This window comes from Anopheles stephensi, chromosome 2 (genome assembly GCF_013141755.1).
Source record: "Anopheles stephensi strain Indian chromosome 2, UCI_ANSTEP_V1.0, whole genome shotgun sequence".
Lineage (NCBI taxonomy): Eukaryota > Metazoa > Arthropoda > Insecta > Diptera > Culicidae > Anopheles > Anopheles stephensi.
In genome coordinates, this window is record NC_050202.1 from 30027447 (window position 1) to 30165318 (window position 137872).

General features: G+C 45.1%; 8 protein-coding genes and 1 long non-coding RNA gene across 25 annotated transcripts in view; 5 read left to right on the forward strand and 4 right to left on the reverse strand.

Moving 5' to 3' along the window:
• The window catches only part of LOC118503429, a 21377-nt gene extending 12065 nt beyond the window's left edge, over positions 1–9312 (forward strand). Inside the window, exon 3 of one of the 2 annotated variants that reach the window (XM_036036670.1) lies at positions 8393–9312. In XM_036036670.1, the coding sequence (XP_035892563.1) occupies positions 8393–8690 (298 nt within the window). In that variant the 3' untranslated portion in view covers positions 8691–9312. The remainder of the gene's footprint in view (positions 1–8392) is intronic. The other variant, XM_036036671.1, reaches the window with a different exon arrangement.
• LOC118503426 (hexamerin-1.1-like) lies at positions 1676–3978 on the reverse strand. Its single transcript, XM_036036666.1, has 3 exons — positions 3821–3978; positions 3625–3752; positions 1676–3558 (listed from the first exon to the last, which is right to left on the reverse strand). The coding sequence occupies exons 1-3, from the start codon at positions 3933–3935 to the stop codon at positions 1702–1704; spliced, it is 2100 nt and encodes a 699-aa protein (XP_035892559.1). The 5' UTR covers positions 3936–3978; the 3' UTR covers positions 1676–1701.
• Positions 9313–10827: 1515 nt separating the features above from the next.
• On the reverse strand, positions 10828–12442 carry LOC118503430 (complement factor D-like). Its single transcript, XM_036036672.1, has 4 exons — positions 12427–12442; positions 11515–12298; positions 11114–11451; positions 10828–11035 (listed from the first exon to the last, which is right to left on the reverse strand). The coding sequence occupies exons 2-4, from the start codon at positions 11758–11760 to the stop codon at positions 10843–10845; spliced, it is 777 nt and encodes a 258-aa protein (XP_035892565.1). The 5' UTR covers positions 11761–12298; positions 12427–12442; the 3' UTR covers positions 10828–10842.
• Positions 12443–21383: 8941 nt separating this feature from the next.
• On the forward strand, positions 21384–23493 carry LOC118503431 (actin-related protein 8). Its single transcript, XM_036036675.1, has 4 exons — positions 21384–21531; positions 21603–22772; positions 22850–23054; positions 23138–23493. The coding sequence occupies exons 1-4, from the start codon at positions 21502–21504 to the stop codon at positions 23434–23436; spliced, it is 1704 nt and encodes a 567-aa protein (XP_035892568.1). The 5' UTR covers positions 21384–21501; the 3' UTR covers positions 23437–23493.
• A 384-nt stretch (positions 23494–23877) lies between these two features.
• LOC118503432 (succinate dehydrogenase cytochrome b560 subunit, mitochondrial-like) lies at positions 23878–25008 on the forward strand. The gene is made up of 2 exons (XM_036036676.1): positions 23878–24055; positions 24213–25008. The coding sequence occupies exons 1-2, from the start codon at positions 24033–24035 to the stop codon at positions 24712–24714; spliced, it is 525 nt and encodes a 174-aa protein (XP_035892569.1). The 5' UTR covers positions 23878–24032; the 3' UTR covers positions 24715–25008.
• A 4646-nt stretch (positions 25009–29654) lies between these two features.
• LOC118503433 (protein enabled) lies at positions 29655–68677 on the reverse strand. Of its 11 annotated transcripts, none has more exons than XM_036036687.1 (11): positions 68583–68677; positions 65075–65761; positions 61663–61984; positions 61255–61568; positions 39486–39636; positions 38437–38805; positions 38229–38366; positions 37856–38138; positions 36765–36850; positions 36461–36682; positions 29655–36352 (listed from the first exon to the last, which is right to left on the reverse strand). In XM_036036687.1, the coding sequence occupies exons 2-11, from the start codon at positions 65077–65079 to the stop codon at positions 36203–36205; spliced, it is 2040 nt and encodes a 679-aa protein (XP_035892580.1). In that variant the 5' UTR covers positions 65080–65761; positions 68583–68677; the 3' UTR covers positions 29655–36202. The 11 variants fall into 11 exon arrangements, with proteins under 11 accessions (XP_035892580.1, XP_035892581.1, XP_035892575.1 ...); XM_036036688.1 differs by having other exon boundaries at positions 37850–38138; positions 38437–38799; positions 68583–68674; XM_036036682.1 differs by having other exon boundaries at positions 37832–38138; positions 38437–38799; positions 68583–68674.
• LOC118503434 lies at positions 49047–49750 on the forward strand. The gene is made up of 2 exons (XR_004905183.1): positions 49047–49096; positions 49243–49750. It is a non-coding gene; the product is annotated as an uncharacterized LOC118503434 (long non-coding RNA).
• Positions 68678–70493: 1816 nt separating the features above from the next.
• On the forward strand, positions 70494–74821 carry LOC118503435 (platelet glycoprotein V-like). Of its 2 annotated transcripts, none has more exons than XM_036036689.1 (2): positions 70494–70643; positions 72044–74821. In XM_036036689.1, the coding sequence occupies exons 1-2, from the start codon at positions 70624–70626 to the stop codon at positions 73239–73241; spliced, it is 1218 nt and encodes a 405-aa protein (XP_035892582.1). In that variant the 5' UTR covers positions 70494–70623; the 3' UTR covers positions 73242–74821. The 2 variants fall into 2 exon arrangements, with proteins under 2 accessions (XP_035892582.1, XP_035892583.1); XM_036036690.1 differs by lacking the exon at positions 70494–70643 and adding an exon at positions 71720–71760.
• Positions 74822–76133: 1312 nt separating this feature from the next.
• On the reverse strand, positions 76134–101367 carry LOC118503436. 5 transcript variants are annotated; one of them, XM_036036695.1, is made up of 8 exons: positions 101202–101367; positions 90016–91793; positions 78318–78760; positions 77635–78244; positions 77459–77569; positions 77151–77390; positions 76984–77089; positions 76134–76916 (listed from the first exon to the last, which is right to left on the reverse strand). In XM_036036695.1, exons 2-8 carry the CDS (start codon positions 91531–91533, stop codon positions 76597–76599), a joined length of 3348 nt encoding a protein of 1115 aa, XP_035892588.1. In that variant the 5' UTR covers positions 91534–91793; positions 101202–101367; the 3' UTR covers positions 76134–76596. The 5 variants fall into 5 exon arrangements, with proteins under 5 accessions (XP_035892588.1, XP_035892586.1, XP_035892584.1 ...); XM_036036693.1 differs by lacking the exon at positions 101202–101367 and adding an exon at positions 100935–101182; XM_036036691.1 differs by lacking the exon at positions 101202–101367 and adding an exon at positions 100931–101182.
• Positions 101368–137872: the final 36505 nt, after the last annotated feature.

Below are 137872 nucleotides of genomic sequence, written 5' to 3' on the forward strand. Positions count from 1 at the left end.
ACGGGTTCGGCGATCCTCTACGTCAAGCAGCGTCCTTGGGCGAAGCGGCCAGGTTGGGACGTATAAGTTGAGCCCAGAGAGTAGTGTTGGGGAGTCGATCCGGTAGTCCAAAAGTCACGCAACAAAAATAGTCTCTGGACATTGCAGTTACGCTGGTTCAGCGACTCAATACCCAAAAGCGTACAGCGAGCGTCGTAGTCCACTTGGACCCTCATAGAAGCGCAATGCAAACCGCTGGACGGATTCCAAACGGGCTAGGGGCCGAACAGCAAATGGCCACCATACAATGGAGGCATACTCTAGCACCGATCGAACCAAGGAGCAGTAGAGCGTCTGGATGGAGACGGGGTCCGTGAAGTCGCGATTAAGTTGCTTAAGCAAGCTTATCAGCTGGTTGCCCTTGGTGACGACGTGTTCGAGCTGTTCGTGGAAGCTCAGCTTCTCATCGAGGAGTACTCCTAAATCCCTAACACAGCTTTTGCGGACAATAGCAGAACCGTTAAATGTGTAGTCGTACACCAGAGGACAGCGCTTTCTCGTGAACGTTACGACAACACACTTTTCAACACACAATCCAAGACCATTCTCTGAACACCAGGATTGGAATGAACAGAGTGTAGATTGAAGGCGGAGTTGGGTGGACCGGTCTTGGATCGACAGGAATAGCTTCACATCATCAGCAAACAGTAGGTGGCTTCCAGCGGGAAGCACCCTAGTTACGTCATTGATGAAAATGACGAACAGCAGCGGTCCGAGGTTGCTCCCTTGAGGCACCCCTGAAGAAGCAGGAATACAACGCGACAAGTTGGATCCCATTTTCACGCGGTGCGATCGGCCGGCGAGATACGAACGCATCCAACCTGAAGCTTGGCGAGTAGCAAGGAATGCGGAACACTGTCAAAGGCAGCTTTGATGTCCGTATATATCGCGTCCACTTGGGAGCCGGCGTCGATGGTCCTGTGGCATTGGCTGACAAATTCAATCAAGTTTGTGGTGGTTGAGCGCTTGGGGACGAATCCGTGTTGAGTAGTGCTGAGGTAGTTCGAGACAGCAGCGAGAAGAGGCTCGTACACAACAAGCTCAAAAACCTTAGCGCAGGCGCAAAGCGATGTGATGCTGCGGTAATTACAGACGCTGGATTTGTCTCCCTTTTTGTGCACTGGAACTAACCACGAGGCTTTCCAGCTAGCAGAATAGGTCCCCAGGCGAGAAACGAGTCGCGAAAAATCGAGCCCAGGATTGGCGCAATAGTGGCACCGCTTCGCTTCAGGATGAAAGGCGGAATCGCGTCCGGTCAATAGCTTTTAGAATTGAAGACTCGTCAAAGATCGGCAAGCGAGGAGTCATGGCATCACGTGGTGTGTGTGTGATAGTGCATCAGCAATTTGCTCCGCCTCATTCACTTCCGGAAGAAAGATGGCGGCGAAACGCGAGGCAAAGATATCACAGACTGCTGACTGGTGTGTTGCCGTTGAAGCTGATGGAAAGCGGGGAAAGCCGGAGAATTTCCGCTTGGCATTGACAAAGTTCCAAAGTGCACAGGTCAACATGATTTAGATTTGGCTAGAAATATTTAACTTGCTTTACATGAAAGTACGCATTAGTTGTAAATTTAAGGTATTTCGTATATTTGTTATTTTTCTGACTTATTTAAAAATTAAAATTTTTATTTTTTAAAGGCATATCCTGGCATTCATAACCTTAGTGCGATTCGTTCGTTTGATTCCCATCCACATGGTACACCAGCACATCGCTAAAGATCATATTTTTCGTAGCGAAGTTGCTAAAGTTAATCTCCCGATCGAACGGAAACCCGAACGGCAGTGCGTCGATGTACTTCGAGCCCGAACCCGTACCGCACGTGTACGTTGCGTCAAAGCTGGAAAACTGTGCCATCTTGGGCGGATAGAAGGGCGTCACGATGAAGAAGAAACTTAGCGGCAGCCCGTTCGGGTGGCCCTTGGGCAGCAGCAGACGATCGGGCCAACCACAGTGTACTTCGGACATGTCGAGCACGAACCGCTCCTCACCCCGGTACGCCTTCATGATACGCTTGTACAGCTCGGTGTACGTCGTCCTGTCGCGAATGTCGTAGTAGAACTGGCGCGTGTTGCGCCTTATCTGATTGTCGCCCACGGTCAGCTCAACCGTGTACTGATCCATTTCGACGAAAAACTTCTTCATGTACTGCAGCTGGCTAAGCTGGTACATCTTGGGGCCCATGTACATGCGAACCACTGCCTTGCCGGCAACTTGGGAGCTGATGTTCAGCACGTAGCTGAACGGTTTGTGGTTCAGGCGTTGTTTGCGTGCATAGACGCTAAAATTCCAGGTCGACTGCTCGGCGCCATAGTTGAACCCGAGCCCACTGCTAATGTCCACATCGAACGGTTCCATGTACGTGACCAGCTTCTCCACCGAAACGCCCTTAATTTCAACACCCGCAAACGTTAGCTCCTCGGCGGTGTACGGCGCCAGATAGCTCTTAAAGTCCCAGTAGAAACCCAGTAGCCGCTGGTAGAACTGATAGAACACGGGATCACGCATCGATGTTTCGTAGTGCATCAGCACACCCGGCCACACTTCGCTGGCCGACCCGTAATAGTCTCCCTGAGCCAGTATCATCCGGGCCGTCGTTTCGATCATCTTGTAGTAGTCCCCGTTCACACTATCGACCGACCCGCTCACGAGATTTCCCACAACATCGATGGCTTCCGGTGTGCGCAAGCTAATCCGCTGCCCATCGCGCGTCACCACGTACCCCAGATCGATCGCCTGTCGTACGCGCTCCTCGTGCGCCTTCAATCCGCCCAGCTTAATCGGATCGTACGGCCGCCACAGGAAGTTGGCTTCGCGCGAACGAAACGGAACACCGTTCCAGTAGCGTAGCATCGAGTAGTACCCGGTTGCGATCGGCGATTCCCAGGTAAGCTCCTGTATCGGTCCCAACCCGTTGGAGCTACGCTCGAGATAGTAGCGAGCGAGAAGCTGCTGATGCATGTACAGATACAGCTCACCTCGGCGATCGTTCTTTAGGCCGAGCTTATCACCACCCAGGAATGGTGCATAATCCATCATGAAGTAGTAGTAGTAGGAGTTTAGGCCCACATCTTCGGTAAAGTACGACAGGGAACCTTCGCCGTAAAACTGCGTAGCGAAGGAGGAGCTGTAGTTTGACTGGGCCAAGTTGTACCGCTTGTTCGTGTGGAACCCATAGTTCGGATCGATGGCGCGCCGGTTAGCCGCATCGTGAAACACGTCCCCGTCGAAGAAGTGGTGCGGGTAGATCTCGTAGATGGCCGGCAGAATGATGCCCTGCAGGTCTGGACGGTGCAGCACGGACAGGGTCAGTGCGCTGAGAAACATGCCCTCGTTGAGGTTCTGACGCGCCCACACGACGTTCTTGTAGTACGTATCCCAATCGAGCGCATTGTCGAGGAACCGGTACAGCTGAAGCGTTTGTTTGGCGTACCAGTAGTTGTAGATGGTGAATATCTGTCCCTTTCTCAGCAGGCCCTGCTCGTACGATCGCATGAACTCGCTCACCTCGGTGTAGTTCTGAAGAAACAGAGTCACAACACTAGTGCCGATGCCACTCGAGACGAAGCTTTCTCACAAACTTACCGCGTACTTGCTCGGATCCGTAATCCAACGGTCGGTGTACGGGAGATACTCTTCGAAAGCGATCGGTTGATGGAGGTGGCGCAGAATTTCGAAGAAAAACTTTTGCTTCACGAGAAACTCCTTGTCCGCTGTAGTTGAAAGAGGACGGAGAGAGCTGAAAACGTTTACCACCATTGTCCTTCGACCCCGTACGTACCATACTTGATCGACACTCCGTCCACTGTTGCCTGCGATATTGGTACGTAGGTACCGGAGCAGATCGCTAGCACGGATCCGAGGATCACCAGCAAACGCAAACCCGAGCGCTGCATCTCGATCTCGAGTGTAAACTAGGCTCACAACGCTACCCTGCACCTGGTTTTATAGATTCGTTCATCTGACCGCTGATAAGGATGGCAGCAACGATGACGACATTTCGTTGGCAAGTTTTCGTTTAATCAAACGGCATTACCTAACGAGCTGCTCGAAACTTTGCAACAACCGTGTGCAAGAGCTGGATGCATTCATGTTGGTGATAAGAAGGTTTGTGGCCAAGCACACCGGGCACTGCCCGGTTGATAGAATAGAAGGCATAGGGGCCTTGTCGATTCTAGGGTGTGTTAACATAGGGCAGTGATTCGGAAATGTTGGCGTCCCTGGTTTTAATCTGTATGTGCGACCTTAAAGATCAGCAATTCCTTCCCTTAAGATACAAATGTATAGGAGAAGGTCCTCTGACTTAGGATAGGCTGATGGATATAAAGAGGGTTAATTTTCAGAATTCAGATTTTTGGGGTTATTAGGTGGCCGAGGTCACTGCGGCGCCGGTCTTAACACGGCTGGGCCGGGGTTCAAATCCCATCCATCCCGTACGTAGGGCTGACTATTTTACTACGGGTACAATTAAGTCACAGAAAGCCAGAAATGGCAGGTGGATCGAGGTTGTAGTGCCAAGGAAGAAAAAGAAGAATTTTCAGAAGCTTAATCTTCCTCATTGATCCCCATTGACTCAATATGATGCATGCAGACCCAACCAAAAGACTAGCTTTCTTTTTTTTTTGTAAAATTTGAATATAATTAAGACTGCATGTGTCGCAATACAGGCAAAGATAGGCGATCTTGACTTATCTTTTGCATCGGTTTATATCCCCCCGGAAGCCAATATTGAATTATAGAAGATCAAAAAGGTTCTTGAAAGCATAGAGACTGCTCTAAATACGCCTTTTCTTCATCCTGGGAGATTTTAACTGCCATGGATATGACTGGGGATGCACAAAAGATGACAACCGTGCTCCAGTCATTAGGGACTTCTGCGACACACATAGTTTGACAATCTTGAACTCTGGTGAAGCTACTAGGGTTCCAGGTCCGATGGTGCGTGAAAGTGCGATAGACCTGTCTGTATGTTCAGTGTCGCATGCTCTGGATACTACGTGGAAGGTTATCCAAGACCCCAATGGCAGCGATCACTTGCCGATTGAAATTCTCATAACTAGAGGGAATCGACCAGTTGATAGTATACCTGTCAAATGCGACCTGACAAGGAATATCAATTGGACGCGATCAAAGTGAGTTGAGAGAAGGTGTCGTAAAAAGCCCGTTTTGACACATGGAAAGAAGTAGAAGACCGGCACCAGTTTGACGTTTACTTGACCGAATCGAATCAGCTGGTTATATGTGTTGTTTATTATTCTCGAAGCAATAACATCATTATAAGATTTGTTTTCTTCCATTCTGCTGTTCAATATCGTTCGGAAAGCTAAGATCAAGTGAAGAAATCAGGATACTGTAGTGTTTCAGTGCTATCTGAGGTGATTTTTAATTATATTTATTACTGTTTAAGGTGGTAACGATTCAGCGCCTATACGGACACGGCAGCTTTGACTGTATCGGCGTCACAGGCGGAGCCGGTTTGCATCCCCGAACTCTTGGTTGATCCGAGATATAGGATCATTCCACTTTTTGGCCGATCTGCAAGCAAAAATTCATCAAGAGCACAGCAGATCGAGCTTCATCAATGTATGCTAGAGATCGCTTGCTTGACCAACAAAGAATGCTTGACCGCAGATTGTTTACATTTCAGTCAAGTAAACGTCAAATTTTTTTTCAAAATGTCCGACCGAGAAATCGCTATTCCGACACCTCCTCTCAACTCACTTTGGGACGCGATACAGCGAACTAATGTCATCTTCGCTGTCATCTGTAACAACCAGTTTGGACCTACGAGGGCTGACAATAAGGTAAGGTCTCCATTTTTTATTTTCATAGAAAATGACATTTATTTACAAAAAGCGATACACCGTTGGAAAGGCAAAGGTCTTGGCTACTTTTCTACATAATCGCCATTTTTTTCCAACACCTTGCGCATCCGCACGATGAACTTGTCTATGCCGGCAGAATACCACTCTCCGTCCGCCTCGCGCATCCAGGTGTTGACCACTTTCTGAACCTCCGCGTCACTTTCAAACTTCTTCCCTCCGAGATGTTTTTTCAGGGCGGGGAACATGTGGTAGTCACTTGGGGCCACGTCGGGACTATAGGGAGGGTGATCGATGATGTCCCAGCCAAATTTCTTGAGCAGGTCAAGGGTAACGTTGGCTGTGTGCGAGCGCACGTTGTCGTGGTGAAATTTCACTCCTTTGCTCAGCAATCCCGGGGGTTTGTTTTTTATGGCACGACTAAGCTTTTCCAGGGTCTCACCTTGCCATCACCTTGCCGGCTGACAGTGTCGCCTTAAACTTTTTGGGTTTCGGAGAATCGCTATGGCGCCATTGTTTGGACGACTCCTTTGTTTCGGGTGTGTAGTGATGAGCCCACGTTTCATCCCCCGTAACAAACCCTTCCAAAAAATCATCGCCTTCCTCTTCAAAACGGGCCACAACTTTGGTCGCACATTCCACGCGCCGCTTCATGTGGTCTTCGGTCATCTGTTTCGACACCCATCGGGCAGAAACTTTGTGATACTGCAAGTTGTTCACAAGGATATGACGGATTGTTTCGCTGCTACACACTCCTCCAAGCTTCGCTTCCAAGTCCCTAATTGTCGCACGGCGGTTTTAGAGCATTTCTGCCTCCACTGCTTGAACAATCGCATCCGAGACCGACGGTCGGCCACTTCTCTCCTCGTCGTGAACATTAGTGCGCCCGGAATTGAACTCGCGGCTCCACTTACGCACGTTTTTTATGTCCATGCACTTTTCCCCGTAAACTTCAACTAGTTGAGGATGGATTTCAATAGGTGTCACCTTTTTCGCACTCGTATTACAGAAACGTATTAAAACGTATTACAGAACGCAATTCGCACTTGGACGCTGACGCGAGGGGTACCTCCATCGTTGACGGCTGCTCAGCCAAGACTGAGCGGTCGGGGAAGCCTCACCTAGCAGCAAAGTAGAAGTGGGGGAACCAAGGAACACTGCGGTGTTGCCAGATTTCGCCTAGCGCGTGATCCGGCGAAGTTGCAGCGTTGGAGACCTTACTTTATTGTCAGCCTTCGTATTAGTGGAGTAAAAAACCTCATAAATTCTATACACGAGTGCGCCCTTGCAGCCCAAACAAGGGGGCCCCACCAAACAAGGACTTATATAGACGCCATGGCTCCGCAGCGCTATCCGAACAGTATAAAGCTCTGGAAGGCATATGCAAAAATTTGCTTAAAGCTAAAAAAAGGGGTTTTTGGCACAAGTACGTCGAAAACCTTTCGCCTTCCACTTCACTCCGTTCGTTGTGGAACATTGGTAGAAGGATGCGAAACAGCACTATCACCAATGAGAGCGAAACATTTTCGGGGGACTGGCTCTTTCAGTTTGCCGAAAGAGTCTGTCCAGCTTTCGTTCCCGCGCAGAAATTTGAACAACATGCGCCAATACGCGACATCAGAAGGACTACTGGGTCAGAAGGACTAAGAATACGCGCGGATCCTGTTCGGCTTCGCTAAAGAAATGGGAATCACGCTCTGATTCCTCCCCACTTCCTATCCCGTAATAGTACGCACTATTGATTGTTCAACCTAATATAGTACAGGGTGTTCGAGATAAATTTGACACCTGGCCTTTGGGTTTATATCTCAGGGTTGAGTTGACGTATCAAAATGATTGATATGTCATTCGATTGCTAAAAGTTGTGCGAACAAGTGTAAAAAATGTCTAACTCCGTAAATATGTGGAACCCGTCCGAATTGTACAAGCGCGTAACGTGTGTTATGATGGTTCGTGCCGGCCATACGAATGCCAAAATTCGGAAGGCGGCGATGTGTTCGCTGAACACCGTAAAAACAATACCACGATGGCTCAACTAAGCTGTTGTGGTCCTCGAACCCAGACATCAGCACGCAATCCGGAACAAACGGTTAGGAAATTCGAAGCTTCATCGAGGGAGTTCGACGCAAAGGACGGTATCATCAAATTCCCGGACCGCGCAAAACCACAAAGGCTGCCTCCCGTCCCGAAAACACGTGACGACATCCTGACGACGCTCCCGATTCCCACTTTACCAGCGGAACTCACCATCCTCTACCGAGTTCACCCGGGATAAGGTGCATTTCAATGACAGGAGAAGGAAATGTCTCCTACCCGAACAGCCTACATCCATGAATTATTTTGATAATATTCAGTATAGTCGATAACATATACGGCCTGGCCGTCACCACGTGAAATAAAAAAAGACTACATTTTTGAATTCATTCGAGATATGGCCATTAGTTGCTGGCGCTCAAATAATTATTTACTTCTAAAATAATTGTTCATTAATTTCATTTATTTATTTATTTTCTTACTTTGTATGCCACAAGCTTACTGAATGCTGCCTTCAAGATCTTGTCCCCCATACTCTTCTGCAGACTTGCGCCCCTTGCTACGGATTTCGTCAGAAGCTACCAAGCTGGATTTGTTGGGGCGAAATCCATGACTGACCAGTTCTTTACTCTACGACCGATCCTCCAGAAGTGCCGGGAGTGCACCAGAGTACCCCACGAACCACCTGTTCATCGACTTCAAGACAGCCTACGATACGGCATGGCGGTACTGTTTCCCTGCGAAGCTGGTACGGCTATGGGGGGGCTACTCTGGACGGTGTGCAGTGCAAGGTGAGAGTGTCGAACATGCTGTCGAAATCGTTCGTCGGAGGCAAGAGGACGGACTATCCCGTCTACTGTCGCTCTGGAAGGTGTCATGTGAAGCGAGCGCTTCAACAGCTGGGGCACAATTTTCACCCGGTCTCTCTAATTCCTTGGCTTCGCGGATGACATCGACATCTTCGGACGGACATCTGCGGCGGTTCGCAAGGCGTACACTGGACTAAAACTTGAGGCCAATTGGATTGGATGGAGGATCAATGCGACGAAGACAAAGTACCTGCTTGCCGGAGGCTCTGACCGTGATACCGTGCACGACTCGAAAGCAAAGTATTAGTTGACGGCGACGATCTTGAGGAGTTCTGCTACCTTGGCACGATCGTTACTTCGCGGACAACAATGTAAGCAGCGCAATCTACGGACTCCATAGACTCCTGAGATTCAAAAGACTCCTACAGCGCACGAAATGCGTCATATATCGTACACTGATATGGCTGGTAGTCCTTTACGGGCACGAGTCGCCACCTTTGAGCGACGGGTGCTACGGATTATCTTGATCTTGAGAATGAACCAGAAGGTAGCTGGGCTGTTTGGCGACGCAGACATCCTGACGGTTGCCATAGCCGGAAGGATAAGCTGGTAAGAGCACTTGATGAGGGTGCCGGACTCATGCCCTACCAGTAAGGTGCTCGCCAGCGATCCGTTCGACACGAGGCGTACAGGAGCGCAGTCATGGACCGAGTCTCCTTGTCATTCTGGGTGTGGGAAAGGGTCATTCTGGCCATTGCATGAGCACTACAAGTAGGCATGGAGTATAAAATCAAGTAGCGAAGCGCAGGAGCATCCAGCTCATTCGAGAGGAGATAAGCGATAAAATAGGAACGAACATAGAAAGGAGTATCGATAATAAGAGACTGTTGAGCAGTTGAGCGTTGCATTCGCACACCAGGGAAGTTAATTAGTAAGACCCCAGAAGCTGAACTACCTAGTAGTACGGAGCGATTACCTCTCAGAAAGGAAGCAGAAGAGTTCATTCGTCTCTTAGTGTATTGTCTATGTATGCTGCCTTATGTTAAACTCAAGGCCCTTAAGACGAGACCCAGTGTGTGTGTGTGTCGCTAACAACACTTGCTCAGCAACTAATTGTATTCCCTCCACTGGAAGGGTGTTGGATTTCAAGGTGATCCTACCTGATAGCTCCAGACAGCTCCCGGTCAACAATACTCCTCCAAGCTTGATGGTTAAGCTTCGCTATGAATGTTCCCACAGGGAAAGCCTTCAAACCATGCACAGATCATTAGCATTTATTCCAGAGGACGAAGAAGGATCTCGCCTAGGGTCCTGGAGAGTTTTTAATCTCTCACGTCAATCTATCGCGCCTTTTAAGGGTATTTGTAGCCCGACCTCTATCGTGCACCTACATTCCGCGAAGATGACTGATACGTAGCGGACTCCACCAACCATGGTCTTGCGTCAAGCGTTCTTCTCCAACAGCGTCTTCATGGATAGATATTCCTGCCTCACGGCTTGACTTCCAGCTAGTTACTCCAAGCATGGGTTTGGGTGCTTTTGAAGCTATCAAGTGCATTGATAGATGATAAACGGAAGATCGCAGCCGCATACTTTGATCGGTGACTGATTTGTCGTTTCGAATCCTGTCCGATAGTTTTGTTTACATTTCTTATATGTGTCCTGCTGTTGTTAACTTGTTGGGACTTATTTACTCGACGCACTTCTCGTTCTTGACCTTCTGCAGAAATCCTCGTCTATTTACGTGGACAGTCTAACAAGAATGTAATAGTTTCGCCGTCCGCTGAAATCCTCGTGGGATGACCTGCAGTATGTCTAGTTCGCAGAGGATTCGATCCAACTTAACCTAAGACCCATCAACAAACTATACACTCCGTGACACCGCCCGGGAGAAATGTGCAGTGGTTCAAACCAACTCCCCCCTTGACTGAAGCTAGACTTAATCGGAAGTGAACAGCTGTAGCCATGGATCGAGCTTCCTGGAAGCGGACAGCTAACCCGGCTGCGAAATGTTTATTCAATTGCTATGCAGCTTCCGCGAAATTGATGTACGCCCGTTCATTTCTTCTTCTCAACCAGCAGGTTTATTTACTGCCTCTTTTTTTCTGTGTTGTAAAATTATCTCTGCACACCGTGTATTAAATGCCACTATTGACCTTGATAAATGCTCGTATGCCGCTAGCAAATATTTTGGTGAACACCGCAGGCTTGGTTCTATCACAGCGCATCGTACCCCAAGACACGAGACCGTACAACCGATCGCCACAAACCAGCGGCCCGCCACTGTCTCCCGCACACGCATCAGCAGCTTCACCTCGCGCGCAGATCATGCTGTGCCGGCAAAGAGAAAAAGGTTGTCCATTAGTCAAACGATGCTTCGTACTGCTTTCGACACCAGCAACCGCTTACTTCACGGTGACGGTACTGGGATGCCACTGTAGCCGACAGGTTCTCGGTGAGATGAGCTGTAGTGTGCCAACTTGCAGTGTGTTCGATACGGCGTACGTTCTGGTGTTGGTAACACCCCAACCGGTAACGTTACAAGCCCCAGCCAAGGTCGACGGTTCGATGTCCTGGAGCGCGATAGGTTGCACATTCCGATAGTCACTAAACTCGTCGCTAATCTCTATGATCGCTATATCATTGTCGTTGCCACTTTCCGAGTACTTGGGATGCACCATAAAGCGTTCCACGGCGAACTGTACGCTCGGTCCGGTTTGTGTTGTACTACCGCCATGTAAAGAAATCTGATCAAGCACTAGCATTGTAATCACACAGTTCGCCATGCTATCTTCAACCCAGCTCCTTACCGTGCTTGTGTTCGACGCCGGATACACACAGTGGGCGGCCGTGAGAGCATACTTGGCGCCTATCACCACCGCCCCACAAGTAGCGTATCCATTTTTGCGCAGCAGCAGCATATGCGGATGATCTTTGATGTCCGCATTGCGTCCTCCAACAATGCGCCCCGATCGCTGCTCTTCAGCACCGAAACCAACGGTACAGAGCAACGCCACACACGCGAACAAACTGCGAAAGCTCCCACTGACCGGCATTGTCCTGCCCCGTCAGGTCGTACCGTGTATCACCTAACAATAACGCCACGGTGCTGGAGTTTCGTGCATGGGGTATGGCGAATTCGAGCACCATTGTTGACACAGGTGGGCCAGAATATTTCGCCAGACAGACTTCTTGTGAATGAGCAGCGACATCATTCTAATCATTCTATTTGCGGATCTTTATTGATTGCGTCTACCAGAAAAGCCTTAAACCTTAAATGATGCTCGATTCCAGGGCGATTAGGGATGCAACCGTGCTGATCGAACTGCAAGTTTGTAGGAAACGGGATATGGGCCGGCGAAAAATAAAAACGTCGAAACAGCTGTTCACTTTGTCAATAGCTTTCGATTCCATATCCGGAAAGCCTCCCGGAATCCTAGTGTTTCTCTTGCGGTAGCTCTGTGACACACTTCTCGGCGGCTTCGTTTCGACAGTGTCTGTGTGGCGTATGGTCTCATAAAGCAGGGTTTGTTTGACTTGTGATGATACGAGAGTGTCAGAATCGGCAATACGGGTCAGGCCGTCCTTCACGACCTCAAAAAAAAGATTGTCAGAATTTTGCTCTCAACCGACTATATCCAAAATGTATTGCATGTTATAAGATTTATGTATTTATTTATAACTACGTATAGTCTGCCTGCTGGCTACACATACGAACTTACAGGGTGTTCGAGATAACAGCAAACACGGCCTTTATTCTGGCCACCAGCTCCGCTTTGGTATTGCAGGACGCCCTGTTGGTGTCCCGCTCAACTGTGCCCCACACAAAGTAATCCATAGGATTAAGGTCAGGGGAGCTGGGTGGCCAAACGTCAGTGCTGGTGTATCGGTCGTAAGCCAGCTCAGCAAGCGCTTAGCGTTGGCAAGCCGCTTTTCGCTTGTTTTTGCTGTTATGAGCTGTCCCCTACGTCGCTTGTACGACGCGTACCGCAGGTCCTCATTTAACGCCACCTTGACGGTGCTCGGGGCCACGCCAACGTCTCGCGCCAGGGCCCGAATGCCGACGCCGGGATCGGCCGTCGCCCGCTGCTGCAATCCGGCCAGGAACGCGTCGGTCCGCACACAATCCGACCGCCTGCTATGCTCTTTGCGAACAATAACACTATCCACGTCTTCACCACACTCCTCGAGCTGTACGCGTATTGTTTTTACGGTGTTCAGCGAACACATCGCCGCCTTCCGAATTTTGGCATTCGTATGGCCGGCACGAACCATCATAACACACGTAACGCGCTTGTACAATTCGGACGGGTTCCACATATTTACGGAGCTAGACATTTTTTACACTTGTTCGCACAACTTTTAGCAATCGAATGACATATCAATCATTTCGATACGTCAACTCAACCCTGAGATATACACCCAAAGGCCAGGTGTCAAATTTAGCTCGCACACCCTGTACAATCTACTTAAAACTAGTTAATGCTAAATTTAGAGGGGAACGAAGTGCACGCAAGAACGGGTCGTTACGATCAATCGAGGTACGGTGTCTTGGTATTATTAGAGGCGGACGAATACGAAGGCGAACGGTAGGGGAACATAGAATGGGATGGAGCAGAGAAGGGGTATCTATACGATCGAGCAAGAGGGAGGCGACAACTATGGTTTGGGAGTGGGAACAACGGACCTCAAGAGTGTCCGAGGGCCGAGCAGCTGACACCTAGACACCATAATCGGGCAGGGAGCTAGTGGATCTACCAAGCATGTTGCCAACCGCAAACCTGGTGAAAGATTTCTGCACCCGTTCGATACGTTCCATATGGATCCGAGCCGTCACGAGCAATACGTTTAAGGCTACCCAGTGTTTTCAGGGCTCTGGCAACCGTAGAATCTACATGGGACGATAAGGTAAGTCCACTATCGAGCCATACTCCTAAGTCCTTGACCAACGAAACTCGGTTGACCTGGACCCGGTCCAGCTCATAGGGATAAAGAAAAGGAGTGCGGGTGCGGGTAAACGAAATGATAGTAAACGAAAGCAGTGGAGCGTTTAGGGACAAAACCGTGTTGTTGGGGGATAACGAGACTACGGGAAATGTTAAGGATATAGGAATGCACAACAATTTCAAATACCTTGGCACAGGCACATAAGAGTGAGATACCTGGGTAATTTGAGCCAACAGCGGGATTACCCTTCTTAAGGATGGGGACTATTCATCGGAACAGAGAAATTGGTGGAGAAATGCTCAGCAAAAAGGTCACAGATATCAATGTTATTATCAGCTGAGACTTCACCGAGAGATATAACAGCGAGAATGGAGGGAGTTTTGCGCTGACGGTTGACGAAAGTCCAGAAGGATTTGGGCGGTTATTGCAAATAATAAAGGACTAATGGCTAAAGTCTGAATAGATGCCCCCTCCCCCCACTCACGGATACTCATTTTTGCAACTGAGTTACCTAAAAAGGTATATTTTTCAGACTTTTTACTGTAAATATTAATTAATTTATTATTTATTTATTATTTATAATTATTATAAATTAATATTACAACAAATTTTAGCACTTTTGCTTAACGGTAAAAGACTCGAGAAGGCCCTCCCCTGACAAAATTTGTTAGGCGCTGTAGGATTTACGCCTAAAGGTATGCAATCCGCAGTACACGTTGCGAGAGCTTCACAGTGAGCTTTCAGTGTGCTTTCAGTGTGGTCAAAATTGGTTGAAGAAAGTCGAATAAAATATTGTTATTATTTGATTAAAATCCCCTCTCCGCTAACCCTACCATTCATTTTGGGTTACATGGGCTTCGTACTAGTTTTCAGTCGCACTAGGGGTGAACAATCGGGCCTAAAACATGCACGGCGTTCTCGGACGGTAACGGAACAGTAATTCCATGAATACTTGTTACCTTGCATTGATATTCAGCAAAGGAGGAAACATAAGAATATCATAATCTCAAACCACTTGTTAAAATGTATTGTATCAAGTTCTACTCGCTGTCTATTAACAGTATTAAGGAACAATGCACAATGTTTACATCAAATGGGTTTTGACCATACAGAAATTCCACTGTACAACAAAAATGACAGGCCACAGTGCTGCACACAAAATATTCTAGGGGGGGCCTTCTCGAGTCTTTTACCCAGATTTTAACCAAAGTGAGTGCCGTGAGTGGGGGAGGCATCTGTTCAGACTTTAGCCGGGCTAATATGGGGCGTTCCAGTGTTCCAGAGATAGAGGCGGTTGATACGCATTGTAGCCTCGCTCGTTAAAACTTATTTGAACCGTTAAACCGTATTTGAGGAGCGGTATATGAGCAGGGCAAGGTGTTCTCCTGTCGGCACGTAGCGGACTTATTTATTCGACCCGCTTCTCGATCTTGACCATCCTGGCAATCCCCGTCTATTCACGTGGACGGCAAGAATGTAATGAGAATGTAAATGTGAGGAAAGACAATGGAAGATCCAATTCAATGCCAAGCTCTATGAACTGGCCGTTTTCATCATTGGGCAGAAAATAAAAATAGCCAGGCCATGGTGGGTTGGTGGTCGCAGTAGGTCCAAGCATGATGACATGGATGCGTCCAACTTATCAGGGGAAGACCTCTCGCGATGGGCTCAGTAGTTTGATGAATTGCTAAACGATCAGCTCAACGAACAGCTTCTGGAGGCTCCGCTAGCAGATAATATCATCCTCACGAGGAGGACACGAAAGGATACAATTTGGCTCCAGAACAACAAGCTTCCAGCCAACTGTAGTAGTAGATCAATGCCATGAGATTGGAATCTTTTGGCATCATCTATGCCATTTACAAGAAGGGGGTATTACTGTGTTGAATACCCCCTACAAGATCCTCTCCCGAATACTACAAAATCGACTTGTCCCATTCACTGAACAGATATTGCGATATGACAGAATGGCTCAGAAGATCTTATCTGGCTTGTAAGAATGACAATGGCCTGTACCACATGTCAGATGAACGTCTCTGCTTCCAAAGAGAGCCTGTGCCCTTTTTCACCTGAAAGTTTCGGACCGGTGTTGGAATCTTTGAGAACCATATTCTTTGAGTCCAGTCCAAATCCTGGCATATGCTGACGATGTAGACTTCATTCGTTAGAGGCTCTACTGTGTACCAGAAGCTTATAGATTGAGTTTGTGGAAACTCTTGCCCATAGTAACAAATCGCCTTTCGTATTTCGATGCTTAGGATGCAAGGTCAGCTGATACTCTGTTTCCGAGGAGGGCTCTGTTACGGTCAGAGCCTCTGGAAAGCATATGCTTGGCCTTCGTCACATTGATCGTCAATCCAAACCTATGAGCTTTGCGTTTCAGTCGTTTATTCGATTATGTCGATGCCGTCCGCGAAGCCCAAGGAATTGTAAAGATTTACACCAGGCATCGTGTCCCGGATGCCGTAGCCCGTGTTTCACTCCCAGGGAATCCGTACGGCTGCTTAATGTTTCAATGTTCGGTCCAAGCTAAGGTATCGTAGATCGCCTTGAAGTCGTTAGGGCTGTTGGTGCGTGGGGATTTGGTACACCCGGCATTTCTAGTAGATCTTAGGCATTCTTGAACAGAAACAACATTGCTGAGGGAAAGTTAAGCGGGTGATGATTGATTTTGCAAAATTTTGGTATGGTTGGTTATTCCTTGTAAATTGCGCCGCTGTTTCAGCGATGTACAGGTGCCTATTCTAGTCTTCACTTTGTATAAACTGCTTATTTCAAAACAATTTAAAAAAAAACTAGAAACTGTAAACATATGCGAATAAGCATACTGTATGATTAGGTCAGCAAACGTCAACTGTCAAACGTTCGATACATGTACAAACCTGGATGTATAATAAAACTGACAGATTATCGTCACTACAAGATTGGCGGACAAACAGACAACACGTTATTTTGATTATCTTTGTGCTTTGTGGATTTATTACAACTCAGAAGTGGGATCAGTTTTCCAAAAATATGCCCTCGAAGGACGAAATGCTGTGTGCACTTGAAAACGCGAAAGTAGAGGTGCCGAATACTGCTACAATACCGCAAATCCGCAGACTCTTCGACGAAACATGTTTGATCATGTCGAATGAAGAAAGTGCGCTGCAACAGGAGGAGGACGCCGGATCAGTTCGCGGAATGGAGAACAAAGGCACGACGCTTAAAATGGCTGCAAGCAAAGACGACGGCAACGTTGCCATGTCTGCAAACGCTCATCCCATCCATGGCATCAACATCGAACGCTCGACCAACGCTTGCCTTAACATGTGTGTTAGTGCGAATTCTCTTTCATTATCTGAAGCCATCGTTTATGCCGAAGGTCTAATGGACAAGTTCTCTGGCGATAATGGAGAGGACATTAATGCATGGATCGACCAGTTAGAGCATACCTTCCAAATGCTGCAAATGAACGAAATCCAACAATTAATAATAACACGACGATTGTTGGAGGGAACCGCCGCCATGCTTGTTAAATCGTCAACGCTCACCGGATACATTGAAGTGAAGAAGAAGTTAACCACGCATTTCTACGCAAAACCGCCAACTGAAAGTGTTTTTCGCCAACTTCGTCAACGGAAACTTCTCCAGAATGAAACAACAATGCGTTATGTGATGGAAATGGAGACTATTGCTAAACAGGGTGCTATTCCGGAGCAGGAGCTTATGTCGATCATCTTGGATGGAATTGGCGACCCAACTAACGCTGCTGCAATGCGGTTTTCTACGACCAACATGGACCAACTGCGAGGCGCTCTTCAACGATATGAATTCATCCGGCCTCAAATGAAAGCAACGACAGTAACACCTAGTGCTTCCCGGTTTGATCCAATGATCAAATGCTACAATTGCTCTCGTTACGGACACCACCAGAAGGATTGTCGGCAGCCGCGCCGCCCTCCGGGATCATGCTTTTTATGTCACGAGGCAGGGCATACCATACGCAACTGTCCACGTCGTGATCAGACCACTCCGGCAGCAGTTCAGCAGGTAGGAGACGTACAGACCGCAGAACTTCGAGATATGGTTGAAGTTTATCCGATGCAAAACGTAAGTGTAGCTTTTTTGACACATAATCATGCTAGGTCCTCATTCTCCAATGTCTATTCTCTTTTTGATACCGGTAGCCCTAAAAGTTTCATAAGCGATGAAATTGTTCCGAACATTACACGTAATCCTAAACAATCACAATATTCCGGATTGGGTAATGGAAGATTGACAACACTTGGCCATGTGGAATGTTTAATTCGGTTTCGGCGTTCATCTGTCCTGCATTCTTTCATCATCATTCCATCTCGCCAGACTGCATGGCCTATGATAATCGGACGGGACTTATTAGAAAAACTTAAAGTAACTCTTTGCCACAAGCGTTTCAAATATGATATGAATGAACTTTTGGAAATACAAGTTAACAACAAAGTTGAATTACCAGCACAAATTTGTAATCGTTTGAGTACTTTGGGTATTATGAAAAATAATTTGAACAATTTGATTTGCGATAGTTTGCTTAGTAATAATGTAAAAACAGATTCTGAAATTGACAGCGAATCGGTGGTATTTTCTGAGCTATGTGCCATAGATGTCAGCACATCAGAAAATAAATATGACGTAGGACCCAACCTAAATTTTGATCAGTCAGTTCTGATAAATTCCGTGATCCAAAAGGATTATTTAGAACTTCCTTACGGCATGGTTAACAAACTAAATCACTCGATGAAGATAAATTTAACTCATAATACACCCCTGTTTTGTAAACCAAGGCGTCTATCGTTTGCTGAGCGGGACCAAGTGAAAGTGATTGTGCAAGATCTTTTGAAAAAAAATATCATACGGCCTAGTAATTCGCCATACGCCTCCGCTATAGTTTTAGTGCGTAAAAAGAATGGTGAAGTGCGTATGTGTATAGACTACAGACCTTTAAATAAGGTAACAATACGCGATAATTACCCCCTGCCACTCATTGATACTTGTCTTGAGCATTTGAGTAACAAACAGTTTTTTAGTCTGATGGATCTAAAAAGTGGATTTCATCAGATTGAAATGCACGAACAATCAATACAATATACATCATTTGTGACTCCGGACGGTCAATATGAATACACAAAGATGCCCTTCGGGTTGAGGAATGCACCTTCTCAATTCCAGAGATTTATCAATTCGGTGTTGCGTGAGTACATTGAACAGGGAAAACTTGTTGTCTTTTTGGACGACATACTCATAGGCAGTGAAACATTTGATGACCACGTTAAAACACTCAGCGCAGTTTTAACAACATTACGCAACAATGGTCTTGAGTTAAGGTTGGATAAATGCAAGTTCGGTCACAATGATCTTGACTATCTCGGTTATCGAGTAAATTCCAAGGGTATCCATCCTAGCGATCATCATCTTAAGGCAATACTCAATTATCCAGTTCCCCGCAACGCTAAGGAAGTTCAGCGCTGCCTTGGCCTATTTTCATATTTTCGACGTTTTGTGCCTTCTTTTTCTAGAATCGCTAAACCTTTGAGTAATTTACTAAAGGAGAAGACTCCTTTTCAGTTTGATGAGGATTGCATTAACGCTTTTCAGGAATTAAAAACAAAATTAGTGGAGTCTCCTGTTTTGGCCATTTTCGACCCCAAACGAGAAACACAACTCCATTGCGACGCTAGCTCGTCAGGATTTGGGTCTGTATTGTTGCAGAAACAGGATGATGATAAATTTCACCCTGTGGCATACTTTTCAAAAACAACGTCTTCGTCTGAAGCTAATTTGCACAGTTACGAATTGGAGACCCTATCGGTGATTCACGCACTTAAACGTTTCCATCAATATGTGCATGGTCTTCATATAAAAATTGTAACTGACTGTAATTCGCTAGTTGAGACATTAAAGAACCGAAACTGCTCTGCAAAGATCGCGAGATGGGCCCTGTTTTTAGAGAATTATGATTATTCGATGCAATATCGCCCTGGTACTACTATGGGACATGCAGACGCTCTTAGTCGCGTATCAATGACTGGTGCTGTGAATGACTTGGATATTGATTATCAACTTCAAATTGCTCAAACACGTGACCCTGAAATTATTAAGATAAAAGAAGAATTAGAAAATGGTTTGTCTGAAGGGTTTGCTCTTCAGGATGGAGTTGTATACCGTCAACCCTCTGCCGACAAGCTTCTGTTGCTAGTACCGAAACAAATGATTAACAGTGTCATACGGAATGTGCATGAAAAAATTGGTCATTTGGGAGTAGATAAATGCTGTACGAAAATAAGTCGACACTTTTGGTTCCCCGCAATGCGAAACCGTGTGGATAACTTTATCAGAAACTGTTTGAAATGCATTATATATTCAGCACCCGCTCGTAAAAATAAGAGAAACCTCCACAGTATTTCCAAAAGTCCAGTACCGTTCGATACCATACACATAGACCATCTTGGGCCTCTCCCTTCTTTAAAATCAAAGAAAAAGTATTTATTAGTCGTCATAGATGCTTTTACAAAATTCACCAAACTTTATCCTACGTCTTCTACTAGTACCCGAGAAGTTTGTTATGCATTAAATCAGTACTTTGCTTACTACAGTCGTCCTAGGCGATTAATAAGTGATCAGGCTACCTGTTTTACATCTAAAGAGTTTCAAGATTTCCTAAATAACCGAAACATTGTTCATGTTTTGAATGCAGTCGCGTCTCCTCAAGCTAATGGACAGGTCGAACGGGTGAATCGAATTATCAAACCGGTTCTTAGTAAAATTTCCGACCCACTGGACCATAGTGATTGGACTTCCAAGTTACACATAGTTGAGTATGCTTTAAATAACTCGGTACACGCTTCGACACAACAACTTCCATCAATTTTGTTATTCGGATTAGAACAAAGAGGTGTTGTGGTAGACGAATTAACAGAGTTCCTTGACGAAAATCAAAAGAATAGTATAGACTTAGCTGAGTGTCGAAATACAGCTGCTCAAAATATAATTAAATCGCAAAGGATTAACTTAGAGCAATTTAGAAGAAAACATCGTCCGGCAGAAGAGTTTGAGGAAGGAGATTTGATAGCAATAAGAAGTACAGACAACAACTTCAATACAAATAAGAAGCTTCTGCCGAAATACAAGGGCCCGTATGTTATTTACAAAAAACTCACTAACGACAGATATGTAGTCCGGGATGTCGAAGGTTTTAAACTAACTCAGATACCATACGACAACATTTTAGAATCAGATAAGTTGAGACATTGGAGTATTTCAGAGATAGAACCCGTTGTTCAATCAGAATCAGAAGAATTATCAAATTGAGGACAATTTTGTAATCAGGAAAGGCCGAGCTGTAAACATATGCGAATAAGCATACTGTATGATTAGGTCAGCAAACGTCAACTGTCAAACGTTCGATACATGTACAAACCTGGATGTATAATAAAACTGACAGATTATCGTCACTACAAGATTGGCGGACAAACAGACAACACGTTATTTTGATTATCTTTGTGCTTTGTGGATTTATTACAAAACCCACATAATTTTTTTTTTGCGTTCAGTATCTAATAGAGGGAACTGGTTATGAACGTTGGCTGTTTAGCTATTGCTAATATTGCTATTTTATTCGCTCCTGCTTGTCACTTGCTGCTATTCTGTTCATTGGGTACTGCGATTCATTGCACAAATTTGACAGGAGCCTGCTGACAGCAGAGTCCTTCCACATTCAGCACTATTCAGCGCTTTGTTTGTAAACAAATTTAGCCGGCTGAAGTGTAGTGGTTGTGAATCAGATCGAAAGCGCGCCACAGAGAAACAGCATCGCAAAGAATCTCCAGAAAAGCATGGCCAACAATTTAAAAGACCAAGCTGAAGTATAATTACCGTACCACAGTGACCAACTGTCAGTAATTACGTTTCATCACGGGTTTTTCTCCCATTTCAGCACCACATCCAAGCGCAAAACATAATCGTTATCCATCCCGGGTCGCATTACCTACGCATTGGCCGTGCGTCCGATGTGAACCCCGTGCGAATCCTGCACGCGATCGCCCGACGACGCAAACCGGGTGGAGCTGTCCACCGAGACGCTGTACTTCCACCGGTAGTGGAGAAAACGAAAGAATTACTGCAGGAGCTGGAAGATTGCCGACTGCAGATAACTCACACACTACAATCGTGCGTACAATCGAACGGGCAGCGTCGGTATGCCACACCACCGCAACAGATAGCCGCGTTTAACCGGCGCTCGCAGCCGGAAGTGGTACCGGACAGTGAAACCGAGTGGCACGATACGACCGGAAGTGACGTTGTGATTGGTGAGGATGTGCTGCTGTTGAATCCGGCCGGCGACTATAATGTGCACTTCCCCGTTCGAAGGGGCGAGCTGAACCTGCACGCGGGTGTTGGTGGTTCACTGTTCGGGGTTATGTCCGACCTGCAGACGATATGGGAGCACGTGCTTCACACACGGCTGCACATCAAACCGAGCGAAATGAGACAGTACCGGGCGGTGCTCGTTATACCGGACATTTACAACCGTGCGCACCTGCGAGAGTTCGTAACGCTGCTGCTGAATCAGATCGGGTTCGGGTGCTGCTTCTTGGTGCAGGATCACGTAGCGGCCACATTCGGTGCTGGGCTCGGGTACGCATGTGTCGTCGACGTTGGCGATGAGAAAACATCCGTCTCGTGCGTGGAGGACGGCATATCGCATCCAAACACTCGGGTACGCTTCGACTATGGTGGTGCGGACGTAACGCAGGTGTTTTACTGGTTGCTACAGAAGTGTGCCTTCCCGTACCGAGAGTGTAGCGAACAAACGCCACTGGATGGTATACTGTTGCGCCGGCTCAAGGAAGACTTTGGGCACGTAAATTTGGACGTGTGTGGTTCGGTAGAAAAATCGTTCTCCGTGCAGCATCCGGGTATGGCGAAGCGAAACTACACGCTTCAAGTAGGCGATGAAGCGATGGTTGCTCCGCTAAGTATCTTTTTCACCGAGCTGCTGGCGATTACCGGTGCGAATCGAACGGCGCCGAAAACACAAAAAGGATGCTCATCACAGCCACACCCGGAAGATTGTTTTGATGCAGAATATATAAGAGAAACTGGAGTAAGGAACGAAGGAACTGTGGGAGAATGCTGCTGGCTCGCCATATAACACGGTTTCCCTTTTTCGATCGATTTCAGCGACGCAATAAGGACAACTTGGAACAATCTGCGATCGATAGCGGGGCCCTACCAAACACGGAAGCACCCGATGAAGATCTCGTGGTGGATGGATTGGAGCAGGAGCGTGAGCGTGAGACCAAGTCGAACGATCGAGATTATCTGCTGCCCGGTGGACAGTTGGTCGGGTTGGATCAGGCCGTCATCCAAAGCATCGAGCGTTGTTGTAAGTACACACACACACACACAGGGAAAGATAGTTCCATGTGAAAACGGACATTCATCACGCTTTCCACTCCCGTTTTGTAGCAACTGACGAGCTGAAACGGAAGATGTACGGTTGCATTCTAATCGTTGGCGGTGGGATCAAGTTTCCCGGCATTGGCAGTTGGCTGCAGAACCAGGTGGCAAGCAAAATCCCTCCCGTCTACCGGACGGAGCAGAGCATCGTGTCGAGCCCGAAGGATATGGATCCGGAAATTACCAGCTGGAAGGGTGCTGCGGTAATGTCGTGCCTGGAGAGTGTGGTCGAGCTGTGGTTGACGGAACCGGAATGGACACGGTATGGGTTGCGCATTTTGCGTGAAAAGGCTGTCTTTATGTGGTAGCTGGTCGGAGGGCAGTTTGTCGAATAAAGTTCTGTCTTTTGGTTTTATGAATGATGATGATTGGTTTCTTGGCTAGCCAAGTTTTAGCGGAAAAACGCTGTGCATATTTAAATGCAGACAATCACGCAAATCCACTCGATAAGTGAAATCTTTCACCGAAACATTTCACATATGAAGATTCAAAATTCGAAGCATTCATTTCTCTGAAACATTTCATACGTGTACACGCACCTTTATCGATCATTGCGCAGATCCATTGCGGTTTTCAGTCCATCTTTGACGAGCCAGTATGTGAAAAGAATTTACAAATAAATCCTTAATTTTGCACTCTTTATCGCTAATAAAACTCCTGAAAACGAATGAATTCTCTTCTTCTTTTTTCTGCGTCAAAACAACTTCAAATCAAATGTCAAACGCAACACCAGCTGATTTGACAGTTGCCTGACCTTGCACAACACAGCTTGACGTTTCTGTTTTTCTTGTTTAGAAAACACACACAACACTTGTTCCTTGCCACCGAGCGCGTTCTGTGTTCAACGACGAATATTCTTTCGACTTTCTGCTAGAACAATCTACCGCAGCACCGCTCCACAATAATGGCCGCTTCTCTGCTGCTGAGGTTAGTATGGAAGCGTGCGAAATTGGTTTCCGCCTAGTGTTCCCCTTCCAGTGGCGCGGATCCCAATTGCCAGGGCAGCCTGCCTGGTCAAAATTACATAATGTTGAGCGTTGTAATTTACGTCGTCCATGTGTTTTTGCTTTTTCCCTTTTTTTAGGAACGCATGCCGCCGTACATTGCTGCAGGGCTACGGAACTAATCCCGCCCTTCCGCTGATGGCAGCACGCACCATCGTACTGAAGCCAGTGCCAGCGGACGTCCGTCCCGGGGAATCGCACGACGACCGGAATGCACGTCTGAAGCGACCACAGTCACCGCATCTGACCATCTACAGCTTCCAGCTGACCAGCATGCTTTCGATTACGCATCGTTTCACCGGGCTGGCCCTGACCGGTTACATTACCGCCCTGGGTCTGGGAGCGTTGGCCATGCCACACGACGCCACACACTACCTGACGATGCTGGAAGGACTCAGTGCGCCGACCCTGATTGCGCTCAAGTTCACGCTCGCGTACCCGTTCGCGTACCACACGGTTAATGGTGTGCGCCATCTGTTCTGGGATATGGGCAAGTTCCTGACGATCAAGGAGGTGTACACCACCGGTTACACGATGCTGGGCGTTTCCGGCGTGCTGGCGGGACTGTTGACGGCGCTGTAAAATCCAGGACTCCCGAACGGATCTGGCGCGCGCACGTGTAACATACAAAACGAATGTTGAAAAGGTAACGAATAGGAGAGCACTTTCGAAATCCTGCTAATTTATTGAAAACCCTTGCAGTAGTAGTTGAGGCAACATCATTGTCGAAACAATAAACCAAATTGACAGACACAAACAAACCTTGCGGTCGATGTCGTTATAAAAGAATTAGTAAGCATTATCATCCTTTTTCCATTTGGCATCCCAAGAGATCGTTCAGTTGTTAACAAAATAAATGTTACAATCTTCACAGTACTTGCTTCATGCTTCATAAAAGCTGGCACAATTCCACCTTTTTTGGAGAACACATACGAAATGTTCTATCTGTCTATCGGTCATACGCGCAACATCAAGCCTTTCCAAAGCAGACCTTCCCAACGTTCGATTTGATGGACAAATTTTGTATATGTAATCCTGTAGTCAACTTTAAGGGTGCATGCATTTCCGAAGGAGAAACGTAAGAATATCGCATGGGTTGCACAGATCCCCCTAACGTATGCGTGGGCCTGGAAGCTTTATCGTTGGAAGGCTTGGGCTCCAGGGTTAGAACATCCGTCCATACAGAGTGAAGGTAACCGTGAGCAAGATCAGAATTATATTACAATATCCCCCCTCCTGTTTTGAGACATTCATGACTGAGCATGTTCAAGTTATACGGCTTTCGCCCAGCAGTGACCGCATGGTGAAGAGAAAGATCATCAGTGATCAATAGAGTTTTTGAATGCTGCAAATCTCAATCAGAGGACTTTTTCAATTGAGGACGATGCCACAAGTGGACACAGTTAATAAATCTTCTTCTTCTTCTTTCTTGGCACTTCAACCTCGTGAGGTCATGGCCTGCCATTTCTGGCTTTCTGTGGCTTAATTTTACCCGTAGTAAACTAGTTAGCCCTACGTACGGGGGGAGGCGGTCTGGATGGGATGGGTGAAGACCGGCGCCGTTATTGCCTCGGCCACCGGACGGGCTAGGTCGTCCGGTGCCATTCTCATGACGTGACCTGCCCACCGAAGCCCGGCGAGTCTTAATGTGAGATCTCCATACAGCTCGTAGAGCTCGTCATTGTAGCGGCTCCTCCATTGTCCTTTCACACGTACGGGGCCAAAAATCCTTCTCAGCATCTTCCTCTCGAACGCGACTAAGAGGGTTTCCTCAGTTTCGGACAGAGTCCATGTCTCAGAGGCTTATGTGAGTACTGGGACTATAAATGCTCTGTACAGTGCCAGTTTCGTCCGTCGCGACAGCTTTTTAGAGTGGGAAAGTTTCCTCAGGCTGTAGTATGATCGGTTGGCAGCCAGCACCCTTGTGCGTAACTCAACATCAATGTTGTTGTCGGTGCTGGCTTTTGACCTCAGATAGGTGAAGTTTTGGACGACTTCGAAGGTGCGATCACATATCCCTCTGATCACCTCTGATTTTCGCCTCGTTCATCTCCAACCCGAGGTTCTGTCCCGCACGCTCGATCCTTTGATAAGCTTCTGCTACATAGGAGAGCCTCAAACCAATGATGTCTGTGTCATCAGCGTATGCCAGGATCTGGATTAACTTATAGAAGATGGTCACGAAGTTTCCACCACCGAGTCACGGGTGGATCTCTCTAGCGCCAGGTTGAACAGGAGACAGGCAAGCCCATCTCCCTGGCGCCTCTTAGGCCCAAGGGCGTCTTGGTGGTAGCAAACGAGCCCTGAGAGTTTTCCATCCACCTTCACCTGGCATGTGATGTTGGCCATTGTCATTCTTACAGGCCTGGTAAGCTTGGCCGGGATTCCAAAAGAACTCATATGCGGCATTGAAATCAATGAAGAGATGGTAGGAGTGGAGCTACTGCTCCGCCATCATCTCCAAGATTTGCCGCATCGTTAAGAATCCGTTCCGTTTCGGAATCCCCTCTGATCCCCTCTGTTGATAGTTTCCGACTATCTCTTCCTACTGCAAAAATATTTCATCAGCATCACTTCAATTCAACGTGAGCCTAGTGTTAGATCGTCCGGTGAAATTCTCATGACATGGTCGGCCATTGGAGCGACATTTTGAGGGCCTTTCTATTGCCATTCCACCCACACACACACACTTGGTCGGGCTTGGTTGGTGGCCTTGTTCCATAGGCGGTGTATGTGAGTGATTACCATACCACATCTATTGAACTGGCTAACAGCAGCATAGGTTTAATTACAAAGCTTCCGGGTTAGGTAAAAAAATATATTCTCTTACTACTACCTTGTATCAGTTGGTGCTAGTCATGGGTGAGTTCGATTAGAATCGATCGACCCTACCGATCCTCTATCGGAATCACTTCACCTACGACCAACGTCACAATTAGTGACGGGCGTGTCGAACTCGCGTATGCTTTGCTGCACCCACGAGTCGATCCAAACTCGTTGCGACTAGGAATGATTCCAGGTCTCTTACGGATGGCTCCCGCCCATCACTACCTCATATCAACGTAAGCCTAGGGTAAGGTCGTCTGGTGAAATTCTCTTTCACCAGTTGAAGTGAATCGAACATCCCACGAACACGGCTTAAAGCATTTCCGTCCCAATATCTATTAAATTGGCCAACAGCAGTAAACGTTTAATTCCAACCAGTGGCGGATGAACCAAGGAGCGCCGCTCAGGGCCTTTTCGGTTGGGGGGCCTCGTTGGCAAGGGAAATCCGGTTGATCTTACTCTCAAACAAGTCACCTTTAGACAGGCCTCAAATGCCATTCCGCTCGGGGCCTCCTAATACCTTGATCCGCCACTGATTCCGACGCTTGCTAGTTTAGTGCAAGTCATTCTTTAACTACTTCTTTTAACTTTAACTCACTTTTGTTAGCAATATCAAGTTATCAGTTGGTAGTCGTTTGTGTTGGGTAGTGAGCTCGAGAGCTACCGGGAGGCCTCGCCTCAATAAAATGAGGGCTCTGAGCGCGCTCTTCGATTTGAAAAAGGTAGCTCCGCACTCTTCGGCCTCTTCGCACTCTTGGACCTCTTTGCCCTCAGTGAATGCGGAGTTACCGGAACACATGTTGGTGAGCAGTTGCCCTCTCCTCTTTAAAAAGAGGTACTTGACCCAACACTAGTAGTTGTCTTATGGGTGAGTTAATCCTACCGACCTGTCGCCCATCACTTCAGCTACGTTCAACGTCACAATAAGCAAGTACTAAGCCCCATCAATCATCTTCTATAAGTCAATCCAGATCCTGACATACGCTGGCGACATAGACATCATTGGTTTGAGGCTCTACTATGCAGCAGAAGCTTATCAAAGGATCGAGCGAGCGGCACAGAACCTCGGGTTGAAGATGAACGAGGTGAAAACCAAAATGATGGTGGCACCACCAGCGGTCCTGCTAACAACCACTGATTTACGCAGGGGCGATGTACAGATAGGTGACCGCACCTTCGAATTCGTCCAAAACTTCACCTATCTAGGGTCAAAAGTCAGCACCGACAACAACATTGATGATGAGTTACGCGCCTCTGAGACATGGACTCTGTCCAAAACTGACGAAGCCCTCTTAGCCGCGTTCGAGAGAAAGAAGATGTTCAGAAGGACTTTTGGCCCAGTACGTGTGGAAGGACAATGGAGGAGCCGCTACAACGACGAGCTCTACGAGCTGTACGATGATCTCACTATCGTACAGCGCATTAGACTCGCCAGGCTCCGGTGGGCTGGTCACCTCATGAGAATGACACCGGAAGACCCAGCCCGTAAAGTCCTCTTAGTCCGTCCACAAGGACAGAGGAGGCGTGGTAGGCCCAAATTGAGATGGAGTGATGGCGTTGATGCTTCCGCCAGAACGGCCGGGATAACGGATTGGCAGACGACGGCGCTGAACCGTGAGCGGTATCGAGGAGTGTTGCAGCAGGCCAAGACCGCAAAGCGGTTGTACCGCCTGATAAGTAAGCAAGTAAGTAAGCCCATGAATCCAAAAATATTGTACCAAAAAATGTAATTCATTACTATTCACTTGCTTAACCGCTTCGCAGTCTTGATCTGCTGCACAAGTCCATTATCCCGGTCAATCTGGTGGTCGCATCGACGCCTCTCACTCCATCTCAGTAGAGCTCGTGATTGTAGGGACTCATTCATTGTCCTTCGACACACACAGGAAAACTACAAATCCTACTGAGAATCTTCCTCTCGATGCTCGTCTTTTACGAGTACTCTTAGTATGTGAGCACTAGCACTATAAATGTTTCGTACAGTCCCAGTCTTGAGCATAGCTGTGGGTCTCCGCACTGGCTGTAATATTATTCGTTGCCCCATATCTCGACACGTATCTCAGTGCATCAGAATCGATGCGATAGTCACCACCAAGTTCCTTTCCACTTACGGCCTCCTAGGGGCCAAATTCCACCAGTTATCTCAGATAGTGGTTGGACCACAACAAAGCTGCTGTGTACATCATCCCGGTGAGTCGTTTTCGCAGGTTCCGAATGTGATAAATTAGTCCGAAGAAGAAGAAAAAACAAACGCACATGGGGCCCCCCTTTGCCCTTACCGATTTACGTTTACTTCAGTTTTTCACTTTTTTTATTAATCGCAATATGTTTTTTGTTGTTCTTGTTTGTTAATTTTATAAAATTTGTAGGTTATCTATAATAATGTGTGTCGTCGTGTGTGTGTGTGTATGTGTGTCTTGTGTTTATGTATTTAGGTTCTGTAGTCTCTATGTCCTTTTGCAATTTTTGTGTAGTGTTATTTCGACCGAGTTTTCCTCCCTCCATACACCCCCCCCCCCCCTTCATTCTCCACCCCAACACATTCATTTGATTTCTACCTTAATAACGTGTGTGTGTGTTTTGTTTGTATGGATTTAATTGTATCTCTAACACGTCCTTTCGCTTTCGTCACTCCACACGCGGGCTGGAGTTCGTGTCCGCCGCCTTCTACTTCCTATCGTACGACGCTACGTTTATTTTTTTTCGTTTGAACCACTCGAATTGGTTACGGTCCTTCTTTTTTTTGTTCGTTTCAGCCACATTCAACCGGCTTCTACCGGCCGGGCGTTTTATCTATCGCCCAAAAATCGTTCAGCGTTCAGTTAATTTGCTCCTAATATTAGCTTCTGTTCTCGTTTCCCTTGCCTTGGCGAATAATAAGATAAGTGTTTGTGTGTGTGTTTTGTTTGTTTGTGTGTGTAGTGTATATATGTATATATTTCAATAGTCGCTTCCTTCACGTCTCTAAATCGTAAATAGGTAAATAAAAGTAATAATACAAAAGTTATATTTAACATAAAATCACAAATCATCTAATGTATATGCACACATCCAGACACACACACACACACACGTCCATTCAATAGCGTTCGTCGTGTATGTATGTATGTATAGTGCGTGTGCATACCCTTTTTTTGCATGTCTCTAACCGCGTAATAGATCGGACCATCTTCCCTTCTAAATTCTTCCCCCCCCCCCCCCCCCCCTCTCTTCCCCATTAAACTCTAATCCTTTGCACCAAATTTCGTGTCCATTAATGATGGGTCATACGGCTCTTTTTACGGATCGACCCGGAGTCGAGTCAAGTTCCGACTCGGTAGGTTCGGGTCGACCCACCCATCACTAGCGTCCATCATCCTTCAATCCATCCAGCCCCAACCTCAGCTCAACTCAACTTACATATATCCTAGGCTGCGCATCGTGTGTTGGTGTGTTGGTGTGTGTGTTACTCTGTCAAGAAGTGATCGACAAAAAACGGATAAAAATCGATTCCTTCCTATTCGAGAAACATTCATCGTTGCAAAAAAAACAAAAAAGGAAGGAGACCCACAGGACACCACCATCTCGTCTCTATCGTGACACCGAACAATCACAGTTCAAAATGAGGGGTCTGCCCCTTTTCCCCCTTTCACTCCCCTCTTCTTCCTGACGCGGTACAATGTAAGTAGCGTCACTCGAATAAAGAAAAAGCGTTCTAAAAAGCATTTACAACAGGTGTGTGTGTGTGTGTGTGGTGGTGCTTCGCTCTTTGCAATGATAACGAACGAAATCGAACATTAGAAAGGAAAACTAATTTAAATTCTTCGAACTCACGCACACACATGTTAAAACATATACATATTTATCTGCACGAATGGGACCATGGGCCGTTCCTTTTTTTACTATACACTGACTACCGCACTGGCCACCACTGCCCATCGCGGACTGCACTGCACACGCGGTTTACTACTCTGGTGGTGTCCATCTGTTAATACTGCTCATTATTACGTTTTTTTGTTTGTATGCTGGCTGATTCCAATTATAAACAGGGGAAGAAGACAAGTACTTTGTATGGAAGTCGAAATGTGTGTCGAAACGGAGGAACTGAAACTGTAACGGATCGATTACCAACTCCCACTGAGGAGACCGTCGTTGCGCTTATCTTTATCGCCTGCAATAAATCTTCTTTCCCTATTCTTTTACTTTCTCTTCAATGTTTCATTTTTTAACTGTCTCCTTTCATTGATCCTTACGAGTTACGATTACCTTTACCCCAGACCCAGACCCTCGTCAGTGTACCATTACCTTGCCTTCCTTTACTATATATGTCCAGAGTGTGGTTAAGATTTGTGTTCGGAGCGTTCCTGGTTGGAGGGGCTTTGTACAGATAGGCAAGGATGATTTGGTGAATAAATAATTCAGAAATATAAAAACGGGTAAATGACCAACACCGCCAAACATTCCAACTCAAGTGGTGCTGGGTTCGCGGCTAAGGTTCTGATTCCGATTCCGAATCCGATTCCAGATTCGGTTCGATAGTCAAGACGGAATCAAGTACGGAACTAAATTCGGAATCAATCTCAATTACGATTAGGGAACAAATTCCAAATACCAAACTTCTTCGGAACTACCTGGTTCCGATTCTGTTATCGGATTCAGATTACGAATCCAATTCCGGATCCAATTCCGGAGTCAAGTACGGTGCTTAATCCGGAACAAACTAAGGAATCAATCTCAAATACGATTAGGATACAAAATCCTAATTCTTATTCTTCTGTTGCTCTACAATCTCGAGAGTTTTCGTAAGATGGCATTCTGTTCTCGGCTAAAGGCTGAATAAAGACCCCACCAAACTCACGGGCACTCACTTTTCGCCACCGAGATACCCAAAACTTTTGAAGAAGGTTAGGTCAAAATGAGAATAGTTGTTGTAAGATTAGATAACAAAGGAAAGGCATATTCATGAACAAATAAAAATTCAATTCCGAATCTGATTCCGGATCCAGTTCCGGAACCGATTCCGGAATCGGATTTAAAATCGTGTCCGGAATCGGTTCCCATATTGATTCCGGACCTACTCGTGGGAATCGATTCTGCAAAATTTCGGAGCGCTCCGGAATCGATTCCGATCAAACCATCGTTTTGCCCATCACTACTAACAGTGATAACAAAGGGAACGGCACGGTAAAAAAGGGCGAATGTTATTGGGAAAAGGTTCCTTTTTCATCACAAATGATTTAGTTTTAGTTAATAACAGCTTTTCAAGCAAAATATTCAACATTCAATCCAATTTTGTAACGATCGCCTTCTCAATTGGTGGGGTCTTTGAAGACATCCGGGTGCGACGTGTTTTTCAGATTTGTACTTGCCCAAATTGAGTTATTCAACTGGTTCTAAACTACCAACGGATCTTTCATCTGTAAGACAAACCTTCTTGTTGGCCTTCATGCAGGAGAAGTCCTTCAAAAATTCTGATTTCCCACTGCGGGAAATATTTTAACCCCAACGTGTGAACAGATCCCTCTCTCTTATGGGCCTAACGCCCTCTTAGGGCATGCCTGCCATATCTGGCATACTAGACTTGACAATGCCGCGTAGTTTGACAGGCGGTCTGGATGGGATTTGAAGCCCGGGCCGCCATCGTGGAAGCATGTTTCAGTCAAACACTGTAAAAAAAAGTACTCAAAACTAGCAACCCATAACCGTACTAGAGGATTGTGAAGCTAAACTGGCCGCCCTTCTGTACAAAGCCCTTGCCCGGAAACGTCCGGCGTGTGTTCTGTGTTGTGGTGTAGGTCGTTTCGCTTCTGTATCAAGCTATCTGCTTTATCGCTTTGTTCTATGTATTCGCTATCGGAACAGCATGCAGGCGGTGTGTGGCTGTTGTGATACTTGGCGGTGTTTTCCAGAAAAACTTCAATTTTGCAAAGTGGTGTTAGTTACCGGCCGCCATCTCTTTTTTTACATATTAAGGATAGGAGGATTATTGTATTGTATAACGTGTTCGGTGTGTGTGTGTGTGTCGAGTTCATCTTCCATCCGTTTTAAAGCGTATTTGTGTGTGTGTGTGTTTGTGTGCCTTCGTCGTTATAATTTAAAAGAGAGCATATCTATGCGTTTCGCTCGGTCCGGCACGTGGTAAGAAGAGTAGTTTGCTTGTTTGCCGCTCTACAATCGCTTCTTCCCCCCATGTTCGTGGGGCGAGATTAACGGGGTCAGACGAATACCCCCCCCCCCCCGCATTCTTCTCGCACACACACACACACTCTCACACAATAATATGTCAGTTCAGTTCCGAGGGAAGATTTACTTTAATTTTAACTCACCCCGCCTTTCTGCTTCCGTGATGATGCCCCCGTCTGCCCGGTACGTACGGTAATGTGCCTAACACACACAGCGCGGGCACACGCACACACGCACACAGTCGTATCTTTGCGCCTTTCATTCTTCCTCGCTTAGACTACACCATCATGACTATAAATGAAAGTATCGCGGTTATACATTCTGTTCGCTGCTCCTAGCGTCCGATTATTCGCAGCTACCATCACTTCGGCTTCCCTTCTTGGGCATGCTTTAGTCTTTCGTTTATGTACAAAAAAATTTGAGTCGATTTGAGTACAAGTCTCTCTTTCGGAATCCGTTTTCCAAATCGCTTACATGCGCACGCGCGAGTTTTTAATGTTTAATCGCGTTTGTGCTCACCTTACAATTAAGTGCCCCGCGCGGCACGCTTCTGTTTGCTGTTTTAGCCCATCTAATATGCTTCTCTCCCACTAATCAAATCACATCCCCCCGCCCCTCCCCCCCGCGCTCGTATGGAGTGATGATGATTAAATTTGTTCTACATTTTGATTTGAATCTGCTTCGGTGTGTGTGTGCAGCGTGTTGTTTTTTTTTTTGCTGCATTCCAGGATACAGCACGTTCCTCTGGCACGCTCTCTACCTTCGCCATTTCACTATTTTGCTGCGCGTCAGGGGGATCATTTTTCAGCACTCTCTATGCTACACTCCGCTTTCACTATCCCGGCCGGCCTTAAATAGTTACGTTTAGTTTAAATTTAGCTTTATGTTCCCGATGATGCTTAGGTTACGTTTGAAAGTTTAGTGTGATTTTGAATTTTCTTTTTCGCTTCGTTCCTCGCCAACGAGTTAGAATAATGAGACAGGATAATATGGCTGACACACACACACTCACACGCACACACACAGAGAGGAGACACATTGGATAGACATTCGATTTAAAGAGCTGGTATGGTTCAGTGTTCTTCTACCTAGCAATAATAACGACGCAAGCACACGAAGCGCTATCCACTTGCCCCGGGGCTCTCCCGGTTAGTGTCCAAATTTCGTGAGAGCTTATACGATGATGATACGGTTTGCTGCTGCTGCTGCTACTACTACTACCTACTACCTACTACCATGCGGTACGAGATGAGAGACAGATGAGGCAACAACAAAAAAATGTCCACGGAGCCTGGGCGTACACACGGACACAACGATGGCGCGGACGCACACGCAAAATTTATATCAAACTCCACACGGAGAGACACGCCATCCGAATGCTTGCTGTGCTTTTGCCCCATCCCAACGTCGTTCCGTTATGGATATTATGCTAATTGCTTACAGTTCTCTCATCGCCGATATATGTATAAACGTGTTGGAGTCTTGTAGTTCAGCTTCCTTCGCGCATTTTAAATGGTGTGTATTCGATTTTGTTCACACGACTTTTTGCTCTTGGTGGGAGTGATGATTTCGTTTCGACTGTGGGGCATATGAAACAACCAAAATAATTCAAACCGAATAACTGTGCCCAAGGCTAGCTTCTCAGTAGTAGTACAAAGAACGGAAATGTTGCGTGGACCACACGGATTTGCTAAGGGGACACTCGGATACTCAGTATCCCATCGCGTCGCTATTCGTTCCACCTTCAGGCTCCAACAGTCAACATCGTTAACCTGTCCTGCGCCCTGCTATACAGTGTGTGTCTAGGATTTAAATCCTTATCATCCTTTATCGCTCTCGCTCGATACACCAACTCTTCGTCCATTTTTCTCTATGGCCATACATGAAAAAATAGTGTACTGTTAACCAGCGTTTAGGCGTTCAATTTTTTGAAAGCAAAGAGTATTTTTCCTTTCTGCCAAAGACTACTACTTCAACACAAGGATCATCCTGACTGCTTTCCATTGTTTCTCAGGCTAAATTGAAATAAAATGTTACCGTCTTAAAGCGAGTTACTGTCCTGTTTTCAGCCTTTACTTTGGAAGGTTTGCAAGTATGGGAACTCGAGCCTAAGGAAGCTTCTCCACTCGCGATACCAGTCGTATACGCCACCGAGACCAGAACTCGACGTTACAATAGGACAAAAATCTCTCAGCTGAGTTCGAACGGAAGTGGCTCCAAATGTGTGGAAGACCAATGAAAAGCAGATAAAGTCGCCAATGAGGTCAAGATACTAGATCGGCAAAAGACAGCGCTAGAACGGTACTAACTTTTCCCAACAAACTCAACGTTATCCTACATTATAAATACGTATTTTCACAAAATTTAAATCCGGCGTTGAAATAGTCCTTTACAGAGAGGAAAGATGCTGCAGGAAATTTACAAAACAAGTCGTTAAACGCTGTTAAACCAAACCGACAACGGCAAAAATCAAAAACAAAACCTTCGCAGCAATTAAATTATATACAAAGACCAATGTATTTCGAAGTAAGTTTTATCCACTACGCGCCTAACCAAACGATAAGAAAATGGCGGAAATGGAATCGCACGTAGGTCGATACGTCGTAAGCTTGGACGTAAAATTAAATTAGCAAACCCAAAAACAACTGGCTCATTACGTGTGCAAGTGGCGATAAAGGATGTCTATCAATTGAAGTAAAATCTGTCGACCCGCCAGCGGAAACCCGTGTTCCTGTGTACGCGGCGGCGTCCGAATGTCCACCGTATCTTCACCATCCCCCTCTCTCTCCCCGTTGTCGTCCAATCGTTGCCTGTTGCCGTTCGATGCCGTTTCTCACCGTGACTTGCCTGTGGCGGCCGGCCCCCGATCTGGTCGCGTTCCCATTTTGCTTATCGTTCTCTTCGTTACAGTAACAGTTATCATAGTGTTGTAGTATGTGGTAGTAGTTTTTGTTTTTGTTGTTGTTGTTGTTGCAGTAGAAATAGAAATGCGTGTGTATGCGCGCGCGCAGTGTTTCTCGTTCGTTGCAGAGCGCTTAAAAACAGAAGCATATAACAGAAAGGTAAACGGGCCCGCGTTTGTTTACCTGCGGTTGAATTCGGATTTGATAGCTTCTATAATTTCTTGCTTTGCTTTCGCGAGCTCGTTACGCATTTCGCGTAAAATTTCCTCCTTCAGATTGTCGAACTCGACCGCAGTCGGAAGGGAGAAACCGTCGCCACCATTGATCTGCTGCACGGTTTCAGCATCATGAAACGAGAAAAGGTAAGAAAACATCGTTTAGTGATACCTTGGCGCCAAAAAGAAAAAAAAAAACAGTCTTCTAGTGCTGCAACTAACATTTAGTATCGTTCCTTCGCTGGAACTGCCGAAACGCATCCGCGGTTTCGGTGATTCCGAACCGCTCAGACTAGCACCACCGGCACCGGAACTGTTGCCGCCTCCTCCTCCTCCTCCGTTTGCATTATTGCTACCTAGTTTGTGCGGTAGTGTGCTCGACTTTTCCCAGGCCCGCTGGCGTCCTCCGGAACCTCCGGCTCCACCATCATCGTTGGAGTCCGGCTAGAGATGGGAAGATACAGGAAATACATGAACCAGATGTGAATAAAGGTAGACTTATGTTTGGTTGATGAGGATGCCTTACCTCCTTCTTTTCTGCCTGCGCTCGACGCCTAGCAAGAGTCTTTGCCATTTCATCCATCATCGATGCCATGCCGGATGACGATCGTCCTGAAGATACGCACAGCAAACGAGGAGAGAGTGCAAATAACAAAATAAATTAGTTTATTTTATAATTGGTTGAAATTTATAAGCAACACCGATACTCAAAATAGAAAAAAAGATAAACTAGCCTAGAGTTCCAATAGGTACCGCATTATTTAAAAAGGGCATGCACATAATCTTACTAAAACCTTCCAACACGTTTACCCATCCCTAACTAATTGCTTTTTGTAGACAATCAATCGAGCCAGCCAATCCGTGCTAGAAGATGCCTGCATACAACCAATGCTTATCCTGATAAGAGTAAAAATCATGTGACAAACAACCACCAAATTGATTGGACGAAACGAAAAGGTAAGACCGGGGGCTATGGTTGTACACCCAAATGAAAAAAAAGTGCCAGACAAACGATTTTCCCGCCCTTTTCGTTTCATTGTCTGTCTGACGGAGGAGAAGGGACAAAGCAAAACCTACCAGACGAATCCTATTAGTGGTGGTTTTCACGCTTGGTTCAATATAGTCACGTTACAATTGCAATGCAGAAAAAAATTGTCCTTTTTGCTGACATTTTACTATGCGGTTTAGCATTCTAAATTTGAGGCTAGCTAAGCTTGATTGGTAGGTTTATGTAACAAATAATTCAAATGAATTAATAATATTCTACACGAATAACACACATTCCACACTGTTCTACATTGTAAGAATATATCCAAAAAATCTTATTCTAAATGAAAGTGTATAATAATGAAAGGCGATAGAATTTTGACACATGTCGATGATGGCACACAGCCTAGAACCACACGCATACACACGAACACACGAGATTTTTTTTACGCGAAAATAGGACCAAGCACACCGCGATACACAAAAACAGAGAACCAAAAAACACAAACGCACACAGCACACGGTGAGTGCGGCCGGTAACCGCGCATGATACCGATGAGGCCAGGATTAGTACAAATGTTAGTATGAGGGGTAAGTGGCTCTAACCTATGGTTCCATAATTACCACTACCTCCGCTCGATGTACTGCTGCCACTGTTTTCCGTCACGGTGGACGCCGCAACATTGTTGCCGCTGGTGGCGGAAGTGAGCGTGGTGGTGGACGACGCTCCAGCATTGCCCACACCGGACGACGCGCCTTTCGGTGGTTGGCTGCGTTTCAGTTTGGCACTGGCCAGCTGCAGGGCCAAGGAATTGATTTCACCCGGTTTCGAGGAAAGCATTCCGGGTGGGGGTGGCGGTGGTGGTGGAGCAGCCGCATTATTCACGTTTGGTGGCATGGGTGGTGCTGGTGGCTGTAGGGAAAGCGAGACAGAGAGATTTAGTGTGAAAAGGGCTTTTATTGACTGTGATTGATTCCAAAAAAAAAAGAAGAAAACAATCACCTGGGGTATGTTCGATGGTGCAGAAGACATGGGGAACATTGGCGGCATCATTGGCGGTGGTGGAGGAGCGGCGTTCGTCTGTTGCATCTGCGACGGGGGTGGTTGCTGTTGTAGCGGCTGCATTGGCATCTGAGGAACCTTCACGAGAAACAATAACAGTTAGCGGTCGCACACGTCGCAAACACCGGGGGTAGCGTTGCTTACTTACCGGTGGAATGCCGTACTGTGGTTGCCCGGCACCGTACGGACCACCGACACCGTTCGGTGGCCCGTACCCATTCGGTGGCATCATCATCGGTGGTGGCGGCGGCTGTGGCTGCACCGACTGCGGCTGCTGTTGCGACACTAGCTGCTGCTGGCCGGCGTAGATCGGGTTCGATGGATTGCTGTTGGTCGCGCTCGGCGAGCACGTGGCCGTCGCGTAAATCGAACCGTTCGACAGGTTCGACGGTATCTGCGGTGGCTGCTGTTGCTGGGGCGGCGGTGGTTGCTGCGGCGGTTGCGGTGCCAACACCGACTGATTCAGCATTTGATGGTTTTGATTCGATGCTACGTAGATGGGCTGCGGATACTGTTGCTGCGAAGGAAAGCCGGAAGGAAAGGAAATGGATAAGAAATCCGCTTTAAAGCGAGTCATCCTCCTTCAGGAAAAATAGGCTTCTGCAGGCTAGGGAAAAGATATACGCCGAGTCACTATCAACAAAACGGACATTGAATGGAAATGTCAAATTGTCCTCATCCACGATCCTTAAAAAATTGGCCAAATACGTCGATATTGACTCATACACACAACATACACATAACATTCACTACAACACCAGTCACGTGGTACACGTTCGCCCATAGACACGAGCCATCTTGCTTTGCTTTTTTTTCGTTTCTGCTACACGACTACACGAACGTCCAATAATTCTAAAAATTGTTCTATTATCGTTCACTACACCATTCCACTCCACCAACACCTACCCTCCTCACGTTGCACACTCGGACCGCTAACGAGCAGTCCCTTGGTCGATTGAACCTGACAGGTGCCCCTGATGGAAAATCGAATTTTCGACAAGGGAACATGTTCAAGGTCATCATCACACTCCCCCAATACCTCCGGAAAAGGCCAACACTAAACACAATAACAATCGCGGCTAACAACTTTGAGTTTGTTGAGTCTTGTTCGGCCGTTTTGCATGGTGCTTGGCATCTTGGTACGCGGAAACGAATCATCCGGATCCGGATAACGATAGCGAGCTGAACACTACTTACCGAATTGTTGCCATAGGTAATACTGTTGGTACTGCTGTTGCTCTGCTGTGATGCATAGATCGGTTTCTGTTGCTGCTGCTGCTGCTGCTGCTGTGCCTGCTGCGATGCCTGCTGTTGCTGTGTCGGTAACGCTGGCGGGACCGGTGGTGCACTGTTGTTTTGTGATGAAACAAAACGGAGAGTGGTTGATTGAAATGAGTGTGGGGTTGCTGTTGTTATGCTATGCTCAACGCTAACTCTAAATTGTCCTGATGCGGATGCTGCCTGCTACTGATTTGCACACTACAACACAACTCTAACTCGCCCAATGCTATGCGGACCTCGGGTCGCTCGGTCTAGTCGTGGCGTACAATTCGCACCGAAAGAACCCCAAATAGTACGCTTTTTCTCCAGATTGTACTCTCCCGCAGATGGCCTCTCGCTTTACGCGGCACGAGGGTTTTGGGGATGTCTTCTCACATTCAAATAATCATCATTGCAAACTGCTCTGTCGCGTGCCAGTATGACACTCCGCCGAGCACTACTATCAAACGCGGATGTCCGCGGCGGAACGGGAACATTGTTTGACAATGGCAAACAAATGCACGCGCGTGTTGTCTCTGTGCACGTCTGTCCGGTCCGGCAGATTGTCACCCCGCTCTCCCCCTTAATTACTGTGCCCCATAAATATGCACGAGAGAAGTCCATAGTACTGTGAGATGCGCGAGGTGTTTCTATTATCATTTGCTCCCCCAGCTGCAACAACCCTTTGCAACATTACAAAACATACAGCTTCTTGGTACATTTTCCCGCCAACACCCAATCACGTTGCTTAAGGGTGTGCCACCTTTGTTGCTCTTTCTGTGCTCTCCTTTTCCAACATGTCTCTCGCCAACAAGGGAGAGCACAAGCCAGCAAACGCTCTGTAGGCCATTATCCTTTCACGTCCGCATAAGAGGTTCCTGGTGCCAAAGAGTAGGAAGAGCGAATCGCTCTCAAGGCTCTTGCGGGAGATGCTGAACGGAAAAGTTTGAGTGAGCATTCACCACACCAGCAAACCTTCTGCTGCATGGGCATCGGGAGACATGAAAACAGAGAGTTTCCATAAAACGATGCTATGTTTCCTCTCTAGCTTGCTTTTCCACAGTGGCACAGTCTGTTTTGGGGCGGCGACGGTTGTGTTGTGATCCGCGGACATATTTGCCAACACACACACACCGACGACAAGTGTTGACCGAATTCTTTTCCTCGGATCGAATCCATTGCGCATATCCGAACCGTCCGAAGAGCGGTGGAGAGTTCAACCAAAAACCGAACAGAACGAGGAGTTTTGCGGCATCTTGCCAAACAGAGTTCAGGGCACAACTGCAACCCAACAGTTGTAATGTCCGTATCACCAAATTCTTTGTTTCTCTTCTGGCTCTTTGGGGCGGGATGGTAAACAGAATCTGGGTTATGGAGTAGGATACTCTAGCTCTTAAATTTAGCTAATCCTGGAATCCTGGACTAAGAACTCTTCAAAATAATGTTCCTCATTTAGCTTGGCACAGCTGTCAGTTGACCAAGTTGTTGTCGGATGCTCTTTTAGTGGGTTTAAGTATTGTTTCGACAACTAGACATATTAATACTTAAAAAGAGTTGACCTCAGACAGTTCCAGAGTCCATTGCCCAGAGTCCAGATCTACCTTGTCCAACGACTTGTATCGCTCATAGAGGAAGAAACGGTCGCACCTACATCGATAGTCCCAACCAAACAATAGAATTACATAAAGATTGCTAAATTGTGCTTTACCAGGGACGTAGCCCAGTGCCGTAAGATGCGGATCAACATATAAACAAAGGCCGCAAATAATTATCATTGCCTTTTGAATATCAATAAACTCGTCAATCATGTGACCAGGATTGGTCAACACAATCCCCCCGACCGGAACACGTGTTATTCGAAAAACTTTTTCGGCCCATCTTGGTGATTCTGGTGGGTGTGTATGTGTATGAAACACTACCACCGCCAATACAAACAAATAAACATCCGCAATCAAGAACCATCCGACCGGCGACTCCACACCAAACCTTATTAAAAGCCCATTGTTGTTTCCGTGCGTCGCCAACAGCATTATTGAAGGGATGATTGTTATATGCGCTCCAAATAAAGTGTGCATGGGCCAGCGGGTGCGATAAAATTATCTACCCAAAATACTGCTCTCTCTCTCTCTCTCACACACACACACGCCCGTAAGATGGTAGAACGAACCGGAAGTAACGTTTAAGGTACCAAGAAGAACAGGTTCCCTCCGCCCATTAGTCGCACGAGACCCAGAGACAGACGGTCGCGCGACAGGTCGGCGACGAAATTTGGAAGGTGACGACGACGGAACCAGAGATCCGTCCGTGTCCGTACCCCGTTTTGGCGACAGAATCGTTATTGCTTTCGCTGTCATCAACCGTCAGCAAGCACCGTGAAGAAATCGATGAACATTTCACTGTTCGGGAGACCTGACACCGGACGTTAATTAGATGACAATCGATTCATCGTTTCCGGTGGATTACGTATCGCCATCGCTGGCTGGAAGCGCTCGCCATGGCAGGGTGACATGCAGGCTAGGCTTTCTGTTGAAACCGAAAGGACCCAAACTCCGGCAGCGATGCGCCATCGGAATAGCGCGAAATCTAATGACACGATTAATGGCCCACCATTCGGGGCCCCCCTCTTCCAGGGTTGCAGAACAGCCGACGAGAATTTATTTAACCCGAATAGAAACGGTCCTTCGTAGCAAAGTAGCATTCGATTCGCCCCAATCCGTCAAGAAATTCCAATTGCGCGGCAGGGGCATTTATTTTGTGGAACACGATCCGAAAATCGATCATTTAATGTTTTGCGTTTGCGTTGCTTCGTAACAGGAAAGAGCAAAAGTTTAAGACGATCCAACTTGAAAAGGCGCATTTGGAGCACGGGGTAGGTTTATTCGATTCGAATTCGATCAGTAGTACGAAAAATGGTGAACCACGAAGTTGTGGCGGAACACACAGAAATTGTAGCGGTGGGATAAATTTCTCGTGAGAACTAAACGCGCGAAGCGTGAAATGGGAGACGACGTAGAGGAATTCTTACTTGCGCGTGCAGTAAGAACTAGAAACCCAAACTGTAGATGATTCAACGTTCATCCCACCGTCCCAGCTCCAGAACAAGATGGGATGTGGAGTAAACATCTGTATGCGCCCGACGAAAGTTAGCTGAGCAAACCATTTTCCAGGTATCCATTATTCATGTTGCAGAAAAGGTACCTCTCGTGAGCTGTTTGGCAGTGATGTGCAAACTGAGTCAGAATGAATGAATGACTTAAATCTTAGCAATGAATGAGATGATTTAAATCATCACGATGCATTTTTCAACCTACTTGTGATTTTCAACTCACTTGTGAGCCGACTATCCCCTCACTTACTACCTTTTAACTCACTCACTTCGTTTTAACTCACTTACTAGATTTTAACTCACTCACTGTGTATAACTTACTCGTGAGTTAAATATCGCTTTGATAAATTGAAGCGAGTTAGCAAAAAGATTTCAATTTCAATTTCAAGAAGAAGACAAATTGTCTTTCAGCTACAAATAATGTAATGCGATATCAAACTCACGAGTGAATTAAAACATACTGAGTGAGTTAAGACGAGGTGAGTGAGTTAAAACAAGATGAGTGAGTTAAAACCTAGTGAGTTAGTTAAAACGAAGTGAGTGAGTTAAAACGAAGTGAGTGAGTTAAAACGAAGTGAGTCAGTTAAACCGTAGTGAGTAAGTGGCTAGTCGGAACAGAGAGTTAGATCATTCCGCGAGATTTAACTCTTAAAGAGTGAATATAAAGTTTAACTCACTATTCAAACTCATTGGTCTGGAGTCCGGTCTGCACACGGCAGCACCGTTGTTCAAATCCCATCCGGACCGCCTCCCCGCGTACGCAGCGCTGACTACCTTGCTCCGGTTAAAATCAAGTCACAGAAAGCCAGAAATGGCAGGCCGGCTACAACCTTTCGATGTTGTAGTGCCACCGAAGAGGGAGAAGAAGAAGATTTTAACTCATTTACTCTGATTTAGTTCACGTTACTTAGTGGTTATTTCCATCATTACCGTTTGTTGGAGTAGAAGGTACCCTTCAAGTAAAGCTTCTATTAAGAAGGAGAAACGGGCTTAGTATTACAAATCTGTTACTGAAACATTCCCATTTCACGGCCAATATTTCATCAAACTCCATACCCCACACACACGCACACACACGCTTTGGAGCTCAATCAAACAATGCCTTTCGGAAAATCGCTCACCCGAAACAGACGGAAAATGTCCATCCGTCATCGTCGCGTTCGACTTTCTTAATGTTTAATTTCCGCTAACGCGTCTTTTTTTTTCGTTGGGTCTCCTTTTGTTTAGGGTAGGGAATGATTTTTCAATTTTCCATTTGGAGTTTGTTAATGACAACAAGCTGTTAACGGATCAGATTTCAACACGAACAACATACCACACACTTCGGTGAAGTAAAACCCCTTTTTCCACCCTAAATGCCGAAGAAGTTAGGAAATGAAAGTGACATTACATTTTCGACTTGGATCGATCAGGAGTGAGAGCGTGAAGCATGAAGATTGTAAGTATGAGACAAGAGTTTTAACCGGCTCCACCGGGAGCAAAGACAAATTTGAACAAATTTGGCAGTTCACCTAACCTATATTTCCGGTCCACAGCAAAAACCACGCGTATTGAACGCGGCAGTGAGGGTGACTTACCCAATTCTTCGCCCAAGCCTTCTGTTGCACTGCATATTACAAAACTCGACCTATCTGTGCATGTTGTTCCCAATTGCTCATTGCTTTGTTCGTGTGTAAAACGTGGGAGTAGCAGTACGCACCACTGTTTACACTTCAATGAATCATGCCTAACCGTACGCATTTTCCTTTTGCCCACCGAGCTTCCAAAGACACCCGTGACTCGCTCTCTCTCTCTCTGTACCACATTGGAATTGCATTTCCCTGCGTGTTTTGCATATGGTAACTGAAGAAAGTCTTTCTTCATACCTCCAAAACCTTGCTCTAGAAGCGGTCAGGCTCATCCCGAAGCTAATTCCGTCCGGGTTCTCTTCTTTCAGTAATAGTGGCCTACCGAACACTACCTCTTCCCAGAGCAGTGATTCTTGAATTACATACTAAGGGAAGGGCCCGACAGAAGAGTTGGGGTTGTAAAGGTTTACCATGTTGTGTACCGCGCGCCTCACCGCACACACCGACGAAACCGGAGACCCACTCCACCACTCTCTGTTTATTAGGTTAGAAAAACAATCGCGTCCGCAAGTGAGACGACACGGACGGGAATAGTTTTCGTTTTTATTTTCTTGCATGGAAACAGCCAAGAAATCTGCTCCGTGAGCCTCTCCGCAGGAGTTCTCCGAAATCGAGCCATATGTCTTCGCCTCCTCTCCACCGCCGGGATTAGAGTGAGCAAGAGATTCTGACGAGTTCTTGCATCAATGCCATCTTGAGATGCTTCAATGCTGAAAAATTGCTTTCAGTGATGAAGAGAAAAGGTCCATAACCTCCCCGCACACAAGTGTTTTCGCGTCCGCTAAGGGTTAAGCCGCTAGGGCTGTGCGTCGCATTTTCTTCGCACTTTTCCCACCTTAGCTCCAAAAACCACCACTCCATAAATGGGACTCCTTTTGGGCGTAATAATAAAACCGTGGAAAACAAATGTGATTCTTTAGAGAGAGAAAAAAATAATACACGAAAAACAGGCAAACAACACACACCGTACAGCAAGCCGCACACAATGAATATGGGACAACTTCGCTCTGGAGAGGTGGTGACACAGAAAAAAAAACAAATCCGCACACTAGGAGCAAAAAAATAGAGAGAAGTTAATGGAAGTAAGTTGAAATGTACTCGAGACAAGTAGGTGGGTGTGCTAGAGCCTGCCAGCCTGCAGTCAGTCTCCCTACACAGTACCACACACAAATGCAAAAGAAGCGTACGGGAAAAGTAATGTGCTGCAGGAATTTCACCACCCCTCCCGGGGCACTGAATTTACACATCACCGTTCGTGGCGAGAGTGGTTTTCACTAGTAGTTTGTGCTTTCTTCGACTCTAGGAGCTATAGAACGCGACCCACTTTTCCATCATCTTTAGGAAATTACAATCGCGCTCCAAGCAGGCAAAAGGGTGCAAATGGGTGGTATGGGGCGGCGTACACGAATGGACAGGAAACAGGTCGGTCGGTTCTGGATGATGATATGCACGTTTCCTAGTTTTTCTACCCTCCCAATGGAACCCCGGGTAGAAGGAAGTTGTGTTCGTTTCTGGTCGTTCTATTCTGTGCCGCGTTCCTTGTACGGGATTTTGTTCGAACGATGATTTAGTACACAGTCGGCTGCAATGCAACATGGCTTTTCACAGTCAAGACATGTTTAGCAGTTCATTCATCATAATCATAAATAGTAAATTATTTCCAAGAGCGACGGAGCAGGATGCAAGGCGAGGGTTTAGTTTTTTTTAAATAAATCGTGTCACACGTCCGGATTTTACAGTTGGCAAACAGACAGGCAGGGCAGGGTAAACTGTTTTGAGCAAAAAATAATCATGCCATCGACGCTAACTGCCGTATGATTCAAATATAATTACTTTCGTCACGATCCAGCATGTTTAACTTGCTTTCCCAGCATACATAAAGCACATTTTTCCATGTTGGTAAATACCATTTTTAAATAATATCAAATTTTATATGGAATTCAATGGACAAGATTGTGCGCCGTTTTCACAAAAACGATTATTATGATGAAAATTCTGGTACAAAATTTTCAAACAGTATCTTTTTAGAAGGAGATTTTTCTCTCTTAGTTGTTTTTTTTTTTTTGAGGTTGAGGAACCTTTTATCAAATATGTGTTAGATTACAGCGACGTACAAAATTAGAAAGCGAGTAGGAGGCTAAAAAATCGTAAATAAAAATGATTTAAATATATTGTGAGGACGGTCGGGTGGCAGAGGCGATAACAGCGCCGGTCTTCACACGGCAGGACCGGGGTTCAAATCCCATCCAAACCGCCTCCCCGTACGTCAATAGAAAGCCAGAAATGACATGCCAAGACCTGTCGAGGTTGTAGTGCCAAGGAAGAAGCAGAAGTAGTAATATATTGTACGTCACTATAAAAAAGCGAATGTTTCGAATTAGTGCTGAGAGATTTGGGAATCGGAGGATTCGAAGATTCAGTCCCTAAAAACCATTGGAATCAGATTGGATCCTAAATCGAATTGGATCGAGTCCGATTCGGATTCGATAGGGTTCCGAGTCCGATTCGGATTCGATAGGGATCCGAGTTCGATTTGGAGTCGATAAGAATTCGAATCCGATTGAGATTTCATTTGGATTCGAATAGGTTTCGATTAAAAATCGATTGGAATACGAGCAGGATGCGATTGGATTTTAATCGGAATTTAAATGGGATTCCATAAGTGTGCTGTGTAAATGATGATGCCTTTAGGATAAAGAAGTAGGATAAATGAGACGAATTGGTTGGTATTAAATTGAACCATACAGTTTTCCTTGCAACGATTTTCCGTCGAAAGTACAATTGACGTACCAATCAATAATCATAACAAAGTGAGACAATTTTTTGCACTAGTACACTTAAAGTTAAATTTGTTGAGAAACACTTCAAAAGTGTCTAAAAAGGGGTTGCCCGATACCCCAAGAAAACGATATCAACTCTCGTCCAGACGTCCAGAGTTTCCCTTTACGCTGGATTCATCTTCTGAAAAATAAAAAGTCTAAGAAGTCAGAGAATATGACACACCAAGAGCCCTCGAAATTGTAGAGCCAATAAATTGAGTACATTAGAGGTAAGACAATTTGCGACTGAAGATTAAAAAATGAAAAGCATAACTTGGGCTATTATAACATATTCGGCCTGTCTCACATGGACATCGATTTACCAACGTTAAAACCAAAACCATCATTACCAGGTGGTCTTGTTCAAGTGTTTGAATTGTCCGTAGGTATTTCAAGACGGCGTTCCCCTATCAGAAAGCGGAACTGCTCGGTTCCTGATGCTTCTATCTATAACTGGCTTGTTTCATGCATTTAACAGGCAAATAATTGTTCTCCTCTCTGCTAAGCAGACAAAAACAAAACCAAATCATCCCAAAACCAAACCAGAAAAAGAACTGGAACTGGTTGACCCCAAAAGTAGACATCATAATTATGGCCTGATTGTAAAGCATCGCAAGTTTTGGGCTGTAATGATGTATGATGCTTTCCGACCCCCCTCCCGATTACACAACAATCAAGCAGAAGCCCCTCCAGAATGCTTTTTAATGCAAGCATGGTTTGCTTCACTTCCCATTTCGGGTGGTTCTTGCTTGGTTCAAAGCAACCAACCCCAGTGACACTATCGAAACCCCACTCACTTGCAGCGCCACAGACACAGGCAGTCAAGTACCCTTCCATTAGAGAAGAGTTCCTCCCCATACTTTTCCGGCTCATTGCCACTGCCAGCCGGTCTAGTGGCGCATAAAAAACGATTAATGCGCCATGCGAACGAAATACAAATGGGGAGGGGGCCTGTAGATTGGTCAGAAATGAAACATAACTACACACCCAGCATGCGGTAGTGATTGTGTTTACTTGTCGATTAACGGCGATCTCATAATTAACGACACTAAACGACACGATGCTTCCAACAGCATTACCATCTTTGTGCATAAGATTTTCAGCCCAACAACAAAGGGGGTTTAATTGCTTTGAAAATCCATAACGATGGGTAGAAGCTACTTCTGCTTCAAGTTTTAACCATCATAGCCAAACATTGCAATACCAACACAACTGGTGATATTGCCCTGCGACGTCAGCATACGGTAAGAAAGTTGCGGTTGCGATATCTTATCGGGTAGTATTTAACGATAAATAAATGTGACAACGCCACTGTTTACGCTACACGTCACCAGCTCCGTTGCTTTCTGTGTTGAGTCTGCAGATTCTACAAGCAAAACAGACGATGATTAATTCCTGACGGGTAGCCGACTGATAAGGCAAATCAGATCCAGAGTTCTTTCTTTAACTGTACGCGTAGATTTCTTTGCTCGGAAACTTCCGTACAATGCAACACAGCCAAAGGTGAGGTGAGTAAATACTTGGGGTGACACAGGTGATTACCGAGAAAATTACTGACATGATGAGAACCCAAACGGATGTTGTGATGCATTGCAAAACGCACAATGACATGCATGTGAACTATGAGCTGGCTTTTAAGTTGAACATTCAAATTATAGTGATGACTCGTTGCTTGCCATTGCTTGAGAAGCTCACAAATATGAAGGTAAGGGTAGGTAGATATTTAAGCTTGCAGGACATCTTTCATTATAATATTCTATACTCTACCACACTAAAAGGACTACCCGATGGATTTAGAACAGATTAATCCCTATCACTATTTTTCGTTCGCCAAAGGGCAGCTTATGGAGGATTATTATAATCAACACAGCTCAGCGTCACACACTGTCTTAACGAGTTTGTAAAACTATTCCCCATCCCAACTCCCAAATTCCGAACCGAGCCACGAAATAGTTTACTTTGGACGTAAAAACTATAACGCTGCATAATTTTTCCGTACGTAGAAACCGAGAGTTTTGGATAAAAAATAGCGCAAACTTCCTCCGAGCGTTCCTGTTACAGTGCTGAGGCGCTGCAACAAAGTTGTCTCGGTACGGAGTGAGTGACGCTTGCTGCACTTTGCCACACTGAACCCATTGCAGATGTTGTGAAGCACAACAGAAAGAAGGGTGGGGCGGCGCACACATGGGTAAGTCATGTCCGGAAGATGCACACAGTTGCCCAGTTGCAGAGGATGCGGCAATCAACGCCTTTCGCACCGAGATGGGCAAAAAAGGGGAGAGACAGCGAAGGAGAGCAACAAATGCATAGCCCAGTTTCTCTGTTGCATTGCGTTGTTCATTACTCCCTACTTAAGTGGTGTACTTCCGGTGTCGTTCGAGAGGCTCGGTGTACCAGAGCTGTACACTCACAACCAACAAAACAAGACAACAGCACTAGAGAGACTTAAGAAAGTAGAACGGGAGGATTAGTATTTTATAGTTGAAGCAACTGGGGTAAAATGTGGCTTAACTTTAATAGATAAAAAAAGATTGCTTAAATAAAGTAAACTTAAGTAGCTAAGAACCTAAGAATTAGAAATTGATCAAATAAACACAAAAAAGGAGAATAAAAAAATTATCATAAAATTAATTAAAAGTAAAACAAAAAGTGTGAGAAAAACACTATAACTCACTACTAAAACAACAATCAAATTTAACAATGTAAAGACTAGAATGAAGAATCTCACACAAAACTAACATGAGAACGATAAGAGAAGAATTGCCAACGGACAACAAGTGGAAAAAGCTTCAGAGAGCAGCTAATGAATGCACTCCGCTATCTACCCCAACCGGAAGGAACCAAAAGCCACACAGCACAACAACACAACACAGAGTGTGCCTCGAGTCAAGGGTTCCCCGGAATCTGTGTCATCGGACTGTTTTGGGTTCCGTTTTGCTTGCCTTTTTTCCGCCTCACATTTTGCTGACCTCTTCATTTCAACGCTCGCTTAAACGTTTTTAATTGTGGCAAACTTCGGAGGTTTTTTGTGTGAGTGTGTGTGTGTAGGGCTTGGACACACCGGAAACTGTGACTATGTGTATAGAAGTAGAAGTTGAAATAGCTACCCACAGTACTAAATACAAGCTCTGGCGGGCGAAGATCTATGAAGGTGCTGCCTTCTGCCTTTGCGGTTATGCGGTTAGAGCGAAAGATAAATCATTGGGCTTTGGTTCGCGTACTTAAAGCTTACCACTTGAGATTGTGTCTCTCTTTCGTAACCCGAAAAAAATCTGCAGACCAGAGTACTTCTCGGTTAAACCACCGCGCATCACCGTTCAATTATAGAGTCTCTGCCGGGGGAGAGAGAAAACAAAAACCCCTGAACTTCAAAAGACTTCCCCAGGACGGACGCCCCCACGAAAAAGAACGGAGAAAACTAAACCATAATTAAATCACAAAAGGTTTCCCTAATTATTCTAGGAACGAAAAAGTAGCTTTGGACGCACCCGTACCCAACAACGGCACACTGTGTCCTATAGAGTCGCCAGCGTCGTGGGAACATTGTGTATCACAGTGCTGAACCGCAGGGAGGGGGGGGGGGACCGGCAGTACAAAGGAACATCAATCTTTACACGAGGTGGTTGCTCGAGTTTATGTTGCAGCAATGCATGGTGGAAAATATAGAAATACTTCAGTGAGGTGGCCAGCATGACATCTACGCTGTCCAGAACTGTGATGTAATCCAATATCCGTTCCGTTCGCAAGGTAATGGTCCTGTCAGCAAGGACAGAATGACCTTCTCGTCGTTTGGCGTATGATGTGCGGTCTAATAAAATTTGTAGTCTACTTTAACAAACTTAGAATTGTGTTGCTGGGACAACTATGAGGAAAATAAATTTATCTTTGTTAGACTTGTGATTTCTTTTTCCAGTACCGCCATACTTAAAAAAGCTCTTTAAGAATAAGCTATAAATTAACCACTTTAAGGTATAATATTTCGAACTAAACAGGGTTTCCAGGACAAATTTTACATATTTGTAAGAGAAAAAAAAATTCGATAACATTTAATAAATTGTAAAAAAAAATTACAGGCAGCTGTCTGATCACATCTTCAATCCTACCCGAACAAGATCCTAAAGTCTACTTGGGAAGGGCATCAAAAACTGTTTTGAAGGAGCTTTGAATTAGTGGAAGTGCGATTGATGTCAACTTCTCTCGATACAAAATAATCTGAGGCATTTTCTGACAACCATTTTTGACTTTTCACAGAGGTTTGGCAAGAACAAGAATCTTGCTGCCATACTTAAAACCTTCCATAGACTAGTGCTTCTATCCAAGGCATGGCTACAGTGTATAGTAACTCCACATAGTCATCTAAAGTCAACCTTAGGCCCTCTTTGAATAATGCACAGGCATCTAATCACCTTCAGAGGATAAACATCCAAGAGATATCCTAGCAAGTCTCTATAGTTCATGTCCAATTTAACTGTTTTACTCTATTCAGGGAGCCATCAGGACTCAGCGAGTCATCTTCTCTTCTTCGTTCTTGGCCTGTTCCTTCGGTCCATGACTGCACTCCTCCACCCCCGGTTGTATCCGATCTCCCTCAGGTCTGACTCCTGTCGAGCACCTTCCTGGTAGGGTATGCCTCCGGCATCCTCATCACGTGCCCTAACCAGCGTACCTTTTCGGCTTTGACAACCTCAGTCGTCAAACAGCTCAGTCAAACTGCTCGCACACACCGCCAAAGATAGTCTCTAAAACCCGCCATTGGTGTCCTCTGAGTTTAGAGGACTACCGGCCGTATTTCGTGCATGGTAAAAGTCTTCTGGATCTCAGGAGTCTGTGGAGCTTGTAGTAGGAACGATTTATCCTCAGCAATGCGCCTTCAGATTTCACTGCTCACGTTATTGTCCGAAGTTACGATCGTGCCAAGGAAGCAAAACTCCTCTTCTGCCTCAAGATCGTCACCGTCAACCAATACTCTGCTTCCGAGTCGTGCTCTATCACGGTCAAGGCCTCCGGTAAGTCATAATATTTCAATTCTGATGGACGGCGAGAATCAACAAGATGCAAGTTATTCTTTTCCTTAAGCCAAGCCAGCTCGGTTCAAGTCAACAATCCCATCTTAAATATGAAATATGAATAAGGAAAGGTCCAAACGTTGACACTATCACCGCAAACCTCGAGGGATGTAGACCCTGCATTCCTGGGCTTTCCTGACTAGTTTTACCCATAGCCAGTCTTATATAAAAGAGTGGACGATCGAGAGGAGATTAGATGTGGACCAGACTACCCCAAGCTCCAATTCCTACTTGTTCCAAGTTTAAATACCCCTCACGCGTTACAAGAATCAGAATTTCCTTTACTTAAGTTCATCCCAATCTTCAAACTACTTAGTTTATCTTGAAACCATAATGAGTAAGCCATCACAACAACCATTCATCAACAAATTTACACCGTGTACGTGATTGATGCAACAGTATATCCCACAGCTCTTCTCGCTTTAGGCAAATTATCTCATCTTCATGCATGTTTCTATTAGCATACTCCCATAATTTTCTCTACATGTTTGGCAACACGGTTAAGTCACAACCATTTCTCCTCTCTCTCTCTGGCGCCATTCTTTTGCACAGATTTCGTCATTCTTATCTTCCGATCCCTATCTCTATCGATTCTCCCACCAAGGCTGAGGAATATCACCCGGTTCGGCATGTCTTACATAGCTCGCATAGCACCGCACTAACCAGGTGAGAGTGTTCGCAATCAGTCTAATCTAAATTGCAACTTCTTTACCACACACACACACACACACACACACACACACACACACACACACAGCAACACAATAGAGGCTGCGTCTAGCACGATGAAACATGAAGATCAAGCATTGCAGCATGGGTGATTGCTGGACTGCTGCTGGATTGCATATACGTGCAACTGCATCGTACAGATTCCCGCCAAATTACTTCCCTGAGAGTCGACGGAGCGGGAGCTCATAAGTAAAATGTTTCAAATTTCACTCCAAAAGCATATATCCACCCGGTAATGATGGGTCCCAATCATCAATTGCTTGCTTCCCCCCGGTTTTCCATCTGAAGTCTGAGTTGAAGGTAGGTGAAGAAGCGTTGTAGGGCTGTACTGTCTGCCACTATTAAGATGCCACACATTACTTGCGTGCTGCTGTGCTTCTTCGTGGTACTTTAGCCAACTTCCTGCAACAAACATGTCGGTGGCATGTTTATCTTACTCTCGCGTAACTCACACACACAGACACGAAGGGCATGTACGAATGTTATGCGATTATTTGTTGGGTGTGTGGTAAGGCGGTAGTCGATTACATGAGAAGAAAAGCCCCAAGACAAATTGATATTGCTTTTTAAACGCATATTCTCTTGCCATATACCTTCCGTACAATTCTGACGGGTACTGGGAGGTTCTTGTTTTTTTTTTTTCGGGTGCAATAAATACCATTGTGACGAAGCAAATTATCAAGAAAATAGTAACTTCATCACGCCCCAAAATTGTTCCCTTCCTTGACTTATCGGAACACAAAAAATCAACTCACTTTTCAGCACCGGGATGATAATAGCGATACGGTATGATGCGTTGATAAGACACCACTTCCACTTTGCCCGGCCAAACTAACAGCCTTGGCTGCGGGTGAAACAAACGTCCACAACGAATGTCCCGACATTTCCGTGGTGTGTAAGTGCGTCTCGCACTTGTCTGTCCCTCATCGGCCTCTGCTGACTTGGCGCGCGTGAAGGGCTAATTTTTCAATCAACACACCACCTCCTCGGTCGGGGCGGAAAAACGGTTAAGGCCATTGTGTGTATGAGCGGCGAGAAGGCGAGCGCAAAAAAAAAAAACAAACGAGTGGATAATCTACCACGCTAAGAAAGCTTCACGTTTGTTTGGTCGTAATGATGTGACGACGGAACAGAAGGAAAAGTGAGATAAATTATCTAGCGTGAAAGTAAAGCTAATTCGCGGAAGTAATTTTTTGAACGTGCTTCTGAGCATTCTCCCTCCCCTGAGCTGATTCAATTGGCCAGTGGTATTACAAGCATTAACATTTCCTTAAACAAGAATGCGCAACCCGTATTATGTGTGCTAAAGAGACACGCAGTGTTCCTATCGTCGAAGCCTATAAAGTCTGATGGAGATCCCTTCCGTTCCCGAGAGTGGAGTCAATTGAAACACACACTAAAATTGTACAACAAACAGTCCAAATTAACCTTCCTCCAGCAGAAGTCACACCACATAAACCACAAAACGATCGATTGTGTCACAGAAACTGCCTCTGGCATGCGTTAGCTGAGTCCCCACAAGCCCCCTTAAAAGGGATGTAAAGTAGCCAAGCCCTTGCTCGGTTAATCGATCGCTGTATCGAAGCCTGGTGACAAAATGTGCCCTTAATTGGGGTATAATTGAGTGTGATTCAATTTCGGCATATCTACACCACGCGAAGAGGTGACCACGCTGGAGATGGTTTGCTTACACAATATACGAGAAAATAGGGTCTCTCGGAGAGGATCAGAAGAATAGATTCCAAAAAAAAAAAAAATATATATATATATATATATATATATATATATATATATATATATATATATATATATATATATATATATATATATATATATATATATATATATATATATATATTGACAGTAAAAAGAAGTTAGCCAGATAGGCGGAACGTTCTGTTTAAACTTTGCTTGTCGCATTGCAACTCATTACTTTCGCTCTGACTGTGAGCCGCAATGGGATGTGCATCATTCCTGCCAATCCTTCCCTATGTAATACAATACCTCTAACACCATTTCGCAAAAAAAAAGAACCACAAACAGGAAGAAAGTATTGAACAAACTACTCTGCCGGGCACACACAAAACAAACGAGTATGCAAAAACCCATTCCACCCGGTTTACATGACAGTGAGACCAATTAGCAGTTATGGACAAAACCTTTCGTGACGTGACGTGCAGCGGGCGAACAAAACAAAAAAAACTTCCTACAAACTAGTTCCACAACTTCTATTAAACTAAATGATGATAGCGTATCGGGGGAGGTGGAGGAGAACCTGCTCAGGAGGGCACAGAAACACGTGTGGTGGTGTTGCATTCCACTATTGCGTCGTCGGTCAAACATATAAGGATCGGTGGGGGTGATGTAAAAAAATGCAAATAAAATGTACATGGACGGAACACACACACGTGTCACATGTTAGTAAAAGGGCATTCTGTTCATATCAGGGATGGGATGAATAAAAACGCAGCTACATATGCATCGTACCTAACAAGGCTAGATATTGCAATCACTATCAGCTATTGAATGTGTAAGCAGATAGATGCTAGAAGAACTGAGCGTAATACCAAACATATCGTAAATTAATGTTACTGATATACTAACAACGCCTGAAAGTATGCAATTGTTTTTCGCTTTTTAATTTATCAGGTTCTTGGGTAAAAGACTCGAGAAGACCCTCCCCTTTACGAAATTTGTTAGGCACTATAGGATTTACGCCTTAATGTATGCAATCCGCAGTACACGTTGCGAAAGCTTCACAGTGTGCTTTCAGTGTGGTCAAAAATGGTTTAATAAAGTCGAATGAAATATTGCTTATTATTCGATTACATCCCCCTCTCTCTATCCTGACCATTTATATTGGCTTACAGGAGCTATGTGATAATTTTTGGTCACGCTAGGAGTGACCAATCAGGCTTACAACCAATCAGGCTTGGATACTTGTTTTTTTTATTCATAAAGAACGGCCGGGCCGTATTGCTGATGGATTGCTGCAATGATTGGATTGCCGTATTGCTTGTTAACGGGCATAGATATTTAGAAAAGGAGGAAAAATAAGAATATCAACATTTCTAATCACTTTTTACAATGTATATTATCATGCTCTACTCGCTCTCCAGTAACAGTATTAAGGAACAATGCACAATGTTTATATAAAACGAGTTATGACCATACAAAAATCCCACAGTGCAATAAAAATGACAGGCCACAGTGCTGCACACAAAATATTCTAGGGGGGGGCCTTCTCGAGTCTTTCACCGGTTCTTGAGACGGCTAAATAGATTATCAGAGTCGCAGCTGATTGCAGTACGAGAAATATAATTTCTAAACCTTCGCACAACATTCAAAGAGATTCTTAAAAATAATGATTGCATACCTTCAGACTTTTAACAGTTTATTGAGCCAAGCGTCAACTTAGACACCACTCGAACCTGTTAATTTAATACATCGGACCGTCCAACGGCATTCCAACAGTTACGCAACTCTGCGTGTGGTTAACACCATGCCCAAAACAGCACACTCCTAAGGTGACCAACCGTGGTAATGCCCTTAAACACGCTATTCACTAAACGCACACTGGGGAAGGGAAGATGATAGCGTCCAATTTGCTAACCACCGACACCGTGCGGTCCTTCGAGAACAGTCATTTGCATACTAGCCACCTTTCAGCCCGAATTCAAGGCCACTCAAACGCACGCAAGTAGAGCAAAAACAAAATTGCCCAATAAATTCATTTAAAAATTATGAATCCTTCAACCGATCGTTATAATCGGACGCGCTACACAATGCATCCCTTTTTCTACTAGAGAGAGTGAGAGAGGTTTACGCATCCACACACCATAATCAGGCCACTGTGCCAGCGCGACGCACCGGACCGCGAAAGACGCGTGCTGATTGTATGCTGATTAGCTGTGGAAAGGCCACCAACTTACTACGGGCTTATGGGTGCGTACGCATTGGTGGCCAAAGCACAAAAAAAATTAAGCGTGAAGGCGTAACCGCAGACCGACCGAGATCTGCGTGTAGTGTTGTGATGCGCGTTTGATGCGAGGAAGAGCGAGAGTGTGAAGCAGTAAATTGAATTTACGCGGTTCGCACTACGCTATTTCTGAGCTGGATAGCTAGACCAGACCAACGAGGCCGGTTCGTATAATTCACTTACGCCCTGTTTTGTTGCTGCTCGCCGGTTAATTTGTTGCGCATGTGCTGCACACGAGCGGAAGCTGGTGGAATCTGCTAACGTTAAACACCCAGAGCGTCCCTTTAATGTTCGGGAACAGTAGAGCTGATGTCTTAGAAGATGATAGAGCCATCAAATGCACTTAATATCGATATTCGATCCATCAAGCAATCTTAGCTGTGTAAAGTAAATCTAGCTACTGATATGTTCATCCCATCTATCACATGTCTCCCAACCAAAAACCCATAAACCTCCATAATTAACAATCGATTAAAGCTAATGAACCATGTTAAAGATCGTGCCTTCACAAACAAAAATAGGAAAAACACATGTCTACTGGGAAAGCCATCAGAGTTAGATAATCCCAAATCCCAAAAGCGAGCACAAAAGCCAAATGAATTCCACTCGATAACACACAGCACGGCACGCACGCACACCCGCTTTGCTCTAATTTCTTCAATCAATCTTCGATCTCTTATGCGTTCAGAGTGTTCATCTCCGCCCCTTGAGAAATCAGCTAAGAGAAGTGCAGCACCGTCCATCGAGCCAACCCAGCATAATATGACTGGAGATTCTGTGGTTGGAGAGGGACGCGAACGCGGATCAGCGATACGCCATTCATCGCGGCATCAGCAAGATAGCGTACGAACTAGCGGGAGACGGTCTTCCTATGCTGCTTTTTCCCTTGCATCGTGGCTATTACTTCGGGGTAGCCTTGTTCATCGTCTCGAGAGTGATAAGTGAAAGTTCAACGATCCTATAATATTCTACTGTACTATTCGTGTGCTCGTCTAGAAAGCCTCGATAGGACGGTTTTTTTCTTTTTTATTCCAATGCAGTCTCTGCAAGGAAGTTGGTGAGTTGCTGGGAAGATGTGATAAGGGCTAGACGTAACAGTCGACCAAGCACTAAAGATACACGAGAACTAGCTCCCGAGAACAAGATCCAACCAAGAGGCAGACCACTCTCGTCAGACAAAGCAGTCTAAGGGGAGGGGGGACACACTGTTTGTTGGGATGGACAATCTGCCTGCAGCCGTCATAATCAGCAGCCGTCACACAACCAAACGACAAGTACAGGCAGGACGCTGAAACCAGTACAAAAGAGTGGCTCGATAGAATTGCATCCTTGATGGGAAAGGCACACAAAAAGCAGCGCGGTTCGACGGGAATGACGCGACATGGCTGGCGAAGCACTAGAGAGACCACTTTTCCAAATTTTCAATTTATTTCTCTTGTTTCGCTGACCACACACAATGGTGGAGTGATTTGGGTTGAAGGGAATTTGGGAAAACTTCCCCCGTAGGGGAGGAAAACAATTTTTTTCACGAGGGGATGTTAGGGACGTCCACAGTGGTTAGGAGACTAAGGTTTAGGGAATAAAAAGAGGACATTTAATGCTGATCCGTAAAACCCTTCATCTAACGCATTTGCTTTACAAGGATGCATTTGCTATAAAGATGTTCACACAGTCAATTCCATATACATCCATCCTGGGGCAAGCATGTACAAATAAATCTCTGCCTGGCTACAATCATGTCTCCCATGAGTCACCATAACCATTCCCACGCGTACATGATTGAGAGATGGTATCCCGCTACCGCAATAAACCTCCCGCTTTCTGCCACGGTACTAAAACAAAAAAAAAGGTTGCAAAATCATCAACCAATTGGCTCCATATCAAATCAAGCTTAATCTGTTCCTGTTGTCGCCAACAGACGACTCATCTCCATTACGGGTCGTCACCTTGGGCGCCTTCTTCAGATACGAATTTGCATCAGATCATTTCCAGAACGATCCGGATTCTGCCGCACATCATCGGGCCGCAGCAGGCAAAAGTCAGAAGATGGACCTCAATCGACGCGCCTCTCGTCGGTAGTAATGGAGGGCGCAAAACCCGCACCAGACCGCGGTGGGAGACGATGGAAAACTGCTTTTCCCCTTTCACCGTTCAATCATAATTGTGGAGTATGCGATGGCCGGTAAATACTACCCAGCTACCATCCATCCATCCATCCATCCACGGACAGCGATGAGATGAGTAAACGCGACGGTAACTCACTCGCTTCTTCCGGCGTCCGTTGTTGAAAGGTACTTTCTTCCCCCGGACACCGAAGGGGAAAACAAATAACACTAATAAAACCGCTTACATACGTTCTTTGGCTGCGCGTCGTCTCGCCCAACAGTGGGCGGCGGTACGGCAGCAAACGATACTGCCCGTTACCGTACTGGTGTTGTGTTCCGGTTCCGGTTGAGCTGATGCTCACACAATCTTTTATGGACGCGCGCATCCAATTGATCGGTGTGGATGGGGGATGGGCGCGGCACCATATGTAACCCGGTGCGTATTTATGCTCCTCTTGCGAAAGTGTAATCATCACTCCGAATACTTTCACAAAGGATGCATGTTACTGGTTCGGAGATTAAGTTATTGCTATAAAACTATGGACTTTGTGGTTTTTCGTTTGCTAATAACAACATCAAAATAATGTTCCAACAGAATGGTGTTAAAAGTCATTAAATCTTCCAACACTTCTTGTCCGTAGAACACCACCACTTCCATCACGTCATATATCTCACATACCAATCTCGACCGCTCGAGTACTCTGTGCCGCGAACAGAAGCTATAAAAAATGCATCTACAGCAATTGGTGGAATGCACCATGGCAGTATCCGGTGCAGGAGATAGCAATTAAACATGTGTGTGTGTGTGGGGGGGTAGCTGGTGCACGAACGATGCATTGCTCACATTCTAAAGTAAGTGGATGGACAAGCAGCAAACACCCTACCGGATTATTTATTTCGAACGTAGTGCACCTCTTGCGCCACCCGGCTCATAAACGCTCGAATGGATATGAGGACTGCCGGTTGTTGAAAACCGATCCCCGGGTGGGTGGGTGTGTGTGTGAAGCTACTAGAGTGGTCAGATATGATATGCACATTTCAGAACTTGCACACCGGATTCATCAGCGTGTACTGTCGCAGTATGGGAGAAGTTTGAACTATATTTTATGGAGCTATCACCGCATACGGCACACGTCCTTCCGGTCGCACCTTAAGCGAAAACGTGCTACGGGACGTGCTCCGTGGATCCGGTGATGCCACGCCCGCGCGTACACTATAAGAAAGGTTAGCTAGTTCTTGGCGGAATTGTTGTGCTCACATCTCAGGGAGTGTTTGGTTTTCGTCGTGGTTCACATCGGAATCGGTAGCTAATTAAGAAAGTTGTCAACGCTATGACCTCCATAGGGAAAGACTGTTCCTCTGGATAGTTAAACGTAGAACTTCCTTATGTATCATTCACCCTAAAATATAGAGCAAGTAGTATCTGAATCATGCAGCGGAATGTGACTTGGTCTGATGAGTGTCCTCAGCTGAGCCCTTAGTCGTCCTCACAATTTCCAGGATTCTTTTACTGTTTGGTGTTGTTCCAAAGGAGCTTTTGTCCGCAGATATGTAATCCTCAATTCGTTTCGGTAGTTCTTTTAATGACTCATTAAATCCATCTCCACAACCGATCCCAAAGTAGCTTGGAATCGATCCTCCAAATCCGATCATTCTTCAAATATGAATCACGGGCTGCAACACAATTAGGAAACACTGTTCATTCCTTTATAGCTCTAGGACATCCTGCACGTCAACTCTTTATATCTTTACCAAGCTACATAGAGATGCGCTAAGACCGAACTGATCCTTTCCTTAGAGCAGGTGCTACTTTCAACAACTCTCAGCATCAATTTGACCATCTTGTCTGTATACTATTGTCGACATGGCTACAAGTCGTTGAAAGAGCTTACCAAAGTAAGCCTCTAAATATGGGAAATTTATCTCCTCTCAAACCCCTTGAAAGGACTTGAAAAGATCTCAATTTTTTAATCTTTTTGCTCATTTTAAGCTTAAAAACAAAATTTTATAAAAAAAAACTAATAAAGGAATGTCCGAAGAATGTCTGTCGAATGGAGGTTGATTCTTTAAATTTCCATCTCCCCTACAACTCAACGGTTCTTACGTTTTCGCTTTCAATACGAGCGAATTTAGCAACTTCCAAACCTCCCTTGAGTGGATCCACTTGGCGATGTTGTAATGGCAGTAGCATCATCCGAATGCATCCGATGCAAACAATTTGAAGTTGAAGAGAGAGAGAGAAAGCGTAAGTCCGTTACCGAAGGCCTTCCTTACCTGTTTGTACGATGATGCGTCTGTTGTTGCTGCTGCTGCTGCTGCTGTGTGGCTTGTGATGGCAGCGTCTGAGATGTGGGCGTCTGGGGGGACAGTATGCCACCGCCCGGACCCGGTATGGAGTTGGGCGGTTGCTGCGGTGGGCCCACACCCGGCGGTTGACTAGTCATCTGCTGCTGTTGCTGCATGATGGCCGCATCTTCACGGGTCATCGTACGATAGCCCATGTCCTCCTCGTACGCCGCAGCCATCTGGCTCGGGTTTGGATTGGTCGTTTGCATGGTCGCCGACGGTGGAACCCGTCCACTCAAAACCTGGGGGCAGCGGAAGATTGATCGAAAATTAATACGTGCCTGGAAGAATGGTTTTTTGGTGGTGGAACCAATGGATCCGTTCGAAGCTACTTACATCCAGGGCGTGCATCATTGCACGGGCAAACGCTTCCGCATCCATCGGGCTGGAAAAGTTCAAACCGTACACGAACTTGGAATCGCGCCACTGGTGGAACGTGGCGGTGGCCTGATTATACTTGAGGCCCTTGATGATCGAGCAGTTGATGACGACCTCATGGTCCTGCAGTTTCCGGCCAACGACGCGGAACGTGTTGTTTTGCTGATGGTGGAAGATTTGCACCTTGCTCAGGCCGGACGAGCTGCCGGACGGAATCCACTTCCGCTGCACATCGTCGTACACCATGACCGAGGCCCGGGCACCGATAATACTTTGTTCACTGTTGGAATGGAAATGAAGAGGGAACACGAGTGCATCAATAGATTGGTCAAAGATTCCTTATCGCAAACATAAATTATAGCTGAACAGCAAGATAAAAAAAATATATCCATCAGATGCATAAAGTAATAAAGAAAGGGCAAACACCGGTTTCCCAACAAGGCGCGCTTTAATTTTTATAACCAATTCAATTTTCCATGGACAAAACTGAGGGCCCTTCCAAAAACCAGCATCGAGCGACCACCCTCATGAGCTTCATATGACCAACACTTTGCTAAATTCCTTCCACAACCAATCGATTTCCTGCTCCGCCTACACCTCCCTTTTGCACTCGTTTAGCGGTAATTGCATTTTATTGTCAAGGCCAACAACTGTGAGACAACTGGGCTGAACGTGAATCGTGGAAATTTTGGTGTGTGTCCTGAGGGTGAAAATTGGTACGTTTTGCCCTATGCAATAAACCCTACGACGTTCGGCTAGGGGGTTGCAATTTTTTTTCTCGATTTCTGCAAAGGGTGACCGGGCTTAGTCAGCAAACTGTCAAGGGCTGTCGGAACGAAATGTTCCAGTTGGTAGCGTAGGGAACGTAGGATTGGGAAAAATTGGTGGAAAAATACAAAATTGGTGACACACACATACAGCGGGGAGTTTATCTCGGTATGATTCATACCAACGGATGTAATTTCAAAATGTGTCTTACTAATAACTAATGGTTTAACATAAAACCTTACAGTTGGATAAACTTCTTAGCTTAATTTGACTTCGATCTCTTTGATTTTTTTTGGATCTGGCTTGGAATGGTCTGAGTTTAATGAAAACCACTTGTTAAACGGAAAAATTACGACATTCAAGGCTAAATTAGCAATGAGCTCTGCCAGTAAATAGAGTGGCTTTATAAGGTCTTTCCTATGGATCTCCAAATAACTTTCTATGGTATTATTAAGCAAATATTTACTCTCCTAATAACCAGCTATTACATTTTCCGGGAAGGTTAATCAACCAACAGTCTGAATCATCATGAGTTCAACAATTTTTAAGCTAGGCAAGACATCTCTAACGTACTTTTGGAGAAGATTTTTTTGTCCTTGAACTTGCGAAGAACTATCTTCTGATTTTAATGCTTTCAAGTAATTTTGCCAATTTGCTTCAATCCGTGAAGTTATTCTAGGCAAAATTATCATAACCTGTAGAAGGTTTTATCTACAACGATGCTCATCAAATTGAGACAGCTTGATTGCACATCTCGTCACAATCATCATGAAAACGCGCTGGGCTGCAACTAGTAGAGAATAAATTATCTAAATTGCGAGCTTTGTCAAATTGTGTTTTATGATTATTTATAGATGGATTTATTTTACCTTTTTCTAAGTTTTAGGTACAGCAAACTAAAAAGAAAAATAAAAAAAACACTCTTTTTCCTCTTATTTGGCGCTACAACATCGAGGGGAACTGGCTTGCCATTACTCGGTTCCTTGACTTATTTATACTACATACCCGATTTTCAAACGACTGCTTTCGATATTTCTTCAAACATTATACCATTATACCATAATCAAACAAAACTTTGGAAAAAGCATCCTCAACATCTTAGGTTTTTTTCCATTTAAGTTTTTTTTCACAAAAAATCACAAATCATTGAAAAAAAGACTTTAATTAAGTCAAAAAAAAATATGTCCAAAAAATCTTCCGTTTTTGATAACAAAGCTGAACAATGTGAAGGATAAAAAATAGAAAGAGTGGATTGGGCATCTATTAAAAACCATTAAAAAACAAAATTCTTCGATTTTTAAGTTTGAGAATCGACTTATGTTTTGTATAACATGTTTTGATCATACTTTCATTAGAGTAACAAAGAGATACTTTAAATCGATAACTCCATTGGGACAATGATAGAAACGTTTTGCCAACATCTGAAACTAAATTTTGCAGAAAAAAATAAGTCAATCCGTTGAAAATTGACACCATAACCTCGTACGATTTTAAAACATCAAGTGGTCTTATTATATTGTCCGACACTGTATATAGCTGGATCGTCAGGCCTCCTATGTAGGACAATATAGCACAGATGGTATTCAAAACCCGGAATGATCATGTTCGCGAATAGTTTGAAAAACCCAGTAGAACTCTTGGTCTGAGAAATCTGGTATTTTATAAGATTTTTTAAGTAAACCGGGACTATCTAATCCATGAGTTTTTATTTTACGTTAACAATTTTAGATAAAATATTTAACTATTTATTGTTCATATTTACCCTGAGGTCGTTCATAAGGTTGTTCATTTGCTTCTGATTACTTGAGATTCATTACTAAACCACACAAATATTTGAATTCAGAGCCAACATAGGATTGTCCTATTTAAAAAGGTGAATTTACAGTATTTTGTTGATCATAACACAAGCTTGTGCATGTTTCAAACAATTATTGGACCTAGATCTAACAACAACAAGGCGTAGTATTACTTGAATTGAGTGCTATGCCGATAACGCTTATTGTTTTAAACATGAAGACACCAGCTGAAAGGACTAAAAGAAGAAGCGCTGTTTTGCGATCCCAAATAAAACTATTAGCTTCCTTCGATAATTAAGGCTTTCAAAAAAAAATTGCAAATAGTTCTACCAGTTCAAAATAATCATAAAACACAACCACAAAGAAAGGCTGGAAATGAATTACATTGGACCAGGTTTAATTGCATCTTGCACCGTACAGCACCATTCTCAGCCCGGGTTTAAGAATTATTTCAAAAAGCCATGAATAATGCAACACGAGCGCTGTAAATTATGAATGAATACCGCAAAATCATTCCAACGTTCCAGAGCCAAAGATAAGCAGCAGCAATATCGCTCCTCTTTTCATCGAGGCCAAGTCTGGGCTAGGTAAGTGCGGTTTGGGTTTGGAAAATCATAAAAAGCCCTACACAGAGCCACGACGACGAGATGCAGCCACCGACGCCGCATTCGTTCGTAACCGGTCAGTTAAAGTCACGCCACTAATTGGAATGCCCCATTTCCTTTCTTTTCGATTCGGCATTCTTTGAAGGGGTGAAAAACTGCAGCAAAAGAGCAAACGGAACATAAGCCGAGAGCAAAACTTACCTCATCTTGTGTTGCGCTTTTGTTGCGAAAATTTACGCGTTTTGTGCGGCTTTTTGTTGTATTTGCGTTCCACCAGAACGATGTTGCAGTAGTGGGTGCAAAATTCACTTCAGCACGAAGAACGACGGCCGGGATTCATACACAACAGCTGACGCGTGAGGAATTTCTTGCAGTAGGCAGAGCACGGCACACCGTCCAGCTTCCGGTAAGGAGCGTTATTCCTTCCTGTGTAGGAAACCACCGTTTGCTGGTGGTGGTGGTGCAAATTTTACGCTTGTGTGAGTGTATGTGATGCACCCACCAAGTGTTACCGGCGCAATTGTATGCTTTCTGCTGCGCTGCTGCTGCTGCTGCTTTGCTGTTTACTGCTGCCTTGTGTAGTGGTGTGCGTGCAACGAAGAAGAGGTCCTTTATAGCAACTCCCAGTAGCCTGCTGTACAGACACACTAAATCGAACAATAAAGCGATACTTCCACTGTTTTGGGAAGATTTGTGGAGGAAAGTTCCTCCACTGGGAGCTGTTATGCACAATTCACTTCCTTATTTTTGTAACACTTTGTTTGCTTTTTCACTGCTACACACCACCAAAACTGCACCCACTTTTTCCTCTACTTCTTATAATCCACACGCACACACACACACACTCGCACTGCACTGCACTCTACACGTTATTTTCTATTTCTACTCCTGATGTTGAAGAAAAAAAACAAATCGAATAATCACACAATCCCATAAAAACACACACATACGTATCTATTTAATGCTTTAACACTAGTGCTAATCCATGGCACATCATCAGCCCATATAATCATTAACAAGATCACCATAAAAGCAAATTGGAGCTTATTTCATTTACACAGCACCAAAACCCCAGGATATTCGTTCCACACGCGCACACACACGCATATAGATACACACGAGCTTACACAAACAAACATACTGATCGCACCACACAATTTAATACGCACACACAGCACACACCCTTCGTCGTTTAAGGAACAAACACACACACAAACGCACGCTCGTTTACACGACGTATCCTTTTAACAGTGCACGTGATTTGCGCTATCCTTAACGGGGCGTGCACGCACACCAACGCGCTCACTTCGAAATGTAGCACACACTATACTACCACCAACCACAAAACACGGGAAAAACACATCACAGTGGCAGGGATACGAACGACACAGCACCAGCCCCAGCCCAGTACGCCCTCTTTTCTTTGCTGAACCGGAAACAAAACGGACCCAACCTTTGCCGAACCTTCCGGTGGATCAATCAATGTAAAGGTGGGAGATGTTTCCCTTTTTTTGTAACTTAATTCCCAAAAACAAAACAAGATTTTATTTAAAATATGAACACACTACTCAACATGGTAGAGTTGGTCCTTCACCGATACACATTTTCACCCGTTTTTCACCGTCCAAATCGCACACCTTTTCTCGCACACTCGCTTGCCCTTCATCAATTCGTGATGTTTCTTTTTCCAGCTTATTTTAAAACATTTCGCACGGGGGTTATGTCGTCTGCCACATTCTTTTCATCGCAGATTTTTCCTCTCATAACATTATACAACGAGCGGCGTTGATTTTTCTTTTTGCGATTCTCAGTTTGCCCAACATTCACCGTGCCTGCCGCACCCAAAGATCATCGTTTTTTTTTTTGGCATAAAGTAAGTCTAATGTTTGTAGAATTGTTAGTTTGAATATTTTTCCATGACATACTGGAGCAGTTTTGTGAGAACAATTTTTCTATCACAAAATAGTGTGAAAATTGAAGCGGTGACTGCACGCGAGGTAAACTTTATGTATTTTCTCCCCCACAGGAAGCTGAGAGAGTCCCTTCCCGATCGTCTGTACTGGCACTCCCGCATAGATGATGCACACGCACAGGCAGGCTAGTACAAAAAAAAAACCATACAAACGCATCTTATGCACACACATACACATAAGTGTTGTGTGTGTTGCACACAGAAAAGGGATAAAATTTCGTTTTTCATTCAGCCAAAAAAGAAAATTTTGACTGTTTTCATTATTGCTGCTGCTCTAGTTTGTTTTCCTAAAGCAATCGCAAAGAAAACACACAATTCTGCTATTGTTTCGACAACCGACAACACCCGGTAAAATGCGACAAGCGCCCAATGTGGAACAACAGACCGTGCCGTACCCAGTAGTGGCGACGGCGCAGGAGGCCATGCTACGGTTTTCTTTTTTCCTGGTGGCAGTGATTTTCTGTCTTTTTTTTCCTCCAGAATGGTAACGAGCAAGGTGGGGGTCATAGTGAACCAAATGTGTTTTATCTGGATAACACAACTCCCGTCCTATTACAGACCTCTCGGTCCGTAGAAATAGCCCTACAAGAGAAACAAAACAAAAAATGAAGCATTAAAACAAAATGCTTTGCCGATGCTGCTAGCCTGCTATGTTTCGCTAGGGCAATATGCGATTCTGAGTTTTGCATCCCTACTCCTGTAGCAGCGTGACCTCCCCCCACCCGTGTGTTCAGATCTGTTCTGCACAAAAGGAGTTTAACCCCAAGAAGACTTGGCCGCGGAACCGGTCTTCTCCTCTGGCGATGATTTTCACGGGAAATTCCCTTTGTTTTGTGCAGGCCCAGGCCCAGACCAAACCAGAGGCGAGTGCTCGGTGAAGGTGTGTGCGTGTGTATCGGTGATTTGTTCTCTTTCTGCAACTGCTTGGTTTGCTAGGGCTAGGGCTCCTCTGGCCTGTTCTACCTTTTTATGGCATACACTGCACGCCGGAGGCAAGGGAGATGAATGATGGTTTGTGGTCTGCCTGTTGCGATTTTAATTGCAACGAAACTTCATTACTTGCACATACACACTAACGCACTGTATATCGGGTACCGGTCCCGATGCTGCTGAGGCTGGAACCGTTTCAAGGAAAACTTCTTTCTCCCAGCCAACCAACCATCTGCGCACGCCAGACCACAGCTCAAACACACCCCACACGACCCGATCGAAGCAGGCGACTACAAGGTGAATTTTCGACACTGGAGCGTTGCCGCCTGCTTTGGACCAATCTCGGTACAGCGGTGGGAGTTTGTACCATGGAAAGCAATTGCCCCTTCTCCACTACGTTCTACACTGCCATTTCGCACATTTTTCTCGACGCCCAGTTTTGATGTCTGTCTACCACAAACTCCACACTTCGAACACTTCCCAGTCTGCTTCTCTTAACTTTGCAGATTTTTCAAACTTCACTAACAATGGGCGACGACGATCCGCACACACGCACACTCACACATGCAGGAAAGCAAACGCTGGATTTACCCGGTTTTAGCCTTGCCGTCTTCTCCATAAAGAACTTTGTAAGCTTGTATATATATGTGTGTGTGTGAGTAAGGCTGTGGTGTCTACCGTTGTGCACAAAATATGGACGATATTTGCACGAGCTTTTCTAGCGGAACAAAGCGACAAACTCGACGGTACACATTTTCTTCTCCCTTGCCCAGCTACAACGAGCACAATACAAGTTCCAAAACCTACCGCTAACGACTTCACTCACGAAAAACATGGGAGCAGCGATTCGGTCGTGTTCCCTAGCGCATCATGGCGTTTATGAACTGCGTGAGTGCGGATGTGTGTGAGTAGCGCTCTTGTTTTGACTGTTTTTCTTCCACGGCCTGTCAGTGCGTTTACGTTGAAGGGTTGTGTGCTGTATCGTTATTGTTTGTGGTGCGTGTGTTTACATGAAGCGAGAATTCTGCGATGTGCGAGAACTTTTTATTTTTTTACTTCAAGTTGGATATGCTAAATCCAACTCATACTATATATACTAAATCTGTGTATACTAAATCTCATTCATCATCCATTATGTTCGCCAGGTAAGCATTAGTTTAGGAAATAACATTCGTTAATATTACCACAAGCACATTTCCAAGAAATTTCCCATGACAACTGGTACGCATAACCAGGTTCTTGGAGCTTTTTTAAAAATGCAAGCGCAGACTGTTTGTCCAGGAGATTAGGTAAAAGATATAATCTTGAAGTATCATTCAGTTACACAGGAGTTAGTAACCCAGGAGGACTCTGAGATGTTTGCCGGTGCAGATATTCGCACGGTGGCCAAAACCGGAAGGTTACGATGGTTTGGGCACGTGATGAGGATGCCAGCAACAGCAGATTATTCCCCTTGGAGGGCCTAAGCGGAATGAAAGTTAGGGGTCCTCTGTCTCATCAAATCTGCTAGCCAGGGAACAGTTTCTTAGTGAATTCGGGCTCGCAAGGACCCCCTCGGCTACTCAGTCCGCGTACCGTACAACGCGATACAAGACCGCGTAAGAGTAGTACAATGCGATTTTTGGCTCGACCAGGTGTCAGGATCAGGGAGTCTAGTCTGAAATCGGATGCAGCCTTGCAGCATTGGTTGTTTCTGACCTATTGTGCGAAAACTCTGCAAAAATGTTACGGAGTAGTCCTATAAATCAGTTCTGTAAGGAAGGCTTCATTATCTTCTTTGTATGGCGTTTACAATCTAAATAGAATGATAGATTCGGTTCACTTGAATCTGATGCCTCTTCATCCAAAGGGCCTCTTCGCCAAACAGGTTAGGCTATTTCCAAACAGGCCCAAAAGGTTGTAATTACTTTCCTTAACCGATAGTGATGATGGTTATAATGAATGAGAATTTCAAATCGAGCTGTACATCTGCTTAGTATTATATTAAAAGGAGGAATGGTTCCACACCAGCGAGTAAATCGATCGTTCCTAACGGGCTAACTATGTCAAAACTTAAGAGAGTCTGGTTTCCGGAGCTGCATATGTTAACCTCAGGTCTATCTATCTATCCAGAGCTATCTCGACTTCATTCGGCATTTTAACAAAACTTCCAACATGTGGAAGGCCTATCAACTATCTGCGCCACTCTAGGTCATTGCTTCGAGTCTTGCTGGTTCATCACGAACCCCGGTTTTTGATCACAAAGAATTGACGGATGATCTTCCCTGCGATACTGACCTCAGCGAAATCAGAACGGACCTGATCCTTCTGCTTCTTCCGTGGCACTACAACCTCGCAAAAGGTTTCGACGTCCCAATTCTGGTATCCTGCGGCTTGATTTTATTCGGAGCTGGGTATTCATCCCTCAGTACGGGAAGGCGGCCTGAAGAGGATTTGAACCCCGGTTTTGCCATCTTCTCTAGGATGTGCATAAGCACAAAGTATCGTGTCTCATTTCAGCATCGTCGCACGCTGTGTATCAGAAACAATAATTTAGAATTTAGAAATCAGAAAAAGTTCCACACTCCAAAAATCAACCGCCACAACCGTTAAAGATTCAAAAACACAGTTCGGCAATTGTCATGTTAGAATTGACTGTTGTGGTCACACCTTCGATTACGATGCCAACGAGCGTTGCTGGTGTTGGTGTGTTCGATCGGCATCTCCCCCCCAACGAAGGGGAGCGAACGTTCTATCGGACAGACCCATCGCGTCAATTCACAGTGAACCGTCCAACCGATTAGTAGGTGCAACCACCGCCGGGATAAAATTAACAGCAGCAAGCGTCTGGCCAGACTAAACCTGAAAAATGATACCACAAACAAGCGGGTAAGTAAGCAATTAAGTGCACCATTCATTCGTTATGTCCGGTGTTGGTGGTTGGTTCAAGTTGTCGTAAGCGTTGGTAAAAATAAAAGATCGTTCGCTATCGGCTGCAGCACACACCCTCTCCGGCCCGGGAATTGGAACGGTGGCCAGAATCCTGGTGGCTAGCGAGGCAATCGCGGATAGAAGCAGCTATCAGCAGCCATTCTCGAGGCACGGGTGCTAATTTTGCCAAAGTGTATGCAAGCACACATACCGTTTTGGCTGCCCACGGTGCTGCTCGTCTGCTACGCCGGCTACCGACGGTGCTTGTTCCACGCCTGCGCGCGGCTTTAGGTATCTCTCCTCCCCAACGGTCACTGTCACGTTTCGCGGTGTGTTTTGGTTTTTCAAAAGCCGCGCCGACGTCTGCCGTTGATTCTCCGCCCGCTGGCTTGGCCGTGTTGCTTTGCCGTTTTGTCAACGTGTCCGAAGCAAGACGGAACGAACGAACGAGCGAGTGCGTCTGGGGGTGAATCTTTTTGTTTCGCCTTCCGGAATGAGCGGTGGAAAAAGTGCAACATCGTAGAGGGAAGAAGAGATTTTCCAAGAAAAAGAAAGCGAAAAACGGAAGGAAAATTTATGAATACTACTGTGTGTGTGTGTGTTACTCATATAGCATTTTTTGATGTTAAAGTAACACTCACGGCATGGGGAAAATTCTTGGTGGCTTTAAAGCTATTGAATGATCGAGTCATTTTCTTTTTTTCTTTACGATCTGATATGCCACATTACCCCTGTCTCCCTCAATCAATAACGACTTTGGTGCATTTTTCTGCACCGAAACAAAATGGATTCTTTTAACTAAGGAACTAGGAATTAAAGCTTAAATTTTTGTGACTCAACTTTAGGTCTTCTAAGGAAGATTAATTAACAGTACGCTGATAAGGCACTTTACTTTGCACATACTCGCAAGAAGGTGCTAATAAGCTGTTTACTTCATCCAGCTATTTCAGCGCACATATTTACGTATTCCATTTCGATGGCTTGCTCGAACGCTTGTGTAATACGATCTTATTCCTCATCAGTCAAATACGTTCTAGTCGGTCGCAGCAGGCCATTGGACGCGGGCAACCGATTAGTAAAATTGATTTCCAATCTCCCATACGGTTTATCGAATTTTTCCTTCTTCGGAGGTGGCTTTGCCCGTTTGGACGCCAAAACGGCCCGGGTCGAAGGAGAATAGCTTTTTCTTTTTGGAATTTGAGCCACGTGTGTATGGCGGTGTTTACTTTACCGACGTTCGCGATCGAATAAACACACTGTGGCAAACACTGTCCAGATTGGGTGCAGATTGGGGCTGCAAAATGGTTGATACAGTTTCGGTAACGGTTCTTCCTCATCCTTTCATTTTGTCCTTCCAGCCAACGTGTGAGCGTGTTGCTGGTGCTGCTGATTTTCCTTGCCTCCACCGACGCGAGTTCAACGTTCGACTGCGAGCTGGAGAAGCGTGCCGATGAGAATGTGTGCGTGTTCCGGAACGTTATGTACACCGCCAACATTACCGGTGCCACGTTTAAGGGTCCCGCCGGCAAGATCCAGCATGTCGCCTTCGAGGACAGTACGCTGGAGCAGTTCCCGAAGGAGCTGCTCACCGCTTTTCCCGATCTCCGATCGCTCAGTGTGCCGAGCACGAACCTCAGCACGCTGGTCATCCCCACCAAGCTGGAGCGTCTGATCGCTTCGGATAATCAAATCTCGCGCATTATCGTACACCAGACGCGCGACAGTACGACCATGCAGGAGCTGATGCTCGATTCGAACCACCTGCGCGACATTTCCAACCTGACGCGCTTGGCAAAGCTGGAGATACTTAATCTGAGCCGCAACAAGGATCTGCCGCTCGATGGTACCATCGAGCTGGGCCGGTTCAAGGGTTTGAACGAGCTGCGCCATCTGCTGCTGTCGGACGTGGGGGCATATTATCTGGAGAATGAAAACGATGTGTCCCTGCCGGAGCTGGAGCTGCTGGATCTTTCCTACAACAGTCTGCTAACGTCCAGCCTGAACGTGAAGGTGCTGGCACCGCTCAAATCGCTACAGATTCTGCGGCTCGGGTACAACCAGCTGAACGATCTGGATGTGTTGCAGCTGACGCAGAACAATGGGCAGCTGAAGCAGATCTACCTCGAGGGCAACCATTTCACGTGCCCGCTGCAGCGCCTGATCCTGGACCATCTGGCGAAGGTGGGTGTGGAGGCGCCCGTCACCAACAAGCAGGCCCAGTGCCTGCTGGGTTTCGAGAAGCAGGACGATCTGTGCTGCATGCCACAGATGGCCGGCATGATCGGTACGAGTGCGCCGCCGAAGCAGGTGAGCGATGGGCAAGGCAATCGCATGATGGACGGAACGTCTACCAGCACCGATTCGGCGACGGTACACGGCAAGGAACGGCCAAGTTCGGGTGCCGTCACAACTGCTTCTCCTCCTGCGGTTAGCGTGCCGAAGGCGACCGATGATGGCAAGAGCGTGGCTACGGTGGTCACGTTGGGTAACGATAGCTGGCTCCTGAGCCTGCTGATGCTTGCGACTGCGACCGTTGCGAAACTAATGCTATTCTAATTCTGCTAAACCGGCGGTAGGTGGGTAACCTTTGTATTACTCAGTTCGGAACATTTCGAAGCGGTGTGACGTCTGTGGGGGGTTTTTTTTGGGAGGTTTTACGTAAGGCTCGCAATCAAGGGCAGCAGGAGCGTCGGTCATTTTGGATGGATATTTTTGTGTCGCCAAAGCTTTGGTGTTGCAATCGGGTGTTTGGTAACCGGATTCGATGGTACTTGAATGGGAAGACAACCGGTGTTTCCTTGCGAGCGTCATTAGCAGTCACAGTCAACACGCGTAGCCCGCTAGTCCGCCGACCGGACCGGAACCATAGTGATGAGCTTACGAAGTAACAAAAATCAATATATAGTACCGTAACACATCTCTTTCCCAATCATTAGCTTCGATTTCTTAGATGAGATCGAAATATTTCTTAGAACCTAATGAACACATCGCGTAATGCCAGCAATGATATCGCAAACCCCTCCCTTATCAGCCATTTTACCGCACCTTTCACCAGTTTAATCTGTAGACCGGACCGGACGAGGGGAAAAATTGAAAGTCTTGAGGCAATATAATTGCATAGGGGCGGGGGCATCAGGAATGAGAATTTAGGGTGCTTCTGTGTCTGTCTATATTTGTGTGTGTGTGTAAACTTTAAACTGCCGGTGGTGTGTTGCATTGGTAATAAGCTTATGAATGTCCTTCATACGTACCCCCGCCATACGCCATTTGCGATAATACCTCTTACTGTTCCGGGGAAGTCCGGGGAAGTCCGGCAAAGAAAGACTCCAACAGCAGCAGCAGCAGCAGCAGATAAGGCCGGACAGTGTGCGCGATATGATAGAAGCAACAGACACTTAGCTGTAAGACAGGAGCAAGGGCTACACGCGTGCAGAATGCTAACAACAATTATCAAGTATTACCTACACATCTCCGTAACACAGTCTAGTCTTAGGAATATTATTAAAAACAAACAAACAAACATAACATCGCTATGTCGGTGTGTCGGGTCAGGTGAGCGCGAGACGGCAGTAGAACTGCAATTTCATACAACGAGTTTTTAAGAGACGAACAGAACAACTACCCGCCCAATGTTTTTGTACATCGTTTTGTGAGCAGCGGGGTGAGATGTAAGCGAGAGGCCAAGTGCTCTTAGGTGGGAAAGGGAGGGAAAGGACATGCAGGAAGAACCAATAAGACCACATATAGTACCACCTCTAACAAGCCTGCCACCGATGTGAGTGTGGTGATCACACACGGCACCAACAGCTAAGCGCAATCGGTCTCCTGTAGGCTCCGAAGCACGCACTTTACACCATCTTTCTTTTTTTTTAACTATCCACCGGGCGTCCTGCGGGGCGCCCTGCCTAGCCTATTCGTCTCTAAACGTACCGCTTTCGTAGGTAAGCCGCCGTCGCTTAGTCGGGCGATGTTGTGATTATTCGTATTGGTGCTAGCGAGCCGCGAACCCGTACTACCCGTATACTACTGCTAACCATTTCTGCTAGGCATGCCGCACTATTTCTGGGCATAGTTCACGTATTCACTCTGTACTTTCATGCTTTATCGTGGTAGAAGTAAAACGTTTTAAAATCTAATCCTGCTGATGAGCGTGCTTCGGGAGATGGTTTTGCTTGTGGAGAAAGAAAGCCGGCGCATTACTGGGGGGTAAGTCTTATCTACTCAGGCCCTGGTCTTGAAGGCGAATTAAATATCTCTCTTAAGTTCCTGGATTTCATCAAAGATTGCCCTGGATCGAGCTAGGATTTTTTAATCTGAATTTGCGTCAGTTATTCTAGCCTAACCTGCTCTAACAACGCGGATAAAATTTAATAGCAGTTCTTCGTAAGGATAAGGATGATAGAGGCTAAGGTCAACATTATGCGAGGAAGAAAAGGATCCCTATGATCCAATGAAGTCGTGGAATAAATAGAGGTGATCTTCTAGATGTTGAGGAGTAAGCAAAGGCAAAGGCAAAGGAACGGCGATCATTGAGAGACCAAGAAACCGACATCTATTTCTTGACATCTTCGGTAAGGATTTTCCCAGGGACAAACTTGGTACGTGATCTCTGCCTCCGTTCAGCACACCTGACGAGAATCAGATCGGCGACCAGAGTACTCCAACACCTGACCAGACCAACGTCTGCTCTATCAGGACACTATCATGGTGTGCTTCATCACTGACCGAATAAGGGAGAACTCATGTTTCTGACCAGCCCAAGCAGTCTCAACTACAGCATGAGATGAAGTGGTCGAGCTGATGTTTGAAGGAGAGCCTCTTGCCAAGAAAAACGGCCAGATGTCTTCTGTGATTCTGTCCGTTTAGCGCGTATTTGAAGACTCCTGGAGCTCTTGACTTGACTTCCTCGTGAAGTGAAGAGGCCTCTAGTTCTCGTGTTATCAAATTTGTTTCGCATCGACGGCATACGACAGGTAGTTGTCGTCTGGAATCACCATGGATGGATCTTGGATGTATAGGACGAAAAGCCATGGTCCAAGCGAGCCCTTCCCTGAGAAACGCCGGACGATGCACAGATTCTCTTGATAGGTTTTCTTGAACTTGACCGATGGGAGATTCCATCCTCACAGAATAGGATCGACCGATCAGATAGGAGCTGATTTAGTTCATCATAGCTCCTGGGAGATCAACACTGCCGAGTTTGGAGTGATGGCGTTAATCTGGAAACCAAATTCGTCACTGTATCAGGTTTGTGGTCGTTGATCTTCTGGGCATAAACCCGGGATATGAGGTCACCTATACTAAGCTGCCACTAGGAGGCTCCTTTCTCTTACAGGCGAGTCCCCTGGCGGCCTCCAACTCCGTCCATAGATTAATCCGCCCTAATGCCCACGCCTAGCCTCAACCAGTATGATATTATCAACTCGCAACGATACCATTGTTCCTCGCTTTAAATACTCTGACTTTACTCACTTTATTCACATTCCCGTTTACTGTGTGCGACGTTCGATGGTGTTCCGCTTCTTTTTTTCTCTTCTTTTTGGCGTACATCGTCTTATCACCACCATTCACGTACTCCCTACTTATGCACCTATGTACATCTCTTGTTCGCCTGTTCGCGATTCGAGCGTTTAAGTTAGCCATTGTCACTCGCCTACCCGAGGACGCACCCCTTAAACGGCACAGATTCCTAATGGGGACACAGAGAAAGAGAGATTGCATTCGACGCTAGTATGCTTAGCTATTGTTTCTTTGCCTATTTTACAGTATCTGTATGTGTGTGTGTGTGTGTGTGTGTGTGTGTGTGTCTTCGTTAAAATCAATGATGCGTGTGTCTCGTCGCTCTCCGCGCTGTACAAAGTGTGCTCGAGCTATTTACAAAACGGGCCGGAGCGCACATCAATCCGCTCGGCTACGGTATTTCCTCGACATACGTTGCCGGAAAGATGCCAATCTGGCCACGGAGCGCACCGAGCCACCAACCGTCCTCCTGCTTAATGTGCACCTCGAGTATGTCGCCGGGCTGCAGTTCCAGCTCGTCGTAAAGCTTTGGTGTGTAGTTAAATAGTGCACGGCAGCGGCCTAGGACTACCGGGTGGTTCGCGACGCCGTCCGGATGGTCAACGTTCGCTGGACCTCCGTTGGTTAGGGCCGGATGGTGACCGTTTTCCAGCAGTTGCTTCGGTGCCACGGAACAACGATCCTCGTCTTCGTCTTGGGAGGAAAATTCATCTACATTGAAATGGAGGCGATTAGTGGCAGAAGGTTGTCGGAAGGTATAGTTTGCAGGCTGACGTACCAAAGTCGGAATCGGGTTGATTGGAGACTCCATCGGCTACGCCTCGATCCCAGACTGGACTGTGATGATCGTCCGCCAGCGCTGATTTACCAGCCTTGCCTGTCGTCTGTAGAGCAAAAACAGGTATTAGAAATAGAGACATCGTCCCGGGGTCTAATTCAACTCACGTAATGTCCTTCATCTCCGCTGCACCCGTTCCGAGCGTATTTGTGCACAATGTGCTTGATGAGCGTATCGTTCTTGATGTCCATGCAACCCTGATCGGAACTCTCATCGGAACTGAGCACTGTAGTTTGACCGTTGCCCGTCGCAGATTCTAGGTTACCCTCCGGATCGTCCTGTTCGTGCTTTAGCCACAAAGGAACCTTTAACACGCTTGTCTGTAGGCCGGTGCGATCGCGTGTGATCTACACAGGTGATGAAGGAAAGTGAAAATTAATGTCCAGAGTTCTTGAGCAAAGGAGTCTGATCATACCTGTATGTGTTGTGCTAGAGGATGGCTGGAACGGGGCTTATGATCGAGTTCCAGCAGTGCCGATTGTAGCTTGTACCGCGCACCTTCCAGGTATGTGAGCATCGATCGTATCTAAAAGAGAGGATATCGCATGAAATTTACTCGATCTTCTACCTACAGCGCCCGATAACACCTACGTGATATAGCTTATCGGCAATGTTCTGATTGCTTTCACCGTTCTTGTCCAGCGTCTGCGAGAAGCCCTTCAGCCCGTTGCGCGATCGTCGCTCGCGGTCCAGATCTTGGCGGATCAGCTGCAGCAGCTTCACGAGCGACTGCTTTCGTCGCTCACGGTTCATGGCCAGGGTGGTGTGTTCACAGTAGAAATCGGGCAGTAGCTGCTCGCTGGGTCCTTCCGTCGCCCGCCGAATGTTCTTCAGCACGTCCAGATCTTTGGCCACGCTGCACAGGGCAACCTGCGGGCTGAGCCGGTCGATCGTTTTCGTCAGCAGCGGGCTCATCTCGGCCGACAGCTTCAGGTAATCGGTGACGTACGTTTTGAACTGTGCCAACCGTTGGCTTTCGAGTGTTTGCAGCATGGAGGACCCACGCAGCACCGACATTTCCCAGTCGACACGGGCCCGCTCGGCCCGGATGCAGAGCGTGTAGTACTCTACGTCCGCCTTCTTGACCGCTTCCTCGGCCTTCTTTCGTTTGCCCTCGAGCTTGTTGCTATCCTTTTCCGACACTTTCGCCTCCTTTTCGGTGGTCTTGTGCAGCAGGCCGATCGAGGGTGTTCGCTGAAGTCTGCAAGTAAACGAACAGGGTGAAGTGTATGAGTTCTGTGCGTTCTGTGCCATCCACCGATCGCACTACTTACTTCACATCGAGCATGGCATCCTGCAGCTTTTCATTCTCCCGGGCCGCGGCATGTGAACCTTTCTTCGCCTTAATCTCCGCCGTCCGCCATTCCGCCAGGATGCGGGCCGATTTGTCCACGTTGGTTTCGATCGTCTTGCGGGCCTTGTGTTGATTCTCGATGACGGCTTTCAGCGGTTTCACCACTTCCTCCGCGAGCGAGTTGGAGAACTGTCGGTGTACTTCGCTGCGTCCTTCCAGCTCGGTCGATACGGATCGCCACGAGTCGGCTATCGTACCCGGCAGATCGCGGCAGGCTTTGTTCAGTTTGTTGGCAATCTTTGAGAGCGATTTGGCGTACAGCTGTTCGATTTCGGTCCGCTCGTGCAGTATGGCGACCAGGTCCTTGCCAAAGTCACCGCCCTGCTTGACGAAGCGCCGTACCTCCTCGAAGCCATTCTGTCCCTGGAAGTAGACATTTGGGAAAAGCAAGAAAAGAGAGATAAGTGAAATATGCTTAAATGGTGTAAGTTATTTGTAATGTGAAATTATTGATTGTTTTTACTGAAAGCCGCGATAACCACGAGACTTTCTTCTTTATCCTCATTTATTCTCATTTCATTTAGATTTCTTTTTACTTCGGTTTTTAATTTATTTGTAGCATCTATCCTAGTGAATGGCACCTTCAGCAAGCCATGTTATAGTTGCTAAACAATATTAACGGTTTATTTTATAACTAATAATTTTTTGTTTAGTAAAGAACCTGTCCAGTCTTAAAGATGGAAGGGTTTGAGCCACAAAGACATGGCAAATATTATTGCATATCATTATCATTAAGTAAGACACGTCTAATACAGGCATATTCTGGACATTCAACAGTGCTGCAGGACTATATCACGGAGACCATATCACAGACTATCTTCTTCTTCTTTGGCCTAACGACCCCTTAGGTCGTGCCTGCCATTTCTGGCTTAGTAGACTTTTTGTTACCACGTGGTTGGATAGTCAGTCCTCTCTACGGGGAAACGGTCCGGACGGGATTTGAACCCCGGTCCTGCCATGTGAAGACCGACGCCGTTGTTGACTATACCAACAGGCCGCCCAACTACGACTATATCCTGAAGATATATTCTGTCTTCTTCTCAATCTCTGGTGCTAGGTAAAGCCATCCGTGACTCGGGAGTGGACTTTGGGGGACTTTCTTCCGTAATCCAGATATCTGGTATACGCTGATGACATATACATCATTGGTTTGAGGCTCTCCTATGTGGAAGAAGCTTAGCAAAGGATTGAGCGGGCGGCACTAAGCCTTAGGTTGAGCGGCCCTGCTAACAGGCACTGATGACAACAAGATTGATGTTGAGTTACGAGCAAGGGTGCTGACTGCCAATCGGCCATACTACAGTCTGAGGAAACAACGCTTGTCACGATGGCCGAAGCTAGGATTGTTTGGAACATTCATAGTCTCAGTACTCCCATACGCCTCTGAGACATGGACTCTATCCAAAACTGACGAAACCCTCTTAGAAGGATGCTTAGAAGGATGGTCCCGTATCAACTAGCTCAATAAACGATAGACGAGTTCAATAAGCTGTATACGGTGATCCCAACATCGTGTAGTGAATTAGACTCGCTAGGCTTCGATGGGCTGGTCATGTCATGAGAATGATACCGGGACGACCCGTCTAGATAGACCTTTAAGACCGTCCACACGGACAGAGAAGACCTTGAAGCAGTGAAGGGTCAATCTAGTAGCGCAAGGACCGGCCGCTCGGGGCCTCATCGGTTAGAGGTCCCTAGCCGGCGAGGGAAATCCTGTTGTTTCTCTCTAATATCACAATCAGAGGGCCCCTCAGCTGCCATTCCGCTCGTGGCCTTCAAATATCTTTACCCACTTGAGGCTTCCAATCGACCCTATTTGAGGACCCTGTCTAATCGCTCTTTAGCCACGACAGAGTAGCAACTGGTTCTCAAGACTCAGAAAATACTGAAAACTTCGCTAAGGTCCCAGCTGACTAGCCAAGGCCTTCTTGGGATCAGGGACAATATTGTTTTACAATGCTGTTTGTCCTTGTTGGAGCTAGAGTGCATAGTAAGGAACCGGGACCAACAGGCAACAGAAACAGGAGAAAGAGACAGAAAAGAAAAGAACACTGAGTTAAAGGGGAAAAAATAGTTAAGGATCAATAGAGGAAGATAAACTCGAATGGAACGCACACTGGGTAATGCCAAAGTCGAAATGGTCAAAAAGAGCATTGGAGTGTCGGAAATAAGCCAGTAGCGGGACACTAGAGCCAAAAGTTGTATGGCGTGCAGGAATCGAAGAGGAGCGATAAACATAGCTTGAGTCTGGGATCGTCTCATTTCCAGAGAGGGAATCTCCAAAATTTGGCACGTAGTTGAGTGGGGTGCTAGTTCAGCATAGTAGCGACCAAGAAGGCACCTTTACGCCATGCGAGTAAAGAGTTTTTGCACCTTCTCAACTTGGGCAATTAAAGTGGTGCCAGAGGGGTGCCCAAATTAAGCCGACCTTTAGCCGAATTTACCAAATTCGAGATGTGATCGTCAAGGAGAAGTTTAGCGTCAAGTGTCACTCGCAGGTCTCGAACTTGAGAGATATGACCAATCGAACGACCATTGAACTGGAGTAGTTGAACCGCCGGGGCAGGGAGGAACGAGAAAAGGACATAATAATATGTAGTAGCAAATAATTTACTTTCAAAAGTCTAAAGTGTAAATATCTTTAAACCCGTTAGAGAAAGCCTTATGTGATGAACCAGTCAAGACGCTTATAATTGAAGTTTTGCTCAGCAAAAAAATTATCTATTGCTCATCAAACACAACTAGAAGTCGTCTAAAAAACCATAAAATTGCATCACTCGATAAACATTGCCAGTTGTGCAACGCTTCCCGATCGATCCGGTCGGTCAATCGCAACCGGTCTTTCGCAGACCAAAAAAAAAAAAAAAAAAAGAACGTGCCACAATATCAGCGCGATGCGATGACGAAGACTACCCGTAGTGGACCGAATCATAATACCACCGACAACAAACACCCCATCCAAATGGACGGATGATAAACAAGTCCCATTGCAACCGCTGGCCAATAGCAACCTGCAACCTGCTGCAGATGGCAATTGGACAATGTTTTCCCATTAACAGGTGTTTCCGGTTCGGGAGGAAGAGTACCACCGTACCGTACCTTCCCAGCAATCATGTGCAAGTGACCCGCAGCACTTGTTTGTACGTGTGTGTGTGTGTGTTTGTGGATACACACGACTGGGACTGTTTATGTCTATTAATAAGCGGCCATATTAGCAAGGGTTGTTTTTACCCCTTTCCGATTGATGGTGACGCGTTGATGGTCCAATCTAATCTTCTCCCCTCGACCAGTTGCAGCAACCAAAACAGAAAAAATATTAAAATTCCTCTCCATAAAGACCGGTGGTGCAAACTAGTTGGGGTTTACTTACGCATCAACAACAGATAAATCGATGTTGGGGGATTTCTTCTTTCTTTTTTCAATCAGGAAACGATAAAGCAATGCGAAAGAAAGTAGCAGTGAATGGGGTTTGCAAACTGCAACTTTTCTAACGCGGAGGACACAGTCAGAAGAAGTTACCGATCGCTCGGCTTCCTTTAAAACTCATTTCCTGCAGCTTCCAGCCGGGTGCGGTGAATGCGTTCAAACACGTTTCACCGAGATCAGTTGCTCGGCTGTTTTCTTTTCGTGTCAGTTTATCACAATCAATCACAACCGCGCCGTCGTTAGTAGTGCGATGACGGATTGTAACTTGTGGTGGCATAAATTGCACCACTTCCACCACGTGGGGTGCCGTCAACACCCTCAAAAAGGAAAAGCGTCGTGGTCGTCGTCGTTGTACGATTAATTACCGGGCGATATGAGTTCGCATCTCTATAGGAATCAAATTTTTGGACTTCCTGTCTGGACACCGAACAAGTTTGGGTGAGGTCTGTATGAACAGCTCATTACATTCCCGGTGCGTATCGATTTGATCAACAGCAAAATGCTAATAATAATAATTCCCTTCACGATCGATCGCACTGATCGAAAAATGTGGTGCGAGCGCTAGTGACGATTGTGCTGATCGAGCGCACTTCCGGCGTTGCAGGCGTGCCACTTCCTCGTTGGCCTTTGAGGTTTGAAAAACGATGCGATGAAAACGTTTGGTGGCCGTGAGTTAATTAGTGGCGATAGGCCAGAGAGAGAGAGCGAGATTAATGAGTGTAATGTGTAAATTTCGAGTGAAGCAATTCAGTAGCATGCTGACGGAGAAGAAGTAAATTGGCGAAAAGGATTTCGAAAACGTAGATATGTAAACTACTTTTTGGAATATTGTTTTTTAACCAAAAAGGAAGTAAAAGATATTAAATATTAATTTAACTTGGTCCAAGACTGGTCCAAGCCTCTCCGTGATAGATGGACTGATATGGACTTCTTGTGCATTAGCGTCTCGAGGTGCATTTCTGAAATGTAATTCTGGCTTCCTGGAAGTAATACGGCCAGGGTCTTACTAATGAATAAAAAAAAGGATTTCTGGCTTCCTTGGAATAAATTACTTGTAATTGATTGAAGTACTCCAACACAAGGAGAGAAGGGTTCGGATAGGATTTGATACCAAGCTCTTCGTGTTGGCTTCGCTTTCACTATGCGATTCTTCACTATCAGCTTTCACTATCAGGGGTTTAATTTTTGAGTATTCAGGGTATTTGCGTCTCTGTTCTGCAATTTGACGACTTTGTTGTGACATACATTGTAGAGGTCAAGTTTTAAATGACTCTGGTGCCGAGTTGAATTTCTGTAAGATACATGTAGACTTCATCGACCAAGGGAAGTCATTCCCTGTTGGCAGTCCACAGCCTCTATCATTATGCTACATGGGCAGCCTCATAAAACGGACATCTGGGGTTTAATTTCCGATATTAGAGCCTCTATTCTGTCATTTGTTTCTATTATGTCTCCGGAGTCTCTATTCCATAATTTGACGATAATTTGAAGAGTAAACTGTTCATCAGGATCTTTAGGATTAAAATAAAGCTTTCGTGGGCATATCGATATATATGAATTGACTTTGTTAGTGACGTACATTTTATAGGTTAAGCTTTACATGACCCTGTTGCACAAGGCAAGTTAAATCCTGGACCTGGAGAGTCAACCCTTGTTGGCGGTCCACAGCCGCTATCACTATGCCACAGGGCCACCTCACAAGATGAACATCAGGGGTTTAATTTTGGGATACGCAGCGTATTAGTGTCTAAATTCTTTAATCTGATGACAATTCAACAATAGACTGTACATCAGACATTAGGATATAACACAAAAATGCTTTCAAGGGCCGTATTGAGATATCTGCAAAGAGTTTGTTGGTGGCGTATATTTGGGAGGTTTGGGAAGTTAAATCTTGTGGAGGTAAACATGTTGACTTCGTCGTCCTGGAGAGTCAAGGTTTGTTGGAGGTCCACAACCACGGATGCACAGCCAAATTGCGAGACTCTGGGGAGACCTAGAGATGTGGTGAACCTCATGTGCATTGGTCTTGTCCCAATAGAGTCTATTTTCCTGGATATCTAATCTATACTTAAAGAAAAAGTCCTCGTCGTAGAACACGATTTGACGTCCCACAAAGTTTGAGATCTTCTGTCTGAAAGAATTTTCTGTTACAGGAAAGTTAAGCCAAGGAATCTAGTAATGAAAGGCCTAGATCTCTTTATAGTGACTGCCATTACTGTGTTAGTGAAAATGTTGCAATGTCAAAGAAGAAGAAGAAGAAAATTTTGGAAAGACACATTTTATAATTTAATTGACCATAATTTAATTGACCAGCTTCAACAATTTTAACCTACTGCAAAGCTTGGGGCGGTCCCGTTGGCCGAGGCGACAGCGGCGCCGGTCTTCACACGGTAGGGCCGGGGTTCAAATCCCATCCAGACCGCTTCCCCGTACTTAAGGCTGACTACTTTTCTACGGGTAAAATTAAGTCACAGAAAGCCAGAAATGGCAGGCCGAGACCTCTCGAAGTTGTAGTGCCAAAGAAGAAGAAGAAGAAGCAAAAGTTTGCACTAGTCTGCAGGTCTCTTTGAAAGGACTTTAGGGCCATTTATTTGACATGCATGTTGTAGATTTGTTTCAGTTGTTATCGAATGACGAACAGTTAAAAATAATATTCCGTAAAGCTAAAAAACCAACAACCAACAACACACAAACATGACTAAAGACTTCCAGCTTCCACCTCGAACCACCCAGTAGTAACTATCGATAAATGATCGTACCAATCAACTCGCATAACAAATTATGCTTTTACCATTCCCAATCTGATAGTATAATCGTGTCGAGCACCATCCCACCAATAACGAGCCAAACAAACATGTTCATAGCCACAAAGATTGGTGATCTTGAAGGCAGGCAGAAGCACGTGTCCACGTGAGATGAAAACCCCCCATTGCCATCGTTAGACCGGTTGCACAGGTAGCAAACAAATTGCATTGAAACTCGATCTGTCAATTTGGGTTCGGTTACGACTTTGGCTGATCACATGGATCAGGCGAAACGAATATCCGACCCCATTAAGACATTATTAGCTCTACACACAGTATAATTATGGTTAAATATTTTGATAACGCATTAATATTTTCCAGAAATATTCCGTTCGAAATAAGCAAGAAAACGGATCGGCGAAACAACAGTGATTGAATTGGGATGGTAAACCGTAGCTTGATGAAGAGTATACCCTTTCGAAAAGTGTCTGTTATTTAAAAAAAGGTTGTCAACGAGCTTCGAAAGCTTTCTTCGTGATGGAGCAGACAAACAAAACAGAACAAAAGTTGAAAAACCCTATTAACATAGCGGGTCTGATTCAATTCACTGTCCGACTCAAACCGGCAAAATACAGTTCAATCTCGTTTTATTCTTTTCAACCAGTGCAATAAAATGGACGATGAATTATTAAACCGGTTAATGTTGTGATTCAGTATAGTGCTTTTGATTTTGAAAAAGTTTTTTATTGGCCATAAACTTGAATGAAAAAAAGGTAAATTTTGCAATAATACTACTGGAAATCTTCATAAATTAAGTGTAAAATTATTATGAGTTACATTTAAACGATCAGTAATGATCTCAATTTTTTCTTAAATTTTCTGTGAATTTAATTCAAGATTCAAATTCAAGTACGAGTATTGATCCTTTTTAAGAATATTTAAAGATTTTTTTTATCCATAAGATGTTTTAGTATTTTATTAATCATGATCTTGAATTTACTAATTTTTTCTTCGTAAAATTAATACAGGTTTTTTCAGTTGATAACGTAAAAGCATCGATCTTTTTCGTAAGCTCCGCAGATGAAATGGTAATCATAGCTAGTTGACAAGGAAACGGCTTCAATCAGCTTTTATGGTAAAGATTCCAGATGATATTGTAATCGAAGCCGATGATATTGTACATGGTCTGTCAGCGAGTCGATTTAGTGCGTAACTTACAGGTATAAACGCGGGATGTGAGATTGAGCTGTAAACGCCTTGCAGAAAATCGGTGGTGTACGAATAGCGATTTTACGTGAGGAACCAGTTTTTGGATATTTACGAATTGAGCTTAAAAAACAAATGCATGCAAAAATCCCAAAGCCCGTGTTTATGCCTGAAGGTTACGCACTTCCGCGAGCGCTGACAGGCCGTGTACAATATCATCGGCTCTGATTTCAAAATCTTCTGGCAACTTCACAATAAAAGGTAATTGAAGCCGTTTCCATGCCAACTAGCTATGATTGCCATTTCATCTAAGGAGCCTATGAAAAAGATAGATACTTTCACATTATCAACTAGAAATCTTGTCATATTTGAAAAAAAATGGACAATTGGTACATTGCTACTGCAGGGACCATAGGCGTATAGCACAAGTAAGTCAGTAATGTTTTATAAAACTTGCATTACATTTAGCAAAATATGTCCCCAAAAGAAAGTTGTAAAATAAATTTTCAACTCCTCGACGGACTTATTTATAGTTTGCACATAAATTAAATTGGCTGCACCATTCCTGACATGCGTTGTCATCTGATGGTTCGCTTTTATACGTTCAACATATCGTCAACGAGCTCGTAACACGCTTTGCCGTTTGGGCGATTCTTGATGCATCGCAGTTAATCGTGTAAATCGGACACAGCGAAAGCAGTGACGTCAATGATGCAGTTTGTTCCTCGACACCAACTTCACCCAACAGCTGTAACATTTGTATTCCAACCACTGTCCTACAGTTCTTAAAATATTGCTGAAACAAAATGCGTTGGGAAAGAAAACATCCACCAACCCAGATTGAAGTTTAATATGGGCCAGAACGAATTTCACCCCACCACAGCTCTTACCGTTCCACGCCAAAGTCCTCTTTAATACGTAGCAAATATAAAACCGACTCGAACGCAAAACCTGCTGCTGCACCGCGTCACTTTATGGCCTTGATCTGCGCCTGTTCTCTTCCCCGTTCCATTTCAGGACGATTCCCAAATGTCGCGACGACTTGATCGAAAGTTGTCGCGACCGCGTGTGTGCGACGACTATGCGCACGCGTCCACTCGCCGGGACAACTTTCCTGATAGTAGTGTGCGCTCCAACAACCTCGGGGGGATTGGTCTCGAACGCGGAAACCGGTAAGCCGCGCGCACCTAAAAGCCCGTATCGGATTCAAGGACGACCGTGGGAGATGTTTTTTTTTGCGAATTTTCTGGTGTGTTGATGGAGTTGAAACAAACAAAAAAACTTTCTTTTTTTGCTCGTGATTAAGCGCAACTTATTACGAAATTATTGGAAGTGGAAATCGAGACTGGGGCGAGAACTTCATGCGAGAAGAATTGATGTTTGAGCTCTTGTTTGGTGATGCTTCGAAGGCCAATATATTTTTTAAAATAAGGATAAACATCTGTTCGAATCAAAATTAAGTAAAAGCGAGAAAACATTTGAAGAATTGATCGCAAAAGTTTAAAAAACCCACGAAAAGTTCCTCGAACACTTGTGGTGAAGCTAGCCCTCAATAGATGGCGCTACCAGATGTCATTCTAGGTGGGACTGGAATGAAAACTAATCTTTCTTGTTCAAAATACCCTCAAAAGGTTCGTTCAATTGTTAAGTAACATTTAATCTTGTTTTATAATGATAATCAGAGCATAACTCCAAAGCTCCAAAGTAGGAACCGTTTGACACATTTTTCTTCGTACCCATCGCGATGACGATACGAACCTCTTAATTAGTGATCTTTCTTTCGCCACACACCGATTCGACCGATCAAGATGCACCTCTTGGAACGGGTTTTTTTTTTTTTTTTGCAGTAGCAGGTCGTTCATTTATCATCATGCAATCAATCCATGTGATCAATAGCTAACTCCCCATCGAACCGGACCATACGTCCAACCGGGTGGAGTTGTGAAAAAGGGTTGTGCAAAATGGAATTTCAAACCGATCGTCTTCAAACAACCGTTGGGCAATGGTGGCAGGTAGCGCCAGCCGCCGGTGCCAACACTAATTGATTTGATTTTGTTTGAGCAGCGAGCGTGAAAATTGAGTATGAAAGGGATACAATCATAACTATTAATCATGTTCACACGAATAGGATCAAAAGGAAGTAAACCGCATCTAAACTATGTTCCTTAGGGCAAAGTAAAAGTGAAACTTTCATTGCAATATCGTTCGTTCATTCAAACTTTGTAACCAATAGGGAATAATCCCACATGTGGTGATGTTCAATTGCTAATAACTCGTTCAATATTGTTTGTCAACATAGTGATACATATCATTAAAAGGCCTGGCCAATAAGATAAAAATATGCGAAGAAGCGTCCCTCGTTATCACTTCACACTGCTCGATATCACATTATCAGCTGTGCCTGATGTTCCTGTTAGCACACCCATAATGCTCCAGGCGTCTCTAATTGAAGAGTTGTTGTAGACAAGAGTAAAATATACAACTTGACTGCAAAAAATAATTAAATTATGAAAATCATTGGCGAATTACACAATTTTTTTAAATTTGCTTGCGATAAACAATTTCAATCTTCAATTATCACTGGTTTGTTTAAATAGAACATTGCGAAAATGCAAAGGAATTCTTAGGAACAAAAACAAACCAAGACATAAAACTAAATTCCAGAAGAAGATGATTTTTTGCTTTATTCATAAAGGCTTTGGGTCTCTGATACCTCATTCGCCTCTTAGAAGGAGAATAATGAATCAATCGCAACAATGCATATTTTTGAGGTCTAAAGACCGTCGGACAAGGAATATTCTCTCAACGTCCTCCTACGTTATCTTAACTTAAGTTTCGATTGCGATTTCGAACTGGCAAACAATTCAAAATTCAAATAGTAGTAGTAGTTTTCGTCCCACAAGTCAATAAAGTGTCAAAAAATTAAAATCGGTGAACAAAATTTAACTTTCGAAGAGTTTCTTAGTTTTTCTGAGGATTTAAGTTCTCACGCGATCTCAAACCGTTAAAATTTCACAAACACTCATGAAAACCTGAAATTTAGTGCTTTGAAATCACCCCGGGGCCCAATTCCTAGATGACTGACCCAAGGCGAAAGATGTATATACCGATTAACTTGTTATTTATTATTGTTAACAAAAGTCTATGAAGAGGCTTAGCAATGTATCTGAAAACTAACATTAAGGGGAAAGATTCTGAAGAGGAAGCATGAAGACGGGAACGAAAAGTTGATAAAGGACCATGATAGTCATATGTAGATGTTGAGATGACCTCTGAGAAGAGGACCAGTCTGGCCGGAACGCGTAAAGCTTGTTAGGATGTGGAGAGAAGGTCTTACTCGATGCTGTTAGACAGAAGTCCAGCGATAAAAGAAGATTGGGAATGAGAATTACGGGTTTTCAGGACTTCAAGGCCTACTGAGCGACAGCAAAAAGGATATGTGGGAACTATCGCATAAGGGCAAATGGCGAATCGTGGCGTATCGCACTGAACCCGCTCTATCCTAGGCAATTGCCGTCACTCCAACAGGACATCAAACAACACAACCATATCCTATATGATCACGGATATTAGACGAGAAAAGAGTAATGAGACCTAGCATACGGTTAGTTTTGCCGAGAATAAATTCCACATGATCGTTAAATGTAAGTTTCGTATCTAGCTAAACATCTTTACATGAAGTAATGGAATTCCCTTCGTAGTACATCATTGCTTGAATGAAATGACTATTATAAATAAGAGAAAAAAGTTGCATATGGTAGTTCGAAAAATTGCCTTCTTGGGAATGTATAGAAATGGCAGAAAAAATGGCTCCTAAACATCGACTTGAAGCCATGCTAGAATGTTGAAAACAGTACAAAAATTCAACAGTAAAGAAGCGGATTAAGTACAATGCTCCGAGATGCATAGATTCGAAACAAATCTTAACTCTAGATGATTATTTTCTACGTTGATAATCTTCCGATAGCTGACCGTTAAATGTATGTCACGAACAGATGCACGAGGAGAAGCTTTAAGGTTCAGAGATCACTAAGTTTTGCGATAAAAGATAATCCGATTCTAAACCTTTTCATCGGACCATTTTTATCACCGTTCGAGATGATACAGGACTCAATTTCCCAAGGTTTTCCCAAGTTCCAAGCTATTCCAGGCATTGTATACCACTTGTTTGACGCACGGACATAGCGAAAACAAACGCAAAGCAACCAAGCCACACCTGAACTAACTCCCGAACATTACCTCCAGTATCTCTGCGTTGGCACTCTTCCGGTGCATCGTCCGCGCACCTTCCCGGTCCTCCGACGACAGCGTCCGCTCCCGCTGCACGACACTCGAATCCGGCGTCGTCACCAGCGTACCCTCCACCTCCTGACGCGAATCTTGATCACTCGCCGTAAGATCGCTGCTGGTACGCTTCACCTTGCTACCTCCTCCCGTCCCACCGGCCGACTCCAGCCCAACACGCTGCATGGCGGCATGTTTCTGTACCACCTCCCGGATGCGGCCTTGCTCCTCCCCGATCCAGCTCTTGAACCCGCTCCACTTCTTCGTGATCTTGGCCTTCCGCCGGTCGAAGTCGATCAGATGCTTCCCGGATACGCTCCGGTTCTTCATCAGCGTCAGCCGACGCTCGGATGGGTGCAGCTGCTTGCGGTGCTCACAGTACTCATCACTATCCGGAAGCGGTGACCCAAGCCCCACCGTCGACTGATTGATTTGGCGCGTCAGCTCGTCCAGCTCGTCCATCGAAACGGCGAGCTGATTTGCGCCGGGTCCAGCATCGGCCAGACTCTGGAAGCTGGCCGACTTCAGATCAAACTCCTCCTCCTGCGTGGAGTTGTTCGAGGAGGACGAATCGCGGCGACATCCCGGCGCGGGCACATCGTACCGAGCGTCGTCAGGACTGGGCAGATTTTGGTACAGATGGCTATCGTCGCTCACGAGCGATAGACTGATCTCGTTCAGGACGTGATGCGAGCGGGTCAAATCGTACGTCGATTCACCGTGCGGCTTCCGGATACCGTCCGACCGGGTACTGCGCGGAAAGTCGTAGATACTCTCCACCGCCGGACTGTTCGGTACGGACAGCGTGATGGCACCACCCCCGTTGGCCGGACTGCTGGCGGACATGTTCAACGATGGTGCTTTCGCAAGCGATAGCCGCATCTCGGCCCGCTGGCTGTGGTGATGATGGTGGAGGTGCAGGTTGTGTGCTGACTTAGAACGACTCTTCTCCAGCATTCCGCCACCACCACCGGCACTCTGTCGAACGTTCTCGTCCTGAAAGCTGCGGCAGTTGTTGTTGCTTTCCGGCAGGAACGTAAACTTGATCTCACCAAAGTTCGGCAGCGAGCTGTTCGCGTCCACAAACACATCGTTCTCACTGTCTTCCGAGGTGGACGGTGTCGCTACCGACCGAGCCCGATGCTCGATCGACGGCACGTGCGGTAGCGGCAGCTGTTCCACCGACGAGTCCGTATCGAAGTCGAACTTCATCGTCTTGGAGATAAGGACCGGTGCACCGATCTCGGGCCGGAAGTCATCCGACCGGTTCCCGCACATGTCGTAGCTATCGGACAGCGGTTCCGCCACGCCACCCTTCCGGCCGGGCGTTTTCCGCAGGAAGCGCGTACCGATCACGCCCGAGTAGCGCTTGGTCAGCTTGTCGAACAGATTGGACGACGATTTGCCGTGCTGCTTGCCGCTGGCCATGGTGGCCGCAGCCACGTGCTGCACATCGTAGTTTCTTTTCATCATCTTCGCGCCGGCCACACATACGGCGACTCGCAATCCTTTCCGCAGTAACACTTACTCACTTGCTATGGTTTCGATTAAACTTTTCCGTTTCACAACGTTTTCATTTTCTTCCGTTCCCACTCACACGTCGTCGTCGGTTCGGTTTCGTTTTCCACACTCGACACCCGCGTTTCACATTTTCCTTTGGCCGAACGTCTTCCTTCCTTCTTACGTTAAACTTTTTCACGTCTTCTTCTCCTCGGTTTGCGGTACGATAGTAGCTATCAATCAGGGGAAAACAATTTCACTTTTATTTACTAACTAATCCACGCACCTTGTCTGGCTGGCACGTCTCTCGAAGCGGTCGGATCGTCGGGCTCGATTGGAGGATCGGATTGCAATGGGAGATGGCTAATAAAACTGACCGAAAAAGGTGGACACAATAAACACACCGACTCCGAAGAACAGACAGAAACGCGTGAAAAGCTGTGCTTATTGTCGTCGTCCAAAATGGCCGAGGTCTCATCGACGCGTGGAGGCCTGCGCAATGCCGTAGAACGCAGCGATGCATCAACAATGAGGCTGATCTGTTCATTAGACGAGCAAAATAAACATACGGCAACGTGATGCAGACTGCCCCTCCACGGGAGAGAAACATCCAGCGTGGAAAGGTTAAAATTTGGCCAATGATTTATCGACCACCAACGGACACCAACCACAGTGCAGAGGGTCTCCCGCGTGCCACCAGACCACCGTTGCAAGATGGAAAGTGGCTGATCCGTGGATTAATTTTTGCACGATAATATGGACCTTCAGTGAGCAGTAAGCTTCGTCGACGTCGTACTGATAGTAAAGCTGGTCCAGAAAGCAGAGGACGTTGACCACGGAGCCGTTGGATGAAAGCGAAATTATAAACTTATAAGTTGGCGAAAATTAAAACTTTGCTTGGAGGGCGTTTAAAAACACGGGGGGAGGAATAAGATTGATGGGATGAAAGTGAAATTGTTCGGCAGCGGTGGACAAACTGACGTGACGGAGGTCGGAGACCACCATTATGGCGCAAAGTTCAGACTCTCAGCAAAACAAGCAAATAATTAGCAGCTTGCCATAACCGGGGCGCTAGTTTGGGCAATGTAAAAGAATGATCAATTCTGACGGACCTGCGCGAACGAAACGACGATGGCCACGGGAAGTTCAAAAGGCCCCGAACACTGAGACACTTGGACGATTTCTCACGATAATAATCCGACCGATCGCCATGGCATTGCCACATCGCACCAACAATTCGGCAATAGATCACTATCCTATCGGCGTGCCTAGGGAAAATAGTAGTGCACCAAACACCGCCGACACCACCAATTAGTGATCCGGCCCCCGCTCTCCATCGGCCGGATACCATGTGTACCCGAAATCTGTCACAAAATCTGATGACCTCCACCGGCATAAAGCTAACGCTGCCAATCGTTTCACACACTTGTCCCGCGCGTCCGCCTGTATTGCGCCACCGGTGCCCGACAATCGGTCCATAAAGCACTGTGGTTGGCGGGGTTTTTGCGCACACTCCGGACCACGCTTCTGCGCAAGGTGCGAGTGTACAAAGTCACGTCGGTGCGGAGAGTCCCACGAAAATAGACGCACATGACACTGTGTACCAAGCCCGGTTTTTTGTTGGTGGTCATTCCCGCACGAGGGAACTGTTATTTTTGGCTGTCCGCCGTTCGGCCCTGTGCTCCACCACAGTTCATGCGCCCCCCACGGTAGGTGAGGATGGTTTAAATTCCATAATTACGGCCACGCTTCCAGCTGGGGTTACTTTTGTTTTGGCTGGCTGGGGTAATGATCGTCCGAGATAATACTGGAGGGTCTCACTGCTTGTGGCTGGTGGCCCTTGGCATAGCTCCCTTGATCTACGACCAGTTTGAGCAGGTGGCTTTTGGACCAGAATTTGGCTCAGCTCGAGTGCAGCCAGCGAAGCCCACTACACCTACGGGATTATGATGGATCACCATCACGGTCAGTTGCCGTTAAGCTGAAGCTGATGGTGAAGCTGCTGCTGAAGCTGGTGCTGTATCTGGCCCTGCTGGATGTAGTGGCGGATCAGGTTGAAGCACAGCACACAGTAGGTGAACACTTCGAACGCCACGCACAGCAGAATATGGATGATTTCCAGTCGATAGCCCATCGGTGCTTCGTGACACGGGTACACCAAGCGAGTGTAAGAACGAGATCGAGCCGACCACACCACCACAAAAATCGACCAAACGAACGCTGAACGAACGCGTCGACGCACACCCGGTACCGGTTGGATACTGATGAAACGTATCCAAAACCCTCTAACGCAAACAGGAGATGCGTCCGCTTCTGCTAGATCTTCTAATGCTCTTGTCAAACGAAATGTCAAAGCGTATGGGAGCGTATGGGAGACGACCTCCCCGGCGGTGTCGGCTCTCAGAATGCGGGATGCCGGTTTGATGGGTTCTACCCAGTGCTAGGGCACACCGTGAGACGATCGCCGCAGAACGCAAGACGACTCTGACAGCAGGAGATCATCCGGCTTAAGTAAGGAACGACTGTTGCTTCCCAGCAGCCACAGGTCTTAACATCGAAATACCAGACTTTGTGCCAAGTCACTCGTTGGCACAAGAGCACCAGAACGATCGCTTTCTCTCGCTCCACGGAAAGAACGAAACCGAGCATTGAGCAATAGAGAAATAGAAGAAAAAAACGGGTCCACAAAGGCATTTTAAATCTTCAGATTTATGGTAATGCATAACGCATGGGGCCACCCTCCCGAGTCGGCTGCCTCATTTACCTTCTGCCCTGCATTCGGTTCGCTGGCGCTCCTGTGAAAGTGCTGTGTGTTGTGTTGTTCAAGGTGCGAGAAAGAGAGAGAGAGAGAGAGAAAAGAACACGGTTTTCATTCATTTTCGATCGTCCAATAGAGAGTCTTCCCCAAAAGGTGCTACTTCAACGGTTTGTTGAAGTGTGAGTGGATGTACAGTAAAGTGGTTCAGCTTTTTCATGGAACAACTCGAAAGCGTTCCTTCGCTTGTTTTTGGAGGTTTTCCAATTTCGTCCGCGAGTGCCGCCCGTTCCGTGCCGTAAATCGCGAGTCACCGAGAAAGATTAAAAATAAAACATGTGCTGACTTCGACGCCATGATTTCTTCCTTCTGTCGTCGGACACTGGATGCCTAGGCCGATCGAGCGGTGATTGATGTACCGATGACAAATTCAATCACATGAGAATGCTTAAGAGCGGTGGCGCTCTTATCTCGTTGATGAGGTGCAGAAGACACCTTCACAAGCTCCACAACGGTGCGAATAACATCGATCAATGTTTCTTGTTTTTGCTTTGCTTCGGTCTCTACTGTCCTCCTAATCATCATGATCCGTTTTAACCCGCTCATTAACCCGGGTTTGGAAAGCAAACGTAGATCCTTGTGTGCTGGTAAAACGAGCTATGTATCGCCTAAAACTCATCAAAGTTTCGTAAATATTTCCTACCGACACGGACATCAATCACGATCGACCCAACCGAACCGCCATTTAACCGAAACCGATCCATTAAATAACCCATTCGTCTGGGCCACACGAATTAATTTATCGGATTCATCGGGCGTATCAGAGGAAAAATTTCGTACCAAATTCCATTCTTGCGATGACTTCATTTTTAGCCGTGTTTCGTTGACGTGATGCACCTGCCAGATGTGACCATGTTTTGAAGCGCAACGCCACGCCAACGCAACGCCAACGGAACCCGGTGTGATCAGGATTGGAAACATTTCATCGGCAATGTATCGAAACGAGGAAGGTTAGTTGGAAATTTTGTGTCTGAGATTTTGTTGGATAAGGAGAGGGACATGACCGAATATTGTTGCAAAGAAGTGTGATGGTCATAATCTCTTCCAATACTTTAAATACAGAACGAATGCTGGCATTTTGACAATAAAAAGGTCATCTTTTCAAGGGATGGATTCATTTTTAATTTAAGCTTGGGCAATTTTTTGGACGTTCAATAACACAAGCTTAGATTACATTAACATTGTATATGAATTGCGATTTGAGTGATCGCTTTCATTAAATAACGTCAAGAATCAATTTTCTTTTAGAAGCCCGTTTTGGAGATCATCGACCAAAGACAGTCAAGATTCATGTAATTAGTCCTAGCTTAACAATGAATATCTTAGGACTTTTGTGAGCTAGTTACTAGCTTTAAAAGTGGATAAAATCAACTAAAAAGAATCAAAAATAGTAAACTAATAAACAGTGCTCATCAGCATCAACTTCATCTCATTTAAGATCTTCTTCATCTTATTCTCTTTGTAAAGATATATCACGGTTCGGGGAGGAAGTCTAGCTTCTTGGGCCCTTCGATACCACTCCGCGATTGTGGGACTCGATCTTCTTTAGATATCCGGACCGGCTGCTAAAGGCCGTATGTCCATCAGTTAAGTCCTCTTATGATCCCCAAGATCACCTCTTATGATCCTCAATTCCTCTTAGATTCTTCCAGGGTTCTTCTAGCACAATTTTCTCTAGAATTCATCCTTAGCTATTTAACCTCTAGAATTCATTTAGCTTTACAACCTAGGCTAGTTCTCGGCTATTCAACTACGTGTTATTATCAAGTCTAGTAAGCCAGAAATGGCAGGCATGGCCATGGCAGGTTGGGCCAAGAAGAGAGCGAAAGAGAGCTGACTACTGGATAAGCGTGACTTCTCAAACTCTTCTGCTAGTTCTAATACAATCTCTACTCTCTTGCTTCTGATATTGTTGGGACACCTCTCCAAATCAGACGCTAAAGACTGGACTCTGTTGGCTTTATCCATTTGAAATGGATATCATACAAAACCAGAATATATTCATTTTGCCAATATACAGTTCATCTTCGAAGACATCTTCCATCACCTTCAACCGGCATTACTCAAAACCATCTCAGACTGTATGGCATCAGCGAATGAAATTAAAAACCGTGGCGTACTTGTGGCCACAATTCGCTCGGATATTACTAAACAATCATGTTGACGCATTACGGTGCTTATAATAAAGTGCGCGGCAGTGATGAGATGCCGGCAGTACAATCAGGGAGCTCGCACTCACTCACTCACCATCCCACACAGCAGCTAATGATGCAATGTCTAACTTGGTTCCCTGAGTTTCAGATGTTGTTGTTTTCCTTTCTCCATCAACATGCCGTCCATTCCATTCCCTGGGAGCAGCAGCAGTCCGGATCGTTCGGTGGGAAAACTTCACTTCACCAAGAACATTTGCCTGCTGTGGAACAGCACGGAACAGCGTCGGTTCAGATGCCGGCACGGTGCAGTATCGGGAATGTACACGCGTAAAGACGGATTTAGGGATGGATTCGCGGATACGCTACAAAAAAACATCTGGCCGTGTGATGAAAATTAACGTTTTGCCTTCCCATTTGCCGTTCTGTCGCTTTCCATCGCTTTTCTTACCCTCATTTCCCGGGAGTTCCGGGATGCGTCCCACCCAGGAATGCGTCAATGCGAGTACGCGAGCATGAATAATGTACCGGCTTTTTGTTTTCGCCATTCAATAATTCATTTAAGGAACAGTTTCTTCATTTACTAGAACGGAAAACTGTGGGGAAAAAAACCAATCCCAAGTGTTTCTGAGATTCTCATTAGATGCGCGCTCTGTATCGTTTTCATCGATGCTTCGGTTCGCATTCCCGTTAGGCGTTATTTTCGAGTAACGCTTCACTGGTGCTACCCATATCTAATGTTCTATTGAATATTGGTACTCTCCTTGGAAACCTCGCAGAACGAAGAAACGCATGAACGCAAATTAATTGCCACCGCCCAAAAAAACCTTTAAGCGAACCCAGCTCCACATAATTGCAAATTAGTTGGAAAGCCTTTCAGGCGGTAAGTTTCCCATCCACAAAAGGATCGTGCCAATAGTAAGTGGTAGAAATTGTTGTACCTAAAAACCCACCCCAAAAGAAGGTCGCTAGTGTTATTAAATACTATTTTCACTGCATTTTTAAACTGCATTTAATTTTACATTTTCTTCAACGCCACCTAATATCACCCTCTAGAGCTCCTCGCAGAAGGTTTGAAACCCCTGCAAAATCGATCGCGTTCATCTGAACGCTCAAAACGGCAACCTTGGTCCGCTTGGAGTCGGATGCCGCGTTGCAGGTGAGAGTTTGACCTCGAATCGGCTCGAATTAATGGGCGGTGGTTGTTGGTTGGCAATCCGTACCACCTCCCAAGCGCGAAACAAAGCATTGCCGCCCGAACGAGGAAAGAGTGCAGCAGAGCGGGCGATCATCATCAAAGGTAAATTTAGTTAAGTACGGTGAAAAATGGAAGCATGATCGCGTTTCTATTTGCCCAGCCCGGATAAAGGCCGATGAAAGGGAGATGATTAATAATGCAAACATACGTCGGCGGGATCGATTCGTTGGCGGCCGTGGGTTTGGAAAATTGGAGAATCGACAGCAGCCGGAATGCCGAAGCGTCTAGTCTAGTGTTTGTACGCATCGCGCCCGCGTCGATGTGTAAGCTCCAATAATAAGATCAGCCGCCAAAAAAGGGAAACATAATAGAGAGTTTACATCAAAACAGCATCAAGCGCGCTCGGGGAGAGTTTGGGATGTGATAATGATGGGGCACGGGCAGGGCCAGGGTAGGTAATTAGTTGGCCGGTTAAGCGTTTCTCGATTTCCACCCGGGAGATTTTGAGATTCTCGCGAGTGGCTGGGCAAGAATCGAACGCCGAGATGGCTTCGGTACCTTCGGGCATTGCTAGAAAAGAACAGAACCAAACACCCTTCGGAGATGTTTTCGAGGCCATTGTAATGATCAATATCCGGGAAGCTTGAAATGGAAAATGCAATCACGTCAAGCCTCCAGACCCAGGGCGGGAATCATCCGGTGCGTTCCCGAATCAAGTCGCCATGGGCATAATGGGTTTCTTCGCTTCGCTTTTGTTCTATTCTGTAGCTCGCTGTGGTAAATCCACAAAACAGTTAAGTGGGTTCTTGAGAGGAGTTTTGGAGTTAAAAGAAGCAGTTTTTGTTTTCTAACACCTTACTGATGAATTTAAGCGAGTGGATGGTGTTTATCTAATAGAAAAATACCTCCAAGCCTACGCAAAACAAGGAGATACCGTAAGTCCGTGATAAGAGACAGTTCTTTTAAGGCTGAAAACATCGTTGAATGGATATCTAAACCTTGACAGATGATCTTTCGGAACGGTTTTGGGAAGAGGATCATTTGTCGCTTAACGCACAACAAACGTCTCGTAACGCTGTAATGTCCCCAAACGTTATCTTGAATTTATTCTGGTGTTCGGGACCTTATTATCAATATCTGGGGCGGGCCGGTGATAGATACCACAGTGGCGCCGGTCTTCACATGGCAGCACCGGAGTTCAAGTTTCATCTGGGCCGTTCCCCCATAGTGAGAACTGACTGTCCAACTTTGCGGTATTAATAAGTCTGGTAAGCCAAAAATGAAACCCATGTCCTAAAAGGTCGTTAGGCCAAGAAAGAAGAAAAATACCTTAATATACCATTTAAAAACAGAACAGTTGTCTATAAAGGCTACCTTAAGTGAGGTTATTCATTCGTGATCCTTGCCATAAGAATGTCAAGTTTTCAAAGATCAACGACAGAGATATCACTACGCAGCAAGATTGATCTTCAAGACCCAACACAGAGCACATGTCACGAAAGCACTAATCCCATCCATCTAACAATCGTCCAATATCAATGTCTCGCACATCATGCTACGATCATTCTAGCAATTAGTCTGTACGTGGACAAATCGGTTCCAAAGCATAGACTCCACCATACCATCCCACCCCGGTGCGATGTTTCGCGAAATCGCTTTGCCATAGCTAATCTGCTTCCCTCGTGTTCATTACTATCCCGTGAGGTAATCGAAACCAATTTAACGAAAGTTTGAACGCAGAATGTACTCTGGGAGAAGGCAAAAGAGGGGGGGAGGGGAGGGAGTAGCAAAGGAGCCAACCAACCAAACACTAGGCAAAAAGGCCAGGAATTAACGACTCTTTTCCTTGCACTCGGTAACACCACCATTGGGGAGTTGTTCAATCCAATCGTATTCGCGACCGTAGCTGATGAGGCTTTCCAAACGTTCCCGGCCGGTCAGCCGGTGGGTAAAGGTTTTCGGCCTGACATCTAATTTACGTCGTCCAGCAATTGGAACGTTGGCCCGGTTTAACGGGCATGATGATCCACCATTTGGGTCCGGCTGGTTGCGTTATACGGGGGAAAAGCTGATTAGTGAGGGGGAGCTGGCGGTTTGCTGGCCACTAATCCTTCTACTGAGTTACGTTCGATTAGACATAAGGAGGGCTGAAGACTCGGTTGGACAGGGCTGCTTATCGTGCTACGGTTCTTCAGCTCGTGTAACGGAACACCTCAGGAGTACTATTACTCGTGTCTAGCACACCGGCTAGCATGTGTTCCGGTGTTTTGTCGGAGCCACGACAGCCCCAACTACAGGTGTTTGTCTAGATAGATACAGACACATGAAAGATAACATCAGGTTCAAGGGGAGCTGGTGAAGATAAACCTACCCACACAGTCTCACTCTCTGTCCCGCTTTGTGTGACATATGGCAAAACAAGACACTTTAAACTCTACCTCCCCGCGGTGCGGATGATTTAGCGCGACTAACACGAGCAGGAGGTTAAAATTAGCACTGGATATGTCCTTCGCACTGTCACAGGTTTACCACCACCACACAGGTCGCTAGCTAACATGCATTACGTGCGATGGTTGTTTGGATGTAGTAACTAGACCCGTAAGAGCATGCTACAGTGTATCGTTATCTGTTAGTCGTAACGATGGTTGAGGTCTAGTTCTAGCGCAAGTCACAACCAACACGGGTTCTGATCGGTTTAGCTGACCGAACCGATTGTTTTTCGTTTAGTCGCGTCCTAAATCGCCTCCTAAATCTGTACGTGCCTGGACGGCAAGAAAGCCCAACTTTGTAGTTGATCTATCGCTACATTTCTGGAGTCTCTACTCAGACATACAGAGAACCAAGCTGGCGCTACATTCTCGACAAGAGGACATCCGACCGGTAATCGTATGTGGAGCAATCAGAAGCAAATCTTTTTTCCAAATTCCCCAAACCTGTCCAGGTCGCTCACATCACACCGCCCATTGCGTTGTTCGGCCTCATCGACACCGTTTCGCTAATGAAGTCCCCCTCGAGATTGCCCACGACAGGAGAAGCTGGGCTGATGATATTTGATGATAAAGCGAAGACTCAGTGTCAGTGTGACGCAAAACCTCGCCAAACAGCTCCATTTTCTTCCATCCGACCGACCCCGACACACTCCAACCGACCGAGATGAGAGCGGGATGCGGCAAAATTATTACACGACACACAAAATTAAAATCTTACACACAGTATCGCACTACGTCAATTTACACACTCCAGTAGGCGCACAGTCTTCTAGCGGACACTGGAAACAAAAAAACACACACCACTATCTTTGTGAGATAAAGATTCGCTGTTTTTTCGCTCTGAGGCTGCGTCAGTTTGCAGTTGTGATAAAAAGCGATAATTAAGATGATTCCTTTTTTTTTGCAGAAGGATTTTTCGCTCCTCTTTGCTAATACACTCGCGCAAAAGCTACAAACACTCACACACACACACACACACACACACACACACACACACACAGAAACGAACGGGCGCGCACGTATAGAATCGCCGAAACACGTGCCGAGGTCTCTTCGTAGGTTCTTCTTGTCGAGCCGGTGCGCTGACAGTGAATGATGCCCGGATGAACCTGTAACCGAGCGCCGAGTGCCAGAGCGAACGGCCGAAAAAGCACGAATGGCGCCACCGCACGCTGCGCATCCTGCGTGCGGGCCAGATAGAACGAGTGATCGCCGTTAGTGTGCACACTGGCCTTAGCGCTCGCGGTGGTCAAAACTCAATTCCGGAGGCGATAAAATCTACTGCGGCTTTTAGCTCACACCTCGATGGAGCTTGTCATCCCGAAACGTCACCACAAACACCTCTCACCAATAGTGGTAACTATAGCAACAGCTAGTTTGAAGTTTATGAAGTTGCATCACAACCCATAGTGCCAGCCAGTAGGCGATATAGAACACGACCGGGAAACCGGTATGCGAGCATTCCCGGTACGCACAATGTGCGTCCTAGGTTGGGGAAAAACACGTTGTGAAGTCAGCCACCGACACACACAGCTATCCAGCGTACCAGGCCGTCGATTGCATAAGCAACGCGGGGCAACATTTAATCCAATTTCGGCACACTGCTTGCTGTAACGGCAGCGCCAAGACTGGATGGCGACCGTCACCCAGTTTTGCGAACAGGACCAGACCGTTTTTCGCGACCAGTGCACGGCCAGTGAAAGGGTTTGGAGGTTTGTTTTTGCTGTTTACTGTTTACGTTTGGTTTGGCCGGTTTTGCTTCGTGCCACTGGGAAGTTACTGTAGCTTCATGCCTGTTTGTGTACCGTTGTTAGAACGTGGACAGCCTGCGCTGAAAGAATGTCGGTAATGTTTGTTGTGCGTTCTTTCGCATTTTTGCCGCAAAACATAAGCAGACGTGGTAGGCATTCCCGTTGGTTTGCGGTGGGCAGAAAGAACCCGGACTTCCGTGCTGGTTTGTATAATTCGAAAGCTCACGCTGGTGGCGTCGGGTACGGTAAATGTAGGTTAGCATCTTGCCATGCCATCGGTCCTGACTGCCAGCCTCAACCCCATCGGCTTTATTATAATCACCCTTAGCGGAGCTCTACCTAACATACTTAACGTCCGGAAGATGACAGTTGCAACAGTGTCTCCGGAGGAAGTTCTTGCGTGATCTTGCCAGGCGACAGGTAATGAATCGTTTATGATTAATAACTTTTCGGAGTGTAGAGAAAACTCTTTCCGTCACTGAGACCCACTCAACTGATCCCAACCACATACAAAAAAACGTATTTCTCGCACTTCTTGTCAGAACAACGAACCGGTAATACTACAACATGATACGATCCACTAGGCAAGAGTGTCCACACCGACCGACGGACAACTCGTCGCTGGAAGCTGTCGAACATGCGCGCTGCGCTACCGTTACAACGCGTGCAACAACCGTGTTCCGGTGTTCGTCTCCACCCGACTAGCTAACACACAATTCGACGCGACCGAACACCGACAACTGGGCCAACCGCCCTCCAAATCTGAACTAACTGCGCACCCGCGAAACGCGCATCGCACCGTCGGCATTTTGGCCACCTCCAAACACCTGACCAGCGCGGTCGACCATAGTGTGGCGGCTTCTCTTTTTTCGACTATCTCGCTTGTGTTTCTTTTTTTTTGGATATCAACCACCCTCCCGAAAAGGGGGGTCGGGAAGGGGGGGTGGACGGTTACTATCGGGGTGTACATTATGGGGAGATACTATGCCCCAACATTCGACGGTGTCCGACATTTGTTCGGCTGCGTGGAAATATCGGTTTCTCTCGCTCTGGCCCACACGGCTTCGGACGGGCTGTGGGGGTTAAAAACGAGATCGACGTTGGAGGAGCGTTCGTATAGAAGAAACGCATGATTGTGATTTAATTAAAAATCTTTTCCTTCACACTACCGGAGCCACTGGAATGGAGGCCCGGTACGTGAGAAAGCATACAAACACATGTAGAGAGAAAAAAAAAAGAAGCGAATTGACCGATAAAACTGGAGCAGATCCGGAACGGCAATCGAACTTCGAACCGTTTGGGCCACCGGTTACTGTGTGCAATGCGCCTGTAGGTGACTTCGGTTGGAATCGGAAATGAGATCAATGGATCGAGCTTTTTGATCACGTGCGCGTTCACGGTTCTAGAGTCCCGCAAAGCCCCGGGGGTACATGTGGATGTATTTAAGACCGCGCCGATTTATTCCTCCATTCCTTTCCACACCTTGAACATCGGGTTGAATGTTTCGGAAAACAGGTTGTTATGCGGGTTTTTTTCCCTCTCTCTCTCTCTTTCTCTTTGTTTTTCGGGGTGCTTTTCCTTTTGCCTTGGTTAAACCCCTTTGAAGATTCGGTGAGCTTTATTGGAGCAATTGTAACTTGATAGTGCATTGATTTTGCCACTCGTCGGATTGCCAGATAGTATAGCGATTACGCCGCTTCCCAATGTTTCGCAACCGGGCAATCACGATAAGGCAACAGCAAAGTACCTTGGCCGGTATCGTAAATTGAAAATCTAACAAACGTTCCTTGGATAATATTTGCCGAGCGATAGGCGATAGGCCGTGGGAGTCATAAAATCGCGCACACAAGGGGTAGTAGCATCGCAATCGATCGATTACTTTCACTCACAGTTTGCACGGTCAATATTATTTATAGCTGTATAGCAGTAATCTTCTTTTTTATTTTATTTGGACGCTTCCGACGCGTGGACTCAAAACTCGTCAACAGCGGGATGAACCGTAATGCGTAAACCGGGGGCTACCGGAACTGCGTAAACGTAAGCGTGTGTGTAGAATATTCGGTTTCATGTTATTGTAAACAATGCTCGACGCAAATAAACCTTTGGTGATCAATGATTTATGTGTGGAAAATAAAACTGGTAAGCGTTTACTCGGTGGTAGGTTCTGGTAAATTTGACCTTCCGGCGAGGAAAAACATATCACGTCAAAGCTAGTCAATACGTCTTCATTTACTGTTATTTTTCCCACATTAAACTACAGCTCAGAAATCTTACTTTTATGGGGTTGTTGGTGTTTTGTCATGTGAATTGCATAGCTTTAGGAGAAGTATATTTTTTTAAATATTTATATAAACGTAAAATAAACGCTGAATGCGTGCGCATATGAACTAAAATGAAGCTCATGTGAACTAAACATGAAGAACAGGTACAGAAATACGATTTTCGAATCATATCTTAAGTTTATTTTCCAGTTTTTATATTGTAATTCGAAGCGCCGGAATGTATGCAATCTCTAGGCACAGAATTATGCTTTACAGTGCACTGCATAGTTTCACTTTGCATTGGAAAACGGGCGGTCCGGTGACCAAGGCGACTCGGCAGGACAGGGGTTCAAATCCCATCCGGACTGCCTCCCCGTACGTAGGGCTGACCACTTTGCTACGGGCAAAATTAAGTCACAAAAAGCCAGAAATGGCAGACTGAGACCCCTCGAGGTTGTAGTGCCAAGGAAGAAGACGATAAACAAAACGATCGATTTTTAACTCTCATTTTGTAAAGGAATGACTGAGATTATTTCCACAGTAATGGACGATAAAATAAGATCACCTCGTTTTGGGAAAGTGTTAAGGTGGGCCTATTATGGTGCGATGTGCAACAAATCGGATTAGTTTCTTTTATAAATCTTTGTTGAAACCCTTTTAGGAAAAGACGGTAATATCATTAAATCAATCAAGAAATCGGCTAGGGTTTACTTTTTGACAGTCTGAGGCAAATATAGTCAACATGCACGAGATAAGAAATATAAGACGATCTTTAGACCTTCAATACAATACAATATACCGAGAGGTAAAGTAAAAAACATAAAAAAATAAAATTTAAAAAAAATGTTATAAAAATATAAGCTAAATGTTCAAATTAAAAATAAATATTTTATTCTTTAAATATCTTATAATCTCGAAATTCAGCAAACTCAATGACTTGATTATTTTATTTATTTAAAGTATGACGGCTAGACGCCGTATAATCCAATGATTTGATTATTCCTATACATAAAATAGTGATAGAAAGTTAAGATGTTCGTATAAATATTCTTGAATAAGTATCAAAAAACAGTAGTAAAGATAATTGCATATTAGCATGGCGCTATTATAATGTCACTCACTGTATGTCTCTTCCAAAGACTGTGTATCATGAAACGGGAAAGTATCAGTATTGTTTCTCATTTATAATTTTTTTTACGTGTTTTGTTGTTGAAAAACAAATCTTTTCCTTACTACTTGTGATATAATTGATGGTTTTATAATTTATCTACCTAAAAACATAAAAAATTAACCGATCTTCAGAGTATATCAATTAATATAGCTAATATAGTAAAAACCACGCCTGTTTTACAAACTATCCTCTCGTCTGTCCCTAATTATTGTTTACTTTTCCTCTCCGCTACTAACGAGATCGATTTCCATTTTCGAAAAGAAACAGTGAAACAGTGAAAACTGTCTGCTGCCCGCTGTTCGGCTCTATTGCCGGTGATCGATTTTCCGACGTAATGAAAACACTTTTCCTCTGTATCAAACACCTGTCGGCTTCAATTTCCCATTATTGAATTACTGCTCCGTGATCGCTGATCATTGGTGGATAGGCTGCGTAGGAAATTGACTCCAGCTGCATTCCCTACACGATCGCCGCCCTTCATCAATGGGGCGAGGATACTGCTTGTAATGATGATACCCGTGAAAAAGGGCTACTGCAACCGTTTCGTTTACAGTTTGTCGCATCACTTTCACCACCATTCGTGGTCCTTCGTGGAGCACGTCCCAATCCGAGCTGCATCCGAAACACGGCAAACGGTGCACAATTCCCACGGTCATTCGCCGTCGCTCGGTGCGATCGATGCGTTAGACTTTGGTCTTTGAGCGCAGCGCTAAGGCGTGTGACAAATTGGCGCTAATCTAATTTTAAACCGCATCTCGACGACGGCTTGCCGTGTCCCACCGGTATGGGGGCAACGGTAAATCGGTAACGCGGAAAATTCGTACCTTTGTCGCCGCGTCGTCAAGGGCGGCTAAATGTAATCGATTTTCCCACCGCTGCGTAGACCAACGGGACACGGATCGCTCGATGCGCGGGGAAGGCTGTCAGCGATCTGCTTTATTGAGATGGTGGTCGTGCGTTTAAAATTAAGTAGCCACAATCTCCCACATCGCGTGCGTGCGATCGATGGTGGTGGGTTAGATTGATTTTTTTGGTTTGGTTTTTGCACCCCCTTTACTGTCAAGTACTTTTATGACTCTTTATTCTCGCATGTGGAATCGGTGATGGAAAATGGACACAGTTTAACCTTAGGCAGGAGGTAGTTTTCAATGTTGCCATGCAGTAACCTTTTAAGTAGTTTAATGACAACTTAATGATCACAACAAGCGAGACTTTTCGGTTGTGTTTGATTTATTTACATACGTTCTCTTCATTGTCAGCAATAATTTCCAGAGGACTGAACCTGCCCATTTTGTGGAGTTTTTGAGTATTATAACTAATTGAATTGTAAGCAAAATACCAACAACATGTTTTAAAACGTACAGTCCTGTAGTAGTTGTGACAGCGGCGCCTATCTTCACAAGGCAGGACGGAGGTTCAAATCCCATCAGGGCCGTTTCCCCATAGTGAGATCTGACCATCCAACTATGCGGTATCAATAAGTCTAGTAAGCTCGAAATGAAATGAAAGGCATGACCTAAGAGGTCGTTAGGCCAACGAAGAAGATGTTTTAAAACTTATCGCCAAAGAAAATAGTCACAAAACTATTCATTATTTAAATTAGATATTCAAATAATAAACAAGAGAAAACAATATACTCAATACACTATGCACGGGAAAGTAAAATACTCTTTGAAAAAAGCGATTTATAACATTCGAATTCTTCACCAATATGATCAATATTACCCCGAGTTCACCATCCAAGAAAAATCGGTTTCATATTTACACGCACAGCGAACGAGAAACGCTCAAGCGTTTGTTCACGTTCGCGAATGCCTTCCCCTGAAGAGCGCTGTTGCTGCAGCGCCATCTATGAGCGACTAGCGGAGGAAAATCCAATTCTCAAAAATGATGCGATTTTTTGGTATCAAACAGCTAGGCGCTTTTTTTTTTAATAAGTTTGATGTACAAATTTAGTGTAAAAAATTTGTTCATTATTTATTTTTATAATTAAAGATCAATAATAGGAAAAAGTGGCTTACAGTTTAAATTTTTGGTATAATATTTTCATTCTTTTTTCATCTACTTGTTGAAATTTGAATATATCTAACTGTTTATCTATCTATAATTTAACATTCAGTTTCGTTTAATTTATCATTAATTGTGGTTAAATTAAAATTGAAAATTAATTACTATTACTGCTCGATCAACTGTTCGATCTACGACCTTTGGTAATCAAAATCGAGTTCTAATTGCTGGACTGCATCCCGGAAATCTTTCACATTGAACGGACATGTGGTGGATGTTGTTAATTCGATACTGTTTGACATCGTTGGTTATCATCAAGATTGTTAAGATAATTAAAAACCACAAAAGCAATTAGAAAGCCCCTAATTGAGGTAAGCTTTCCCTTCCCATAAACCATTCTAACAAAAGAAGGATGCAGATGCGCCGCAGTTTATTGTAAAATCATGCAAAAATCCATATGCCAACCATTCAGCCCCGAAGACCCCGAAGCTCTTCCTGCACCTTTAGCCCAGCCGGAATGCAAATGAGCAACGAAACCGTCCTACTTCACCCAACGGCCCAAAGGAAAGCTGGAAGCGCAGCAGTTCCTCATCGATATTTTAATTCCACTCAAGTGGGGGGGCTTTGCAAAGGCGCTTGACCTAGTTGCGTATTTTGCGTGTATGTCCCATACAAAGAGAGAGAAAGAGAAAAAACAAATGTAAATAAATAAACACACTCAAAGCAAGCATACAAGCTCATATAAAAAAGCCTACGCCTGACACGAGTGTCGTACACGCCCGAACCGTGTGTAAAGGGCTCGTCGATTTTTTTGGCATTCGAACCACATCGATTCGATCTTCAATAATTAGCCGCGGAGGGTCTTTTTTCGCCAATTTTTCTTTACTCACCAAACCTTTACGCATTTTTGGTGCTTGCTTTTCACCTAAAAAAAACCCGCTTCAGAGCCCATCGGGGTGGGTCGCCCGATTTCGCCGCGGCATCAGCCGACAAGCAACGCACACACTTCCGTGGGAAAGCGAACGGCCCGGCATTATCGCGAAAAGAAGCGAAAGTGCGTGGCGATTGCCGACATTTTTAGGAACCGCCCATCCGTGGAAGGGCTGGTGAGAAGAAACAATCCGGCCAGCGAGCCTCGAGGTAAGACCTTCAACTTTGATCGTTCCCGACCCGCCTGCCTGCACAGACAGACACACAAAAGGACGTCGACATCGGCACATTACATAAAAAAAACATTCGCGCGTACTGCACCACCCGATGGTGCAGCGCAATGCACCACACCACTGCACGCTGCCAGCTGCATCGTGGGTAGCCCGAGTCTACACAATTATGCAACTGCCAACAATGAACTTATTTGTAGACTTTGCCTCGTTTTTTTGTTGCTGTTGTGCTGTTTTATTGCACACTCACGCAGTGCAGTTCGTCGACGAGAATTCCACACCGTAAGGCGGTGCGTTATGCAGTTGGACAAGAGTTTTTCCCCCGTCGACTGTTCGTGGGGATTTTCCTGGTTATTCTTTTTGTGCAATCAGCTGCGAAAATGGGTTTTTTTTTGCTCGCTTTATCCCCGGAACGATCGCCGCGCCGATTGATCATCTATCAGTCAGCTCAAGTGCTTAGACATTAGTCACGACGGCTAATCAAGGGCCAGATGGTGAAGGGGCGATAGGCAACAACAAGGAAATTCATTCACTTTTAACATTTTTTTCCTACCCCTGTTAACGTAAGTGACCTTGAGTGAAGGAAAGGGAAATTAGCACGGAATGCTTCTATCCCATTTTCAATAAACACATCAACGTCAGTAAAGTGCTTTGCTAAATGATGTGAGATAACTTTGGTGATTAATAAGTTGGGAGCTAAAAGACTTGATTTAATTTATTTCCCAAAGAAAAATCACGCAGAAGTTGATAAGGAAATAATGATAAACAGAAGTTGTAATACTAATTGCATAATTTCAGGCGTTTGCCTTTCCTATGCTTAAGATTGTGACTATGTCTGCCAATTACTGGGTTTGCATAGTCCATCGGTCATCATAAAGCGCCTAAATGTTTCCTAAAACGGTAAAAGATTCGAGAAGACCCCCCCTAGAATCTTTTGTGAGCAGCACTGTGGCCTGTCATTTTTATTGCACTGTGGGATTTTTGTATGGTCATAACTCGTTTCATATAAACATTGTACTGGACAGCGAGTAGCGCATGATAATATACATTGTAAGAAGTGATTTTGAAATGTTATTATTATTTTTTTCCTCCTTTTTCTGAATATATATATATATATATATATATATATATATATATATATATATATATATATATATATATATATATATATATATATATATATATATATATATATGCCCGTTAACAAGTATTCATCGAACCAATGTTCCGTTACAGTCCGGGAACACCGTGTATGCTGTAAGCCTGATTGGCCACTCCTAGCGTGACCAAAAATTATTACGTATCTCCTGTAAGCCAATATAAATGGTCAGGATAAGAGGGAGGGGTTTTAATTGAATAATAAACAACATTTCATTCGACTTTACTCTACCATTTTTGACCACACTGAAAGTACACTGTGAAGCTTTCGCAACGTGTACTGCGGATTGCATACATTTGGACGTAAATCCTACTGTGCCTAACAAATTTTGCCAGGGGGAGGGGCCTTCTGGAGTCTTTTACCGAATGGTATATTGTTACTCCAGTAACAGTATTATGGAACAATGCACAATGTTGTTATCAAACGAGTTTTGACCATACAAAATCCCACTGTGCAATAAAAATGACAGGCCACAGTGCTGTACAAAAAAATTCTAGGGGGGGGAGCTTCTCGAGTCTTTTACCTACCATTCTTCTTCTTCTTCCTTGGCACTACAACTTCGAGAGGTCTCAGCCTGCCAATTTCTGGCTTTCCGTTACTTAATTTTACCCGTAGTAAAGAAGTCAGCGTACGGGGAGGCGGTCTGGATGGGATTTGAACCCCGGCCCTGCCCCGTGTGAAGACCGGCGCCGCTGTTGCCTCGGTCACCGGACCACCCCTACTATTACTATCAAATGGACAATATACCATTACTATGAAAAAAAAAATAAAGCACTTTTTTTTATTAACTTAAGGATTTAATAGCAAAAGGCCATTGTCTTCAGCAAAAAAAATAAATAAAAATAAAATAAAACGATCCAGCCCAACGAAACATTTATTATGACCGATTTAATATTCGCTATACCATTTTATAACTCACAGTGTCGAATTATGGGTTTACGAAGGCAAAGTGACAGCTTGCAAATACAATCAGACGTTTTTACGATGACCGACTGACTGTTTAAACCGCTGACTTATGATGATTTTTTTTTTATTCATAAAGAACGGCCTTGCCGTATGGCTTTATGATGATTTTAATTCGATTAAATTATTTTGCTGATTAGTTATATTAGTTAAACGGGTAAATTAGCACAAAAATAAATTACTAAAATACTAATGGTATCTATCTAATTTCAACTACCTTATAAAAAACAGCAACTCGTTCAAGCATCGATAAACTGGTAGCTATTCCTGTGCGTGTTAACCTGTTACTGTTCAAATGAACGGTGCCAGCCCGCCACGCCAATTAAACTCTACCACCCTGACTCTGACCTTAATGAACTTGTCAAACGCGTTTCGCGGCTTCGATCCAGTGGTAGGGGATGAAAAGGGAAAACTAGAACACTGCCAACAAATACTACCATTACAGGGTAAATTACACACCACAGCGAAGAACGGCTAAGGGCGGTTAGAACGAACAGCACGCATCGAATGAAACCAGCATTTCGAGTGACGATTGAAAAAGCATGATTGATTGGTTACGCTGTCGCGGGTGTGTTAACATTTGTGTGTGCATGTGTGCGTGAGCGATTTAACCCCATCATCCCCATCACTGCTACTTACCTTCGCTGCAACGCTGATCGGCAGCAGATTCAGCATCGATTCCGAGCGTGAAATCATCACCTGTTTCACCGTGCATTAGATGTGGAACGGGGTTGGACGCATGGAAAAAAATGGAAAACAAAAATGAAACATTGCAATCAGTGAGTGCACTTTGCCACAGGGGACGCGAAATGGTGTGGGGGGGTAGTGGGTGGGTTGGTTAAAGACATGTGTTTCGGTGTGTATGTATGCAGGTGGGTGTAACACGATGCACGGCGGGGTTAAATGATTTGACACTTTTATCTAGCAGCCAATCGGTTCGATGGGCGTCGGGGAGCACGGTGTTGCCTGGTGAGCTGGGACGGTGTTTGATTCTTAAAACTATATCAATTATTAGCAAGAAATGACTGCATGGGTAATGCGTTTTATGCAACGTTAGCATTGTGCAACACGTCAAGTGGGTTTGATGAAAGACATGGATGGAATTTCGTATCGGTAATGATGTAGTAAGCTGACATGAACGACCGATGAACATGATAAAGCACATTTGCTTACGTTGGTGAGTTATTCACATGTGAGCTTATAATTATGAATGAATGCATATGTTTGAGAGGATAATTTTAAATGTCACAATGGTAAGTCAATTGTAACTTCTCAGTTAATCGGCTTAAGAACAGAGAGGCTACTAGAATCATGCCAGAACCTCTTGCCCAAAAGGACACTACAATGTGCCCTATTCGGAGGCAGTGTCCTGAGGGACCATTTTTGTAACACACAAGCCACAAACATCACTGATCTCTTGGGCTTAGCTACAGTGTACTCTTAGCACTGGACCTCCTTGTTCATCTAAACGATCTAGTTGGTTGCTCTTGTCTCTTATTGACTTGACTATTGTATCACTTAAATAAATTCAATAATATAGCGAAAATAATGACTCTCGTAAAGTCCTCTAAAACTTATGGATATGGTAGTGATATGGAGGAGAGGTCTTACAGGCGAGTGACGGAAGGAAAGGAGCATCGATGTTGTTGGAAAGAAGATCAACAATATAGGAAGGCTGGAAATGCGAATGACAGGCTTGCACATACTCAAAGCCTAGAGAAGGGACAGCGTTGTAGCTTACCGCGTGAACACTGAACAATCCTCAATCCTCGTCATCACCGTCATATCGGCAGTATATTTGCAGAGCGATCACACCCAGCAACGGAACAGTGCCTTCAAAGGATCTCGGAGACATTAGTCCGAAAATCGAGTTGTGAGACCCCACATAGCTTAGCTTTGCCGATCAAAAGGCCAAACAGCTAGAACTCTTCATCTCCAAAGATCTCCAAAGTATGCTATTGGTAGAACGACCAAACAAGAAAACGTTGTATTTCTGTATGTTATATAAACCAACGGGGCAGTCCGGTGGCCGAGGCGATAGCGGCGCCGGTCTTCACACGGCAGGGCCGAGATTCAACTCCCGTCTAGTCGTCCGTACGCAGGATTGGCCATTTTTTTTATTCATGAAGAACGGTCCGGTCGTTTTGGTAGGGCTGACAACTTTGCTATGGGTAAAATTAAGGTACAGAAAGCCAGAAATGGCAGGCCGAGACCTTTTGAGGTTGTAGCGCCAAGGAAGAAGAAGAAGAAGAAGTATAAAGAAAAATATCATTAGGTTAACTCCAAGCAGAAAAAGAATTGAGAAAACTTTGAGGATAATAACCACTGGTGTAACCAGTGGTGAAAAAGTAATCCTCATAAGAAAATCCCCAGTCCTAGATTGTCCAGTTGGGGCGGTCCGTGGCCTAGGCGACAGCGGCGCCGGTCTTCGCACGGCAGGGGCCGAGGTTCAAATTCCATCGAGACCGCCTCCGTAGGCAGGGCTGACTACTTTGCTACGAGTAAAATCTAGTCATAGAAAGCCAGAAATGGCAGGCCGAGACCTCTCGAGGTTGTAGTACCAAGGAAGAAGAAGAAGACTGTCCAGTTTGGATACTGCAATTGGCTGCTCCTCTCAAAGCAAGTGTTCTGACAGATCATAGCAAGGATAGTGTAGAACATTTGACCTACTCATTTACGCCTCTGACAAATGGACCCTTTTAAATACCGACCAACACCTCTTTGCCACGAGTCCGTGGAAGATGTTGTGAAGAATTTCAGGACCCCTAGGAGTGATTGGATAATGTAGAAACTGATTCAATGTCTTCAGAATTGTAGAGTGAATTCGACACAAAACATCATGCGAATGGTACTGAAAACATATGGACAACATTCGCCAGAAAGGAGTGATTGATTAGACAGACGATGATGCTAGACCATCATGACCAGTACCGTAGATTTCTGCCAATGGTTATAAAGTCGTAAGTAAGTGATAATAAGCTAACGCAACTGTAGCTGCTATAGATTGATCAAGCTCTTGAGAGCTGATCACATCATAAGAATGACTTTGGACTATAGAGACACCAGATCACTCCCGCATCAGACAGAAAGAAGTTGAAGTTATTCTAACAAAACAATCTCAAACTTAAATAAAAGTCTTCCTTAATATAAAAACGTTACACTACAACATTCCTGTTGTAAAACCCCAATTAACTACGCTATTCTGGTAACCTATTCTGACCCGTTTATTGCCCCCAGGCTTGGCGCTGTAACAAGCAACGATTTACAAAAATATTCTACCAAACTCCCACACACTGCCAGTGCGCACACACACACACATCCATTAGAAGAACAACATTGCGTAACGAGTCGTCCACGAGGCCGACCCTTTTTTACAATACCTTCTATCCACCGGAAATATGTCATTCGTTTTGTTTAACGACCACGAAGATTCACTTTTGAGAATGGCTCGCACAATCGATCACTGCTAGCATCTCACGGTTGAACGATCACCGATTCTATGCGGCCATTTGTTTTCTTGTTTTTCTTTGGCAAGAGGTTAGCGTGGCTCTTGCATAGTGCGTATATTAGTTTGACCTACCCATCCATCTCACGTTGTAGTTTTTCTTAAAAAGTAGGACAATCGTTTTGGTAAGACAAATTCATATCAACTTGCATGTCTTTCAAATTTTTCTGTAAACTGTAAAAGCGTGTATCTTTTCAGATCTCTTAGCCGGAAATATGTTCTTATTTTTGGAAAGCTTTTCGAGGCTTGCAGTATCGAATCGATCTTTCAAGATGAAAAGCAAACCCAAAATTCCCCGCTGGGAATTTTGAAGCTCAAACCAACCAAGTGAAAGTGTTTCTATTCCACCAGGTATCCAACACACTCTTGGGGTGGAAAACCAGTACCTACCCGGGGGGAAAACTAATGGACTATGAGCGTAACATAAATCGGAAATCATGCGAGAAGCAAAACAACAGTTGAGTCGAATAAAATCGAGGATCATGTCATCAGTTGGACAGAGAATGGGTTGGGTGTTTCCAAAAGTTTCATGAGTTCGCGGTGGCGGATAATGTCCCAGGTTACGTGAATATTGTAGTTGTATGTAGAACCAGATTGTATTGGCAATCCAGCAACGAGGTGTTAATAATCGTAGGTAGCCTTGATATGGCATTGCCCAACAGATTGTTAAACCACGAAGACTAAAAATGACTTTTAGAAAAAAAAAACAAACATTCTAAAAATGTTATCAACATACAAACAAACAAGGCCTGGATAAGGCAAATATCAGTAGCAAAATAATAATATCATTATAAGGCTAATATTAATGGCTTTTTTATTTTTGTATTTTTTGTTGAATTCATAATTTGTTGACTATCATTATAAAGCTGCTTCAAGCCGCAATACCTAATACATCAATACAATTAAAAAAATACACAAAAAACACTACCTTACAAGACCTATCATGACAACTATAACACACCATGATAATACCTATCATGAAAACATTGTTTGATGGTCAGTTAAAACTTGTATAAGTATTTACTATATCAAATTAAATATCTTAATGACAGGTTTTTTTAAGTGTGATTTAATGGAAAATATGCTTTATTTTACTTTACTTAATCCAACTCATTTTTACTCGGTACACTACTATATTTATGTTTGGGAGGTAAAGGAAGTTAATGGGATGATTTAATTGGTTGAAAATGGTTTAAAGTAATGTTCACATTAATTTAATTTAAACAACTTGCTTGCAAAAATAAATCCATAAATCAATTTTCACAAGCACAATAAGTCCGAAAAATCGTAAAAATCCCGAAAATTATTTGTGCGTTGGGGCGGTCCTTCGGCGGGGCGACAACGGAACCGGTCTTCATACGCCAGGGTTCAAATCCCATCCAGACAGCTACTCCGTACGCAGGGCTGGCTACTTTACCACGGGTTAAATTAAGTTACAGAAAGTCAGAAATGGCCTGCCGAGACCTTCAGAGACGTTGCAGCGCCAAGGAAAGTGAAGTTATGCGTTGCATTATTACATGAATCAATTAGTTTTAAGGCTTCTAGATAAATTTTTATGTAAGTCATATATTGTTTAAAGTGGAGCTCCTATGGCCTAGAGCTAGTTCCGCCGATCTTTCACACGACAGGAGCGGAAATCGAATCCCATCCGGTCCTTTTATTTTATTATATATTTTTATATCAAACTTAATTTTTCTATTTTTCATTAAAATTAACAAAACATAAAAGTAAAGTGCAATAAATAAATTGAATTAAAAACCTTCCAAAAACCCAACGCCACCCAACTTTCGCGTCAACCTAAACAAGCCGCTCGTAAATCTGGGGGTTTTTGTTTTTCTTTCGTGGTTCCATTTCAAAGTTGGCCGAATAATGCCAGGCCGGTATCGTTTGCCACGGTTTTGGGGGCAAAGAAAAACCGAACCGCCCATTCGATCGGTTACGTTGTGTTGCATATAAAAACTGGAAAAAAATGCACCCAGACGAGCGACCGTATGAAAGCCGTGAAATGTTGAGCGGAAGAAAAATGGTGCGTGCCACGATTTTTCCAACCGATCAATTCATTTCGGCATTCCACGGTTACAGCTGTTGCCGCTGCTACCGTTTCGAACAATCGTATCATTTGCATACAAATTGCTCCTCCCTCCCTTGATGGTGTGTGTGTCTATGTGCCACTTGTGCCGTGGAGTGGGCATTTTCAATTGAATGGAACCAACGCCAGGAATGCTTTTCTTTTCATACAGAGCTAAAGCAGAGCAATCAATGGGAAAAATATATATTACAATTTGAATTAAAGTTTCTAGCAAAAAACAGAAACGGTTTCCCTTTCAAAAACGATCAATGCATTGCGAAAGGATGCTGCTGCTCCACACTCCGATCACGCCGGCCGGGTATGGACTCAACGACCACGGAAATAGATAGCCTCATCTGCTTTTATCCACCAACCCCCTAGGCTACGATCGATTTATGTTCTGAATCGGTTTTTTTTTTCTCGGCTAGACGCCAACCAACATTTTATGGGCCCAGCGCCGTCTATTTTTACCGAACCGAACGATCGCTTTCACCCACCGATCATGTAAAGTTCTTTGAACCAGGGTCGATGCATGTCGAGATGAATCACAACAAAATGAAAATCTGTGCGTCATAAGAATTGACCTGGCGCAATGGCGGAAATGTACACTCATTCCTCCACTCGAACAAATTTACCGGCCAGCCTGCCAGCCGAGATAAAGTAGGAAGTAAAAAGTTGACTGCTGCTAAAGGACCAACGCGGGATGCAGATCAGACGCATTCGAATGCGAGAAACATGGCAACGAAAAAATGAGGAAGCAACGAATTGTTGCTAATTGAAAGCCTCTTTCGCTCTCTCGAAGGTTTATTGTGCCCTGGTGGGAATCGGAAATCAAACCCCCCCCTCCCCTCTCCCCCAAAACAATCATAACATCCCAACAGGCAAGATATGAGATGCCACGGTGCATACCTTGCTTTGTGGCAGGTTGTAAGTGGATGCAGTTGAGCTGATGATATAATTGTGCGCACCGTGGAAAACAGCTCCCCAATCGTATGAAATTGTAATGGAGGTGGTTATGGAGCATTTTTCGCCCTTATTATTTTCAACCCGCCGGCACGGAATGGTGGTGCCTTTTTGATGTGTTTATGATCATGATCATATGCCGGATGGGTGCCTCCATGCCATTCAGTGTAGAAAATAATTGTAATCTGTAATCCCTTCTCACCGAACTTAGGAGAGAGAAAAGTGACGCTGTTTATTTGACACTGGGAGACTTTTTCGGCTTCGCAAACGCCTCTTTAGGTGTCATCTGCTGGAAGTTGATGAAGCGCCAGAGCTGCTTGAAACAGCCAACTTTATATAATAATGGTAATTAGATCTTGGTGAAGGTGCTTCACCGGCCACCGAAACGATACGATCGCATTAATACACTAAAAGCCCTTTCCGACCGATGAAGGGTAAGAAAACATAATAACGAAGCTTGAAACCGAATAGCCTCCGATGAAGCGTTAGGCTATTTGATGCTTCAACTGGTTGCAAAAAGAAAAACATAAAATTGTGTGTATGTTATGTGAACATTATTCCTAAGCAAGGGATGGAGGTGAATGAGTGGCGGTGGGGGTCTTTTCACTCTCTAACACAAACCAACACACCGGCCCATCATCATAAAGAAGGGTTTGCAATGAAAGTGTTTTTGATCGTGGGGCGATCGGGCCTCTCGCGCAACATAATGGACACGGGATCATTTAATCGACGTCCCGTGTGCCTTTTGCGCTCAACTGGGTCGGAAAATAAAACTTCAAACCTTGCTCGATCGTACTAAACAAAAGACCATGTGAGTATTGCAGGGTTTCGCGTCATATACAGGGTGGCCAAGGTATATTTGGAAATTACTAGGACTGGTCAAAATATTCGCCTTCGGTATCGATATTACGGTCTCGATCTGGCTCCAGAATCTGAAACAAGCCCTGGCAATCATGTCCCTGGGAAGGACCTCAAAAACGGACCCAATTCTCTCCACTAGTTCTATCTTGGTATTGCTGGACGATCTATTAATGTCACGTTCAGCCCCTTACAAAATAATCCAAAGGATTAAGATCCGGAGAGTTTGGAGGATTCACTATCGTATCCAGCATCCTTATTTATCTAACGGAATAGAGCCTTGTTTCTTCTTCTTGCTTCTTCCTTCTACTCCATGGTGCTTTCCGGCGTTTTTCGGGTTCTGCTTTCCGGCGCGGATCATTACGATGCACGTGATTCCTATCCAACATTCGGGTGAGTTAACCATTTTTAATGCACTTGAATATTTTTTTTGAAAATTTACAATGTTTCAACCGGACTGTGGAATATTGCAATTCCGTTGCGGACAGTTTGCAGAAACATTCTAACTCAACTAAGCAACTTTGCAATCAGCATAGCACATATCTCTTTCGTTATGCTCGTTATATGAACAATATTGTGCGCAGCCTGACGTGTAATCCCAGACACTTCTGGAGGTATATAAACTCCAAACGTTCTTTCACTTGGACATCTTCTGGGGGGGGGGGGGGTGTCGTTTAAAGGTACAGAGAGAGGTACAGAAATTTGCAAGCTGCTTGCTTGCCAGATGGTTTGAAACAACTTTCTTGGTTTCACGTCCCAGAAGATAACGTAGGTTACGATTTCCTAATAGTTGATCCAGCATTCAGTTGTCGCGCAGTATTAAGCGGTTAAAATCGTCATCGAACCCTGCCATCCAGCCATTGTTCTGAGTCGGTACTGTGACGCTATTTCTAGCAAATATTTTCAACACATCACTCCAAACGGGTTGCTTCCCAAGAGCATGGACGAGCGCTACAAACTATCGTGGTGTCTGTCACTTTGTAATGTGATCCTTCAAAGGTGTTTAAGCTTCCAAAGTACAACTCTATTATGTTAGCATCTTTGAACTGTGTAAGCAACACGCCTGAAGGTTTCGTACTTAGACGGTCAACTACTACGAACGTGGTCCAGTTCGTCTCTGGAACGCAAAACTCTGGAGTGCAGGTAGACACAACCGACACTGGTCTTAACTCGACAAGCTCGGCGTTTCTAATAATGTTGTGAGATGGTTTTGCTCACATCGGAATCGTGAACGATCAGCTAACACACCGAATCAGAATTCCAAGTACATTCCAAATTTTAGGTCTAATACAACAAATTTCACAACCCTTTGACGATAAACGCTTTATATTGCTTCCTAACTCCATCTGTCCTTGACTAGCTTAGTAGTCTAAAGCCTTTCCCCAAGCTAGCAGCTACTCCCTTGGAAGGAGACTTGTGTCCATCGTTCGAATCTAGGTGTTTGTTACTAGGATTCCAATCAGTACCAGTCTTGGATCAAGGGTCAAAATATTTGGAGGCACCTCTAATTGGGAGACTACAGGGAAAGCACAGGATTTCCCTCGCCAATAAAGCCTCTCTAACCGACGAGGCCCCGATACGCTCCTTCCGCTCCTAGTTTGATCCGCTACTGATCACTACGTTCGTCGTATAATACCCCAGTGTCTTTTTATATTCGACCTTCTCGACAACTCTATTGATGCTGCTCACATACTCAGATTCATAAATATTTTGACACCATCGAGATTTTCATTTATTTACAGCTTATTTCAAAATGTCCACAGCGGAGTTACCAAATTTTCCACCAACCGAATGCAACATTCCATTGAATGATTGAAACTACCGAGTGATTCATAAGATCCATCACATGACTGGAAAACCCTGTATATTCGCTGCACAGTAGCCGAGCTACACCACCCTGTCCAGTGCCCGACCAGCATTAACCGCATTAGCGAGCCTAGAGCCGAGTAAGATTTGTCACCTCGAAACAAAACAAAAAAACTGCATTTAACCAAGCTTCACCAGTAGAAAAAGTGATGATCTCTCGGGCCAAAAAGACATTGGATCCCCATTTCACCTTCACCTGAATGTCTAGCCTGTTGAGACTAGCCGGCCAACCGGACGGGCACTTGCGTATGCACTGTTCCAAGATTTCGGCCCCGGTTTGATTTATGGCCCCAAAACCACTCCGACCACTCGGGGTAGCTTCCTTGGGTGACCCCACACGCCTTCGCCTTGCCTACTCCTTGTCCAAAAACACCTGCCGCTGACCTTCATGTAAAATTCATTTGCCGAAATTGTTGAACCGTATTGAGCATTTGCGGTGCGGTCAAGCATGGGACGACCATTCAATGGCGTTGGAGTTCTTTGTTTCGCTATGATTAGGTGCTTTCGGTGCTTCAAAACACAACAACACCAACAAAAAAGGACAAGAGAAAAACATTGCTGCTAACGGTACGTACCTAGGCGTCTAGAAATTTCGCAACCTGAAAGTAGTACACAGCTGATCCATACATATAATAGGGCTGGCGGTTCGGAGGCAATTGTTTCAAGTGGGTTAAAGATAATTCGAAGGAGTGGGTTCCAACGCCTTTAAAGGGGATCACAATAGAACGGTACAGATGATAGGGGGTTAAGAATTCAACAGAATTGCCAAATAGAAAGGTCGTTGACAAAGATATAATGAAGGGCGAATAGAAGATATAGGTCAAGTAAAGCCATTTCTTTAGTGACTTGCAATATAAATGAAAGAGAAGTGAATAAAAGGTTCGAAAAAATATGTTCTATTGCTTTGTAAAAATTCAGTTCCAATAATCAAATGTATTTTTTTTTTAATCTATTTAACCAAGGTCCTCCAAAATACGACCCACGGATCAGATGCAGCTATGAGATAACATTACGAAGTTACATCTCTGTTTACTGGTCAAGTATCAACAGAGAACTCGACTCGAAACAAAATCGTTCAAAGTCAGTTTTATGAACCAATGCATGAACAATTTTATTTTGGAGCATTTTTAATTATCTGCTGCTTCATACTGTTTAAGTGACTATTGCCTCTTTATTCTTCTTCTTTGGCACTACAATCCCTTCCGTTCAAAACTTGTGCTAAATAAAAACGATGAACGATAATAACAGTGTTTTCTTCTTCTTCTTCCTTGGCGCTACAACCTCGAGAGGTCTCGGCCTGCCATTTCTGGCTTGCTGTACCTTCATTTTACCCGTAGCAAAGTAGTCAGCCCTGAGACATACGCCTCTGAGACATATGGACTCTGTCCAAAACTGACAAAGCCCTCTTGGCCGCGTTCGAGAGGAAGATGCTCCGAAGGATGTTTGGCCTCGTATGTGTGGAAGGACAGTGGAGCAGCCGCTACAATGACGAGCTCTACGAGTTGTACGATGATCTTACCATCGTGCAGCGCATAAGACTCGCCAGGTTCCGGTGGGCTGGTCACGTCTTGAAAATGACACCGGACGACCCAGCCCGTAAAGTCCTTTTAGGCCGTCCACACGGACAGAGGAGGCGTAGTAGGCCAAAATTGAGATGGAGTGATGGCGTTGTAGTTGTAGTCAGCCCTACGTACGGTGAAGTGGTCTGGATGGGATTTGAACCCCGGCAACCAACCGTGTGAAGACCGGCGCCGCTGTCATCTCGGCCACCGGACCACCCCAACTGTGTTTTACATGTAATAAACAAAATAAGTTTCATCTAGTTCAAAATAATGTACAAATTGAAAAATATTAATAATAACAGTCAGAGCATGAACTTTGTTAACCATCATTCGAGCGCCGTGGCACTCGTTCATTGCTTACGTATGGGAAGAAATGCTTAACATGTTAAGCTGAGGATTATTGGGGGATTTTGTCATTCCTGAGTACATGGAGCCGGTCCGGATGGAATTCGATCGTGGGTCCTGCCGTGTGAAGATCGGCACCGCTATCGCCATGGCGTTACGGGTGGAGTGGGTTGCATGGGTCACACCAAAGAGATCGTCTTTGATTTTTTTTCATTCTATCAAGGTTTTGTGAACATTTTAGGATGTTGGATTTCAGATTAAGTACTAATTAAATGTAGATTACTCAAATTATTTGTAATATCAAAATCGCCCATCATTTGGAGTAAGTGAACACTTGTGAGGGCTGAACTCTTATCGACTAAAACCACTGTAAACATAACAAATGTTCAAAGAGCTTTACTGCAAACCCAAACAACTTCTTATAAAGACTTTTAAATTCTTTTTTTTTAACATTTGGTTACATTTTGGTTACATTGTTTGTTGCCCCAAATTCCAATGATTATCACAAAAACCAACCTCCTCTAATGAATACCTTCACGTACCACCATACAATGCCCCAAGATAAATCTCTGCTCTTCTCCAACATCCATCTTCTCAGTGTAATAAATCTATTTGCTTCCAAAAATGTTGCATCCATCTCAACACATTCTCGGCCAGCTTTCCTTTCGTAAGCAATAATCTAAACCACTTTCTAAAGCAACGGCAAAAAAACACGGCCCTTTTGTGTGTTCAAAAAATAAATCGAATGATAAGAAGCGTACGTGAAACGCTTTAGATGGATGCGACCAGCACCCACGAAGCATCGGACACCAGGAAGTGTCCAGGCCCGACGAAGTTTTTCTTCCGTCATTCCTACAGTACACACTTAGATTAGATGCAACCACGCACATGCAGCGTTCAACATTCATCACCGTATGTGCCGTGCGTACGATAAAAATGCCACAAACCCGCGGAGACAATAAGACGACGACGAGAAGGAAGCCTTTAGCGCGGGTCTATTGTAGCTATTTAAAGGCACGTATTACGACTATCTGTGTGACGGACGGGACACATACACATTCACAGCAGTCACTTATTGCTTTCAAAAAAGTACGTGAAACCTTAAGACTTAAACGGTTGCTCCCACCGAATTGACGACAAACTGCTTTTATGCACGCACAATGTTCATGACACTGGTGGTAATACCGTGTGCCGTGTCGTCTGCACCACTCAAGCAAACGGGCGTGATTTGCAGCGGGCAAAACCATTGGCTTTCGCCACACACTAGGTCCATGGTCCTAAAGGGGGTTCGTTGTTTGTGGGCTGTTGCTGTCTTTCGAGGTTGTCACCGAAGCATTACGCCGGAAAGGATGCTGTTCGGCTTTATTAGGCGTGTGCTGATCGATGATGGTAGGGCAGCATTTCATTAACTAATACGTTTTGCCAGAGTAGGGGGCCACCGGGGAAGGGATGACTGTGACGACTGTAGCTTCCGTCGTTGAAGCGGAAATGTCACACGGGCCACAGCGCTCGTTCGCCACCTTTTTATTGGCGAATTTCCTTTTTGTTAAGGTCAGTAAGCAGATGCAGAAGAAGGAGCTTGTCGGTTTCTTCGTATACATTACATCTCAGTTCAGTACAATGAAATCGCTTTTATGAGAAAGTTTTTGGAGTTCATTAATAATTTCTTAGCGTATGATTGGTACTGATCTATAATAATTTTGTTTGTGTGACTTTCCCGCTGCTAATTAAACCCCAATCAGCATAGGCATACTTTATGAAAGGGAAAAACGATGCTTCTAATTTCCATTCCCAACAGCAACAAGCTAACAGGCCCGGGAGATAACTAAACCGGGATGACATACATGAGAAAGATTCCAGTTTAACGCGAAGAAAGCTGTTTACTGCTAGCGATCGCTAACGCAAACTCATCCGGCTAGTTTCACCCGCCAGAAAACCTCCGTCCAGATCCAGATCCCGCACCAAATGGCCTCATCTCAAGTGTCCCACTTTTAAAACGGGGCGCCTGGTAAAGAAAAATATTATTTCCATCCCAGGCGCAAGTCACCACTTGACTGTAACCTGTTCTAGCAAATCTCCGCCGTACGCTCTCCCTTTCTCTCTCTCTCTCTCTCGATCGGGATTCATCTACCGACTCTGGTGGCGCCCATGATCACTTCCGCTTCTCATCGAGCGCAGTAACAGGCACCAAACCCTTTTCGCCTTACAACCCCCTAACGAATGGGGCGCGTTTCCCTTACTTTGTCTCATTAAAATCAATCGAGGAGATGATTAGGTTCGGGGTGCAAAGCGTGCGGGAGGAGAGGTTTGTAATGAGAAGGAAGTACGAAATTTGACACGTAAAGCCGTACAACAGACTTGAACAGTGTAACTCATCTCGAAGGAAAATGCCTAGTCAGCTCTAAAAAACAAACAGACGATGCAAAATCGACGGCGAAACTAACTGCAAAGCCCAACACCGAGCGACGCGTTGATGTGTGGGCATACAGTGTGTGACAAACTTTGCGTGTTAGGGAAGCCTTTTATTGCGATACGTTATCTTACAGCAATCTGTATAATTATCAGGATGATTTATGATAACTTTTCTAAGTAAAAAACATTCATAGTCTCTCAAGAACCAGAGATTTTAGGAGAATTATGTACCATTCAGGGTTTAACCAATACAACGGAACTTTTGAATCACTCATATGAATGCTTCCAGTGAACAATGGAATATTGTAAGACCGCGGTGGAAATTTGCAATCATATAATGGAATCTTGCTACCTGTTTGGGAAAAATTGCGATGTGATAGTGGATTTTTTGCAGATTTAGAATAAAAAGTGGTAAACAAATAACGTTTCCGACTTATTTTTAGGTTTAAACCCGTTTTAATGTGTATGACGCTGTAGTCATGTAAGCAAACGATTCAATGACATTTATCACTTCCATAGTTTGACAGGATTAGAACAAACACTGTGGCAGAAAATCCACAATTTCAAAAATTGCAAATTGCAATTGTTAATTTGCAAAAATTAACAATTATATGGATCAAAACCGCGGTTCTCATCTTATGTGGATTTTGATATACGAGGATTGGAAAATTTGATATTCGGTATTTATGATGTAAATCAAATTCTTGAGATTAAAAAAAACATGGCGGATTCTACGTGAATAAAAAATAGGAATTTCAAAATAAATTCGAATTTCATACGAAAAGTGAAATAGTTATGCATAATCCTACGATTATTTGAAATAATGAATATATTACAGTTTTAAATGTTTATTGAAACATGCAAGTGTTAATTTGATATCTTAGTACGCAACTTAAACGATATTTCAAACAATGTTGGAGTTAGTCGGGAACTCGAGAGGCGAGGGTTGTTCTGTTCCGCATTATCCGCGTAGCTTGAGTTAAGACCTAATAGATAATTAAGCGCAGCCCGATGGCCAAGACAGTAGTTACGCCGGTTTTTCGAACGGCAGGACTAGGGATCAAATCCCTATTAGACAGTTCCCCAGTTGCGGGGATCAATAAGTATAGCAAGCCAGAAAAAGCGGACTGTGCCTAGATCACTAAGCCAAGAAGAATAAGTGATAATTATAAAATATAAAGTAATACGGTACAAAGTACAATTTATAGTAAATTTAAAGAAGTAAAGTAAAAAAATACATAAATGAACAACATAAAAACTTATCCTAATCGTTATACTGTCACATTTCGAGTACCTTTTCCAAGCAATAAATGTTCATCTTGATGCCTCAACGACCTGCTAGGTCCTGGCGTTCTACTTACGAGCCTTACTAGACTTATTCCGCGATACTAAATGGTCAATCCTAGGATAGGATCTAAGGGTAACTAAGGATTTATTAATAGTTCAGTCTAAATAACTGTTTATAAAGTTGTAGAAATTCACAGAGATTGCTCAGAAAATAGGGAACTACTGAGATAGCAATACTAAAGAGTTAAGTTAAACATTTTCTTTTTGAAAAAAATGCTTCGTGAACTAAATAATTAAAAATCAAACGAAAACATAGCTATCAAACCTTGACTTGATAACATGATTTGATAAACTACTAATGAGTAAATCTCCTACTGCGTCTCTCAATTTGCACCGCACTGTACTAAACCAAGCTCCCGTCAGCGTTGGCGCCCAACAAACGAGATAAATAACTGAAGCAGTTCTCTCGATCGTAGGACAAACAAAAAACACACACACACACACACACACCAACGGCCCCTTTGCGAAGGTCAGCCAGCGTCCGGCGGGTGCACAATAACGCCAGACGGCCCAACGATTCGCGGCTTAGTGGGAGACCCCACCGGCTCAACTACCTTGCCGTGGGGCTAGCGCACATCCCATGCCATACTTTTCGCCATTACGTGAGTTTGTTTGCACACACACACACACAATTGTGCTGGAGCGGGGTTTATTTTTATTTGAGCAGTAATTTGCACCACCAGCTGACGTAATGCCCCTTTTTCTTCATCCGTTGACAAGTGGCTGAAAGGTGAGCATTCATTCGTGCCTGGTGCTGGCTGTGGAATAATTGCAACGCGAATGAACGAGAGCACTCAACACTAATACAACAACTATGTCACCGTTGAGTCCTATATGGGGCTTTAAAGCCCTTTTTAAAGGAAAAAAGATTTCTTCATCTTTTTTTGACAAGCTGATGAAGACACTCGGGCAGGTGCTTTTTTTCGCGATCTATCAGTTCTACAACGGAAAAAGCTGTTAGTGTGATGTGATGTCCTTCTGACACACATCTCCACCAGACAGGATCTCCACCAACGAACGAACGCTGTTCGTTCTTCAACTTTCCCCAACCGACGACGGTACGGAAATTTCTACTCGTCATCTATTCCGCTGAATAAACAGCCAGCTTCATCACTGGAAAGTTGTCTGGTAGGGAGTGTGCATTAGCTCGTCTTAATGATCACGCGCGTTGGGCAGTGCAGTAGTTCGCTTCCCAACCGTGTTACTAGTAGCGTCACGTCGCACTGCTAAATGTGCCTAAACCTCTGCAGAACTGAACTCGAGCTTTATCCGAACGGCCGGAAAGTGAAACTGCCTGCTGGTTCATTATGGACGCGGTACACAGCGAACGGCTAATTTTCATTTCATGCCTCCCAAATCGCAACAAAACGGCACGCACGCACGCACGCACTAGTGCAACAATCAGTGCTTTCCTTATGCAACGCAACGCGCATCACGCTCTGGCACGATGGGATGAGATAGCGCCGGCCGAGTGGATTGTAATTGTGCCTCAAACAGCCGGCTCAAATCGAATTCTTCACGCTGAACGTAATATATCGTAGCGTTGGTTAATGTTGAGTTGAGACACTTGAGCCTGAAATAAAATTTTGCTCGAGAGAACGGAGATCGTGTTGATCGTTCACTGACAACAACATTAGCTTCAGCGACTTCGCTAGAGACGCGTTCATCTCTGGGTCTTTTTTCTCGGTGCTAAGCTCTCCCGTAGAATCACACAAAACATAAACTAGGAAGAAACCAGTCCCTCCATATCAACTTTTTCGATCAAGGTTAAGACAACATTTGTCCAGTCCTGGTTTGAGCATGTTTTGCAAGGGGAAGAAACGGGAAAAAGGTCAATCCACTAGTGGGTGCTCACTCGAACCGCCTTCGTACGTACCTCTTCGATAAGAGCGGACGACGAGTGGTCGTGTGGGATGATTTTGGGATTTGGATTGGAACCGGTGGTTCCAGTGGTCATTTGACATGAACGGAAAACGTCTTCCCACTACAACACCCAACACAAGTAATTCCACTTGCTGAATCCACGGATGAAGAGGCCCATTTTAAACGTGGGTTCTAAAGTTCGATCTCTTCGTTGTCTACTGCTACTATTGTAGGCCGATCGATGTGCTAACATTTAAAAAAAAATCAAGTGAACTTATTTAGCCACGAGAAAGAAGAAAAATGTGACATTACGTTCCGCTTGCCTGGGTTGCATTGCCGCCGCATGCACAAACAGCGCATTTGCATGTGAATGACGGTTCGGTTGATGCTTTTCATTTTACAAGTGACGTATTTTTCTACTACGCTGCATGGCTCTGTGGTTAGTGCAGTAGTGTCGGAAGGCTAGCACATCCAGAGTAATGGAACGAATGCTGCAATGGCTGATGCATTCTCCCGGTGCACGGTAGGCACACAATGATTATCGTTTCCTAAGGTGTGGACGAGTGTTTGCTTCCGGGAAAGTGTCGGAATGGTAAACCACGAACCGCAAGAGCTGGGATTCCCTTCGGTTTCCCGTGGACTGATCGACGGAACGAATTGGGGCAGAAATTTGCGGTTTGATCGCGGCTGGTTTGCATTTTGTGCTGAGGTTTGTGAGCTGTAGACGACATGTAGAGCTTAGGGTTTACAATGTCTTTTTATAGCGAGCGTCACTATGTGAGGAGTCAAGCGGCGAATGAGGTCTGAGAGGCCCAAAGCCGCTACGGAGGGCTCACTAATAAATCTCTTAAGGGTATAATTGTTTATTTCAATATTTCCTTGCAGTTGAGAGCTTTGCATTTTTCCTTGAATTTGAGAGCAATGGTACTCATAGATTCTAGAAATATTTAAATGTTTGACATGTAACTATAATAATTTTTAATATCATCTAAAAAAGTCTCAAAAAATTATGAATTGAAAGACCTTTTGTCTCCAACGCAGTATTCTCTTAGGACAACCCTGCCTTTTCTCGCTTACTAGACTTATCGAAACGGGGGAGCGATCCAGATGGGATTTGAACCCCGACCCTGCCGTGTTTGGCAGTGTTGGCTCGAAGCTTGATTGAGGCTCTCAATTTCGGATTTTCTACCCTGTCCCCTGTATTTACTCATTAAGTTATTTGTTCAAGTGAGTATCTTCAAGGCTCCGGTGAGCTGGTCATGTCATGAGAATGGTACCGGACGGCCCCGCCTGTAGAGTTCTTTTAGGCCATCCACATGGAATAGTAGACGACATAGCTAGACCGCGAGCGGTGTCGAGGATTATTGGAGCGGGCCAAGACCACCAAGCGGTTGTAGCACCTGATAAGTAAGTATGTAAGTATTTTCAAACATTCGTTGCAACGCCCTTCTCTTCACATTCACTATTCTCGTCGGCTTAGAGGTTACAGGTTTGTAGAGACTAAGAATGCTAAAGAATACCAGTTTAAGCGATGCGATTAAGGTCAAGGATTGGGGAAGTGACTGTGGTGAACATCATCCTCTTGATGTGCTCTAGCCGAAACATCCGGTGCGCTATAGCATAGACCATTAGGGTTATCCTTACTCGCCTGCAGCAGCGACGCATTCGCGTCGAAAGAGGTACACCAGAAACCGGTCCAGGTGCTCAGCAGGATGTCAGTCGGGAGAACCATATCATTGATGGTGTTCATACTGTAGCAGTGGTTATGATCTTCTTGGAAGAACATGCTGCCGGGTCTCACCTCAGTATATCACCGTTAAAAGCTGGAAGAGTCTCACCTAAGACGCCCTACAACCTTCACCAAGTTGTCACAACGCGAAGCCCATTTCCAAAGTCATCGTGCGGTAGGTGATCTGGGAATGTTTGGTGAAAGACTCGAGGAGATTTTAAACGGTACGAATCCGGCAGTACTCAATCGGCAATCCCATGGATCCTTATGAAGATCTCTTAAATAAAAAACAAAAAATCGCGAATTCGGGAGGTCGAGTGATGATAATGGCGCCGGTCGTCATATAGTAGGACCCTGGGATCAAATATCATCCACAGACCGCCTTCCCGTACGCAGGATTGACTATTCAGCTACGGGTAAAATCAAGATACGGAAAGCCAGAGGTCACACCGACCAAGACTGTCCGGAGATGTTATGCCGCAGAGTAGAAGAGAAGGTCCGGGGCACCGTGACTCCAGGGTCAGTTAAATATTGAACCAATATACCGATACATATATACCGACAACAGTGAAAATAAATCAAGAAAATCAATACCTCTTCACGCCTATTTGTTTCCTCTTTTTTAGTGTAACGACTTAATAGGTCAGGTCTGCCGTACATCCGCTTAATAGACTTATAGACTTATGTTTAACATGTAGCCGTAGCTGTGTCAGGTCAGGTTAAAAGGCAACAGGTTAGATTATTAGGGCAAAGGTGATGCGATGTTAGGACAACCGCTGCAGTAAAGCGTCCCAATTAAATCGTCTTATTGGCTACCATTGAATCAGGTTTAGGGCCAAATGCTTGTAGATCAGTAACAATTAACTATTTGTGCTAATGTACTAATGTACTAAACTAATGTACTACTCAAAACGACCAGCATCCAAGAGAGTCTTTAGATTATAAACTCCTGAGGCCATATTGGCGAAATGTCTCCATATTTAAAACAGGTGCCGTTCTTATAGTTATAAACCTAAAGACACCTAAATCAAGCACAATAAATTGTAAGTCCTTCATCCGGTAAATTTTGGCTCAGTAGTGATACGCTTGCATACTCTGGTTGCCTTAATTCCCTGTAACCTTGCCTTTATGTAGGACAATCCCTTTACAATCCAAGAAGGTTCAGCTTCTTTTTAACACACTCTTTGTCAATGTAAGCATAACTTGCATTCACCACTAATTACTTCGTACGGCATGTGCCCATCATTATTATCACCCCATTTCGCGAAGCCACTCTTCAGCCCATCACAATAATCGTCCCCCATGCGCGATATCCTGCGGTGCACAAACAAAGGGAAGACAGAAATGAAACTAAGTCCCCGAAGTAGTGAAAGTTGTACGCTCTTGGAGCAAACCAGTCTACCAAACACACCCGGTACCTATTAGTCCTTCACTCAAGGCTAAATCTCAAGTTCAAATCCGTCCTCCAGACAGACAGATTAACCGACATTGCCGGTACCTTCCCGAGGGTGGCCAATGTAAGACGAGTGTGAGAGTGATAAATGGGCAATCGGTTGTAACTGCATCGGCAGTCCCGGTTCCGCGTGACATCCCGCGGACATCAACACAAGACGCACGCCCCGGTCGAGCCTCCGGTTAGCATAATGTGCTCTCCGGTCGGAGGGCTCCTGGAGCGCTTTTGAATATGTTGTTGTTAATGTTCCTTCTTTTCTTTTTCGCTTTGTTCCAATCTGCTTTATTTATTTGATCAGCCCAACGCTAGCCATAACATGTCCACGCTCCCGCAGCTGCTCGGAGATCGCACAAGATGGATGGATTTTTAATCGTCCGATAGTCACTTTCTATTATCAACCCCTTCACGCCCGTGGGAGAGAACCATCCCCCCCCCCCCCACCCGAACCGACGTACCTATGGGGGTCAGATCCGGATCGGTACCTCTCTGTCTGTCTGTGCGAAGGTCTGGTCCGTTTTGTCTACGACGTTTCTGCACAAGGTTCGCCGAGTATATCTTATCTCTCGAGGGATTGACTTTCCCACTCAATTTCGCACCCTCGCCGCACTTGCTGTGATCCAATTTTTGACATCACTCGAGTGACAGTGGAACGCGCTAAATAGACCACGATACAGTCACCCTTTCGGCCGGATCTATTTCCGGCCCCAACAAGCCACATCGCTCCATTGGTTGACAGATGTTGAGGTACGATTTTTGGGGGTTACTTTTTCTTTCACGCCCCGGAAAAGTCATAATTCTTCGTTCCTTCTGGCTCACCACAAAACTGGGTTAATCGATGGCTGCATTCTGCTGGCCGGTGCAACTCATTCACTCACACTGACATTTTGCTGTCGGTCGCGCAACCGTGACCTTTCATTTATCGTGCCAGCTTGAAGGGAGCGCGATCTGCCTTAATTAATTTATCATCGCACCCTGATGCGAGTCGGCGCATCCTACGCACCGGTTACGGAACGAGCTTAGGCCGGCTCCTCTCTAATGCGCTATTTGTTTACGGTGGCCATCGACACTGGCACGTCTCAGCCTTCCAAAGACCCGAAAATAACAGACCGCGGTAACGCATCGTTAGCTGCCCGACCGAAAACTGTACACCCGACCTGTTCGTCACGGTTTTCCAAATACAGAAGCAGGAAAGGCTTCGGATCGACCGTTTGCCCTTCCACGAGCCGGCGAGCTTTCGAAATCAGAGCATAACGCGGCCATTGGCCTCCTTCGCGGGATGGCCGTACCACCTTTCGGGGGTGCTTTACGCGTTCAAGCACCAGCCACCGGGAGCATCTCTAAGGTCCGTCACCTGTCTCAAGTGGAGAGGGTCGATGGTTGGGTCGTGATTTAACGTGAGCGCGTAAACAACATTCACCCTTGTCGGTATGCTTAATTAGCCGGGATCGGGAAAGGAAGACCGGTGGGTGACCCACAAAACAAAAGGTGACCTCAAACGATGATGGATGAATCTGACATTTTAAAGCTGCCTTCAGAGAGGAGCTAACGTAATCCGCACATGACCAGTATCCTCTCTAATAGTTTGTTCAGCTAGGAAAGAGATGTTTCGCGAGTGCAAACAGTTTGATGCCGTGACCAGGATTTAATAGAGTTAATCACTACTGGCCGCAGAAGCCTCTACAATGTAACGAGTCATTTGAATTGCTTCTTCAGACAGCTTCAGAACTGCATAAATTTCTCCACAATCTCGCTTGAAGCTGTAGCGGTCTCATCGTCTAACATCTCCAGCTAGCCTGTTTAAGGCAAGGCGCCCAAAACAAAGACACCCCACCCGGGTTGCCACATCGTACAAGTATTGCTAATTACACATAAAACATTCCCCGTCCGTCCTACAACGCCGTCTTGATAATTAACCCACCATTTCAAACAGCCTGCCAGGAAGGGCTCAATCTAGCGGGCGAGATTTGGAGCGACATCAAACGGACCGGCTACGCGCCCATTCCCGGATGTCCGAAAGCCGGCAGACCTCTTTTGTCTGCACGAAAACACAGCCTGAAAACGGGTAAACGATCAAATCGTTTTGATAAACACGATTGTTTGGCTGGCAATAAAAAAAGATCGAGACAGCTCGACAAATTCAGCTCAGCAAACAAGAGCCTCGGAGTGTGTCGGTCCGCCATCACCATTTTCCGTGCGCGCCGTTTTCCCTCCGATCTTACAACTGCCCAAAAAACGGCGGGAATTACTGGTAATTGTTTTGTTCGTAATTTCGCTGAACATTTCCTTCCCGTGCCGGACGAGATCGATGGGAAAAGCCCCCGTTCTTTTTTTTCGATGCATCAACCAGAGACCTAGAGAGGGCAAAAGTAGAACGGAATTGGAAGCGTTTTGTTTTCCGATTCCAAATCTGGGCCGACGGGCGAAAGCGAAAGAGTTGGAAATCGAATTACATCTGCAAGCTGATCCGACCGTTGGGTACCGTATTGGCTGGTGATCAACATCTTTCGGATGAAGATTTTTCTTTTCGGGCCGGTACCGTGTCATTGCACGTGCAAAGGGGGATAGTTTTCTGCCCTGCCTGCCAAATGGCCAGCTCGGTTCGGTAGATTCAAATGAGCGGTGTAACACGCCCGTAACTCTCACTTTCCCCCATTAGGGCGTTCCTTGCGGCACCGTGGACGCACGCAGGTTAGGTATTAAACCCATCAAGATTTGCGCGCCGGACCGATCGTTTTCGCTGATCAATTGCCGACGAATCTGCTGGGTACGAAAAATCGGGTTTCCGTTTCGCAGTGTCCGCAGCTGATTAGCGATCCGCGAACAGCAAATAGATGGTCATTCCGTATGCCGATTGGCAGATGCGGTTGCCCCGAACAGTTTGTTTGTTCCGGACGTGTATCAGGAGGATTCGCCCCAAAAACAGCACGCTTGGTTGGTAGCATTTTTCCGCACGTCACACACAAATTTGCCATTCCACACCAGGCACAGTACCCTGAAGGGGGAAGGATTTTGATACACAATCTCTTTGCGTAATGCTAACGAAATGTATCTTTTTTTCCGAAACATATTCGCTTTCGTAAGCCTACCAGGTCGGTCGGTTGGTTAGTGTGGTGGATTGATTTGATTTGCAGAAGAAAAAAAAGTGACGGAAAACCGGGCTTCGGGAAAATTACCATCCACTTCGCCCGCTCATAAGATATCGATCACGCGTTGAATAATCCATTTGTAATAATGGAATTAATTTTTGGGTATTACCAAACAGAGCCTGGCCACCCCCCATCCCGGAATGTGGCAATGCACTTCCTCTGCACCACCGTTTAATTGCACGCCTTGGGAGTTATAAAATGGAGGTTAAATTAGCAATCATGGCACGGCTGAGGCGTTCCGGGAGGAAAAGACGTGAAAGAGTTATTTAAGAGGCGATCTGGTGTGAATGTACAGCATGTACTTAATAGGCGTAGAATGTATCACGATCACGTTTTGGGGCTGCTCGCACGCAGTTTGGTATTATATTAATGACGTGCCCAGAGCTTAGGGAGTGAGAGAGCTCTCTCCCAATTTCGCACTCTCTCTCAGAGGAAAAGTAAAAAAATGTGTAATGTTTTTTTACATTAAAGCAAGTATGACCAAAGGTCACAGACAGATGCCTCACAGACAGGTCTAGTTGTTAGCAGAAGCAAATAGGCTCAAGTAAACTTCCAGATATCGCACGTCTGAAGTTAAAAATTTGGGCTAAGGCCCAAAGATGAACCTTGATGGCGAAACACGAATGAGCTACGAAAGATGAAGCTCGAGGAACAAATACGATCATACGTCTCTCTCGCGATTAGCACTTATAAGTTACACCTGTTTACAGTTACAGTCGAATCGCTCATCGTTTGCTTGGACTCACGAGCTGCCTGCTTCGATTTGCATGGCATTACCATCGAAAGAGCGACACTGTGGTCGAATCGCATGCCGTTATTATGGAAACAAGCTAAATTTTCTGAAGTATAAACGGCGCCGGTCTTCACAAGGCAGGTCCGGAATTCAAATCCCATCCGAACCGGTTCCCCGTAGTAAGGACTATCTCTTCAACTATGTGGTATCATCAAGTCTTGTAAGCCAGAAATGGCGGGCATGACCTAAGGAGTCGTTAGGCGAAAAAGAGTACGTACCGAGGATGAAGATTTTTTAGTGTTATCAGTGATATCTCCGAAGCAAAGAAATTGAAGATCGTGAGGGGTATGTTCGGAGCATGGGGTTATATAGCAACTCTATCTTTAACGCCCTCTTTCACCTCTGAAGAGTGTCAAAAATTTGTCATAGATCCCTGGGGTTAAACCATAGTCTTTGAGATCAGATCATCCAGTTGTCGAAGAGGAGCAAGGATAAGAAGAACATTTTCGTTCCAAAAGTACACCCAATGCCCATCAGTAATGGTAATAAAAAAATACTTGGACAAAGCTTCATCACAGGACCTTTTACAATTAATGTACAGTGACTACAACAACTTAAGTACTTAAAATGCTGAGGTTCCAGCTAACTGCTGATGGTACTCGCGGTGATAGTATTTTTGTACCGTGTTAACTATAGCAGTTTGATTTATATGCCTTTCAATTTTTTTAACTAGTAATATATCTCGACTTGAATTAACAAGTTTCGTTTTTTCACCAGCTATAGTACTACACTCAAGCTCGAGCTTGCGAATAATCATCTTTACAGAATCAATCATCAACTGTACATCTATATCATGTAGTTCTGTCGACTGATTCATAGCTAAACATTGCATCGATATTACCCCTTTTTGAATTGACATACGATCAGCGCGATTCGCATTCGATTGACTTTACGCTTCTCGGAAAGCGGAAGTCACACAGAACGTTTCAACTCCACCAACGACCGTGTCGTGTCATGTGTGTTTGCTTGCTCTGTTGTTGTGGTCCGTGTAAGCTATCCGCCATTACACATCGCTTACATTCGACAAATTTACCGGCAAACAAAAATAGCTGCGTGTGTGTGTGTGTACTACCCGCACGCTTACTACACTTACCCATGAGTTGTCTTTAAACTGCGCCATGTCGTTGAATGGTCAGTTTTCAGGTGGTTCACTTCGGTGCCTATGCCAGCGCCAGTTGTTGCTTTACGGTTCGACGATCGTCAAAAACATTGACAGTGTACAGCCGTACACCGGTTGACTATCAGCAGCACCGGAAGGTAATTGGTCAATTGACACTGGTAAACGTTTTGTACCGAGGCGCACTTGTACCTAGCACCTCAAACCGGTAGTATAACGCGGGTTAAGTAGTGGACAGCAAACGCTGTATGGGAAACCAATGGGACACTTTGGGCAAACTAAGCTGAGCTGTGAGCACTGCTGAAGAATTAGCAGGAAAGTAACGTTGCGCGAGAAAGCCAACTATTTCATGCTCTCACAAGTCACAACTTACGGCCACTTTCATTCGGACGGTTTGCACTTGAATTTTGGTTTCGGATAGCTTCCACTAGTGGATCACTTCTGCTGTCACACCCACAACGATGCGCAAGATCACTTGGAAAAATCAATTTTTGCTTTTAACAACGACAGCTTTCCACAACGAAACGCATGGAAGATCGCGAAACCTTCCACTACACAACTACTCTCGATCTTGAAGGTGCACTTTTTATTTCGGATGCACTTAGCATGCCTTCGTACATCCGATTTCTATCTCGCGCGCAGACGAATTAAGTAGTAAAGCAAACCACCACTTCAGCACTAGCCCCACCAGCCCGACATCAACAGAGGAAGATCACCGCTGAAACACCTGACACGGTCGCACTATTCTTGTAGGACACATTTCACTTCACCGCTTTCCTTAGTTTTGAGGTCGACACTGCAAATTTGACTGAAAACCCATCAAATGACAGCGTGACGGGATGGAATTAACTCTCCAAACTTTGCTCTCGGGCCACCATTAACACGATGATCGTAGTTACTGACGTTTTACTTTCGGTGGAACTATTCCCTGCTCGATCGATCGTACAGGAAAAGATAGATAGATTTTCTGCCACACTTAACCGATTATTCACCCCCTTGACGATTAACATTCGGTGACACAGAGGAGAGATTTTTTCGATCATGTGTGTGTGTGTGTAATTCCACTCGCGAGGGGTTTATTTTTCCGTTTGTTTGCTCCCGCTGAGCCGTTCTACATTTTCCAAACCGAGCGACACAGACCGTGTACACACACGCACACACGTTGTCGTAGCGCGCGCAACGTGACTGGCTACGAGTTGACGATCAAACACACCAAACGGTTAGTCGGTAGAGGCTGCCTGTTTGTTTTTCTACGCCAAAGAAGATGTTACTTTATTTTGTTTCCCCTCGAGCTTCACTTTCGTGGGCTTCATTTTCCGTGGCCCCACCATAGGTGTCTGATCACGTACCGACCCACAGTGCCGGCATGGCGTAGTAGTCGCGCGCGAATTGAAACTTTTTGCACTATATCGCGTGTAAACGTTCGTGGCTTACGTCCACGATTACCGGACCGGGACAATAGCTCGTTTTGGGGCGTTCGACACAGCGAGCAACCTACGAAAGCGACGGTTGGAGAATGACTGCGTGATCGCGGTGATGGCAAACCTGAGAGCCATGTGCTCCATGCAATGCTCCGGACGTTTATTATGGTGGGGCAAACATAGGCGAGAGGGTAGGTCGAAAAGTTGCGTACCCGACGAAAAAAAAATTCTAGCTACCGTACGTTAATTAGCGATTAGCTTGGTGGTGGATGTTATTTGAAGATTTAGTCATTTCATGGATTATATTAAAATCTTTTTATTATATTTCATTTGCTATGACACTGCATTTGGAGGTCATGGTAACCCTCGTGTTGCAAGACACATAATAAGATACTCAACAAATGAGCTTCAAATGTGATTGTATGTATCGTCTATCTTTCAGTACGTCCGGGGCAATCCAGTACAATACAGGGATTCAAATCCCATCCAAGCCGGCTCCCAGTACGCAGGACTGAATTTTTTAACCACGGGTAAAATCAAGTCACAGAAAGCCTTAAATGACAGGCCAAGACCTTTCACAGGAACAGGAATCGGCAGGCTTGTCTCAAACTTTACAGTGGAGAATTTATTGAAACTACCAACCGAGTATCCTGAGCTTATTTGCTTTATTTCGTTTATTTTTAGAGGTTTTGGGTCTCTGAGCTAAACCTATGAGCGAGTGTGTCGTCAAAAACAAAAAT

What these genes read in the sequence shown, in the direction of transcription:
- LOC118503426 (XM_036036666.1), bottom strand. Translation starts at nt 3,935, where the DNA reads ATGCAGCGCTCGGGTTTGCGTTTGCTGGTGATCCTCGGATCCGTGCTA. An exon ending in CGGAGTGTCGATCAAGTATG is followed by an intron (nt 3,753 to 3,820) that starts GTACGTACGGGG and finishes TTTCAACTACAG; the next exon opens with CGGACAAGGAGTTTCTCGTG. An exon ending in CGGATCCGAGCAAGTACGCG is followed by an intron (nt 3,559 to 3,624) that starts GTAAGTTTGTGA and finishes CTGTTTCTTCAG; the next exon opens with AACTACACCGAGGTGAGCGA.
- LOC118503430 (XM_036036672.1), bottom strand. Translation starts at nt 11,760, where the DNA reads ATGCCGGTCAGTGGGAGCTTTCGCAGTTTGTTCGCGTGTGTGGCGTTG. An exon ending in CGGCGTCGAACACAAGCACG is followed by an intron (nt 11,452 to 11,514) that starts GTAAGGAGCTGG and finishes GTGCTTGATCAG; the next exon opens with ATTTCTTTACATGGCGGTAG. An exon ending in CCCAGTACCGTCACCGTGAA is followed by an intron (nt 11,036 to 11,113) that starts GTAAGCGGTTGC and finishes TTGCCGGCACAG; the next exon opens with CATGATCTGCGCGCGAGGTG.
- LOC118503431 (XM_036036675.1), top strand. Translation starts at nt 21,502, where the DNA reads ATGGCCAACAATTTAAAAGACCAAGCTGAA. An exon ending in AATATATAAGAGAAACTGGA is followed by an intron (nt 22,773 to 22,849) that starts GTAAGGAACGAA and finishes GATCGATTTCAG; the next exon opens with CGACGCAATAAGGACAACTT. An exon ending in CCAAAGCATCGAGCGTTGTT is followed by an intron (nt 23,055 to 23,137) that starts GTAAGTACACAC and finishes CCCGTTTTGTAG; the next exon opens with CAACTGACGAGCTGAAACGG.
- LOC118503432 (XM_036036676.1), top strand. Translation starts at nt 24,033, where the DNA reads ATGGCCGCTTCTCTGCTGCTGAG. An exon ending in GCCGCTTCTCTGCTGCTGAG is followed by an intron (nt 24,056 to 24,212) that starts GTTAGTATGGAA and finishes CCCTTTTTTTAG; the next exon opens with GAACGCATGCCGCCGTACAT.
- LOC118503433 (XM_036036677.1), bottom strand. An exon ending in CGCAGGCAGAAAAGAAGGAG is followed by an intron (nt 36,683 to 36,764) that starts GTAAGGCATCCT and finishes TCCCATCTCTAG; the next exon opens with CCGGACTCCAACGATGATGG. An exon ending in GCGAAGGAACGATACTAAAT is followed by an intron (nt 36,353 to 36,460) that starts GTTAGTTGCAGC and finishes GAAACCGTGCAG; the next exon opens with CAGATCAATGGTGGCGACGG.
- LOC118503435 (XM_036036689.1), top strand. Translation starts at nt 70,624, where the DNA reads ATGATACCACAAACAAGCGG. An exon ending in ATGATACCACAAACAAGCGG is followed by an intron (nt 70,644 to 72,043) that starts GTAAGTAAGCAA and finishes TTGTCCTTCCAG; the next exon opens with CCAACGTGTGAGCGTGTTGC.
- LOC118503436 (XM_036036695.1), bottom strand. Translation starts at nt 91,533, where the DNA reads ATGATGAAAAGAAACTACGATGTGCAGCACGTGGCTGCGGCCACCATG. An exon ending in CTCTAGCACAACACATACAG is followed by an intron (nt 77,391 to 77,458) that starts GTATGATCAGAC and finishes TCACCTGTGTAG; the next exon opens with ATCACACGCGATCGCACCGG. An exon ending in GCGGAGATGAAGGACATTAC is followed by an intron (nt 77,090 to 77,150) that starts GTGAGTTGAATT and finishes TTTGCTCTACAG; the next exon opens with ACGACAGGCAAGGCTGGTAA.